Here is a 128,573-nt window from a genome sequence, read left to right on the forward strand (position 1 = left end):
CTTGGATTAAGGAAAGATGGGAAAGGAAATCGGCGGGGATGTTTCAAAGGAACCATTCAAGTATTTGCCTTAAGTGATTGAGGGAAATGACGGATAAGTTAAGCGAGGATGGCCGTATGGCGATTTGAACCATCGTTCTTCCGAAACCGAGCCCAGTATGCTGACGACTGCGCCACCTCACCCACCTTCTCTTTTCGTTTCTCATTTCACCCTGTCTTCGTTATGTCAGTTCTTACACATCCCTCTCTCTCTCTCTCTCTGTCTCTCACTACTTCTCTCAAACCAATCGTTGATAATGCTCTGAGTCAAAGCCTACCGCTTGTAGTTTCCCTCTTTTGTTCTCAAGTTTCCTAACGAATATAAACTGCGTTTCTTTCTGCTACATCTACGATTGTTTATAATATTTGTGTTACAGATATTTCTAAGTGTCAGATGCCGTATTAGATGTAAGAGTACACGTATCGTGTCTGTCGTAATGGCTGTATTGTAAAATATGTGGAACGCTTGGTTAGGTATAAGGGAGGGCACGATGGACCTAATTTTGTCAGGATAAGGAAATCAATAGACAAATAAACAAATTTTCGGAGGTGAGCGAAGTCCTGGAGAGGAAAAACAGCACTTATATTAATTACCCAATATATTAACCACAGCGTCTGGCGATAGTAGCTGTCCAAATGGGCCAATTTTTATGTTTCAGTTTGGTGTGCAGGATAAAACTCCTACATCGTACGCCCAAAATTGGTTTTGATCCATTAAAGACATTTGTATTTCGTTTTCACTGTTATGAACAGTGAACAGGGGTCGTGAAATAGCCAGAAATGCGTTCTCGCAACTTTATTACTAATTAATTTTGTTTTCTTTGATGGGCCTACGCTACGTTTTGAGGGTAGAAAAATAGATCACACTGAGGGAAACTCAGTGCTATATCTCTTTTGTTGTTTTAAAAATATATTAAGAAGTAGAGGTACATTGAATGTAGGATTTCCTGCGTTATTGTTGCGTCCTTTGAATGTTACGAGAATGGCAAGTTTACGCCACTCTCGAAGGACACTAGCACCACCGAAGTAATAGGTATATCTCTATCTGATGTTTACGGTACTCTAGACGGAAGATTGTGTCGCCGAGACAGGATACCAGTCGTCTGTTTCGAATTGCCCCTCATTGGCATTAACTCCAGTGCGATGGACCACTGTTCAGGCAGATCGGGTTTGTTGCGAAGAATCCTACAACTCATTTTCAGTGTGATCCTTCTTAATTTACGGCGAACGTCACCGAAATTCGCCAAGAGTAGCGGAACCGTATGCATAACAGCACCCAGGTACTGAGCTGTGTGCCTTTCGCGTTCATGCCGTTTGTTCTTTGGCATTTTGTCACATCGAGTGGCGTATTGTTTCTTCCTTACTTACTGGCTAATGAAGTTGCTGGCTTGCATCCTTGAGTGGCAGCAGAAGCGCTTATCGATACTACTACTGTCGTACTATCTTTGGTGTAACCACTGGTCGTGGTGTGTGTGGTCGTCAGTCGGTTGGGACAGGGCAGCGAGCAAGTCTCTGCAACATGAGGCCAGACCGGGACCGCTTGTAGCGTACACTCTCTGTTGGATCGTGAGGCACTAGCTGCGAGAGCGAGGAAGTTCGTTCCCCACCGAACCTGGACGCTGAAGTCGAGTAAATAGTTAACCTGTTATGAAGCCTCAACTACTGTGACGTCCCTTTGTTCATTTGCAGGTTGTTGCTCCTTGTGCCATTCGATGTGTTTGGGTCGGCAAAATCTTTCAGCTGTCTTCCTGTATTGTGATTAATTACTAAACTGACTGTCACTTACCAGTGAAGTGCACCAGCGGTATTTTCTGCCCTGTAGCCGTTAGCGCCCCAGTTATGTACCCTGGTCGTTAGCGTACTTTTCCGGCAGAGTGCCTTTCCTCGTTATGTTGATGCTGTCGGGCACAGAGCGTAGTTAGACAGCCTTTAAGTCGTTGGGTTCATTTTTGCTTAGAGTGGTTATTGTTCCCTTGGTTGTTTTTAAACGCCAACTTCTGAAGATGTAGTGCTGTTCGTATCCTCGTCCTCGGCCGATATTTTCCATCGTAGTGAAATTGGTCGGACGGAACTGGTTAAATTGTTGGTTGGTCCTTGGGCCGTCGCTGGTTTGAGTTCCCATCCGATTATTTATCTTCAACTCTTGGCTGCCTGTCTCACCTCACCTTACATTTGAGCTACCTTCTCAGGCCGACCCTTGGAACACTTCTGAGCACCACTTCTTCTGTTTGTTTTAAACTGTGATTTTCATTTTAGTTTGAAGTATTGAGTTAGGCCTTCTGCCGTTCTTTTAAATTTTACATAAATGAGTGGTTCTTAGAAAAATAAATTTCTGTGTCTGATTCTTAACTATTTACGGCCCCATCCACAATCATAACCTGTGCACTATCTATCTACCAATCTCGTTTCTGGTAAAAACTGTCCAACTCGTTTCTCTTTTGTTAATGCGATCATACTACTTTGCGGAACAGTAAATTCTGCCTCGAGTAAACGTATACGAAGAAAAACCGCTAACAGCGAAGCTGGCGGAGTGTGGTTCAAGCAGCTGCTGCAATAACTAAGCGCAATCGTTCTTATCATTTGCAATGTGAGGTTAGTATGTGTCAAAGAAGCCTTCTGTATATTCTCCATAGCCATAAACATAGCCCGTCCCATAGTTCTCTATATCACGAACTATTTGGTAACGATCTTCAACATCGTTTCGAGTACTGTAAGTGGTTTCCCTAAAATGACAATACTTTTGTTCAGGAGGTATTGTTTACTGCAGCATTGGCTCAGGTCACTATTAACATAGGGGGGTTATGTAGGGATTTTACTAAAGAGGATCAGGTAGTGATTGTGGGTGGGGCTGGCAATAGTATTGATAGGGATGGGGAGTATGACATAGATGGTGACCTGGAAAAGATAGCCACTCAGACTGGCAACACGAATGTGCATTTCGTGGAACTGTTTCAGCGTCGGCCTCATCTTAATACAGCCGTCAGGCGTAATAACATGAGATTTGGGGGTGCGCTGATGACAGATGGCATGAGTCACATTTCAGTGGTGGCAGGACGGGTTTCACTAGACATGGCCTGCACCTCAACAGGTATGGAAAGCGGAGGTTGGCAAAGCTTATAGGTGACAGCATAGGTGGGGGTGGTGGGATCACTCATGAGAAAATTCCGGTAGCTGTGGGTGTAAGAGCTGTACCTTTTTTAGATTGAAGTCAGCTGATAGGTATTCCTGCTTAAGGGAAGTCTCTCTAATAAAGAAACCACTTTCGACAAAGCTCAGGTATCCGATTAATGAGGGAATTAGTTTATTTCATCAAAATATACAAGGTATGAGAACGTTAGTGAACTGCTTATAGATGTTGACTCTGAAATTATTGGTATATCTTAACACTTCTTAAATAAGGAGATAATTCAGAGGCTTCCTTTACCAGGATACAGGCTGGCAGCTTTTCTAGGAGCTCTTTGCGGTGTGGGGGAGTAGCCATGTATGTGAAAAACGGTATCCCATTTGAGTCAATTGATGTTTCAAAGTACTGTACTGAAAAGGTGTTTGAATGTTGTGCAGGTGTGGTTAAACTGAGTGGAGCTAAACTTCTTACTGTTGTTATTTATAGGTCCCCAGACTCCGATATCACAACATTTTTGCTAAACCTAGAGGAGGTTCTTGGTTCACTTAATAGGCAATACAAAAAGTTAGTTATATGTGGTGACTTCAATATTAATTGTATAAGTGATTGTGCAAGGAAAAGAATGCTGGTAGACCTCCTTAATTCATATCATCTTATGCAAACCGTATTCTTTTCAGCGAGAGTGCAAGGGAACAGTAGAACAACCATAGACAATATTTTTGTTCATTCCTCATTACTAGAAGGGCATTCTGTTAGCAAAAAGGTGAATGGCCTTTCAGATCATGATGCACAAATTTTAAGTCTAAATGATGTTTGTGCTGCAACACATGTTAAATAAAGTTACGAACTTTTTAAGAAAGCTGATCCAGTTGCTGTATAGACTTTTGTAAACCTTATCAAGAAACAAGTGTGGCAAGATGTTTATAGTGCTGATACAGTAGACGATAAATATAATGCTTTCCTCTTTTCTCGTGCTCTTTGAAAGTTGCTGTCCGTTAGAACTTTCAAAACATGGTACTAGCACAAACAGGCTGCCTGGGTGGCTGACTAAAGGGATAAGAATATCTTGTAGAACAATATGGCAATTATATCAAAACGTTAGAAACAGTCTCAATCTAAATGCAACAGCCCATTACAAACAGTATTGTAAGGTGCTTAAAAAAGTTATTAGGAAGGCAAAAAGTATGTGGTATGCAGATAGAATAGCTAAGTCTTAGGATAAAATTAAAACCATATGGTCAGTCGTAAGGGAAGTGGCTGGTCTGCAGAGACAGGTCGAGGATATAGAATCATTGCATAGTGGGAATGACCGTGTTACTGATAAGTCGCATGTATGTACAGTATTTAATAATCACTTTCTGAATATATCAGGTGAACTAAATAGAAACCTAGTCCCAACAGGGAATCATATAGCGCTCGTAGAAAAAAGTGTTCTGAGACTGTTGCTTGAAATGCTCCTCCATGATACTGACAAGAGTGAGATTCAGTTAATAATTAAATCACTGAAGACCAAGAACTCTCATGGATATGACGGGGTATCTAGCAGAATACTGAAGTATTGTTCCATGTATGTTAGCCCAGTACTTAGCCATATCTGTAACTTTTCCTTTAGGAATGGTCAGTTTCCTGACCGATTAAAGTGCTCGGTAGAGAAGCCACTTTATAAAAAGGGAGACAGGGATAATGTTGACAATTATAGACCTATTTCTATGCCATCGGTGTTTGCTAAAGTTATCGAGAGGGTTGTATATACAAGGTTACTGGAGCATTTAAATTCACATAATTTGCTGTCAAATGTACAGTTGGCTTTTAGAAATGGTTTAACATCTGAAAATGCTATAGTCTCTGTTCTCTGTGAGGTTTTGGACGGATTAAATAAAAGGTTGCGAACGTTAGGTGTTTTCTCTGATTTAACGAAGGCTTTTGACTGTGTTGACCAGAAAATATTACTGCAGAAGTTGGACCATTATGGAGTAAGGGGAGTAGCTTATAATTAGTTTGCCACTTACTTTAAGAACAGAAAGCAGAAGGTAATTCTCCGCAATATTGAGAGTGGTAGTGATGTTCAGTCCCAATGGGGCACTGTTAAATGGGGCGTTCCCCAAGGGTCGGTGCTGGGGCCACTGCTGTTTCTTACTTGTATAAATGATATGCCTTCTAGTATTACAGGTGGTTCAAAAATATTTCTGTTTGCTGATGACACCAGCTTGGTAGTGAAGGATCTTGTGTGTAATATTGAAACATTATCAAATAATGGAGTTCATGAAATAAGTTCGTGGCTTGTGGAAAATGATTTGATGCTAAATCACAGTAAGACTCAGTTTTTACAGTTTCTAACTCGCAATTCAACAAGAACTGATATTTTAATCAGACAGAATGGGCATATTATAAGCCAGACGGAACAGTTCAAGTTCCTAGGCGTTCGGATAGATAGTAAGCTGTTGTGGAAAGCCCGTGTTCAGGATCTTGTTCAGAAACTAAATGCCGCTTTATTTACCATTAGAACAGTATCTGAAATAAGTGACATTTCAACACGAAAAGTAGTCTACTTCGGATATTTTCATACGCTTATGTCATATGGTATTATTTTTTGGGGTAATTCTTCTGATTCAAACAGGGTATTTTTGGCTCAAAAACGGGCTGTTCGAGATATGTGTGGTGTAAGTTCGAAAACCTCTTGTCGACCCCTATTCAATAGTCTGGGAATTTTGACATTGCCCTCACAGTATATATTTTCTTTAATGTCGTTTGTTGTTAGCAATATTAACTTATTGCCAAGAGTTTGCAGCTTTCACTCAGTTAATACTAGTCAGAAATCAAATCTGCATGTGGAATACACTTCCGTGACGCTTGTGCAGAAAGTAGTGCAGTATTCTGCTGCATCCATTTTCAATAAGCTGCCACAAGTACTCAAAAATCTTAGCAGTAGCCCAAACACTTTTAAGTCTAAACTGAAGAGTTTCCTCATGGCTCATTCCTTCTATTCCGCCGAGGAGCTCCTGGAAGAGCTAAAAAATTAAGCAAATTCCAGTGTTACATTCTTGATTTACTTTATTTAAACTAATGACTTGTCACCTGAATATGTTTCTTATATTTCATTTTATCTGTTTCTACAAACTACAACTGAATATGTTTCTTATATTTCATTTTATCTGTTTCTACAATCGTGTTATAATTTCATGTATTGACTCGTTCCATGATCATGGACACTTCTCCTTAATGTGGTCCCACAGAACAATAAATAAATAAATAAAAAGATAAAATAAACTAAGGTCATAAATCGCTGGAACGTAAATTTCACAAAATCGCCCTATTGGTCAAATCTTAACCCACGTTCAGCCAGAGGGAGTGGACCGTTAAAGTATGGTGTGACATAGTCCGACAGCTCTCGATCGCATCTGGTTTTGTTGATGAGACGTATTTTGCCCTTCTTCTCAGCTGATTTTACGTAATTCCGGTCCCGACCTCGTCCTTCTTTAGGTATCCGTCCCTGAAACGCTTCTTAGCTATTGCATGTGCCCTATCCTTTTTGACAGAAAACACCTTCATAAGCAATTCCTTCCATACAGGTCTATTTTGTCTTATATCCGTTAGGTTATATGTGGTACTAAATCCACGCCCCCTCCTTTCCTTTCCTGGTGACATACTTTCTCTTCCCCGGCGTGTTGCATGTGCTGCAATTAAGCGAGTAAGGAACACGTCCTGTCCCATTTTTTAATGATTCTTATAAAACCGTTGCCTGTTTCGAAGAAGATATTTCATCAGTATTCTTGAACATTGTAACTTGGCTGAACTGTGCTTGCAGGGCAAAGGAAGGTCTAATCCTAGAGGATCAGCATCACGATACGTACAAAAATCAAGCAACCCTTACAACCCATGAGGGCCACATGCCCCAATAATGCAGTACGACCATACGTTTACCATACACACCGGTTTTCTCGTTCCACTGCTGTTTTCCTTTCTCGTCTTCTGTGTCGCCGCACGCCTATGTTAATATCTTTCACCGTGCGTCCTTCATCCATTTTACACCCCACAATACCACAACACCAACGTGTTATGTGTAGGTATGACGGAGACGTATTACTGTCTGGCATTTGCCGGTAGCCATGTTGATAAACTAGTCTTTACTTCACCGTTAGCTATTCATCTTTCTTTTTTGCTCTTCTGGTGATTTATTGTGTGTCAATGGCCTTCCCGCAGTGTCAACACCGGTTCCCGTCAGATCACTGACATTAAGCGCTGTTGGGCTGGGCTGTCACTTCCATGGCTAACCATCCTGTCTGATGAGCCATTGTGAGTTAAACTGAGGAGCTACTTGATTGAGAAGTAGCGGCTCCAGTCTCTTTAACTGACACACGGGGGGAGGGCGGTATGCTGACCATATGTCCCTCCATATCCGCATCCAGTGACGCCTGTGGGCTGTGAATGACACGTCGGCTGGTCGGTACCGTCGCGTCTCCATGTCCTGCTGGTGTGGACTTAAATTTTTATACTGTGTATCCAGCATAAATGCAAGTTCAGATTCTGTCTTAGTTAAAGCCGTGTGGGCATTCCGGTCAAAAGTTTGTTTATATACCTTTTCGATGGAATTTTCAACCAAGCCACGTACATTACTGATGGCCTCTCTCTGTTCATATTACAAATAATCCTCTTTGTTGGTTACGAATCATGTTCGTAATTCAGATGTACGCTGGCTTGGGCACGCAGCATTATATGTATTACAATCCTGAAGCCAACTCAGCATTCTTTGTTAAATTCATCTAAAACGTTTTGTCATTTGTTTTATAGGGATTTTGATAATAGATAATTGTTCTGAACTGAACTAAATGTCCATTCATGCTAGTTTTATTGGTATTCAATAGTTGCTAATGGAAATGTCCTTGTTTAATCTATGTTGAAACTGATCAACTGAAGACATTTTAAATTGTTATTGCCTTGTGTCAAGTTTAAGTTTAACACAGGGTTAACCTAATTAAAAATGTTTAATTTCTAACTCTAAATTTGTACTGCCTTTCTATTTGTATTTATTGAAGTTTATCACACGTACTAAAGATGTGCTAAGTAAATATATAAGTATCTCCAGTACCATGTTTTGATAAATTGTCTCTCCTGGTTCAAATGTTATGTTGCGGAACATGGCACCTCACCACTCCCATCTTTTCGCTAGCCACGGCATTTTACTGACAATACTCGGGTGTCCAAATCTCCCGTATTTCCCGGCATCTCCTGTATTTGAATATACTTGTTCATAATTTGCCGGCTCTCGTATTTTCTGGCTCATTGTCCGTTATTCTCCAGTTTTCAGCTTTTTTTACGTATGTATAAAAATTTTCAAGCGTTAAATTTTGGTCGTATGGTCAGAATTTTTTGAAACATTGGACAGCAGAAACAACTGATTCTATAGCGACATTACGTCTATATATTATCTTAGAAACGATCAACCGACCGGTGCGCGTATAGAACAAACTGTGCAAGCGACTATTTCTAATAAAACCAACATTGAGCCTTTATCAGTTGTTTTCCCTTTTCTCCTCACAATCCGTTTCTAATTCATTACATATGTAAACATTTCTATATGTTTACTCGCATTCACAGTGCCAGTAATGGAGCTACATTTTTCCAGTGTAAATCAATTTCACTTTGACCCAGCAGAATATTTACCAAGTTTCGCTGCCATACGATAATTACAGCCCACTGGACCTTTGTGAGTGGCTGCACTTTAGTTATAACGAGGTTGTACAGGACAAAACGAATTTCGGTGTAAGGCACTGAGCTTTATAGGAACTGGAGTGGTTATTCAGCAGTTCGACAATTAGTTATTCCTTATCAGAAATATCGATGATCCTATTATAACTCCGTAGACACTGCTGGTGTTCTTCCGAGGGCTCATCAGAGTAAACAAGAATCTAAACTGTATCTAGTGGTCAGTAAAACACTTGTGATAAAAGATGCATCATAGCTCCTGCCGGTAGTTCCCACAAACCGGCCGAAGTGGCCGTGCGGTTAAAGGCGCTGCAGTCTGGAACCGCAAGACCGCTACGGTCGCAGGTTCGAATCCTGCCTCGGCCATGGATGTTTGTGATGTCCTTAGGTTAGTTAGGTTTAACTAGTTCTAAGTTCTAGGGGACTAATGACCTAAGCAGTTGAGTCCCATAGTGCTCAGAGCCATTTTCCCACAAACAGTCACAGGTTGCGAAATCGGAGGAAGGAAGTACGACTAGCTGATAGCAGCTCATAACGTTCTAAAGTTATTCAACAGAATATGTTCCCATGAACTGGGGTAAATTAGTAGCTACAAGAAAATTGCTCAGGTTACAATGAACCGTGTGTCCATGATGTCTCCAGAAAGATTAAACTCTGTTTAGGAAAATACATACGCGTATGTTCAAAAAATAAGACTCATAAGAAACAAAACGAATTTAATCCAGAAAATCAAATTGATTTAACAGATTTTGAAGAATATTTCGATCGAGGCGCTAATGAATGGCTGTCGCTACCCGTATCATGTGTAACAGTCAGTCAAAACCTAGATGATACAGCAACCAGCGTAAGATTTCAGATATAAATAGAATCTTGGCTACAGGGGATTTTGATTTCAAATTCCATTGATGCGTTTCGCCTGTGGATCGCATCTTCATATTACAGAAATTAGGTACGGCGTACGCCGTCCATAAAAGTGATTACACGATGCGAATACATCGGAAAAATGCGATTTTTACATTAAAAAGTTGAAAATCCCCAATACCTGCCAAGTGGGTTCTTTACTCGTTGCCATGCGTACAGTACGCTTTACAAGTTGGAAACAGATGCACAGCAGAGCATGATAGAGCGTGTGCGCAACATGTATGAGCGGACCCGCTGACAAAAACAGAGCATGTGCTCCCTCTAAAGCTTGGGAGTGCATCTATTCCTAGCTTGTGCTGCATTCTGTACTCATGGCAATGAATGAGGTACCCATTTGACAGACATTGGTGATCTGCAACTTTTTGATATGCTAATCGCATTTTGCCTACGTATTCGCGTCGTGTAATCATTTTAATGGACGGCGTGCGCCGTTCCCAGTTTCTAGTACCTGAAGACGTCTACCACAGGCGAAACGTGTATTGCAAATTTCAAAATAAAAACCTCCGCCACCGGTACTGTATTTTTGTCGTCAATCAAATCCTGTATTGTGAAATAAAAATGCTAATAAATACTGGAGATAAAGGGACAAATGAGGTAATACTCCATCAACTCGTGAGACAGAGGTGTTTCCTTCCATCCATTCTTCTTGATCATATATTTTAATAATGTCATTAAAAATTATAAATCAAATAATTATCCAGAATTTAAATTAGATAAACACACTAATCTAATTCCTTTGTAATCCAGGGAATAAAATAATAATTCAAGAAAGCGAGACGGCCTCAAGTTAGCAGTATACCGGTAAAAAAATGTGTATAGAATACAACATAAAGCTTTCATTACATAAGACGAATATTATTCATTATCGATGAATTAGACAACACGGTCGAAAATAATAACTAACAACGATGTAACTGAACGGGCCCATGTGTTTATATTTTGGCTGCGACACCAGTAATGATTATTATAATGATTTAAATGAAAACCTCCAAACATTTCAAGCAATATGAGGAACAATAAACATAAAACTTACCTGTTGTTGTCGTCATCCTCACTCCGAAGACTCGTTTTATGCAGCTCTCCATGCTAGTCTACCTTGTGCTTACCTTAAGAAACCGAAAAGATATAAAAGCAAGCTTTTACAAAGCTGTGGTGACACCATTGCCACTGTATAGCAGCGAGAAGTGGATGAATAAAAGGTAAGATGACAGCGAAATGCAAGCAGCAGAGATGAGTTACTCGAGGACGATAAGGCGATGCACAAACAGAGAATTAATAAAGAATGAATATGTTCGAAATTGGTTGAATCGACACCCAACGACGAAGTCACTGAACACAGAGACAGGCAGAACCAATGTGTGGGAAGACTGAAGGACTACCCAAGAAAGTTCTTAAATACACCACGAAAGAAAGACGCCCACATGTACACCATGGAAAAGATGGGTGTAAACTTCGTGAGGACGGAGTCGACAAGTGCCTAATCTCTTTTGGCAATATAACGACGACGTTTTTTGGTATTCTAATAGCCTTACTTGAATATGAGCAGCCTCTCTAAAATTCTTCATTATATTCCAAGAGTGGGTTTTACTGTAAAGAAAGAGTAAAATATTTTTTTCTTGGAGGATTAAAGCAGTAAAAGTTAAAAGTCAAAAGAGCCTCGGAGATAAGAGTTTGAAGGAGACCACTCTGAATAAGCAATTAGAATATGGTTACAAAGTCCGTCGTATCATTAACCCTATCACTATTAGATAAAGAAATTCTCCAAACTTGTTCACTCATTACGGTCTTAGACGATTCTCATCTGCTACTTCACATGTTATTATGTAATCTACTCAGCTTCCTGTAGCTCACCTTAGTCTTTCTTCGTATCTTCTAATTTCACAAAGAACTTCGTAATTTCACCTGGCTATATGTTCAACCCAGTTCTCTTTTTATTGCTGCCATAATTATGCGTTGCACTCCAACCTCTTTCGCAATAAATTTGTATGTTTACTTGTCTCTTTCATTAACCTCCAACATGCGTATCTCCATTGCATACTTAGCTACTCGGTTTTCTTTTTCTAATTCGTGCGCTAAAAATTTCGCAGTCGCAAATCAAAACCGGTAAGAGACACTGCTTGGAAACTTTCTTTTCCGGGCACACTGTAGTCATAGTCTTGAAAACAAAGTTTAATGAAAGCTGTCCTAGCTATTTTTACTCTTACATGTATTTCTTTTACTGCTGATTCAGTCTTCAACTAACCAAAATGCAATTAATTTATGTTTTCCACAATACAGTTTCATTTTTCTGTCTCAGTAACGTACCTGACTAAATGATGCATGCCAGACAACATAAAACGCTCTGACTGTAAACTCTACGTTTCAGGCATGTGAAGCTCATTTTTGATAGACACATTCAGTTTACCGAAATTATTCTGTGCAATTTCTCTCGTTCGTTTGTTTCCCTTACCGTTCATTTAGCCGGTATCTTCAGTTACCCATAGCACAGCTTATTCATTTCGATGTTTAAGTTAAGTTTTTCATCTTAATAGTTGACTTGACTATATTTGGCAAGCCAAACTGATAATGCGCTACACTTAAAAACTTTTCTTTTTATTACATTGAATGCTTAGTTGACCAAACGCTCTCCAGTGCAAAGTTACTATTCTGCTTACTTTTTTTGCTATCCATCTTATCTTTTAACACAAAGAACCAGAAACAGGTTCTATGACTTTATCGTTAATATACACTAGTTTTTTATGATGTGTTAATTATAAATTGCTTTTCTCTTATTATACATACTCTTTACTGTGTTTAGTGCCTAGATTTGCTGTTGAAGTTGACATCACCAGAAGCGAACAAACTTCACTAGTGTAACTATACTGTTCTGGATGTACTTCGATCAACGATATGAAAAATTCCTGTAGAGCTAATATGAATAATTTGGTGTGGTGATGTGAAATCTCTTTGCCTGAATGCTGTTTCAGTTCTGAATTGACTACTGTCATGATGATACTGTGACAGCAAATAAATAACGTTGTATAGAAGCGATTGAGGAAGTGAAGTTGGGTTATCTAATGAATCAAGAAAGTTATATGAGTGTTTTCCGCAAGCGAAGGGGTATCAGGGGAGATTTAGCTATGTCACTTCATCATGATAATAAACAATGAATGCAAACAGAATTCAAGGTTCCAAAATCGAGTGCCCTGTTTTCGAATAACCCACAGCGCTTCCTTTGAAGAAGTAACAGTAAACACGACGGTCAGTTTGGGCCAATCGACTGAATGAGACAGAGAGATAACAGCCTGTCGTGGAGTGGCTGCCAGAGATACAAGCGCGAAAGCCTCATTTAAGTTCTGAGCAGTGCAGGGAGAGGTCTGAGACGCCAATCGCCTGGTCACACTACGTCACTTCCTCTTTTAAGGTGGGTCACTGATAAATACGGCTACATTCCAATACTACACAGGGGGAAATCCAGTCTTTCATTCTGCGTTGTCATTAGATTTACTCAATGACGACCAACAAGTTGAGGTATTCGTGAATGTCTCAGGTTTTCACGTATTTAATTATGCAAACTTCAATGAACTTCGATCTGTTTTGACATGGAGAGAAAATTAAATTTATATTTGTTTTTGTATCTGTTTCCTAGTTGTATGCCAGCTACTTTTTTAGGTTGTGTTACAAAGATGAAACATTGACCAATTCTGGTGCTGTTACTGTTCCTAGGGAACTGCCCGTCATGTTTGCTATTACTTCTTTAAATGAAGCGCTGTGGGTTATTCCAAAACAGGGCACTCGATTTTGGAACGTTGACGTTCGGTCTGCATTCGTTGTTTATTATCATGATGAAGTGATATTGCTAAATCTCCCTTGATACCCCTTCGCTAGTGGAAATCACTTATATAACTTTCTTGATTCATTAGATAACCTGACTGAACTTCCTCAGTATCTTCTATACAACATTATTTATTTGCTGTCACAGTATCATCATAACAGTTGTCCGTTCAGAACTGATCCAGGCTTCTTTACTACATGCATCATTTTTAACCATGCCCGAAATTTTCATTTTATTTCTCCTTAACTGGTCTAGCGTCTTGTTCGTGATTACGTACCTACTATCGTCATAAATCATAGTTCTGTTCTCCATCCCTAATGTTCTAAAGCCATTAAAATAAAACAGGAACAATAGTGGATTCAATATGTTGTCCTACGGAACATTTATTTAATATACTTTGTACCTGATAAATACGTACCCAAATTTGCTTTCGTGAGTAGTGTCAAAGCGGTGCTACTTAGTATATTTGTCATACAGTGTATTACTCTATGCCGCACTTGCCCTGGGATGATTTTCTAGCCTGTGATGATTTTCTACACCGTCAGGTCTATTGACATGCTAAACTGAATTAGTACAAAATACCGGTTACGCACACGTCTTTTTACGTTGCGTAGAGTTTACCTGATTTCTGTTAGTCGCTAGGTGCTTAAATTATCGGACGTGGAGAGAGAGGACATAAACAGACCTACCTTTTTTAAAACGTTGTAGTACTCCATCTGTGAACGCGATTGAGAGTTTTCAATTCCCTGTGTCGAGCCTATGTCAGCGTAGAAATAAGCAACTTCCCGAAGCTGGTACGTAGTCTCATCCACTGTAACTTCTTAGAACAATAGTTAGAGTCAATTTTTTAGTTGTCCCGGTTTTTGTTGGCTTCATTGTTCCTTTTAACGCTGTACAGATGCAGAGTCTGACGGATGAGTATCAGAAGAGTGGGGGCGAAATACAGTTAATTAAAGAAAACTTAGGATGTACTCTCAGTGACGGAATATAGAAAGGGCTCAGACTGGACGCGGAAGTAGAGATCGAGTGCCAGTTTGGTCAAAGAAATGAACGGGCACTGATTGGCTGGCCACCCTGTAAGAAGAGGTGGCTCATAGTGTTTATCAACAGGAGCCAGACTCTTGTTCAGAAACTGTGTTGCCCATACATGGAGTATGAGAAGGCTCTTTTACAATTGTCGTAATAGTGTTGTCAAGGAGAAAATTTACATATAGTCATACTGCCAAAATCTACCACAGAACTGGTATGGAGACTCTGCTTTTAAATGAGGTAGTTCAAAAAGAGAATAATCTTTACAGTTTATGGGTTAGTAACAATGTGACAATTAGATATTATTCTGGTTTACGTTCACACAGAAAATAATGGCTAAATGTAAATATCTTCAAATTTTTTCGTAGAAAGAAGGCTAAATTCACTGTTACTTATTTAATAACAAACAAATTTACAAGTAATTTCCTTAAGTGAAACTTGTGTTGCCTTGCAAAAGGGAAATACACTTCTGTGCTGAATCTGCTTTTACATTTAATCCATAGGAACGTAGTTTTCGGTGGGTCAATCGCTTTAGAACTGTTGCCTTACGATTATGCAGGACAGAGAAATAAATTATTTAAATATTACTCCCTTCGCAAGATATTGTAGAGTGGTCAAAATAAATGTTGCATATTGCCGAAAAATAATATTGAACTTTTTGATCCAATAATACATGGTTTGTCTGTAATGCGATTCTAGCGAGAACAGTCAATGCTTGTTCCGCGAAGGGGCTGTGTGTGCAGTCAGCGACAACCATGCCACGAGCAAACTTCGCAGTACTGGTGCAGTGTGCCATTAGGAGAGTTGTGTTGCTTGAGGATTGTGCGGACAACAATCACATTCAATCAGAGGCTCCATGCAGTCACTGTAGTGGAGCGAGAAATGGGACAGGCAGATGTCGCAGCGAATGTCATGCTGAGTCAAAGCGATGTCTCTAGAATCTAGAACAAGTTTCTATCCACAGAAGCAGTTGAGCATCGTCAAAGAAGTGATGGCAAAATAAAGACAGCTCACGTGCAGGACCGGTATCTGCGTATAACAGCAACCGGAAACCATCAACACAATGCGACACATCTACCCTGGTAGATTCAAACAGCTACAGGAATGCAGATAACAACACAAAGTACGAAATTGGCTCCATCAGCAGCAATTACGTCTCAGAAGGCCTGTTTCTGGATTAGACTGCATTGGGATGCAACTCGCTTTCTTCTTGAGTTTATTGTCTGTCTCCTCCCTGAAAATACTGATATTCGAGTGTGGAGACAACGGGAACAACGTTTAAACCCTAACTGTATCGTACACCGTCACCCTTATCAGTACAGTTCAGTCATGTTTTGAGGTGGAATCATGTTCGTCCGCTCTTTGTTTTTGTTTATCAAGTGGTATTTTGTTTATCATCTCTATTTTTGTTTTCTTATGACTGTATATGACAGAACAAAACTGGTTTTATTTCCTGTCATATTCAACATTGACAAGGAAGCAATATGCAACATTTATTTTGACCATTGCATTTAAAGGGACTGTAGGAACTATTTCATTCCATATTTCTTTTTAAGTTTAGGTAAATACTCTCTGCAGACACATAGGCTGTATTGTTTGATTCCAGAAACAATAAAATAGCAACTTGTGAATAAAGTAGGTTTGTTCTTTACTTACTATAGGGATGGCTGTATACAAACGAACTAGATCAAATCACGTTTCAGTGTGCTCATTTAGGTGAGACTTCATCTGAAGAAATGGCATAGTTCAAGCAAATACCTCAACAACACACAAAATCCTACGCTAAAGACATAAAAATTGTATTCAATGAACCTAAAATAATTCAGACAATCACATTTTCGATCGCTTATCAAAATTCCAGAACCACAAAAGCAAAAACCATCGACATGCACCATCTCACTACGTCAACAGACGTTCAGTTAACTCACTCATTGTTTATTTTTAGAACATGAAACAAAAGAGTTGTTAAAGAAACATGTGTGTGGCAAATTGTCAACACTTCAAACCCATATGAAATAGCAGCAAATATCGTCATACCACACATGACACTCGGAACAACTGTGCAAAACACGTAGAGAGCTACCTCAGCAAGGTATAAAACTTAAGTACAAGGTGAAGGTATAAGAGACAAGAATAAAGAAAGGCACAACCATGTGAAAATGGTAACGTTGATCACATGAGATCGACTACACTCATTCCCCATAAACTGTCTTGTGTAAGAACACAACAGACTACCTCATGCATCACCACCAAGGGAAACCATTGTACACATTGCTCCCATCATGTAACAGACATTAATATAGAGGGTGCAATCCAAAAATATGAAAATTGCTTCATTAAGAAAGAAAAATGTAAGAAAAATACTCTTGCTTCAATGTTATAGAATGTCACACAACACCAATAAAATCTTCCAAAATGGCAGTCTGCCCCCACAGCAAACATAATTTTCATTATATCAGTTTATACATCATCATAGCAAATCCTTATAAATTCCTCAAACTGTTCAACCGTCTCTAGCATTCCAGCTCCACAAAACGTTAAGGTATACCTTGAATGTCACCCTAAACTCGCAAATAAATCTCAATATGAATACATAGGATCTTCAGCTCACATATGATATTCCATTAATTTAGTACCACTCTGAGTTCCTTTGCCACAAAAACACATGAAATATTACGAACTACAATTAATCTAAAGAAGGAAAATGGGGAATTGTACGAGTACAAACGTATTCCACTTTAGATTCACTATACACAAGACGTGGTTCCGAAGAGTCACTCCAACATGTGCTTGTAATATGCCAGTACACCAAAAGTTTAATATCTCACCACAGTGATTTAAATAACTTTCCTGAAATGAACTGGTACAACATGTACATCATATCACGTAGTACGTGTAATTTTCTCTAAAACACACAGAAAAGTTTAACCCAAAGTCATGTATCAATACAACACTTACCACAATACATACCCGTCACATTCCACAATCAACGCCAGAGTAGCAAAAGTATGTGATTTGACTCTGAAGTCATAAAAGCAATACAAAATTGAAATAAAAGAATGCAAAATCGCCAGCTGCGGTGGCCGAGCGTTTGTAGGCGCTTCAGTCCGGCACCGCGTGACTGCTATGGTCGGAGGTTCGAATCCTGCCTTGGGCATGGCTGTGTGTGATGTCCTTAGGTTACTTCGGTTTAAGTAGTTCTAAGTTCTAGAGGACTGATGACATCAGATGTTAAGTCCCATAGTGCTCCGAACCATTTGAACCAATACTGAATCTTCTCAATAGTGTATGCTCAACGTGCAGCAGTTACATGTCAGTGATGCCGAACCCAAGCAAATGAAAATCAAGAGAAGCAATCGTAGGTTACTTTGATACAGTTTTAATCTGAATGTAGGCTGTAGCAGGAAGTGCGGACAATACACTGGAGGCGCTTGTGGGCTTGCCAAGGTGGCCTTCAATATTACGTATGCTTGTAGGTGCAGATGTTAACACTAAGCGGTTGATTGTTGACAGAAGGACACCATTTTGGTACCTGAATTAAATAATCGTTACTATTGAATGACAAAAGGTCGCCACTGCAATAAACCATCATAACACAAAAGAGAACAGAACAAAGGCGACAAAGTGCGGTTACCGCAAACCAGGATTCAAAAGGCACTGGCCTTCCATCTTAGGAAACCGTCGTCTACAACAAACGTCAATTAAATCTTACAAATAAGACAAGAATTTTGACACGAAAGAACTGCAATGTGAGAGGTATAGCGGTTATACTGCAGATACAATCTGAAGAAAAAGCGACGAAAAAGAACACAATTTAAAAAATTCTACATCTATCAACATTCTAAATTTATACTCCGCAAGCCACCCAACGGTGTGTGGCGGATGGCACTTTACGTGCGACTGTCATTACATCCCTTTTCTGTTCCAGTCGCGTATGGTTCGCGGGAAGTAACACTGTCTGAAAGCCTCCGTGCGCGTTCGGATCTCTCTAATTTTACATTCGTGATCTCCTCGGGAGGTATAAGTAGGGGGAAGCAATATATTCGATACCTCATCCAGAAACGCACCCTCTCGAAACCTGGCGAGCAAGCTACACCGCGATGCAGAGCGCCTCTATTGCAGAGTCTGCCACTTGAGTTTGCTAAACATCTCCGTAACGCTATCACGGTTACCAAATAACCCTGTGACGAAACGCGCCGCTCTTCTTTGGATCTTGTCTATCTCGTCCGTCAACCCAATCTGGCACGGGTCCCACACTAATGAGCAATACTCAAGTATAGGTCGAACGAGCGTTTTGTAAGCCACCTCCCTTGTTGATGGACTACATTTTCTAAGGACTCTGCCAATGAATCTCAACCTGCTACCCGCCTTACCAAGAATTAATTTTATATTATGATTCCACTTCAAATCGTTCCGCACGAATACCCCCAGATATTTTACAGAAGTAACTGCTACCAGTGTTTGTTCCGCTATGATATAATCATACAGTAAAGGATCCTTCTTTCTATGTATTCGGAATACATTACATTTGTCTATGTTGAGGGTCAGTTGCCACTCCCTGCACCAAGTGCCTATCCGCTGCAGATCTTCCTGCATTTCGGTACAATTTTCTAATGCTGCAACTTCTCTGTATACTACAGCATCATCCGCGAAACGCCGCATGGAACTTCCGACACTGTCTACTAGGCCATTTATATATATTGCGAAAAGCAATGGTCCCATAACACTCCCCTGTGGCACGCCAGAGGTTACTTTAACGTCTGTAGACGTCTCTCCATTGATAACAACATGCTGTGTTCTGTTTGGTAATAACTCTTCAATCCAGCCACACAGCTGGTCTGATATTCCGTAGGCTCTTACTTTGTTTATCAGGCGAAAGTGCGGAACTGTATCGAACGCCTTCCGGAAGTCAAGGAAAATAGCATCTACCTGGGAGCCTGTATCTAATATTTTCTGGATCTCATGAACAAATATAGCGAGTTGGGTCTCACACGATCGCTGTTTCCAGAATGCATGTTGATTCCTACAGAGTAGATTCTGGGTTTCCAAAAACGACATAATAGGCGAGCAAAAAACATGTTCTAAAATTCTACAACAGATCGACGTCAGAGATATAGGTCTATAGTTTTGCGCATCTGCTCGACGACCCTTCTTGAAGATTGGGACTGCCTGTGCTCTTTTCCAATCATTTGGAACCTTCCGTTCCTCTAGAGACTTGCGGTACACGGCTGTTAGAAGGGGGGCAAGTTCTTTCGCGTACTCTGTGTAGAATCGAATTGGTATCCCGTCCGGTCCAGTGGACTTTCCTCTGTTGAGTGATTCCAGTTGCTTTTCTATTCCTTGGACACTTATTTCGATGTCAACCATTTTTTCGTTTGTGCGAGGATTTAGAGAAGGAACTGCAGTGCGGTCTTCCTCTGTGAAACAGCTTTGGAAAAAGTTGTTTAGTATTTCAGCTTTACGCGTGTCATCCTCTGTTTCAATGCCATCATCATCCCGGAGTGTCTGGATATGCTGTTTCGAGCCACTTACTGATTTAACGTAAGACCAGAACTTCCTAGGATTTTCTGTCAAGTCGGTACATAGAATTTTACTTTCGAATTCACTGAACGCTTCACGCATGGCCCTCCTTACACTAACTATAACATCGTTTAGCTTCTGTTTGTGTCAGAGGTTTTGGCTGCGTTGAAACTTGGAGTGAAGCTCTCTTTGCTTTCGCAGCAGTTTCCTAACTTTGTTGTTGAACCACGGTGGGTTTTTCCCGTCCCTCACAGTTTTACTCGCCACGTACCTGGCTAAAACGCATTTTAGGATTGCCTTGAATTTTTTTCCATAAACACTCAATATTGTCAGTGTCGGAACAGAAATTTTCCTTTTGATGTGTTAGGTAGTCTGAAATCTGCCTTCTATTACTCGTGCTAAACAGATAAACCTTCCTCCCTTTTTTTATATTCCTATTAACTTCCATACTCAGGGATGCTGCAACGGCCTTATGATCACTGATTCCCTGTTATGCGCTTACAGAGTCGAAACGTTCGGGTCTATTTGTTATCAGTAGGTCCAAGATGTTATCTCCACCAGTCGGTTCTCTGTTTATTTACTCGAGGTAATTTTCTGATAGTGCACTCAGTATAATGTCACTCGATGCTCTGTCCCTACCACCCGTCCTAAACATCTGAGTGTCCCAGTCTATATCTGGTAAATTGAAATCTCCACCTAAGACTATAACACGCTGAGAAAATTTATGTGAAATGTATTCCAAATTTTCTCTCAATTGTTCTGCCTCTAATGCTGCTGAGTCGGGAGGTCGGTAAAACGAGCCAATTATTAACCTAGTTCGGTTGTTGAGTGTGAGCTCCACCCATAATAATTCACAGGAACTATCCACTTCTACTTCACTACAGGATAAACTACTACTAACAGCGACAAACACGCCACCACCGGTTGCATGCAATCTATCCTTTCTAAACACCGTCTGTGCCTTTGTAAAAATTTCGCAGAATTTATCTCTGGCTTCAGCCAGCTTTCTGTACCTATATCGATTTCAGCTTCGGTGCTTTCTATCAGTGCTTGAAGTTCCGGTACTTTACCAATGCAGCTTCGAAAGTTTACAATTACAATACCGATTGCTGCTTGGTCCCCGCGTGTCCTGACTTTGCCCCGCACCCTTTGAGGCTGTTGCCCTTTCTGTACTTGACTGAGGCCATCTAACCTAAAACACCACCCAGTCCACGCCACACAACCCCTGCTACCCGTGTAGCCGCTTGCTGCGTGCAGTGGACTCCTGACCTATCCAGCGGAACCCGAAACCCCACCACCCTATGGCACAAGTCGAGGAATCTGCAGCCCGCACGGTCGCAGAACCGTCTCAGCCTCTGATTCAGACCCTCCCCTCGGTTCTGTACCAAAGCTCCGCAGTCAGTCCAGTCGACGATGCTACAGATAGTGAGCTCTGCTTTCATCCCGCTAGCGAGACCGGCAGTCTTCACCAAATCAGATACCCGCCGGAAGCCAGAGAGGATTTCCTCCGATCCATAGCGACAAACATCATTGGTGGCGACATGAGCGACCACCTGCAGATGGGTGCACCCTGTACCCTTCATGGCATCCAGAAGGACCCTTTCCACATCTGGAATGACTCCCCCCGGTGTGCACACGGAGTGCACATTGGTTTTCTTTCCCTCTCTTGCTGCCATATCCCTAAGGGGCCCCATTACGTGCCTGACGTTGGAGCTCCCAGCTACCAGTAAGCCCACCCTCTGCGACCGCCCGGATCTTGCAGACTGAGGGGCAACCTCTGGAACAGGACAAGCAGCCATGTCAGGCCGAAGATCAGTATCAGCCTGAGACGGAGCCTGAAACCGGTTCGTCAGACAAACTGGAGAGGCCTTCCGATCAGCACTTCGGAATGTCTTTCGCCCCCTGCCACACCTCGAGACGACCTCCCACTCTACCACAGGTGAGGGATCAGCCTCAATGTGGGCAGTATCCCGGGCAGCCACAGTCGTAGTCCGATCGGGGGATGCGTGGGACGAGCTGACCGTTCCCGACAAACCCCCATCCGGACCCCCACAGTGATGCCCATTGGTAACAGCCGCAAGCTGTGTGACCGAAGCCAACACTGCCTGAAGCTGGGAGCGAAGGGATGCCAACTCAGCCTGCATCCGAACACAGCAGTTGCAGTCCCTATCCATGCTAAAATGTGTAGTGCAAAGAACGTCTGAACTAATCTACAGAGAGCACAAACAATTCGACACAAAACCCGTAAGACTTTCATGGCCACTTGTTGACAAACTGCCTATTGGCAGAGGAAATTCGCACTGAAACAGCTTGCAACCTGAAGAAAGAAGAGCTACAAGCCATTAAGAATCTCAGTGCCGACAAGAGTAAATTGGTACTGCCTGCCGATAAGGGGAGTGCGACCGTCATAATGAAGACCGAAGACTATGAGCAAAAGATCCGAGACCTATTAGATCCGACGACGTTCCTAAAACTAAGTTCTGATCCGACTCAGCGTATCACATGGAATACGAATCGATTAATCAAGGCGTCTTCTCTGCCAGCGGACATACAGAGAAACCTGCGCAACACAGAAGCCCTAACACCTCGGCTGGATGGATTACCCAAGATCCATAAGAAAAACTTTCCACTGAGACCGATTGTTAGCGCTGCTGATTCACCGACGTATAAACTGGCAAAACACTTGGCCTCTCTGCTCCAGCCACACTTGGAGAAGAGCGACACATACATAAAGGACTCAGGACATTTCATTGAGAAGCTGAAGAAACTGAAACTTTCGCCTAACGACATCCTGGTCAGTTTCGATGATGTTTCTTTGTTCGCGAAAGTGCCACTTAGTGACGCTCTGGAGCACATCGGTTTCATTTTCCCGCAAGACATCACAAACCTCTTCCATGCATGTCTCACCACCAGCTATTTCACCTGGAATGGCGATTTCTACGAACGGCTGGAAGGCGTCGCCATGGGTAGTCCTATTAGTCCAGTGGAGGCCAACTTCTTCATGGAACAGTTCGAAGCTCAGGCAGTGGACTTGGCGACTTGCAAACTTAAGGTGTGGTAAAGGTACGTCGATGATACATGAGCCATGGTGAAGAACAGCTCGGTGACTTCCTAAGACACTTGAACAGCCTACATGCCAACATAAAATTTACCATGGAAGTAGAAAAGGACAAAAAACTGCCATTTCTAGATGTGCTGGTCACAAGGGATATTGAAAACTTGGGACACAGCGTGTATCGAAAAACCGACACTCACGGGCCAATACCTGCACAAACTATCAAACCACCACCCGAGCCAGAAAACGAGGCATGATTAATACGCTCATAACGCGAGCCGACGCGAAATACAACACCTGCAAAGTGTTCTGAGGAGCAATGGGTACTCCACAAGTTATATTAGAAGTGTAACAGATCCAATCACTCGGCGAAGTAAAGAATCAGAAAAAGAAATGTCGGGAACGGCCTTTTTGCCATACATTCCCAAGCGACGTTCAGAATCGGCCGTATATTGCGCGAACACGGTGTAAAGACGATTTTCAAACCGACAAGGAAGGTCAAAGAATGTCTTAGATCGACAAAGGAGAAAAAGGACCCACTTGCAATGTCGGGTATATACCGTATACCATGTACATGCGAAGTGACTGGACGATCAATCAACGCCAAGATCAAAGAATATAAATCGGCATTGGCAAAGCACGCCATACGTGAGCCCGACCACGTAATAAAATTCGCCGATACGGAATTTCTGGTTGTATAGAAGCACTATCATACGCGCTTGTTCAGGGATGATTTAGAAGTACAAAACCACGCGAACAGTTTCAACAAGAAAGAGGGAAACCTTAAGGTAAATAGATCCGGGTTTCCCGTACTGCAGCGAACGACCGTCGCAGGTAGCAAGAGAACCGCACCGGAAATGACCGAGAGAAGCCCTCGGACGTTGGCTGGTCAGGTACATATTGTCTGTGGCCGCGAGCTCTGCTCACCTCCACCAATAAAGGGTGAAGCTTCGACAATGCCAGCCACTCGTGCTGGCGAAACGTCAGTAAAATCATTAGATGAGCGTCGGCCGAAGAACCCGAGACAGAAGCCAATAGGCAGAACACAATTTCCTCATTAACAAGGGCAGAGAAACTGCTGCTTTAGAGATCACAGTAGACTCACAAATTAAAGACATGTGCATATTTTTAATTGTTGACATGTAACGTTTCGTAGAAAGAACAGAAACAGATGATTCCAAACAAGAAAACTCAACAAATAAGAAGTGCAAAAGGTAGCTCCATAGAAGAACGTAGACAATGAGGCAAATCAGTGGCATCCTTTGCATTCTAATCGAACCCCAGTATAAACATAAAAACCTATAGGAAATTCATAAGAATCAAAAGGAACAATGTAATATCCTTATCTTTGGAAATGTATACAGAAGGATATCCACATGATGCCTCTTTAAAACAAGTACAGTTTTGACATCAAAATTCATCAAGATGACTGAGTAGTATCTGCTGCTTAATCCAATGAACGTGCAAGAGCCAGAACGTCTACAATAAATAAGTGAGGGTATCTTTAAGCATCAAACAACCTTGATGAACTGGTCTCTCATACAACAGAGATCATTAATGTTTACAACTACATAAGATCTATAAAAATATAAGCACAGACTAAATAAATTCACTGGCCTACATGAATTGTCAAAGGTGTTTTTCTGAACATTATTAGTTATTAATTGGCTAGTGCACGAAAAGTTAACTTCCACCACATTTCCATTCATTAGCATGAAATACCCACAAATAACACAGTGATTTGGCAGAAATAGAGTCAAATCAATGGACTGAATATGCAGAGTGGTCAGTTGCCTTCTGTCAAGTTATGGCAGAGTTCCACCACATTTTCATTCATTAGCTTGAAATATCCGCAAAAGACACAGTGAATAACAGAAGTAGAGTCAAATCAATGGATTGAATATGCACAGTGGGCAGTAGCCTTCAGTCAGTTTACGGGAGAGTTCAGATACGTATTGCCTATCGCATATGATGGAACAGACATTAAAACTCGCATTCCTCACACTGGAAACTAGCTACATGGCGTACTTTTACAATGTTACAGAAAAATAAGGCTTCAGTCACGACAGTAGCAATAATAACAGAAACTTAACCATGTAATTTGCTGTGCTTCAGAGGCCAAGAGAAGATCCTGTAGGTACACTTCATTTTCTCATATTTAATCATATTGCACACAACATACTCCACATATCACCACAACATCTCCACATTATTTAGTCGTATTCTGAGCATGGCCCACACTTTCCATCACAGTAGACCTGTCCTGACCATAATTATCTCATTACACATCAAATTTTATTGCTATGAGACAACAGCGGCAAGTAGATACAAGTATGTTTCACCATCCTATTAACTTATTATGCTCTACTAAAAATTAAATGAAATAAAAAAGCAAGCTGAAGGAACTATCGGAATGGGACAGAAACCGACAGATGTGATGTACGTGTACTAACAAGAAATAATTACGATTTCAGAAAAGTTGGATGATTTAGTCAACAGAAAGATCTTCACAAATGGAGCAAGTCAGTACGCATGCAGTTGTCCGGCTTGATAGATAGAGTTGATAGAATTGTTCGATATGCTCTTGAGGGATATCGTGCCAAATTCTGTCCCACTGGCACACTAAACTGTCAAAATCCCGAGCTGGTTGGAGGGTCTTGCCAACAACACTCCTAGTGTTTTCAATTGGAGAGAGATCCAGTGACATTGTCGGAAAAAGTGGGATTTGGCAAGCACGAAGATAAGCAGCAGACACTCTGTCATGTGCGAGCGGGCATTATTTTCCTGAAACGTAAACACAGGGTGGCTTGCCATGAAGGGCAACATAACAGAGCGCCGAATATTGTCCACGTGCCGCTGTGCTGTGAGGGCACGCTGCAGCGGATGACAACCAGAGGGTCCCCGCAATGCACCGGCAGACGCCGAGCCGAGCAGATGCAACAGTAGCGGTAGCAGAGCGGGAGTTGTCTGATACACACTAATTTACTTTCTTCTTTTTCTTCGCGTACTTCTCCAAAGAAATTAACTGTACCCGTGTATTTTACTGTGAAGATTAGACTAGTGGTCTTTTCCGTGATGGCTTTCTGGTGTAATTTTCCTGTAATTCAGAAGCTCCATGTCACGCCAAGAGTTAATCGGCGTGTCTTGGGTGATGATTTGGGTGACTGTATCACGGTATTCCATGAGCCCCATGTTTGTTCTGCAACGTCTTATTACTGCCAAGGATAATGTGACCATTTTGACCGATAAGGTCATTCCCATCGTAAAACAATTAATTCCCAATCGTGATCCTATGGTCCAAAACGAAAGACCCCCTGTTCACACAGCCCGCATCGTCCAGGGCTGGTTTCGTGAGCACAAGGATGAACTGGCCACTGGAGTTACCAGATTTCATTGTTGCAGGGCATTTCTGGTCTTCTTTGGAACGGAGCGTGCTTGATAGCTACCCATCTCCCTTACCTCAACTTGCCACTATTTTGTAAGAAGAATGGCATGAGTTTCCTTTGGAGACCATACATGACATGTATTTATCGATTTCGAGACAACCGTAATCTGTTTTGTACGTGAACGGTTTCCTTACGCCCTCTTAGGCAAGGTAATGTGTTGTGTTTTTGTCTTTTGAATATCTTTGCCCACCTCCTGTATACTTCCATTACCAGATTACAGATTCATTAGAAATAAAATAAAATCCTGAGAGAACGTGAAAGAAATGATTTTACCGCACTCTTTTAGAGAACAGAGAGATTATAATTATGGAAAACTTTATTTTTCAGTGCTTTTGTTGGGATGGAGCTACTCGTAAACATGCTGACCACGGTTTTGCTACTATTCGTGTTGCTGACGACGACCTCCTCTGCTGATACTAAACCGCCTCACATCATTTTCATACTCGCCGACGATATGGTAAGTACCAGCAAGTTGGATTTTAAGTTCGGCGCCGTTCGCAGTTTTCTTGTTTCTTAATAATTTAGTGTTCTTTTGTTTACTCTTAATGCATACTGTGCGCTCAGTAGGGTGTTTATTCCATTCAACCAGTCTTGAAGTTCTTATTCACCCCTTCAGAAGACTGCGATATTTTTACCTACATTCTTTTAACATTCATTTATACCGCCCTTTTCAACCAACTATTACTTCGTTCATTGCTCTCCTTACACAGGTTGAAGAGTATAAGAGAATGACAAATCTCAAACCTACGACCTGTTCTACTCGAGAACTTTCCTGTTCCTTTCCTTTGTTGTCTTTTGAGTTTTACATACACTAAGCGTGTCAAATGTATGCGGACACCTGGCTGAAAATGACTTACAAGTTCGTGGGGCACTCCATCGGTAATATTGTAATTCAATATGGTGGTGGTCCACCCTTAGCCTTGATGACAATTTCGACTCTCGCAGGCATACGTTCAATCAGATGCTGAAAGGTTTCTTGGGGAATGGCAACCCATTCTTCACCGAGTGCAGCACTGAGGAGAGTTATCAATGTCGGCCGGTGAGGCGTGGCATCAAGTCGGCGTTACAAAAACATCCCAAAGGTGTTCTGTAGGATTCAGGTCAGGACTCTGTGCAGTAGAGTCCATTACAGGGATGTTATTCTCGTGTAACCACTCCGTCACAGATCGCGCATTATGAATAGGTGCTCGATCGTGTTGAAAGATGCAATCGCCATCTCCGAATAGCTCTTCGACAGTGGGAAGCAAGAAGGCGCTTAAAACATCAATGTAGGCCTGTGCTGTGATAGTGCCACGCAGAACAACAAGGGGTGCAAGCCCTCTCCATGAAAAACACGACCACACCATAACACCACCGCCTTCGAATTTTAATGTTGCCACGCTGGCAGATAACGTTCACCGGCCATTCGCCACACCCTCACCCTGTCATCGGATCGCCACATTGTGTACCGTGATTCGTCACTCCACAAAACGTCTTTCCACTGTTCAACCGTCCAGCATTAAAGCTCCTTACACCAGGGGAGGCGTCGTTTGGCCAGTTTTCTCACCTCCCGCCTAACTGTCACAGTACCTGCAGTGGATCCTGATGCAGTTTGGAATTCCTGTGTTAAGGGCTGGATGTATGTCTGAATGCTACACATTACGACCCTCTTCAACTGTCCGCGGTCTCTGTCAAACAACAGACGAGGTCGGCCTGTACGCTTTTATGCTGTACGTGTCCTTTCACGTTTTCACTTCACTATCACGTCAGAAACAGTGGGCCTAGGGATGTTTAGGAGTGTGGAAATCTCGCGTACAGACGTATGACACAAGTTATACCCAATCACCTGACCACGTTCGAAGTCCGTGAGCTCCGCGGAGCGCCCCATTCTGCTCTCTCACGATGCCTAACGACTACTGAGGTCGCTGAGGTACCTGGCAGTAGGTGGCAGCACAATGCTCCTAATACGAAAAAGGTGTGTGTCTGGCGATGTCAGGATCCTTTTGATCACATAGTGTATATTGCATGTCACTTGCTTTGCCTTATACCGTATATGTTTTACTATTTCAAAGATCTCTTAGCTATTTACACCGTCGAATGCTTTTTGTAGGCTGGCAGAAGCTATTAAGATGCATTAAAAAACTAAAAGTAATATTAGTTTTTGGTATTTCAAATATTTGCACCAACCCATAGCACTGTAATTTTGTGTCAAGTTGAATTTCGCACTATATTTTACAGCAGCTCAGCAGCGAAGTGACTTTCTTTCCTTCTATAATGGAAACTAAACTGTATATTACATTTGCAAATCTTGGTTACTCTTGCATCTGGCCGCAAAACCGTCTTGTTGGTACAAATGTAACCAGCAGGTGGTAGATCGTCTTTTGAAGCCACGGAACTGGACCGCAGAAAAGGTGAACCCCCACACCCTGCAGTCAGTCAACGGGAGAGCAGGGATTCAGATGGCTGATGGCTCTGAGCACTACGGGACTTAACATCTGAGGTCATCAGTCCCCTAGAACTTAGAACTACTTAAACCTAACTAACCTAAGGACATCACACACGTCCATGCCCGAGGCATGATTCGAACCTGCGACCGTAGCGGTCGCACCGTTCCAGTCTGAAGCGCCTAAAACCGCTCGTCCATACCGGCCGGCTAGCCGTTGCTCCCGAAGACCTTGCGTAGGTGCTTCAGCTCGCGCGGCAGGTTTCTAGTATCAAATATAATTCTTGAACGATGCACCAATGTTTGTAACACAGTGCCTTTGTATGCCAAGTGATGATGGCTGATGGTGTGCAAGTATAGATCGATGTGGATAGGTGTGGTGCCATTGCCAGACACCACACTTGCTAGGTGGTAGCTTTTAAATCGGCCGCGGTCCGTTAGTATACGTCGGACCCGCATGTCGCCACTATCAGTGATTGCAGACCGAGCGCTGCCACACGGCAGGTCTAGTCTAGAGAGACTCCCTAGCACTCGCCCCAGTTGTACAGCCGACTTTGCTAGCGATGGTTCACTGACTACATACGCTCTCATTTGCAGAGACGACAGTTTAGCATTGCCTTCAGCTACGTCATTTGTTACGACCTAGCAAGGCGCCATGTTCAGTGAGTATGAATGTGTTCTGAACAGATAATTTTGTGAATCATGTACCGTTAAGAGCGACGTTCATCATTAATGGATTAAAGTTAAGTGCCAAACTAATTACGTCCGCTTTCCGAATTCTAATGCCTTGTCATGTTCCAGACCTCACGTCAGTATAGTACTTCCCTCCTCACGCCAGCCTGTGTGAGCTAAACGCGTGCATTTCGGCCTCAGCTCGTAACACGGTGTTGGCTCTTCTGCCAACACAACAGTAGGCTTTCTTCAGATGCTGTTGTCAAGGCGTTCATTTCTTTTACGGTGGATGAGGTCGCCACACACCGTCAGGTGGCTTGCGGAGTATGGATGTAGATGTAGAAGTCGTCGAGGAAGTGCAATGCATTGTTTTTTTCTACCTCCAAGGTGAACTGCATGTTACTGTTAATGACGTAGAGATATTTCAAGAACTCTTCAAGTTTCTCACGCCCGTGGGTCCAAATGACAAACGTGTCGTCAACGTATACAGAGATATAACTAAGCTTTAGTTACTCCGTATCTAAAACTGATCGTAATGTCTACTTACAAAGTTGAAGGCAGTTAATTCGGCTAACAAAATCTGCTGAGTTTTTAACATGATGTTCACAGCGCGCCACATGTGGAGCGAGGACACAAGCGAAGTATTTCGCCAGATTATATGTAGGTGAACGGATAGTGGATACAATGAGGAGGAATTGTAGATCTTCGGTAAAATATAAGCAGTAGATGATCTACGTGCCTGAGAAATCAAGAAGTTTTTCTTTTATTCTAGACACTGCGTCGCGTGGGAGATTCTGGTAAGTATCTTGGTCCAGTAGTTAAAAAAATTTGCGTACATGATAGTCTTCGCATTCCAAGAGCTGGTAAGTGCGACAATTATCGCATGATCAGCTTAACAGCTCATGCATCCAAGTTGCTGACAAGAATAATATACAGAAGAATAGAAAAGCAAATTGAGGATGTATTAGATGACGATCAGTTTGACTTTAGAAAAGGTAAAGGCGCTACCGAGGCAATTCTGACGTTGCGGTTGATAATGGAAGGAAGACTAGAGAAAAATCAAAACACGTTCAGAGGATTTGTTGACCTGGAAAAAGCGTTCAACAGTGTCAAATGTTGCAAGAGGTTCGAAATTCTGAGAAAAATATGGGTAACCTGTAGGTAGAGACGGGTAATATACAGTATGTACAAGAGCCAAAAGGAAATAATAAGAGTGGATGACCAAGAACAAAGTGCTCTGGTTAAAAAAGATGTAAGACAGAGATGTAGTCTTTCGCCCATACTCTTAAATCTGTACGTCGAAGAAGTAACGATGGAAATAAAATAACGGTTCAGGAGTGGAGTTAAAATTCAAGGTCAAAGGATATCAGTGACACAATTTGACACAATTTGCTGATGACATTGCTATCCTGAGTCAAAGTGAAGGGGAATTACATGATTTGTCGAATGGACTGAACAGTCTAATGAGTGCAGAATGTGGATTGAGAGTAAATCGAAGAAAGGCCAGAGTAACGAGTAGTAGGAGAAGTGAGAACAGCGATAAACTTCAAGTCAAGATTGATGGTTACGAAGTAGATGAGGTTAAGGAATTCTGCTGCCTGGGTAGCAAAATGGTGGACGGAGGACATCAAAAGCACAAGCAGATAGAGCACAGAGGGCATTCCTGACCAAGAGAAATCTACTAGTATCAAACATAGGTATTAATTTGAGAAGAAATTTTTAGGAATGTACATTTGGAGCACGGCATTGCTTGGTAGTGAAACATGCACTGTGGGGAAACCGGAACAGAAGAGAATCGAAGCATTTGAGATGTGGTGCGACAAGCAAATGTTGAAAATGAAGTGGACTGATAAGGCAAGGAATGAGGAGGTGTAGCGCAGAATCGGACAGGAAAGGAATATGTGGAAAACACTTACAAGGAAAAGGGAGAGGATGATAGTATATCTGTTAAGACATCAAGGAATAATTTCCATGGTACTAGAGGGAGCTGTAAATGGCAGAGACTGGAATACATCAACGCAAATAATTGAGGACATAGGTTGCAAGTGCTACTCTGAGATGAAGAGGTTAGCACATTAGAGGAATTCATGGCCGGCAGCATCAAATCAGCCAGAAGACTGATGACTGAAAAAAACAGTTAGTTACGGCTGAATTGACCTTGTTAGCAGGAAGGACCACAATGCTTCCATCACTGGGCAGAGCTCGCGTCTCATTACCTTCAGCTCTGCTCTGTGCGACGCTGGTAACTTTGATTTCTTGAGAACAGGGCTCGATTCACGCCTTATTTTGTCCCCTGTTTCTGATTTTGCGGACTGTCTCTTCAACGCCAATTATTTCACAGACATGAAAGTCCCGTGGCGAAGATGCCAAATGAAGTCCTCTCTTAACTATTGACGTTGCACCGACGGGTATATCTCTCGCCGTGAAAGTGATGAAGTTGCGTTCTGAAGGTCTGTGGTCCTAACCGTGTTGTTGCGAAAGGCAACCCAACTTCCCTTTTTGCTTCTCCGTTGTTTGTTCCTGTGATGAAGTTTGTAGGGAAACCGTAGCTGCGTCGACACAATCACAGTCCAAAGTTGTTGTGTACTCTTGACAGTTGCAGATGGAAGGCCATAAGAACACTTCCTCCTTCCAATCGCATCCAGCTGTGTATCTTTTCTTGCAGTGGTACAAAGCTGACACGACGAATCACATCAACACCGCCGCCTACAGGACTATATTTCGTCGCGCTGCCTTGCCACTACTACGAGAAGGGGGACGTTAATATTAGGTGTAACCATACTTTGCCTTTGTAACATCGTGAACTCTACTATGTATAGATTCAACAAGCTCTCTGAATGTCTGTGGCTCAAAAGACGAAACCAAAGAATGTACTCATGTTAGATGCAGATATATGGAGCGATGTCGAAGTTCTGACTAATCGTGAATGGGTTCCAATTGGTTCAGGGAGAGGCTTTTAGCAGGCCGGTCAATTTCAGGACTGTTATTGTCCACGAACTGTTGCCTAACAGGTGCTGCTTATCAAAGGGTGGATTTGCATGTTGACACAAACTGTAACCACCTGCGAGTTGTTTCTGTACTAGACACAGTTCACAATGCTCTAGAGAGTGTTCATATCCCTTACATTTAGCGGTTTCCCATGAGCAATGACTCTAACCACGAAAACCAATCTTACACGGTAACACTATCTCCACCGTACCTCACAGCTGGCCTTACACACGATGGTACGTAACGTTCTCCACGAATTAATCAAACACAAATCCTTCCATCAGAATGCAAGCGTGTTTCATCACTCCGGATCATTATTTCCAACTGGTCGACAGTGTGTCTCATTTTTTGACTCCCTACAAGCATTCATTTGGCAAATTTAACATCTGGAAGCACACTGGAATTAATGAGCGATTCCTTCCACTGATTTTACGCGATTTTTCTACAACGGCCGGCAACGGTGGCCGAGCGGTTCTAGGCGCTTCAGTCTGGAACCACGCGACCGCTACGGTCGCAGGTGCGAATCCTGTCCCGGGCATGGATGTGTGTGATGTCCTTAGGTTGATTAGGTTTATGTAGTTCTAAGTTCTAGGGGACTGACGACCTCAGATGTTGAGTCCCATAGTCCTCAGAGCCATTTGAACATTTTTTTTTTCTACAACCACGCTCCGCAGTAATCGACGGTCCCTGTCTCTCAGTACATAAGTCCATCTTTAGCTGCGGTTCTTGCTTCCTGTTTTCACTTAACTGTCACTTCACCAGCTGTCAGTCATCGCTAATGGGTTTGTTACTAGGGTGAAATTCAGTGACCAGTCCACGTTTGTGGTCTCTGAGTTCTCCGACTACTTGCTTCCATTGCTTTGGTTACTCTACCGAAAACACAATACTCCTGCGTCCTTTCATACTGGCGGATCTGCCTCACATGTCATCCAGCGATTAATTGCACATTACGTACGTGCAACTGGATACTTTTAAAATAATAGTGTATGTTTACCATCGATGAGAATATAACTGAAATGTAGAGGGGCCACCACAATACATTGATTGCAGCAGAGCAACACTCTGTTATCTGACTAAGAAGTGACAAATAATGCATAATTAGGTGGTGACAACAATTTCAGTTGCTTAGTAAACACTAAAACTCTCAGAGAATGGCGTCTGATCAAGTGGCAATGTTACTAGAACGTATAGATTTTTAAACGGGCTGCATTGTGAGTCCGCATGTGACTGCCTGGTCTAATTCTTCAATACCAACGCGTATGGGGCATTTGGACAAGTCAATAACTCTATGCTGGATTGAATGAGTACGTGACGTAATCCACGTGCACAGCAAATGTCCATTCCGAACAAATCTCTCCATACCATGGAGGAGGAATGGCATGTTGCTCAACAAGTACATTATAACATATTCATGTCTGTGCATGCCGTCTGTCACAACATAGGTATTTGCTCCACTGGTCAGATAATAGCAACAGGCTTGAGAGAGGACGAGTCATTCACTATTTTTTGTATTCAAGGCCTCTCTGATTTCACACTCTGATTTTACAAAGACATTTTTGTGAGACGACAGGAAGTTATCAACACGAGCAGGCACTGATGGTACGATACATATTGTTAATTCATGCGGGATCTTTATTGTGGATCACCTTTGAATAGAATTTCCTGGAGTTGAGAATAAGCAGGCAATTTGGTCATTTAACAGCAAATCACGCAGTGGACGTTTGGGCTTTGGAAGCCAGGTGGAGCTATTAGGGAAAGGAATAGCTCCAAGCACTTACCGGAGACAGAATGCTGGTCCCATGAACTTCTCGCACCGGTGTGCAGACAATGCTTTTGGCGAAAGAGGAAAAAGGCTGCCTCCCTGACTTATGTGTTGGGTGCCTTTTGTCATGGTAGGTGCAGGGGTGTGAGAGAAATTCAGGTTGCCCTTCCAAGGCATTTCAACAGTGTCGTAAACACCGTTTGTTAACAGAAGGATGGCCGTAAAAGTTCAAGTGTTTCCATGTTCAAAGTGGAACTGATGCTATCGAGGGAGCTGCCAGGTCGTGTCATCCCTCTGCCTTCTGAGTTTCTGGGAAACCTCTGGAACGGTCTACGTTGGAACATAAAAGCAGTTCTCTTAGTTTATCAGAGGCTCCTGGTCAGATACGCTGTAACATTTGGGCCATCTAGACAACGATCTCTGTGATACGATCTCTGTGATAAATGTGCTGTTCACTTTACGACTAAATGAAAACTCACAGCATGCTGCCTAAAGCGCTGTGAAAAAACAAAAATTGGGAGCACAACGTGTTCTTCTCTATGCGTTGGAATATACAACTCAGGGATTGGCTTCTTCCCCATGGGTAGAGCAGACGACTTAGAGGCGTGGGGGGGGGGGGGGGGCGAGACATGTAGGTCCTGTGGAGTTCTGTAATTGGCATGAAACCCTTGTGGGGGTGGTTGAATGTGTGCTTCTCTGGAGTTTACTGAGGTTTGATGGAAAGTGAGGAACAGCGAAACCTGTTCTTCTGATTCAGACTCCGGTCTGGATAGGATTCTGGTCTTGACTGTTGTTATGAGTGGGCTGAACTTGGGAAACTCTTCCTGAGTGTGACTTCACGCTGGCATTGGTTTTGACTCTGGAGCTTGTGGTGAGGACGTAGCTGTACAGACACCTCGGACAGCTCGCTGTGCTGGGAGCAATGTTATTCGTGTCAGGTCTGCCGCCTTCACGCTCAAACTTCTTGTGTGCACTGTCATGTAAGTGAGAAATTGGTTCGCGGCACGACCAGCAAACACGAGTGTCACAAGCTGGAATATGCCGAAATTTCAGGGCTCCTTTAGAGATTAATTGCGATCTGTGTAACAGATTACTAGCCACGACTTCACGTATTTTGTGACCACGATGACGAATTACAGGCGCTGCTCATTACTGCTCTGCACAAGCTCAAACCACGACTGTCCCACGAGACAGCGCTAAATTTGTTGTTAGCTGTACCAGCGTAGTATAACTTCTGTATAGAATAAATGCATCAAAGTCTATTCAGTTTTAGATAGTTTCATATTGCCTTATCCACGTTTGGAGCCAAAGTAAATAGTTTACTCTGACAAACCTTAGTTTTTACCAACCTACTGCCAACCATTGAAGTGTTAACTATTTGTTGCGTCCACTTGTGTTGCCAACATGTCATGATTTATTTATCATCATGTATAACCTTTATTATTTGTCCTATTTTATCATCAATGAAGCTGCGCCATTATTTTTATGAAACCTCAGTTCCATGCTGATATATTAATCACCCACAAACAGTTGACTACAAAAATGACAAGGCCATCATTTAATTAAATTATTTAAGCATATGAGTTCAATTAGATTCTAATAAATGTGATAACCTCTAAAGCAAACAAATAACAACAATCTCAGTCAAAGAGCAAAATCAAATTTAGCAGAATCACGTTCCAGGTGGAGAACTGGAAGGCTTATGGGTTAAAGTGATTAGTGCCAGGGCATAAACTCAGTCACCTGTAGTCTTTCGAATCATACCACACGTCCAGTGTAGTCTTGCAGCCTTGCATCTCAATCGTCAACCCATACGTAGGCTGTCGTATGCTTCACAGTATTGTTTTGCATGTTCAGTACTTCCATAATCGTGAAGCAGGTACGCTATGTCGTCAGTTCCCGCACAACAGATGGGCAATGTTGAGGGCAGCTCCCTGGCAGGGGCAGCCATCCCTGTCCACGCCCTCCTCAGCATTCCAAGTACAACGCAAAGTCGTCAAGACTGATCACCAGGAGGCAGAGCCGGCGCTGGCAAAGGGCGTCGCCAACACGGGAACTACTTGCGTCCACACAACACATGATAGGGCAACAATACCCACAGTATTCCGCGGAAGGCAACTACATAAGCTGGTATATAAGCTGGTCTCAGGACAGCGCCAGTCAGTCACGCTTTAAAAGCCTCTCCCGATCCAAGTAACTACTTACGCCATCTACTTACGCCATCAAACAGGATACCTCTCGAATTCCGTCGTTAGGGACGAATGCCTTTGTCGGAAGTCATCGTCTACCCTACTCCCGGACTCTCACTTCGGTTTATATCCAGGGATGCGCAGCAACACAGTGCATTCGTCATTAGTGACGTCATTCTGAATTCGACAGTTTGGCCCTACAGCCTCACACTGAATGCTGCTTATTGAACCTAAACCGGAACAATCGTCACCGTTAGACACGGACTCACAGGCCACAGACTTATCATCCAACCGCGCGGGGTAGCCGCGCGGTCTTGGGCGTCTTGTCACAGTCCGCGTGGTCCCCCGCCCCTCCCCCCACCCCGTCGTAAGTTCGAGTCCTCCCTCGGGTACGGGTGTGTGTGTCGTCCTTAGTGTAAGTTAGTTTAAGTTAAATTATGTCTAACATCCAGCTAGTGATCATCGCCTAACTTAGCTTCTAGCAAGTGCTCATTCCTGACTTGGCTCCAGGCAATGTTTAGTTCCGAACGTGTTTGCTCTGTGAGTGTCGTACCAGTGTCCTCACTGCTTAGAGCACATCTCATTTGTTATTATGATCCACAGTTATTTTGTACCTGTTGTGTTACTCTTGTCAGTGTGTTCTTTGCCTATGTTTGTACAGTGTCAAAGGATACGTTTATTTGTGCAATAAAGTTGTTATATCCTGGATATTGTTTTCCTGTGTCGTTAAGTTTAACGCTTCATTTGGGGATGAGGATAGGACAGTGTACAACTTTAGTTCGACAGAGGACCTTCAACACCCGCAATATGGCAGTAACTGTAGATATCACTCATCCCTCAGAACTTTTACATCTACATCTACGTGATTTCTCTGCTATTCACAATAAAATGCATGCAGAGGGTTTAATGAATCACCTTCTAGCTGTCTCTCTACCGTGCGACTCTCGAACGGCGCGCGGGAAAAACGAGCTCTCGATTCTCTTACGGTATGTCCTTCAGTAGATACAGTTGAATCTGGAGCTATTTTTCGAACATATATCTGCAGGTACCCCACTCCCTCTGGGGACCTTTCCAATCATCTGGGCCGGCCGGTGTAGCCGAGCGGTTCTAGGAGCTTCAGTCTGGAACCGCGCGACCGGTACGATCGCAGGTTCGAATCTTGCCTCGGGCATGGATGTGTGTGATATCCTTTGTTTAGCTAGTTTTAAGTAGTTCTAAGTCTAGGGAACTGATGATCTCAGATGTTAAGTCCCATAGTGCTCAGAGCCATTTCCACCGTTAGAACCATCCAATCATCTAACAAATCTCTTCTCCACCATCTTTGGCCTTCATTCAGCGCCGCCTGGATTGCAACAGTTTCGTGAAAAGGTTGAACCCTGCGCGAACTGTGCTGTCTGTCTGAGACAATAATTCATCACCCGTGACATCATAGAGCCCAAACAGCACTGAACATACTTCCTCATCTACACACGACCGAAGATCTTTCAACTTCTCAACAGTAAGTTAAACCTTGAATCAGAACCACTATATGAATATGGTATATGAAGAAGTACTACTGCATGAGCAACTGAAGACCAGTTTTCTGGAAAAATCCTACTTACAAGTCCATGTTGTTGCAGCATGACATATGTTCTTTCAGCTGCCGTTTTTCATTTTCCACAAGTAGGTCATTCAGTCATAAAGAGAATAGATTGCCTGGATTCAAGGATTTGCCAGAGACTGCAGTTTCTACTGCTCCATCTACAATTGCAAACTATCCTATGCCGCATTACTAGTTCGAGAAACATTACTGGTTCAAGCCCCACACAATGGTTTCTGCATGGATCTTCTGAACCTTAAGAATCAATCTCTTGAAACATGTCTCTCCATCATCCGTGTGTTCGAAAAATCGCACCGATTGACAACACATATAAGAGACACACGACCCATTTTGCTTACAAACCCGCAATCCTCTCAGTCTTGGAAGCAGGGCCTCAGGCAGGCAGCACCTCGACCCCACAGACCATCCCTACCGCCGTTGCACATAGTAACTTCCATCATGTAGACAATGTTTCATGAACCGTCAAAACATTGTTTGTACATGTGGAAATGTTTAGCGAAAATTGCAAGATGCAATATCGGGCAGACATCTATATGTCGGCTCTCAACATGGTGGTGGACTGTAATACGTGGGACGATGGCGATCATGAAAGAAACGGCAACGACATGTCACAAGTTTCATGTGTGCTACGTTGGCTCTTGCCTCTAATTTCTTGCACCTTTCTCTAGACATCAATGGACACTCAGTCAATTTTTAGACAGGCACTGTGACTTAAGCTATATCTATCAACTTGGACACGTACTGTATTTTGGGGTCACTTCCCCTTCATCCACTTAGCCCCCTTCTATATAGAGAAGAAAGTGATATCATCCAGATCAAAGGAAAATTTCAGGCCCCAAACTCCTATCACTCCCACACCATTCAGATATGGTGACAGATGAACCCCTTACTGCAACCTTCTGGGACTCAAGAATCACGAAGCGGAACCTACCATCCACACTGGGGCCACAAATTCTTATAAGGCAGTAGCATAAAAATTTCTCTTCGTTTTTGATACCCTCTCATCTGGAGTTGCGAACTTCGAAGATCATATCGACCTTCTGCCTACAGCTCGCTCTTGATTCTGCAAAACGGACAGCGTCCTATTTGACCAGAAAGACAAACTGTGGGATGTAGTCTACCGGCTTCAGGATGCGGTTCTCATCACTCCTACTGCAAACTGTCAAGGCGCCACACCCATAGTCTTGGGTAAAAAACCAAGTGGTGCGCTGCAACTTCAAGTCGACTCTAAATGCGTGGTGCGGGTGGAAATATCTGCTGTAACGCTGTGTAATAACAGACGAGACCAGTCAAGAGTGTGATCCGGCTGCCGTAAATATGATCATGAAATTTATTTACGCCGAAGATGATGGCCAGGGCCTCTTTTTCGATTTCACCATAGTTACGCTTTGATGTAGACATGAACGCAATCGGCCGTTTGACGCCAACTATGACTTGGGAAAGGACGGGCCCCCACCCACAATCAGGAACGTCCACCGGCAGATTCAGTGGATAGAGCGGATTGTACGCCATTAAGAATGTAAGACGGGGGAACGACTGTCAGACTCAGAAGTGCTGTGTCACATAAAGGCATCCATTCACATTTGACATTCCTTCACACCAACGGGTGAAGGGTCAGCAATGGCGGCTGTATGTGGGATAACACGTCTGCAATACTTTGGTTGACGCTGGGGCGGACTTTAGCTGCATCGTGTCTTAGGAACGGCTAAGCACTGGATCGTGTCGACATACTCTGACATAGGCTGAATACCAGAGGCTGTGAATACGTATCAGTAGCAAGTGACTTGGGAGATGAAGAACAACGTTGATTTGTCCTTGTGACATCTGAGGTTTGCCTCTTGGAGCACTGTGCCGAGGGCCTCCAGGTCAATGCTACCTCCCTGTCATCATTGGCGACGCCGAGTATGTGGGCAAGACATGTGACAACTCAACACCCACACACACACACACACACACACACACACACACACACACACACACACACACATTCACATACACACTCATATCTATCCACGCTTTGACGTGTAGGGAAGGTTGTTAAGGCTCTGCCCCTGGCAGCAAACATCTCGCAAACATCAAGGCTGCTAGGACGTTCACGGGCTTATGGTTTGAGCATCTATAGAAACTGGTTGAAATATGGTGAAACCTCGAGTAGGTGACGTGGTGGTAGACATCCACGCCTCGCGAGAGAAAGAGGAGGTAGGAAACTTGACCCCTCTGTAAACAAAGATAGGAGGCGATCTGTGACATCTTACGAGAGAGTGAAAGCGCACCTAGGTTTTCATGGTTCCCATGACAGTAATAGGCCACCTTGTCAGATGTGAGTAGGTGGCTTTACAATGGACTACCTGCATCCTTTCATTGATTTCTTCCCATCACGCAAGTGGGTTCTTCCATCAGCATAACTGTCCGTGGTTACGACACTGAGGATACAGTGGTTTTACAAGCATGATAGTTTACCTAGTATCTAGTACCACATAGGTCCAGAAATGCACCAAGGACTCGTATTCACATTACACGTAATCGCTACTGTGTTGCTTCCCAAATGTGTACCCACTCGGGATTAAGTAGGTTGTTATGATGTATTGCCTCATCTGTGACTACGCTTTGGTCGACGTCTAATCAGAAGTTGTTCTTCCTTTCATTCGGCGTACAGACGTCCCACACCCACGAAAACGAGTTTATGAAAACTGCTAGGGCTGCGGGGCCTAACTCTATTAAACAGTCTACGCCATTCGTCTAAAGTTCTGATTAAAGGTACATAAGAGCTGGTCTGCCTCGCGTTGGCTAAATTAGACACTGACGTAATGATCCTGTAGTTCAACTAGTTTTAACTTTACTAAAAAATAACACCTGGAACTAAATTCGTGCCTTCTACTTCGTGTCCAACAGGGCTGGAATGACGTCAGTTTTCACGGGTCAGATCAAATCCCCACGCCAAACATGGACGCACTGGCTTACCATGGGATCATTCTCAACAGCCACTATGTCCAGCCACTCTGCACGCCGTCCAGGGCTGCCTTAATGACGGGAAAGTATCCCATACGCACAGGTGAGCGCACAGTACACCACGGAAGAATTATTACACCTAGACATAGTACTTTTAGTTTTAAGGGCGTCTCTAATCTATAGCAGTTGCCCTGTATTCCCATTCACCAGCATATACGACCATGGGAGTCTTCCTGTTCTTCATCATTCCAGTTACTCCCGCTCTCAGTGTCTAGGCCGTCAGTGGTTACTCCTTGCCGGTGACGACCAATACATATTGCTTTGGACCATCGTTTTTGCTTCATTCGCCGTACATGGCCATACCACTGATGAGTACTTTTCGTCAATTCTTTGCACAGTCGGTTTTTCCATATTCATTATCTTCCTAATTTCCTAATTTCTTCTCCTCTCCGTTCTGGATATCCTGATTGCCCTTCTTGTTTATTTTCATATTGCCTGGTCCCACAGAATTCCATTTAGCATCTTAATTCCTCCTCTTGCTTGCTGGATCGTGCCTTTCAAGTCTGCTTCACAACTTCCAGTGCTGTGGATTATCGATCTTAAACATATAAACTACTGTATTATATCAATAGTTCCCTGCGGCAATGCTATATGTCTCCATCTCCTCCAATTGCTAGATTGTTTCGCTTACATTTAGTCTAAGCCCGCCTCGTTCGAATAACCTCTTTATCATAAACTTCGCATCCTCCCTACTTTGTACAATCAGTACTTTGTTATCTCCAAATAATAGTGAGTATCTAGTTCCATGTTCCAACTCTCATACCTCCACCATTTCAGTATATACTGCATACATATTTTAAACAAGGTCGGCGTGACATACGCAGCCCTTTATAAGCCTTACTGTGTTTGGAATGGTTCACTCAAATATTTTCCTACTTTAACTACTGCGTACAGCTGCTGGTATATTCTCCGAATTAGGTCTTATTTGCTTTGCCTCTGTACCTATATACTCCATTACTTCCCATAGTGAATTGACAACTTTTTCAAAATAGACAAATATTAGCCGTACGTCCTGACCGTTAGAATTCGCCTTCTCACTTATTTGCCTAAAAGTATGAGCCATACATCGTCTTTACCTCAATCTCATTCCCGAACATGTTTTTCAGGTTTAAAAATTCTGCTGATAGATGCGATAACATTAATTTCCCTACAGTTATTTGGATGCTTCTCGTCTCCTTTTTTGTAGATAGCAGTTATGTATGATACACACCAATGTCTTGGTTCTGAACAATTTACACTGAGTCTCTCCATTTGAGGCGGAACGTATTTCCACAGTTCTGCCACATATCCTTCCAGACCACATGCTTCCCCATTTCTTTCCTTTTTCTGCATCTCCTTTACATCTTCGTCTAGTATAGGTTCTACTGCTTCTGTTGTAGTCTCCTATTTCCTGATTTCTTCCTTCCTCTACCAGAAGTTTTTCAAATTGCTATTTCCGTTGTCTAATAGGTACAAGTTATATTGTGGGTTCAGGATTGCCAGCCATTGTCGTCTATCTTATCATCCACCATGATTTCTACAATCTCCTATATTCAAGTAAATGCTCTGTTTCCTCTGATACCCTGTCCCATACCTGTTCACTATAATATCCTCTAAATTTCTCATCCTTCTCTATTCATTCCTTATATCAGTTTCAATCCTCTTGCTCCCAGGGCATAACTAAGTCATACAGCTTTGTCTTTTCCACAGCCACCTCCAACAATACAGTGGCCATCCAATCGGTTCTTACTGTTCTCTCCTTTTCTCTTCCTAAAGCCTTATCCATTGCTTCCTTAATTGATTGTTTCAGGAAATTTTGTAGTTCATTTGAACTCCAGCCACCCTCAACTGCATCCAAATTTTATCTTTCCTAATAAAACATTTTTACACTTTTTTCTTGTAGTACAGGAAGTTCGAATAAAAACGTCTTCGGTCAGAATTTTTTCCTGTTTCACTTAATTAAACGACACATTTTTGACGCTGTGGATCCATCTAAAGCGTCTAATACATCATTTACATTTGGTCTTCATTAAAGTTAAATGAATTTTCTTGTTATGAGAAAGTTTGATGTTAGGTTTCGTATTTCGTGAACTGACTACGACAAAATGTGAGTAACATAGAAAAAAGAAGTGAAAAGCTTACAGAATAAACAAGGAAGAACATTTTTAACCTTTTGCGGTAAGCATATGTAATTTTATTCGTAATGCTGTCTCAGATCACTTTAGTCAAGGCGCGTGTTGTTTTAGATCTGTTTAGAAACCCTTCACAGATGTAGTTTAACCCGATGTGGTCAAAGATAAAACATAACATACTGTCAGGAATTTGAGTTTCAAGGAGTTGATATATGCATTAGATTTAGATTAGATAAATTTAAGATAAATCTTCAAAATTGCTAAAGTAAGTACAGTAGCGAAATCTGTATTTTCATTTAACGTGGATTCATGCTTTTCGATTTTGTAGAGGTATATTCCCAAATGTACTAATGGATTCAAGGTCTTACTATTCTCTTCACTGTAAAGTACTAACAAACTCTTTTCTATCATGTTGATCATGGATTTGGTTTCTAGCATATGCTGCATAATAACTGACATGTCGAAGTGGTTGAATCTTAAATCATTTATGTGTTCTCAGAAACTTGTTTCTAAATTTCTGACTGTCTCCCTACGTGGTAAGCACAACAACAAGAAAAATATCTGCAACCACCCCGTCTCTCGACCCCATTGCACAAAAAATTTCAAATGTTTTCAAAAAATCCAAAGTAACAATTGCATTATCCACTAATAAAAAATTACAACAATTATTAGTCTACATCATTAAAGAAGGAAACAAAAAATTCAACTGCATTGGAATGTACAAAGTATTATGCCTCATCTGTCCTACCGACTATAAAGGGAAAACAGACAGATATTTCGAAATCCATTTCCAAGAACGCATAAATGCTTTCAGATTTAACCCCTTTGAAGAATCTGTTACTGCACACCAAACGGTTGATCAGTATGATAGAAAACGATTTGACAATACTATTCAGTGTAGCGAATGGCTAGACCCAAAGTCTGTTAGAACAATTAGAAATATACCTCCATAAAACCAAAATGCCTGAATGTATGCTAAATGAATAAATTTCGCTATTTGCACTTATTTTAGTAATTTTAAAGACTTGTCTAAAATTTATATCTTGCATATATCAAATTCTCAAAACTCAGATACCTCACATTGTGTGATGAAATTCATCTCTTCAGTGTCCTTAAAGAATTGTAGACAAATAAACCAATATATGCTGACCTCAAAATGTTAAAAATGCTCTTTCTTGTTTGATCACCGATTTTTTCCACAGTTTCTCACGTATTTCCGCACTCCATTCACGAAATAAGAAACCTAACATAAAACTTTTTGATAACAGGACAATACAGTTCACATTAATCAAGAGTATATCTAAGTCATGTATCGGATGCCTTCACCTGAATATGCATAGGGTCCGAAATTCGTCGCGTAATTTGTGACCAAACGCGTTTTTATTTAAGCTTTGCGTGTACTGAGCACAGTGAGTTCACAGCTGCAAAATATACATTAAATTAAAACCTTTATTTTGGGTTCTCTATAGTTGTGCTTCCAACACCCTTCTCCTACGCTTCCTGTTTTAGCTTTGACTTAAATTAAAAACCAATTCTTGAAGTAATTACACAATGGAAGGAGCCACTCACTATCCATGTTTTTACCGTTACATCTTGTACCTTGTCACATGCTATCTTCATACCATTAACTAGACTGTAACTGATTTTAGGTTTGTTAGCAACTTAATTCAGGTGTATTTACGAAAAACTTTGTGCTGAAATTGACCATTCATAACAGTACACTTCTGAATCTTACCATAATTAACCAGCCTCCTGCCATCAACATCTTTGAGTCCACTCCGTATGAACCTGTAACGTCATCAGTTAATCTCTTTCCAATTCGTTGATTTATGTTCTCCATTATTAGCAAATTCAAGTTTTCATGGATATTCATAATTCACTTCTTGTAGCCATAGAGTAAATCTCTCTTCTTCTCCTCAGTGGAATCTTCATTTGGGCAATAACCGAAATTAACTACAGTTTCATTCCACGAAGTTTTGTTGTTATACTGACTATTCCTTCAATCACTTTTTTCCTATTTAATTATTCCTTGTTTCCGTTTCCATCTTGTAAAAATTGCTAAATCTGATTTCAGTTTTTCCCACTCCACTCCAGAACAGGATATAGTCTAAAATCACTTCTTGTCCTCAGCCTTAATTTTTAATTTATATCATTACAAGGCTATCCATTTTTAGTATTTCCAATTCTCGAATTAAATTCTCAATTTTACATGCAAATCCCTGTACGTTCTGTCTTCCATAAACTAGAGTATATCTTCTTAATCAGAGTGGATACCTTTCAATCCATCTGACGTTTACATTCTCTCTAGGAAATGTTTCAAATTGGCTTTTACTTTTGTGGGATGCAAACCCACAGCCCAACCCCCATCCACGAGGACCGTAAATTTTCCTACACGTCTCTGACATTAAAAATGAATGAAAAGGGTCAAATCGCTATGTCATGAGTGAGTCACTGACGCGATAAACAGGCCAGCAGGGTATTCCTATGGACGAGTTCGAGGGTCGCGGCCTGGCCCCTGGCACGCTGCTGCCTGGATACCTGAAGGAGCTGGGCTACGTGACGAGGGCCGTCGGCAAGTGGCACCTGGGCTTCCACGAGGTGGAGCTCACGCCCACCTACCGCGGGTTCGACTCCTACCTGGGCCACTGGGGCGGTTCCATCGGCTACTTCGACTTCATCGCCCAGAGGACGCCCGAAGACAAGGTAATTATTTATACTTGCGCTGCCAATTCATTGGAGAGAATACAGTGGGGAAGCCAATGTTAATTCTACTGAAACATTCTTCTGGAATTGCAGGATATGGAGAAAAAATAAATTAATAGAGAAGCAGGAGCGTAAGACCTGTGCACATCACGTGCAGTCAAAAACCCAAAGGAGGAACTAGACAGGAATAGGACGGAGAAGATGACTAAGGAATGGTAACTGGCAGTTGGCAAGAAGGCTGCGAGGATATGGAGATATTACGACAGTTACACTTTGTGTGTTTGATCAGCTGTCAGTGTCTAATGGAGAGGAACCTATTGTAGCTGTAGGTGTAGGAATCATAGCAGATCTCAGCAGTTACAGAGCGTAAGTCAGCTGCATATTCCAATACAAAGAAGAAGATTCTGCTGTTACGCAGTTCTGATAGCAGAGGTATTAGCGAGCAGTCACAGGAAGTGTTGGGGAATGAGTATCAGGTCACTAGCGCTGTGAAGCCTAGTGCAAAGCTGTCTCACGTGATTATGAACTTAGTGAAGTTACGCAGGAATTTTACGAAGTTGGATCAACCAGTGATTGTCGGTGGAGCTAGGAGCACCCTTGATACAGGTGGGGAGTATGACATGGGTGGTGAGCTCACAAAAGTGCATTTCGTGCAAATGTTTCGTCATGACCAGCATCTTAATATAGCTACTAAGTGCATTAACAGGGGGCTTGAGAAGGCACTGAAGGCGGAGGGCACGGCTCACATTACAGTGGTGTCAGTTGAGTCTATCAACAGGGTGTGTTTCACTAGGCATGGCCTGCTCCTCAGTAGTTATGGGAAGCGGAGGTCGGCAGAGCTTGTAGGTGACATCGTAGTAGCCGGTTGTGGGACCATTGATGGGAAAGTTCCTGTAGTTGTTGGTGTTCGATCTGCACCATTTCTAGACTGGAGTTAGCTGACTGGTATTCCTGCTCAAAGGATGTCTCTCTGAAAAGGAAATCACTCTCCACAAAGTTTAGGTACACGAGTAATGAGAGAATTAGCAGATTTTCCCAAATGTAGAAGGAATTATATTTAGTGAACTGCTCCTAGAGGCTGACTAACGTTGTTGGTATCTCAGAGCACTTCTTAGATAATGCGATAATTCAGAGGCTTCCTTTACCAGGGTACTGGTTAGCTGTCTGCGTCACTGGGAGTTCTTTACGGTTTGGGGGAGTGGTCTTGTAGATGAAACACAGTGTTCCAGTTGAGTCCCTTGATGTTTCAAAGCAAGTTTATTTTGCAAGGTAATTATGTGTTTGTAAACTGGCATGCGGTGGCGGCGATGACGATAGACACGTCGACGAGACATAATGCTTCACAGCGGAATGATTCCTCTGGCGTGCACTGCCCGCTTATATAGCGAACGCGTGACCTTCATTATGTAACGCGCTGATAACGGACTTAGACTCTGCAGGCACCAGCAGGCGAGCAATGTAGCGTACGCGCGCTCTGGTTCGCCTACTATGAGCGCGCGTGTGCTTCTGCGCCGGCCTAGCGCCGAGTCAGGCGGGTTGCATAACCGACCGGCTAGGCGCCCAGCGGGCAGTGCGGCACTATGGTTTGTTAATTTTTTCAAATTGTTGCATCCTTGAGCCCCCGATTACCATATGTACATCTAGCGGTTCTCGGCTAACGCCCCCGGTTACAGGGGTCAAGGATAACACTATATTAATAATTATAATACACACTAATATCAGCAGTTACAGTTACATTCTCAGCAAGTACACCAAGTCCTTTCATCCATACATGTATTTTCTCATCATTAGAATCTTTCCTACAAGAACGGGTATACAGAGTAAAAGGCATATTACTATAAAAAATACTAGGCCTACTTTGAGTCTTCGGGTCGATTCCACAGTGGCATGACTTGAAGGTGACGACATCTCGCTCGGCAAAAGATTATAGTCCAGGTAGCGATGCGTTTTCACAGATGACAATTGCGAGTGTATGTTGTGCAGCTCTGGTTGAATTTCGTTGATCTAAACCTCTCATTGTTGTTATTTATAGGTCCCCTGATTGATTTCATGACAATTCTGCTCAAGATATGGAGGCTCCTTGATCAACTTTATAAGTGGTACAAATTATTAGTTGTTTATAGTTAATTCAATATTAATAATGTAAGTGAGTGTGCAAGAAAGAGGATGCTAGCAGATCTCATTCATTCATATCATCTGATGCAAACTGTATTCTTTCCAAAGAGAGTGCAGAGAAACAGTAGCACAATCATAGGTAACTTATCCGTTCAGCCTTCGTTACTAGAAGTTCATTCCGTCAGCAAAACGCTGAATGGCCTGTCACACCATGATGCACAAATTTTAACGCTAAAGGTTTTTGCGCTCGATCAAAAAATAAATTATAGTTATGAACTGTTTAGAAAAATTAATGTAATGGGGAAACCTCGACGCCTCAATATCACCAATAAGGACTGTAGGGGATGAACTGGACGCCTGCGTTTGGATCGTCATTCACCATTAATTGCGCACAGAATGATTTACTCATAGAAGGTTTCAGAATTAAAACAAACCATAAATATATGAACATATATTCACGAATATATGAAGGTTCTTTAAACTCAAACAAAGTTTATGATATTTAAACAACAATCCAACAGTATGAAGCTTTCAAATAGAAAAGTCAATTTCATTTGAAAGACCTACAAAATCTGTTTGAATGTCCTTAACAATAATCCCTCAGAGGACAAGAGATCAGTAAGTAAAATTTCAGATGAACAAGTTAATGACAGTTATGGCAATTAAAAAAGAACTAAACAGGTATGACAATTCTCAAAATCTTTTTACGAGAGATAACAAGCCCTAAGAGGTGCAATCATGCTAATGATAATTCGGCCATGCAACGAAAAAGACGATGGCAGTAAACGGCAAGAAATCGATCCAGGAAAACAAGGGAATCTCAAAGCCTGCTTATAAAATAATTTGAACAATAGGTGATAATCGCTAATAGCGGGGACAAGAGACCTCATTACCCTTCAAAGGGGAGGCCGCAACTTTGGGATCATTGATAAAGGTCAGACTCTGTACACCTTTCGTATGCCATTAAAGCAACGTAGTGAGCAAGTAGTAAAGTGCACTACTCTGGCAATTCCGAGAGAACGGCAAGAGAATTTTTACGCTTCTGTTATGTGACTGATGTATTTGCCCGAAGGTACCGACCATAAGAAGTCGTTGTGGTCAAATAAGTGTTCGGTGAGAGGAGTAGCAGCTCTCTGTAATAAAAAACTGATTGTACGGATCAACGATGAACTCGAATGGATGTCATGGGACGTCCGCCCTGAACAAATGCAACGAACAGAAAGAGACTAAGAAACAAGAACAAAGAAAAGAGGTTAGCGTCTGCACTTTGCAAGATGGTTGTAGACGAATGATGCGAATAGCGTTATTCACCATATGCCAGACCAAAAGAGTCATGTAGATGTGCTCGCGACATCACACGTTGCTGGATGGTATTTGTCATGCAGGCATGGGAAACATAAATGGAAATTTCATGCAAACAAAGGTCGTTTTTTAAAAAGTTAAATTGCTTCTCAAATGTCATACAAATTAAATGATATGACCATTGATGAAAGAAATTGATTAATAATTAAGTTTGAGTCGGATTCGAACCGTTCGTCTAACAAAGCTCGAAGAGCAGCCTAATCACTTGGTCATCATGATCTGGCACCTACACTATGATACATAAGCCACATAGTAGACGCGTAAAACTCCTCTTGGGATTTTATCGGAATTACCAGAGAAGTGCACCTTACTATTAGCACTTTACGTTGTTCTAATGGCCTACTAAAGGTGTACAAAATTCGAAGTAAATCTGTGAGCCCAACGTCATGGCGTCCCCTTCTTAGTGAATACCACGGGTGAAATTCTTCATGGCGACCAACATTTTTAGAAAAGCATAAACATATGAACCTTTCTTTCTTTTATACACAATACACAACAATAAAAAGATATGGCATTCTCAATATGTAACCCTAAGGTATGGTAATAAACAAAACGAAAACCGTTTTCTTTATAATACACCTTAATTATGTCTTGGAGAGCACAAGCTATTAAAGCAAACACTCCAAAATTGTGTCAGTCTGAGGGGTAGCAAAACAAATACGACTTATCCTGTATATGACGTCTGTGCCGGATTGAGCTGCGGTAACAGAGTCGCACACAACGGTAGGCACATTTAACGTTTCGTTAGGCCTACCGATCGACAACAGGCGAAGGGAGAAACAGTGTACCGCTGGACTGCGGGGGTGCGAAACAACGATGAGAAGCTCCAACAAGGCTCGAACATAGCAGTACACGGATCACAACCAACCAAGTTTAGCATAGACACGTGGAGTACAGAGTATGTATCAGTAAATATCAAATTACGGAGACACCAACTGAGTGCACAGAAAAATAAACTAACGCAGCTGAGCCCGGAACACCCCAGTGAATCCTTAAAGTGCAGTGACAATTTCAACTGAGTGTACAAAATATAAAATACAACTACATTGGGGCAACAGCAAAATCAAATGAACAACACAAGGAAATTTAAATACTAAAAGGCTTAAGTCACGATCACATTTAAATTTTCCATAAAACTAGTTCACAACATTTGCAATTATAAATCTGCCTTACAGTCACTGCTTATCTGGTGCAGAAGCAACACCAAAAACTCTCCACAAAATATCTAACGGAATAACAAGGATGTCGAACACGACCTTTGCTGGGCAGTACACAGTACGGCCTGGAACACACTAAATGTCAGTATTGAGAGAGGGCGAAACTAAAAATACCCACAATGATAAGATATTTTCAATATAACGCTACCAGTAGTACAACTCGAACCCTGCTGCGGATTACTTGAATTACTATTCAGCACCAGTCTCGTGAGACCAAGCCGCACAGTAAATCATGAATATAAATTCAGAGTTAAGGGGCAAACAATAAAATGCAATTAAAACAACTTCAGAGCAAATGTGCTGATACTGAGGCAAGAAAGCAAGTTCATGTAATACGACGCATGCAAGAAAAATCACCTTAATTCATTTCCAAGAGTCCACGTCCAACAGCGTAAATTCTGTAGTTGGCAGATAAGCGAACCAGGTCCACATAGCCATCACCGGCCCCGAAGACGCGAGGTTTCCTGGTTAGTCCAAAACAAACTGTATGCGCAGCCAACGACAGGCAAATTGACGATCACTGCCCGAGGCACTTGCTATGCCCGTACTGCCCTCACCTCTCTCCAGCGACCGTGTTCTCTCTCCGCCAGAGCACCTCACCTCGCGCTCGAGCCACAACCGACGACCAAAGATCACAACAGAGGGCAAGGGTCGATATGCAGAGAGCCGCCAGAGAGTCAGCTAATTCAGATGCAATAGGGACTCTCTTAAGCATCATTATGGGACAAGTGTGTCAGGATGTTTTTGCTGCTGATAGCCTAGACGATAAATATAATGCTTTCCTCAACACATTTCTCACGCTGTTCGAAAGTTGCTTTCCACTAGAGCGCCCAGAACAGTGTACTGGCACTAACAGGCAGCCTGACTGGCTGACTAGGGGGAAGAATATCGTGTAGAACAAAGTGGCATTTATATCAAAAGGAAGAGTATCGTGTAGAACAAAGTGGCATTTATATCAAAATGTTGGAGGTAGTTACACACTAGCTGCAGCATCCTGTTACAAACAGTGCTGCAAGGTGCTCAAAAGTATTATTAGGTACGAAGAAAGTATGTGGTACCCAAGTAGAATTGCTAGTTCTCAGGATAAAACTAAAAGCATCTGGTTAGTCATGAAGGAAATGTCTTGTCAGCAACACCAGGCTGAGAAAATGAAGTCAGTACGTAGCAGCAATGTTTCAGTTAGTGATAAGTCGGATACGTGTTCAACATTTAGTGATCACTTCTGAATGTAGCAGAGGAACTGAGTAGAAGCTTAGTTGCTTCAGCGAACCATATAACTCTCTTAGAAAATAGATTTCCGAGACTGGTATCTGAAATACTCCTCCATGAAACTGACAGTGGGGAGACTGAGCGAACAATCAAATCACTCTCGCGGATATGTCGGCGTATCTAGCAAAATACTTAAGTACCGCTTTGCATATGTCAGCCCAGTACTTAGCCATATCTGTAACTTTTCGTTCGGTATGGTCAGTGCCTGACCGATTGAAGTACTCAGTAGTGAAGCCACTTTATAGAAAAGAAGAAAGGGATAATGCAGACAATTTTAGACCTGTTTCTAAACCATCGATGTTTGCTAAATTTATTTACTGAACTGTATATACAAGGGTAATTGATCATTTCAATTCATATAATTACCTGTCAGATGTATAGTTTGGTCTTAGAAGCGGTTTAACAACTGAAAATGCTATATTCTTTTTTCGCTGGGAGGCTGCGGACGGATTAAATCAAAGGCTGCGAACGCAGGGCACCTACATTGATTTAGCTAATATGTTTGATTGTGTTTTATTGATTTTATCAGAAATATTGGACCATTGTGGAATAAAGAGGGGGTGGGGGAGGTGGGAGGTAGCTCACAAGTGGTTCATCGTTTGCTTTAAGAACAGACAGCAGAAAGTCGTTCCCCGCAGTATTAAGAGTGGCTATGATGTGCAGTCCCAATGGGCACAGTTAGGTGGGGGCTGTCGCTGACGTCGGAGCTCGGGCCGCTACTGTTTCTTATTTATACACTCCTGGAAATTGAAATAAGAACACGGTGAATTCATTGTCCCAGGAAGGGGAAACTTTATTGACACATTCCTGGGGTCAGATACATCACATGATCACACTGACAGAACCACAGGCACATAGACACAGGCAACAGAGCATGCACAATGTCGGCACTAGTACAGTGTATATCCACCTTTCGCAGCAATGCAGGCTGCTATTCCCCCATGGAGACGATCGTAGAGATGCTGGATGTAGTCCTGTGGAACGGCTTGCCATGCCATTTCCACCTGGCGCCTCAGTTGGACCAGCGTTCGTGCTGGACGTGCAGACCGCGTGAGACGACGCTTCATCCAGTCCCAAACATGCTCAATGGGGGACAGATCCGGAGATCTTGCTGGCCAGGGTAGTTGACTTACACCTTCTAGAGCGCGTTGGGTGGCACGAGATACATGCGGACGTGCATTGTCCTGTTGGAACAGCAAGTTCCCTTGCCGGTCTAGGAATGGTAGAACGATGGGTTCGATGACGGTTTGGATGTACCGTGCACTATTCAGTGTCCCCTCGACGATCACCAGTGGTGTACGGCCAGTGTAGGAGATCGCTCCCCACACCATGATGCCGGGTGTTGGCCCTGTATGCAGTCCTGATTGTGGAGCTCACCTGCACGGCGCCAAACACGCTTACGACCATCATTGGCACCAAGGCAGAAGCGACTCTCATCGCTGAAGACGACACGACTCCATGCGTCCCTCCATTCACGCCTGTCGCGACACCACTGGAGGCGGGCTGCACGATGTTGGGGCGTGAGCGGAAGACGGCCTAACGGTGTGCGGGACCGTACCCCAGCTTCATGGAGACGGTTGCGAATGGTCCTCGCCGATACCCCAGGAGCAACAGTGTCCCTAATTTGCTGGGAAGTGGCGGTGCGGTCCCCTACGGCACTGCGTAGGATCCTACGGTCTTGGCGTGCATCCGTGCGTCGCTGCGGTCCGGTCCCAGGTCGACGGGCACGTGCACCTTCCGCCGACCACTGGCGACAACATCGATGTACTGTGGAGACCTCACGCCCCACGTGTTGAGCAATTCGGCGGTACGTCCACCCGGCCTCCCGCATGCCCACTATACGCCCTCGCTCAAAGTCCATCAACTGCACATACGGTTCACGTCCAAGCTGTCGCGGCATGCTACCAGTGTTAAAGACTGCGATGGAGCTCCGTATGCCACGGCAAACTGGCTGACACTGACGGCGGCGGTGCACAAATGCTGCGCAGCTAGCGCCATTCGACGGCCAACACCACGGTTCCTGGTGTGTCCGCTGTGCCGTGCGTGTGATCATTGCTTGTACAGCCCTCTCGCAGTGTCCGGAGCAAGTATGGTGGGTCTGACACACCGGTGTCAATGTGTTCTTTTTTACATTTCCAGGAGTGTATAAACGATACGCCCTCTAGTATTACAGCTGACTCTAAAATATTTCTGTTTGCTGATGACTCGAGCTAGGTATGGAAGGACGCTATTTTCAGTACTGACAAATTACCTTGTAATTCAGTTCAAGACATAAGATCATGGGTAATAGAAAATAAATTTGTGGTGAATCACAGTAAGAATCAGTTTTTATAGTTTCTAACTTACAATTCAACAATAACTGATATACTGATTCCGCAGTGTGGACATATGATTTGTGAGACTGAACAAGTCAAATTCATAGACGTTCAGATAGGTACTAAGCTGTTGTGGGAAGCCCATTTTCAAGGATGATTTGTTTAGCATTAGAACATGACCTGAAATAAGCGACAATTAAACACGTTGCTTATTTTCTTTCTCTTATGACGTGTAATATTATTTTTTGGGTAATTCTTCTGATTTGGCTCACAAACGGGCGGTTCGAGCAATATGAGGTGTAAGTCTGCGAACCTCTTGTCGACAGCTGTTCAGTAGGCTGGGAATCCTGACATCGGCCTTTCAATACACGTAAATCCAGTCTGCATTTGTAAAGCGTCTCCTTAACACTTGCGAAAAGAGACGTGCAGTATTCTGCTGCATCCATGTTCAATAAGCTGCCAGAAGAACTACAAAAGCTTAGCAGGACTTTCAGATCTCCACTGAAGAGTTTTCTCATTACCAGCTAATCTGTCGAAGAACTCCTGTAAAAATAAAAAATAAATTAAACGAATTACTGGGTTACTTTGTTGATTACGTTTATTTAAACTTAAGGTTTGTTGTATGTACAGGATTCACATAAGTTTAATTTTTTCTGTTATTACTCTTACGTTGTAAATTCATGTACTGACTCGTTGCACGACAGTGGAGACTTGTTCCTCAGTTTGTTCCCACGGAACGTGACATAAAAGAACCCTACCTGTATTACCCATTTCCTCTCCGAATACTGATTGTTTAAAATCCCTTGTTAATCTATGCACTCTCTACACCGTCTATCATAACTCTGTAGGGAGTACTATAATTATCAGCGTAAACTCATACAGCTGGAAGTACACGATATTAGAAGCAAAAATGTCTCAGTAATCAGGGACTCTAACCAGAGCACGTCAGAATCTATGAGCACTTCTTCATCTTCAGTACTGTGAAACAGATCTTTTCTCCTGCCAACTTTTTGCTTTCCGTGTTTTTCCAGGAGGCAGTGTGGGCAAAAACAAGAAAAAGATGTCAGTAAATATAGGCTCTGCCCTACTTCGTGATCCTGGTTCTGATGTTAAGTTTATTGCTGTTCTCACTTCTGCTACTTCTTCGATTTATCCTCACTGCATATTGTATATTCATGCATTTCATTCCACTCATAACATCCTGCGATTTTTCTTCACTTTCACTGAGGTTAGCAATTTCATCGGGAAACCTTATCTTTGACATACTTTCAACCTGAATTTAGTTTCCATTCTTGAAACATCCTTTTATTTCCGTCGTTGCTTCTTCGTTATATAGTCTGAAGAGTAAGGTCGAAGGAGTACATCCCCGTCTTACACACTTCTTAATCCAATCACTTCCTCTTTGGTCTTCTAGTCTTAGTCTTCCCTCTTGGTTCTTCCACATACTGTATATTACCAATCTTTCCCTAGAGCTTACCCCTATTTTTCTCAGGATATCGAACATCCAGCAATATTTTATGTCGTAGAACGCTTTTGCAGGCCGACAGGTCGTATAAAAGTTCCTTGATTTTTTCCACCGTTGTTTCCATCATCAACCACAACGTCAGAACTCTCTCTCTGCTACCTTTACCAGTCCCAAAGCCAAAGTGATCGTTATCTAAAAGATTCTTAGTTGTCTCTTGCAATGTTCTATACATAATATTTCTCAGCAACTTGGATGCATCTGCCAGGCCTAAAATGTTTGTGTGACAGATCTCGCACTTACCTGCTTTTAATGTCTTCGTGAATGTGTGGATATTTTTTCGATATTGTGATGGTATGTCTCCACACTCATCATTTCTACACATCATCCTCAATGGTGGCTTCGTTGTCAGTTCCCCACAATGATTTCAGAAATTCTGAAGTAAGGTTATGTTTCTCTTGTGCCTTAGTTGATCTTCATTCTTCCAAAGAGCTTTCAAACTCGTAATACTGGGTTCCCTATGTCTTCCGTATCGATTCTGAGTTCTTCCTCTGTCTCATCATCAGAGCAGTTGCCCCCCGCTCATCTGAGAGGCAGTCAGTGTACTCTTTCCACCAATCTGCTTCCTCCGCTTAGTAGTAGCAAAATACTTTTATTTGTTAATAACTTCCATACACCACTCCTACAGTTGTGTCCCAATTTCCTATCGTGGCTACTAGGCAGTAAGTGACATCACGAATGGCATAAAGCCAGTGCAGCGTCACCGTGGCTTTTGGCACCGCCTCCTTGCTGACCACTTACCGTATTAGCTCTTGTGACATAAGGCCCATGGCTTGTGTAGACACCTGGTAGAAGCGTGCACCTACCAGAGACTTGGAGTAGCCCCAAGCTGAACTAAAGATGATTGGTGATCGGCTGGTTGTGCTGAGTGACAGTGGGAACTGAGCAACTTCAACCCTACTGACCCTGCTCGAAAGCCGGAATCGTCATGGCTACCTGTAATTTCGTAGAACAGCACGTTTACATTGATGGTTCTTGAAGAGTAGCTTCGACTTATAAATGCCGATCCACAGCACGGCGCCGAGGTAATGCTGCTATGGTCGGAGATGCGACCATTTTTTAAAGGCGCTGCAGTCTGGAACCGCAAGACCGCTACGGTCGCAGGTTTGAATCCTGCCTCGGGCATGGATGTTTGTGGTGTCCTTAGGTTAGTTAGGTTTAACTCGTTCTAAGTTCTAGGGGACTAATGACCTCAGCAGTTGAGTCCCATAGTGCTCAGAGCCATTTGAAACATTTTTTTTTTTTTTTTGCGACCATTTCCTCTCCCTGCAGCCGTGTGTATTACGGGTGGCGGTACGCTCGCGTAAGACACTCGGCTGAGGAAACGACAAGTTGTTCTGCACTGTGTGGAACAACGAAGGAATTTCACTTTAAGACCTTGCGTTTCATCCCCGTCTGTGGAGGCCATTTTCAAGGGGGATCGCAGTTTTCTAGAATGTCCGACTCACACCCTGGCTCGCTACCAACTACAGTAAAATTCCTCTTCCGCGAGCTTCTGCGCAGAGGCGTGACGTCACATGTTTTCAATATGCCAGCGCAGTTGGCCGTTGTCGACTGCCGTCGCCCGCTGTTACTACCAACCCATGGTGGAAGACTGGAACACATCTTTCCAGCACCGGAATCCAAATTTCATTCGATTTCACACCCTTCTCCTTCATATTAAATTTCCTGGGGCTTCTCTGTATAGCCTTGGTGCTATCCACCGGATAAAGCGGAACATAGCGGTAATTTACACACCCACACGGAAGATACATCGTCACCTAAAACCGGCCAAGGATGCTCGCCAACCACTGGAAAAAGCTGGAATTTATAGGATTCCGTGTAGTTGTGGGGAGGTGTAAGTGGGTACTACAAAAAGAGCTGTCTAAAAACGACTCGAAGAGCACAAGGGCAATTACAGAAGAGGACAGATTGACTAATCAGCCGTTGCGGAACATACATTACAGCCAGGAGACCAACACATTCATTTTGATAGAAGTACTGGCAGCCACAAGCAGATACCACAGAAGGCTATACAGAAAACCCATAGAGATCGTGAAACGCCCCAAGAATTTCAATAGCAAGGAGGAGGGCGTGAAATTGACTGAAATTTGGATTCCGGTGCCGAAAAGATATGTTCCAGTCTTCCATCATGGGCTGCCCGGCCGCTGTGACCGAGCGGTTATAGGCGCTTCAGTCCGGAACCGCGCGACCGCTACAGACGCAGGTTCGAATCCTGCCTCGGGGCTGGATGTGTGTGATGTCCTTAGGTTGTTAGGTTTAAGTAGTTCTAAGTCTCAGGGGACTGATGACCTCAGATGTTTAGTCCCATAGTGCTCTGAGCCATTTGAACCATTTTGAACAACCATGATAGCGGACATATTCAAAACATGTGACGTCACGCCTCTGTGCGGAAGCTCGCGGAAACGGAAGTTTGCTGTGGTCAGTAGCGAGGCAGGGTGTCAATCGGACATTCAAATAGTTCAACTGGCTCTGAGCACTATGGGACTCAACTTCTGAGGTCATTAGTCCCCTAGAACTTAGAACTAGTTAAACCTAACTAACCTAAGGACATCACACACATCCATGCCCAATCGGACATTCAGCAAAGCTACGATCCGTCTTGAAAATGGAACGTCGTACGTTAAAGTGAAATCCATTCGACCATCGCCTAATGACCCGTAATATTTTATTAATTGCTACAAAGTGAATTATTGGCGGCATAACGTCGCCTTTCAGGATGCTGTGTCGGCGTTTCTGCAGCGGCCACCAGAGTAAGTACTGAAAACGATCGACGCCGATCAAGATCAGATCCCGAATCCCTACTCTGTGATGCGATCGAAGCAGCGAAGCCAGCATCGCTCAACTCCCTACTCTCCTCGAAAACTGCGAATCAGCATTCAGTTCTAATTCCAAAATTCCCCCACACTGCCTCGAAACATCATTCGCGCCAATAGCGACCGTTCTCTCCAATTTCTAGTAGGGCTTCATGACGTCTACTAGCGTCAGTTTAAGTTGATCAATCATGCCTCTGCTATTCAGCGGAGGGCACTGAACTTACCGTTTGACTGGCTGCGAAAACAACCTGCCTAGACCACCGGCCATCTGGTGCCAGACAGTCGCACCTAGCAGGCTACAGTGCACAAGTATTCTCAGAATCATGAGGACAATGCAGTCATTTGGTGCCAGGAATCTTCGTTCTGGACGCGCCGGAACGGTAAACACATAAACTGCGGCGACACTCAGACGTCTCGCAGGTCGTTTCGCCCTGCATACAACAGGCGAAACTCGACCGACGTCAGTCGTTCCGCCAGGCGCCTAAGCCTATTGTAAGAACCCCTCAGAATTCAGGGAAGCACAGCTCCCAATCGGAAACGCAGTGTGCCGTGCCGCGTCCTCTGATGTTGGCCTCGCACAGGTCACCAACAGAAGTAAACCAACATGCGTGGGAATCAAGTGAAAAGTAGTTTTTGAGTTCTCAGTACAAATACTCTCATTGCAATAACCTTATTCTGTCTGTTACTACCATGCAATGACATAGAACATTAATAAAATTGGTGAAAATGAGAGGAGACATGCAAAATAAGGCATGGAACCTCTCAGTGCGAAAAGTGGCAATTGACCCTGAATAAAGAAAATTGTGAAGTTATTCATGTAAGTACTAAAATAAATCAGCTAAATTTCGATTACGCGGTAAGTCACACAAATCTGACGGGTGTAAATTCAACTAAATACTTAGAGATTATTGTGGTGTCACCGCCAGACACCACACATGCTAGGTGGTAGCCTTTAAATCGGCCGCGGTCCGTTAGTACACGTCGGACGCGCGTGTCGCCAATATCAGTGATTGCAGACCGAGCGCCGCCACATGGCAGGTCTAGAGAGGCTTCCTAGCACTCGCCCCAGTTGTACAACCGACTTTGCTAGCGATGGTTCACTGACAAAATACGCTCTCATTTGCCGGGACGATAGTTAGCATAGCCTTCAGCTACGTCATTTGCTACGACCTAGTATGGCGCCATTACCAGTTACAATTGAAACTGAGTCATGTACAGTCAAGAGCGACGCTCATCATTAATGGATTAAATTTAAGTATTCCACCAGCTACGTCCGTTTATCTAAATTCTAATTTCCTTGTCCTGTTCCAGACCTCACGCCAGCCTGCGTGAGCTAAAGCGCGTGCCTTTCGGCTTCCTCTATTATTAAGGTGTTGGCTCTCCTGCCAACCCACAACGATTATAATTACCAATAACAAAAATTGGTACGATCATATAGATAATATTTTGGGTAGAGCAAACCAAAGACTGTGATTCACTGGCAAAACGCTTAGAAGGTGCAACAGGTCTACCAAAGAGACTGCTCACACTGTACTTGTCCGCCCTATTGCTGTGCACTGTGGGATCCGCATCAGGTAGGACTGACAGATGACATCGAAAAAGTACAAAGAAGGGCAACTCGTTTTGTATTATCGCGAAATAGGGGAGATAGTATCACAGACATGATACGTGAATTGGAGTGACAATCACTAAAACAAAGGCGTCTTTCGTTGTGACGGGATCTTCTCAAGAAATATCAACCACCAGTTTTCTTCTCCGATTGCGAAAACATTCTGTTGGCACCCACCTACATAGGGAGAAATGGTCATCACTATAAAATAGGAGGAATCAGGGCTCTCACAGAAAAAATTAAGTGTTCGTTTTTCCCGCGTGGCGTTCGAGAGTGGGACGGTAGAGAGACAGCATGCAGGTGGTTCATTGAACCCTCTGCCAGGGACTTTATTGTGAATATCAGAGTAATCAGGTAGATGTAGATGCAGGCCGCAACGTAGTTCATCAAAGCCCTCTACGAATCTGGTATTATTTTTTTCCCTACAGGAGCTGAACGGCTACATCCTGTGGAAGAACCTGACGACGGCGTGGGAGCACGCCGGCCGCTACTCCACGGACGTCTACACGGAGGAGGCGGAGCGGCTCATCCTGGAGCACGACACGGAGAGGCCGCTCTTCCTGTACCTGGCGCACCAGGCCTGCCACTCGGGGGACCCCGCCGCCCCCGTCACCGCGCCTCAGGAAGCCATCAACAAGTTCCTCTACATATCGGACCCCAACAGGCGCATATACGCAGGTTGGCTGAAGAACCGTCTTTCGTAAACAAGAACGCAGACAGGTGAACGCTGATAGGCCAATAATCCGGAATATGAAACGAAGTTGTTCTCCGCAATTCACATCAAGACGTGGGGCGAAGGGTACTTTCTGTATAACTGGCACTAGGCCCATTTACACGTCATTCAGCGAGAGATATTCAGGTGGGAGCATTACGCTGGTTGCCTCAATTTAATAGTAAGGCACACGACGTCTTACCACTGGAGGTGGATGGGCATCTTCGTGACACTTTCGTGATCGTTAAATGAACTTGTCAAGGGAGACGCTGTTCTTATTATAAGGGACGTGCGTCATCTCTAACACTGAGAGCTGCTCGAAAATGTGCTTAGAATATAAATCACCTATCACAAAAGCAGAGGTGGAAGACATTTGCGACTAAAAGTGTGCGTCTTATCGCCAGATACATCAAAAAGATTGCCTATTCATGGTTCACAACGGCTCTGAGCACTATGGGACTTAACATCTGAGGTCATCAGTCCCCTAGAACTTAGAACTACTTAAACCTAACTAACCTAAGAACATCACACACATCCATGCCCGAGGCAGGGTTCGAACCTGCCACCGTACCGGTCGCGCGGTTCCAGACTGAAGCGCCCAGAACTGCTCGGCCATATCGGCCGGCGCCTATTCAAGGTCTAGAAGAGGAACCTCTGTAACAAAATTAGGGAAATGCAGGTAGGATTCAGGCACTGTGTATTCCGTACAAACTTAATTATTTATGTCGAAAGCTCATCGATCCCGGAAATCGCGAGTCTCGACGATTTTACCCGTTGTCGAGATCGATATTACCCAGATATTGGTCCCGGGACTTCCAAGATTGTATCAAAATTTCGACAGTAGTCGCCGAGTCAACCTGCGATACACAAAACGAAGAGTGCAACATACATTAATTTACATATGTAGAGAGAGAATATTCAATAAAATCTTTTCATTTACTTATTAAATAAAACATGAGTAAAACTTGCAATTTATGTTTGCATGTAGTAATATTTTCTCTTATGCTTTTCACAGGCGAAGGAAAATCTAGTTTTATGTGATGTAGTTACAGTTCAATAATTTTCGGATTTTTCCCTTTACCAATACTATGAAAACTTGCCTCTCGTCGAATTTCCGGATTCTACGTTAAGGGGAATCGTCCTGTAGTTTTGAATGAGTGGGTTGCGAGCATCAAAATATGTGACATAAATGGCTATATCTTTTGACTGCATTGACTCAAAAGTCTGCATTTATTACACTGCCAAGGAGCAACAAACGTTAGTATGTGACATAGATTTCAACGTGACATGTCTGCCGTTACCTGAGAGAAAGGGTCTTAACATACGGACTGACAGGCAGTCGTACAACAAACGAGAAATGACTTTTTCGTGTAATGTAATGACCGGTTTTTAATTTTCTGATTTTTTCCTTTACTTGCACTGTGGAAACCTACTTATGCCCAGTTTTATCATTCTAGGCCAACGAGAAATGCCCTATATGTTTTGACGAGTGAGTTTGTATCAAAATATGTGACATGAATGGCAGTGTCCTTTGATTGCATTGACATTGAAGCTCAAATTTTGTACACCGCCAAGGGAACGTAGCCCTTTGCATGTGACATATATTTCAGCTCGATACGTATACCCGTTCATTAAAAAAAAGGGATTTAACGGTCGGACAGACAGACAGAAAGACAACAACATGATCCTATAAGGGTTCCGTTTTTAGTGACTGAGGTACACGACCATAAAAACAGCCACAGAATAGGAAAAAAAATCAAAACATGACAGTGTCCTCTCCTAAGCAACTTTACACAGAATGATAAGCTTTAATATAATGCAATATAGCGCAAATCACTATGAATTTGTAACCATAGAGGTACTGCCTGTTTGTCCAGGATTGAAGGCATTGGATTAATCGGTGGGTACAAAAGTATTCGGTCGCTAGTCAACTACTGGCTATTTATACTTCAGAAACAGTTATTTAACCCAAGAGCTGCTCTTTAGATATTGCTGTCGTCTAGTGAAGTTACGGGCACTTAACTGCGGTAAGGAGCAGAGACCAATGAGGAATTATACTGGCGACTATACACGCATGAAGTGGGGAAATCCACTGACATAAGCTTTAATAAAAGCTGATTATTATGATCCGGCGGCTGGAAAAGAACATCTCGCAAACGGCTGTTCCCGTGCTGCTGTCATAATCAGCTATGCAAAGTAGTTGCAGGTCGGTGAAACAAAGAGTAGCCGACATAGTTATGGACTCCCACACCTCAACACAGGACGTGGACGACGGACGCGCTTTGTGGACAGTGCTCTGTGCCAGATCTGACGACAGAGTACAGTGCCTGTGCAGGAAAATTTGTTGCGGAGCACACCTTTCGGCGCACATTATTCAGTTTTGGGCTCCGATGTCCATTGTCACACAGTTGCAAAGGATACGTGTTTGTCTACACTGTGTCGTGGGGAACGGAAACATGTCGGCTGGTCAGATGAATGAAGTTTGTTGTTATACTACATTGGTGGTTCTGTCTTTACACGCCATCATCGATGAAAATGCCTGCTCGAAACACTTATTACGTAACAGACACAGACCACTTGTGGCAGTTTTCTGATACGGGGAACATTCACCAAGATTCCCAAGGGATCAGTGGTAGCAGTCGAAGGCACCACTGCTCTGTGGACTATGTTAACACATCCATCGCTTCATGCGTTTTCAAGATAGTAGTGGAATCTTCCAACTGATGCGTCTCAGAATTGTGCTACAGTGATTTGAGAAGATTGATAATGAACTCATGTTAACGTCTTGGCTATCAAATTCGCCTGAGCTGAACTGGATGGATAACCATTACGGCGCCATCTGGTCTCAGTTCCGCTCTCACAGACAACCAGCTTGTAATTTACGGGAACTGTGTTGGCTGTACGTAGACACCTGGAGCCACATACCTGCGGAAACCTCGCACGGACTTGTCGAACCCACACCGTGCAATATCAGTGCTGCACTGCTTTCCAAAAGTGGACCAACGCGCTATGAAGGAGGTGGTCACAATGTTGTGACGCATCACTTTGGATGCTACAGGCTTCGTCCAGTCATCGGTGGTCGATCGTTTCATCCGAAGTTCACATGTTAGTTCGTACGCCACTGACGTGCCAGAGGCATGAAAGAGAGCGTGTGGACCACAGGCGCCAAGAGTCTACCGGCCTAATGATCTACTCAGGTGTACGAGTACACAAGAGGTACCGAACCGTCCATTGGACCGATTACCATCTCGCTACTGTAGAGTTATCTGTCTGACCTGTACCATCAAGGAAGTCTGCAATGTTTACTGAACCATTACGATACTTGAAATGTGATATTGGTCTTTCTGCAAGTAGAGTGTGGTGGTTCTTCTTTTAGCTCAGTGAGATTTTCTTAGTGCTCGCATGACACGCTGCTTCGAATCGTCCATCATGTCTTTATTTTCATTTTCTACTCTCGTATAAACAGTGATAACTCTGTACTTGACATAAAGAAATGGATTCCATACTCTTTCACCAAATGAAATTCAGTCGAATTCGGAGAAAAGCACGACTTTAAGTGTGGCGAAAACCTATATGTGTTTTTATGGTTTTTCACAGTGAAATTCATCTTTTACGGTTCGTAAGAGGCTAAACAGGAGTAGATTTACAAGAGATAGGGGATTCAGTATTAGAATTAGAATTTAAGAGAGCATTGAGGGCTTAAGATCAGATACGTCAGAAGCGGTAGATAACATTCCATCAGAATTTCTAAAACCAACAAAACGACTGTAGACGTTGGTGTGTAGAGTGTATGAGTCTGGCGGCATACCATTTCACTTTCGGAAGAAATATGATCCACACAATTCCGAAGACTGCAAGAGCACTATCAGCTTAACAGCTCATGCATCAAAGTTACTTACAAGAATAATATACAAAAGAATGGAAAAGAATATTGAGGATGCGTTAGACGACAATGTTTTGGTGTTAGGCAAGGTAAAGGCACCAGAGAGGCAATTCTGACGTTCCGGTTGATAATGGAAGCAAGAATAAAAAAAGACGCGTTCTCAGGCTTTGTCAGCCTGGAAAAAGCATTCGACAATGTAAACTGATGCGAGCTATTCGAAATTCTGCGAAATATATGGGTAAGCTATACAATATGCACAAGAGCCAAGAGGGAGTAATAAGACTGAACGACCAAGAACGAAGTGCTCGGATTAAAAAGGGTGTGAGACAAGGATATAGTCTTTCGCCCCTAATGTTCAATCTGTACGTCGAAAAAGCAATGATACAAATAGAAGGAACGTTCAAGAGTGGAATTAAAGTTAAAGGTGAAAGGATATCAATGTTACGATTTGTTGATGTTGCTATCCTGAGTGAATGTGAAGCAGAATTACATGATTTGCTGAAAATTAAAGGAACACTGTAAAGAGTAGTGAATATGGATTGAGTGTAAATCGAAGAAAGACGAAAGTAATGAGAAGTAACAGTACATGAAGTTGAGGAATTCTGCTGCCTAGGCAGCAAAATAACCAACGACGGACAAAGCAAGGAGGACATCAAAAGCATACTAGTGCTGGAATAAAGAACATTCCTGGTCAAGAGCAGTTTACTAGTATCAAACTTAAGCCTTAATTTGAGGAAGAAATTTCTGCGAATTTACGTTTGTAGCACAGCATTGTTTATAAGTGAAAAACGGACTGTGGGAAAAGTGGAACAGAAATGAATCGAAGCAGTTGAGATGTGGTGCAACAGACTAATTTTGAAAATTAGGTGGACTGATAAGGTAAGGAATTAGGATTTTCTGCGCAGAATCGGCGAGGAAAAGAACATGTCGAAAACACTGACAATCAGAAGGGATAGAATGATAGGACATATATTAAAACATCAGAGATGGCTTCCATGGAACTAGAGGGAGCTGTAGAGGGCAAAAACTGTAGCGGAAGACTGAGGTAGGAATACATCCAGCAAAGAATTGAGGGCGTAGGTTGCAAGTGCTACTCTAAGACGAAGAGGCTGTAAGAGGAGAGGAATTCGTGGCGGGCCGCATCAAACCCGTCAGAAGACTGATGACTCAAAAAAGAAATGCTAAAGATGTCAGGTGCAAAGCTTAGAGGCCATGATGTAAAGCCAAGAGCACCTCTTTGTCTGATCATCCACTAACTTGTCCCTGAAATTTCGATATTATTCAGGTGGCGTGCCGTTTTATTGCAGACAAGACCGTTCAACCCGCAATAGTTCTCCGATGCCAGGGAAATACAATGACATGTTGCTGACAAGTATAGTAAGTTTAGAGATGGACCTACTAATGAAACCAATTCAGAGTTGAACGACTGTGTAAAACTAATCGAAGGCAAGGTAGGTGCCAGAATGAAATTTTTTGTCAGAATTATCAGTAAGTATATTCCATCCACATAGGAGGTATCTTAACAAAACCCTCGTTCGACCACTGCTTGCATATTCCTCTCCAGTCTGGGATCCGTACTAGATAGGACTGGCAGATGAAATTGAGAAGATCCAAAGAAGGGTAGCGCGTTTCGTTACAGGTTCATTTAGTAAGCTCGAAAAAATCACGGCGATGCTCAGCCACCTCCAGTGGTACACGATGCAAGAGAGGCGTTCTGCATTATGGCGTTGTTTAAAGTTCCCATACCGTATACTAGTAGGGCCAACCAATATAATGCTTTCTCCTAAGCACATCTTCTGAAGGGGCCATGAAGGTAAAAGATTCGAGGTAAGAGATTCCAGCACAAATGAAGGTCTACCAGCAATTGTTTTTCTCGGGAACCATTTGCAACTGAACAGGAAACCGGGGGGAAACGACAATGGTACACAAAATATCCTCCGCCACTCACCATAAGATGACCAGTGGGATAGACATGTAGATGTAGATTACAGACGATACCATGTATTAATACCATATAAATTGAGTCCCCTAGAAACGTTAGCTAGTGTATCTAGAGAAGTCTCCATACACACAACTCAAGCCGCTTACAGCACCGTGCATTTTGAATAGTTTCTGTTGAAACAAATGAACCACTCCCACGAACTCTAAAATTTCGTAAATTCTGCCTTCAAACCACTTACACAACTGAAAAATGCGTTCCGGTGCGGGTACGTACCATAATACAGCCTTGGGAAGTCGCCATACACCAGTATCATTGTAACTCAGTTCAGAGTTTACAATTACATCTACATCAACAACTACATCCATACTCCGCAAGCCACCTGATGGTGTGTGGTGGAGTACCTCTATCGGTTCTCCTTTCTGTTTCAGTCTCGTATTGTTCGTGGTAAGAAAGATTGTCGGTATGCCTCTGTGTGGGCTCTAATCTCTCTGATTTTATCCTCGTGGTCTCTTAGCGAGAGATACGTAGGAGGGAGCAATATACTGCTGGACTTCTCGGTGAAGGCATGTTCTCGAAACTTTAACAAAAGCCCGTACCGAGCTACTGAGCGTCTCTCTTGCAGAGTCTTCCACTGGAGTTTATCATCTCCGTAACGCTTTCGCGACTAGTAAATGATCCTGTAACGAAGCGCGCTGCTCTCCGTTGGATCTTCTCTCTCTCTTCTATCAACTCAACTGGTACGGATCCCACACCGGTGAGCACTATTCAAGCAATGGGCGAACAAGTGTACTGTAACCAGCTTCCTTTGTTTTCGGATTGCATTTCCTTAGGATTCTTCCAGTGAATCTCAGTCTGGCATCTGCTTTATCGACGATCAACTTTATATGGTCATTCCATTTTAAATCACTCCTAATGCCTACTCCCAGATAATTTATGGAATTAACTGCTTCCAGTTGCTGACCTTCTATATTGTAGCTAAATGATAAAGGATCTTTCTTTCTATGTATTCGCAGCACATTACACTTGTCTACATTTGAGATTCAATTGCTGTTCCCTGCACCATGCGTCAACTCGTTGCAGATCCTCCTGCATTTTGGTGCAATTTTCCATTGTTACAACCTCTCGATATACTACAGCATCATCCGCAAAAAGCCTCAGTGAACTTCCGACGTTATCCACAAGGTCATTTATGTATATTGTGAATAGCAACGGTCCTATGACACTCCCCTGCAGCACACCTGAAATCACTCTTACTTCGGAAGACTTCTCTCCATTGAGAATGACATGCTGCGTTCTGTTATCTATGAACTCCTCAATTCAATCACACAATTGGTCTGGTAGTCCATATGCTCTTACTTTGTTCATTAAACGACTGTGGGGAATTGTATCAAACGCCTTGCAGAAGTCAAGAAACACGGCATCTACCTGGGAACCTCTGAGTCTCGTGGACGAATAGTGCAAACTGGGCTCCACACGATCGTCTCTTTCGGAACCCATGCTGATACCTACAGAGTAGATTTCTAGTCTCCAGAAAATTCATTATAATCGAACATGATACGTGTTCCAAAATTCTACAACTGATCGACGTTAGAGACATAGGTCTATAGTTCTGCACATCTGTTCGACGTTCCTTCTTGAAAACGGGGATGACCTGAGCCCTTTTCCAATCCTTTGGAACGCTACACTCATCTAGAGACCTACGGTACCCCGCTGCAAGAATGGGGGAAAATTCCTTTGCGTACTCTGTGTAAAATCGAATTGGTATCCCGTCAGGTCCAGCGGCCTTTCCTCTTTTGAGCAATTTTAATGGTTTCTCTATCCCTCTGTCATCTATTGCGATATCTACCATTTTGTCATCTGTGCGAGAATCTAGAGAAGGAACAACAGTGCAATCTGTGAAACAGCTTTGGAAAAAGACATTTAGTATTTTGGCCTTTAGTCTGTCATCCTCTGTTTCAGTTCCACTTCGGTCACAGCGTGTCTGGACATTCTGTTTTGATCCACCTACCGCTTTGACATAAGACCAAATTTTCTTACTATTTTCTGTCAACTCAGTACATAAAACTTTACTTTAACATTCATTGAACGCCTCTCGCATAGCCCTCCTCACACTACCTTTTGATTCGCGTAATTTTTGTTTGCCTGCAAGGCTTTGGAAATGTTTATGTTTCCTGTGAAGTTTCCCTTGCTTCCGCAGCTGTTTTCTAACTCGGTTGTTGTACCATGGTAGCTCTTTTCCATCTCTTACAATCTTGCTCGACATATACTCATCTAATGCATATTGTACGATGGTTTTGAACTTATTTTTAGATAGTGCACCGACTCTGTGAACTGTTGCAACACCGAAGTACTGGCAGCTCGACTTGTAACTGCCATTGGTTATACATAATTTTATCTACAAATTTCATAGACAGTAACACTGGCATCTTATTTATCCCAAAGTATACCAGTTATTCACTGACAGAGTTTCAAAATAATTCTGTTATTGTCACTACTCTCAGTCCAACGGTACGTTAACACAGTCTTGCGTTGTTCAAAGAAATATTTCACTTCACTTGTTCTTGCTGCAATGTCTTTTGCTCACAGGACACACATAACATACACGCTCTGCATAATTCGTCCTCCAATCATGTCAACTGTTAGGGAAGAAAGAGTGTGCATCTTCCTGCATAACGAAGGAATTGGATTATTCTTTGTTTAATGTTTATTGGTGACATGAAATATCTTCAGCAACTGATGACGCCATTCAACGTGTCAACCAAGGGGAAACGCATCTCATTTTTCGTAAAACTTAGATCACTCGTGATTTTAAAAATGATTACCATTTATTTAAATGGCTTTGCAGTCCTCATTTCCAGTTAAAAGGGAGGAGGAATCTGGACAGGTCATTAGAAAGAATGATGTGTGGATGTGCAAAAATACAGTAGAGGTACTATCTATGCACTATCTATTTCGGTATCACCATTCAGCATTAGACTATTATTAGTTTCTTTATTTAAAATTAATTTACATCTCTCCTCCACCTTATTCGAAATCATAATAAAGAAGTGTGTGACATGTACTGCTGATAAATGTGATTGGTGATATGGATGTGAGAGGTACTGAAGACATGATTTTTGATGGGGAATTATGAGGGTAGTCTGATAGCTGAGATGTTGTGGTAAGGTGTCGATTAGTCCGTGAAAAAGTGGGGTAGAAGTGGCCTTTGAGATGAGTAGAGTAGCTTATGATGGAAGGTTGAAGGGGAAGAAGAGGGGTAAATATCATGAATGTCTAGGAGAGATTGAAATTCCGTTGGGAATGGGTATGTAGTGCATTGAGATGGTGGGAAGGGGAGCCTGCTGATAGAGGCGTGGCACCGGGTACGGTGAGTATAGGGTTTAGGCATTTTGGTTACCGGAAATGTACGAGAAGAGTATGGAGATATGGAAATTTCAGTACCTGGTAAAGGAGATATGCAGTCTGTTGTGACTTGGCAAGACAGCCAAGCCACAATGAGATAGCCGAAAGGCACGCGTTTAGCTCACGCAGGCTGGCGTGAGGTCTGGAACAGGTCAAGGTCTTATAGTAGCAAAAATAGTACGTAGCTTCTGGAATACTTAACTTTAATCCATAATTGGTGAACATCGGTCTGACGGTACATGCATCACAAGATAAATAGCAAATGATAATGGCGCCTTGCTAGATCGTAGCAAATGACGTAGCATGAAGGCTATGCTAACTATCGTCTCGGCAAATGAGAGCGTAATTTGTCAGTGAACCATCGCTAGCAAAGTCGGCTGTACAACTGGGGCAAGTGCTAGGAAGTGTCTCTAGACCTGCCGTGTGGCGGCGCTCGGTCTGCAATCACTGACAGTGGCGACACGCGGGTCCGACGTATACTAACGGACCGCGGCCGATTTAAAGGCTACCACCTACCAAGTGTGGTGTCTGGCGGTGACACCACGCAGTCAATGGTAGGTAATACAGAAGGTACGGCGAAGTGTGTAATACTCTGTGGTTTGGAGAGACTAATTTTGGGACAGTAGGTCTCCAAGAAAGGACGCCCAACTGCTTCACCAATGGGAGTATTACAGCGAGAGAGGTCCTTCTCCAGATCAAAAGAGATGATTTCTAGCCGAACTCTAAATGCAATTTGTTTTCAGCGATGGTGACAGGCACTGCTGATCGTTTCAATGAACTGCGTGCGGTATCCGCACCCTCTCGTGTTACAGGCGTTGTGTCCAAACTGGATGAATCGGTGGGGCGGGTGGTGGCTGCGCTTCAACAGCGGGGAATGCTGGAGAACTCCATCATCGTATTCACCCCGGACAACGGAGCACCCTCGACTGGCGGAACTGCCAACTGGGGATCTAACTATCCCTTCAGAGGCGTAAGTAGAGATACACAATGCAGTGTGCTGTAAAGTATCGTAGCAGGTGTCGCACCAGGGTAGGTCATTTTCAATGCCAGAACACCCTCACTCGTACTAAACCTCCGGAAATCTTCCAGTTTAGCCAGTGAGTCCATAGAGAATGGCATAAGAGACGTACAATATGAGTGGCTGTGCTTTTCCATCCGAGTTTGCGAACTATCTTAGTGAGTCGTTCTGTAGGGTTTTTTCTACCTGTTTTGCCGAGAAGCTTTCGAAGCTTATGTCCCTCGCAAAAGCAGTATCAGCGCTGTCTGGTTCTCTGTTAAAATGCAATTCTACCACTATCATTTTACGTGATGAAGCTGGAATCTATATTATTCGGAACAACGTCCAAAAGGGATACCATTATTATGTATTTATCTACTACCACCATAAACTGATAACATCGACATAATTAACAGTGATTAACTGAAAGCTAACGATTCTCTAAGAGCATAGTCTTACGAGAGAATTAGATAGGACGGCATCCGATCGGCGACTGGCAACTATGGTTTGCAGTCTGTACCTCGTAATTACGCTCGTGATACTTTGTAACCGTTCATACATTTTCGTTAGCTTTATCATTATTCACTTATTTATTAAGATGACTGATATTAGGCACTGTAATATTGTTGTAACAAAGCACTTGTGATCTGTAGTCCTGTCCTAATATCTGCATAGGAAAATCCCCTTTTATTAGCAAATATTTATTAAGTAATATTACCTGCATCGCAGCAGAATAACTACTTTTCCTACGTATTTCGCTGCTGACGTAACGGGCGATCTCATTTGTAGCCACAGCGCCTAGCACCACCGTCCATTGGAAACGCCGTATGGTCCACTGGCTCCTTCAACTAGCGTGAGAACCCCAATCTTACTCCCGACTGTGTGCGTTCTGCAGTACCGCCTTACTCACTGAGGCTAATGCCACACTAGGCGATTTTCTCCCCTCGCTAATAATTGCGGCTGAAATAGTCGCCTAGGGTGTCACACTTCATAATCGCGGCGGCTGAAGTCGCACCGACGAAACTGGGTGCCGCACTAGTGACAAAAACCGGTGGCTTCTGCAGTTGTGTTGCAACCAGCCACGAGAGACACCGTGCATGATGATCTCTCATTCTAAATTGAAATACTTAGCTGCAGTAGCACTATATGTAGCTCCACGTCACAGAAGGCGTAACCGCCAACGAAAACGGTGGATTCCTCCATTTATTATTAATCGTCCAAGTGTGCGAATGTTTGTGTTGTTACACAAGAAACTTAGGAGTTATCCAGAGAAATTCTTTGATTATTGCCGCATAACCGTAGCGTCTTTCGACTTACTGCTCTCCAATTTAGAAATTAACTCACAAAAGAAGGATACCAGGTTACGTGACTGTGTTGGGGCGGACGAAATACTTGCAGTACCATTGAGGTACCTTTTTTTAATTACATAGAGAACATAATTTATGGACATGAACATACCCTTAACGTTAACATAAACTAGGTTTCAGTGAAGGAGTTTACATTACATGTCAGCTGCCTCATGACTTGTAATATTCTTCAAATGACAAGATCGAGTCTTCATCCGGCAGTCCAGTCACTGGCGAAAAATAAGTGATTGGGCTCCCAGGTGTAGGGCTTTGTGTGCTTGTCACTGTCGATGAACCTGACGGTGCAGTATTTGTGAAGGAGTCAGTAGTAGTGCTGCTCTCTACTGTCTTTCGGCTATAAGATTTTATTTATTGTAATGTTTTTATTTGAAAGTCTAGTTTATCGTCGGTAGTCATTTAAGTAAGGCAAAACAGATGTCAAAAACAACTCATCAGGATCCTTCTGTGCTACAGCACAAGTTGAACTATGTGTCAAAACTCTTATCAACTCTCTATCAAATGGGTTCTGAAGATTCCTTTTATTTGCTTTAGCAGTGGAAGACTTAGCAGCAGTGTTAGGTGTCGGTACATCGTCTTCATGATGCTTTTCCGCTTCATCATTATCAAGAATAGAGGCATCATTCAAATTTTCTGAGGTCCTGAAATTAAAAGAAACATTTTTGGAAAAACCCACATACCACTTTGTACTGTACACGTGTGTGTGACGTAATAAGTATATAATAAGTCGGTATTGAGTAGGTAATTAACTATCATATCCATTGGAAATACATTTAAATGTTACAAAATTGCAGAAGAAAGTTTTTACTTAGTGCCTCAATTCCATGGCTTCTTGCACGAAAGGCACCTATATATATACGCTGCCACTCCTTTTATTTTTTTGTAATTCTTTCGGGCTGCGTATATATCCATCACGTACATTTTTCCACCGCTTTGTACTTCTTTTCCTGTAGGAAAGCAAAAATAATTATTCTTACACCTGTTCACTGAAATTAATTAATTTCAATCAACCTGATATTGTGTTTTATACTGTACTTATTTATAGCAGGTATCTGGGAATTGGATGCTCCACGAATTCCCTGCACTACGATTTTTTGCTAGGAGGCTCAACTGCTGCATCCATAAGTGAAGGTACATGCAGAGAAATTTATAACTGCTTACAACCAAAGTACATGCCAAATCCTACGAAATAGGACTTATAGACATTGCTCTGAATTTTGAGAAAACTGCAAATTTTCCTCACTGCATAGGTGCCATTGACGGTAAGCACCTGCGATTCGTGAAGCCATGGAATAGTGGAAGTGAATTTGTTTGTGATAAACAGTTTCATTCCTTAGTGCTTATGACAGTTGCGGATGGTGACTATTGCTTCCGACACAGTGATATGAGGGGATATGGAAACGATGGTGATTCAAATATTTTAAAAGGAACTAACTTCGTGAGAGCGCTTTATAATGGCAGGTTACCTTTTCCAGACGTCAAACCTTTGACTATTTTACCAAACAATGGAAATATGGCTTTCGTACTTGCAGGTGACGAAGGTTTTGCTCTTGATAAACACTTGATGCGGTCTTTTGCAAGAAGATCACTCACATTGTCGGGGAGAGTGTTTAATTATAGGCTGAGTAGAGCAAGGCTTGAAGTAGAACGTTCGTTTGACATCCTTGCTAATAAGTGGCGAATTTTCCACAGGGCCACAGACGTTAATAGTAACTTGGCTCAAAGTATTATAAAAACGTCTTGCATGATTCATAACTTTGTGCAGAAGCATGATGGCTATCGGTTTGAAGATACTTTAACCTGTTCTCTGGAATCTATGGAAAATGTAGGGCTAAGAGGTAGTAACTGTGAATGTGACATTAGACACACGTTTGGAAACTTCTTCTGCTCTGTGGAAGGATCAGTTTCTTGGCAAGGTGCATACATTGCCGGCAAAGAAAACTAGACGTCTGCAGATGAGGATGTCATTGTTGTCATCAGCTGAACTTAGAAGTATTAGTAGTCGATACATTTCATGTTCACATTGTCGTGTTAGACTATTTGGTTGATGACTTAAATACATAATGCTACGAATACGTTCACAAGAATACCGTTCTTTCAAACAATCCTTTGTAGGTTCCCTTTTAACTTTTGAAATAACTTATTCCACAAAACCTTAAATTTACGTTTTTTTAACTGTATCCTCATTATCTTAGGTATTATTGGATTAAGATACTAGCAAAAAAAATTTTAAAAATTCAAAGTATTTATTTCTCTGCCTTTTTTAAAATACAGAAAACAGTCTGAAAATACCTCTGAAAAAATGGTTCAAATGGCTCTAAGCACTATGGGACTCAACGTCTGAGGTCATCAGTCCCCTAGAACTTATAACTACTTATACCTAACTAACCTAAGGTCGTCACACACATCCATGCCCGAGGCAGGATTCGAACCTGCGACCGTAGCGGTCGCGCGGTTCCAGATTGTAGCGCCTAGAACCGCTCGGCCAACCCTGCCGGCCACGCCTCTGAAAACATTATATTAAATCACGCAAAGTTTCAACACAATTAGTTACATTGTTTTCGCACAACAGGTTTGTATACATGTCATGCTATTAGAGGGAGAAGGAAAAATAAAAATTAAATTACTTTTTTAGTTGTTGTCTAGGCGAAAGTTACGTCGAGTGTCATGAAACGTTTCAAGCACCTATGTACATGTATGTATGTATATCATCTTACCTACAGCATTTTTTGCTTTCAGTGATGACAAGTTCCACTTCTCAGTCCCAACAACATCTGCACACACCTTGTTCTATGCTTCTGTCTTTATAATCTTGCGATTTTGCGCTGTAGAAACAGGGATCTTTCTCCACCTCAATTATTATCAATTCATCTACATCTACATCTACATCGATACTCCGCAAGCCACCCAACGGTGTGTGGCGGAGGGCACTTTACGTGCCACTGTCATTACCTCCCTTTCCTGTTCCAGTCGCGTATGGTTCGCGGGAAGAACGACTGTCCACATGATCCATTGGAACGATATTTACAGAGTTTTCGGACATTGCCACACACAGACGAAACCGAACATAGTACAGTGTCCTTGTGGCTGCTGCGGGATTGGTAATGATAACAGTCTAGTGTAGCAGGGTTTGCCGACGATTATTACCACGCCAAAAATAGGCCCGAGCCCACTCGGCAGCAACAGTCGCGCGCGGAAACTTAACGGAGCTACAATTACAGCCCAGTGTGACACCTTCCGTTTGCAACATGGAGTTCCATTTCCGACGCGACAAAAATCATTGACCTTCGGAGAAGAAAATCGCCTAGTGTGTCATTAGCCTAAGTGCAACATATTGTCTGCAGGCGCGATATAGAAATGTAAAACTGCAAAATAAGGAAATAAAAGGGTTTTGACGTAAGAAATACCTTACACATCTCCTTCGGTAAATTCTTTTTCAAAACTGTGATTCTTTATTAGCAAAATCGTAGTTTTGGAAGCACTGGAAGCCCCGTCTTTCAGCTCTTAGGAGCAGCCAGAAAAATTTAGATCAGTACATTTTTTGCGCCACCTGTTTTGTGTATTTATCTTTTTTCGTCAAATTAATTTTAGTAATTCATTATGAGCTATTTTAAATACAATATCTAATTTTTCATGAGGTACTCTTACATTTGCAGGTAATAAACAGCCTGTCTTAGCTTCCCGATTAACTGTATTAAGAGAACCTTTGAATTTTACCGCCCGTGCTCTATTATCATCAATCTTTCAAACAGAAAATCTTTGAACACCAATAACATATCAAACAAAACATTTCAAATACAACATCAAAAGTAGTATATATAACGTGCAGAATATTAATTATTAACGTAAAGTTTGCTCACAACTTCAGCAAAATATTGTTTCATTTTACAAGCTTTTACAAAAATAATAAAAACATTTCGCTCGCATTTTCTAGCGGCCAGTTGGCCGTCCCAAAGAAGCCTATCGGAGCATTTTTAGAGTTTCGTGCCTCAGTCGGTAAAAATGAAACTCATATAGGATCACTTTGTTGTTCGCGTGTCTGTCCAACTGTTAAAAACCCTTTTCCTCGCGGACTGGTAACGTATCGAGTCGAAATTTATGTCACATACTGAGGTCTATGATCCCTTGGGGGGTAAAGAATTGAAGCTTCTAGGAAATTGAATCAAAAGATACGGTTGTTCATGTCACGTATTTTAATACTCACAAACTGATTCATCAAATCTATGTGGTACATTCCGTCAGTTTACAATAATGAAATTAGGCAAAAAGTAAGGTTACACCATATAGTCACAGGAAAAATTCCGAAAACTGTAAATTTGTTGTTATATCACACGAAAAAAAGATGTTTTGGTCATTTATCATCCGATTGTTTGTCTGTTTGCCCGTCTGTTAATACTCCTTTCCCTCAGGATTGTGTAGAGGTATGTAGTTGAAATTTGTGTCACATACAAAGATCTATGGTGTCTTGTCGAATAGTAAACGTTTGCTTCTAAGTGAATGCAATCAAAATGTACCACAGTTTATGTCACATATTTTGACAGGCGCAAGTCACTCATCATAACCTGTAGGGTACTTCATCTTGTCCTAGAATCATGATATTTGGCAAGAAGCAAGTTTTCAGAGAACAAGTGAAGTAAAAAATTCGAAAACTTTTAATTTGTATTTATATCAGAGAAGCAACAAATTTTTGTCAGTTCTTATCTGAATCTACTCGTCCGTGTTTTAAGACGCTTTTCCCTCAGGAACGGGCAATTCAAATTTATGTCGCATACCAAAGTCCATAGTGATGTAATGTCAATGCCACCAGAAGCCATTTAGGTCACTCTCGCAAAGCCACTTATTAAAAATGGCTCTGAGCACTATGGGACTTAACTTCTGTGGTCATCAGTCCCCTAGAACTTAGAACTACTTAAACGTAACTAACCTAAGGACATCACACACATCCATGTCCGAGGTAGGATTCGAACTTGCGACCGCAGCGGTCGTGCGGTTATAGACTGTAGCGCCTAGAACCGCTCGGCCACTCCAGCCGGCCCACTCATGAAAAGGTGTAGGATATCTTCCGTCGGACTAGAATCGTAACATTTGGCAAGGAGCAAACTTTCACAGTAAAAGTAAAGAAAAATATCCGAAAACAATTAATTTGTAATTAAACAACAAAAGATATTTCTTTTGTCATGTGTTATTCGACGTTAAATTTGAAATTAAAACAGTCAGTAGTTTTGCATTCAAGCTGACTGTATTATATGGTAAAATCTATACGTCGCCCAAGGAATGACTTTGTTGCTCATGTGACGCGTTTCGGAATTTGTGAATCGTCAGATATCCAGGAGCGATTACTGAGGTAGATATGGCGTATCAATCTGGATGTGAAACAAATATTTGCAGACTAGTCTGCCGCCAAGTGTCCTTGATTGCAGAACTGATGATAATCAAGATAACCTTCACCTGCCTGTCGCGTGATTTTATGTCACCTTTATGTTATTGAAATGAAAACATTCTCGAAAATCTGGGAATCCCTGGAGCTGATAACTTGCCAGTATCAATGTCGATAACAGGCAAAAATGGTGGAGATTATCGATTCACCGAATGTATGAACTGTCTACATGCATAATTAAGTTTGTACATAACTCTTAGTGCGTGAGCCTTAGTGACACCTGATCCATTTTGTTACGATTTACACTACACAAATACAGTATGGGAGAATACACAAATGAATTATAAGCAATGCACAAGGAAAATTATTTCCTTCATTGGAGCATTACTGCTCACCATAACGCTTTATTAAGAAGCACATACCCCCCATGGTAGCTCTTTCAGAACTCATGATACCGACACCAAGGGAATTATATACCGAACCTACTTTGTCCCCAAATTGGCATACGGAAGTGAGACATGGGTAATGCACAAAAGCGACAAAAGTAGAATACAGGCTAGTGAAATGAAGTTCCAGAGGAGCAGGTTGAGTGTAACAAGACGAGACAGATTGCGAAATGTGTATGTGAGGGAAAGACTAAAGGAGGAACCAGTACAGGACAGGATAGAAAAATCAAGACTGCAGTGGTATGGACACATGAAGAGAATGGATGAGGGAAGAATTCCAAAGAGGATGTTTGATCTGCAACTGGAGGGGAAGAGGCCCAGAGGAAGACCAAGAGATAGATGGGTGAAGGGAGTGAAGGAATGTGTGATGAGAAGAGGAGAGAACTGGACAAAGGTGGAAGAGGGGGAATGGTGGAAAGACAGAACACGATGGAGAGGCTTGTGTTCCCGACAGACCCAGCCATCGGCTGGAAACTGTCCAAGATGATGATGATGATACCGACACAATTGCCTTATGTCAAACACCGTTATTCGCTGGCCGAGGCTGCTGGGCCTAGGCGAGGCGTTTCGCTGATGAAAGCCATCATCTGCATATGTACCAACCTCGTCCCTTGCTGCTGATCGTTCACCTGGTTCGGCCCTCAGTGCATGTTATTTTGTTATGTGTGCTCCAAAAGTTACTGTGTTTGCATTCATCACGCATTCATTTAATATGAGTACATGCAACATATACGGTTCTTTAGAAAGAACATAAGAACGCATGTGGATTATATTCTTCAGACAAAGAATATTTTAATCATCAGATTTATTATTCTGCCCATGTGACAAATTAAAAAAATTCAAACTGCTGTTCTTATTAATTAGTGATTCTTCCTTATTAAATATATATTTTAAGTTAATAAACAGCTAATTCATTAGATGAAATATAACTACACTCCTGGAAATTGAAATAAGAACACCGTGAATTCATCGTCCCAGGAAGGGGAAACTTTATTGACACATTCCTGGGGTCAGATACATCACATGATCACACTGACAGAACCACAGGCACATAGACACAGGCAACAGAGCATGCACAATGTCGGCACTAGTACAGTGTATATCCACCTTTCGCAGCAATGCCGGCTGCTATTCTCCCATGGAGACGATCGTAGAGATGCTGGATGTAGTCCTGTGGAACGGCTTGCCATGCCATTTCCACCTGGCGCCTCAGTTGGACCAGCGTTCGTGCTGGACGTGCAGACCGCGTGAGACGACGCTTCATCCAGTCCCAAACATGCTCAATGGGGGACAGATCCGGAGATCTTGCTGGCCAGGGTAGTTGACTTACACCTTCTTGAGCACGTTGGGTGGCACGGGATACATGCGGACATGCATTGTCCTGCTGGAACAGCAAGTTCCCTTGCCGGTCTAGGAATGGTAGAACGATGGGTTCGATGACGGTTTGGATGTACCGTGCACTATTCAGTGTCCCCTCGACGATCACCAGTGGTGTACGGCCAGTGTAGGAGATCGCTCCCCACACCATGATGCCGGGTGTTGGCCCTGTGTGCCTCGGTCGAATGCAGTCCTGATTGTGGCGCTCACCTGCACGACGCCAAACACGCATACGGCCATCATTGGCACCAAGGCAGAAGCGACTCTCATCGCTGAAGACGACACGTCTCCATTCGTCCCTCCATTCACGCCTGTCGCGACACTACTGGAGGCGGGCTGCACGATGTTGGGGCGTGAGCGGAAGACGGCCTAACGGTGTGCGGGACCGTAGCCCAGCTTCATGGAGACGGTTGCGAATGGTCCTCGCCGATACCCCGGGAGCAACAGTGTCCCTTATTTGCTGGGAAGTGGCGGTGCGGTCCCCTACGGCACTGCGTAGGATCCTACGGTCTTGGCGTGTATCCGTGCGTCGCTGCGGTCCGGTCCCTGGTCGACGGGCACGTGCACCTTCCGCCGACCACTGGCGACAACATCGATGTACTGTGGAGACCTCACGCCCCACGTGTTGAGCAATTCGGCAGTACGTCCACCCGCCCTCTCGCATGCCCACTATAAGCCCTCGCTCAAAGTCCGTCAACTGCACATACGGTTCACGTCCACGCTGTCGGGGCATGCTACCAGTGTTAAAGACTGCGATGGAGCTCCGTATGCCACGGCAAACTGGCTGACACTGACGGCGGCGGTGCACAAATGCTGCGCAGCTAGCGCCATTCGACGGCCAACACCGCGGTTCCTGGTGTGTCCGCTGTGCCGTGCGTGTGATCATTGCTTGTACAGCCCTCTCGCAGTGTCCGGAGCAAGTATGGTGGGTCTGACACACCGGTGTCAATGTGTTCTTTTTTCCATTTCCAGGAGTGTATTTTCACTTATTCTCCTTCTTCTTCTTCTTCTTTAGCACTAGAGCCCTTGACGACTCTAGACTCCTCAACAGTCTTCCTCCATACATCTCTGTTCTCTCCCTTGCTCGGGTCTCCATCTTGTTAAGGTCGGACAACATACTGTACTGCCACTAGCTCCTGGTGGGCTCTTCCTTCTAGTGGATTTCGATCTACCTTTAATTATTCACTTGGGCGTCCTGTCATCTGACATTCTCTCCATATGTCCTAACCAGCGGATTCTTTGAGATTCAACAAATTTCACTGTAGCGTCCCCTTGTATAATCTCTTGCGTTTCGCTGTTGTGCCCCATTCTCCAACCATGTACCCATAAACGTTTCGCAGTATTTTTCTTTCAAATTCCTTTAGGTTGTTTGTAAGTCCAATTTTTGCTCCTTCTGCTTCAATTATTTCCTACATTTCTGTAAGGGTGTTTACATCTGCTGCCATAATTGCAATATCATCTGCATCGCATATGTATGACTAGATTTAATCATTATTCTTCCTCATTATTGTGTCAGACTATGCAGTACGACGTTAAATAGGACTGAAGGGACACCATAAGTCTGTTCCACTCCATTTGCAAAGATAAAGCTCTTGATCACGTTGTTGTTCACTTTTGCATTAGTGTCCTTCTTTATTCACTCACCTAATCTTCTTAGGCTTGTCACAGGTGCCCAATACTTTTGTACGTTATACAATGCCGGTCTGTTAACACCATCAAAAATAATTTTAGAAGCAACAAACAGTAAATGGAGACTTATATCATATTCGTAATTATTTCTCCATTAGTTGGCGAATAAGAAACAACGGGTCAAAAGTGCCTCTAATTCATAGGAAATCACACTGGTGTTACCTAAGAATATTTTCAGTGCACTTTTTTATCCTTTCATTCAGCAGCCCGGAAAGTATCTAGTAGGATATATTCCATAATGTTCTGCCTCCACAATTTTCACAAGCAAATTTTATCCCTTGTTACATATAGGGCATATTATTATAGTTTTCCGATTCTCAGGTATTCTTTCACTTTCCCATATGTTATTTATTAACGCATGTATTTCACTTACTAGAGGATGAGCACGAAATTTCATAAGTTCTTACACTATCCCATCTCATCAGGACCACATTTTTCAGTTTATATGTTCACTGACTTCACCTCCTCCACTGTTCTTCCTTTTCATCTGCTCTTGCCTCTATATTCTCCTCCTGTTCTTGTGGATCACATGCTACCTGGTCTAAGTTTGTACTGAGCATATGTTCAAAGTATTCTGTAAATCTCTGTATTTTGTGTAGTTCGTCCCTGATTATCTTACAATTTCTATTTTGGCATGCAATTTAAATGGGTCGAAATTTTTTTCTCTTATTTCCTAATGCATTAAAGGATTTTATCGTCTCATTCTCTTCCTTTTGTTCTTCTATCTCTTGAAATTTTGATTTCAGCCATTCCTTTCTCTTTTTATTACATATCCTCCGAGCAAGACCTTAATTCGTTATACATCTCCACATTTTTCTTGTCACACTCTGCAATATTCTTAGTAGCCCTTCATGTTTATCTTCTGTTGCTAGTCTACGTTCATCATCAAACCAATCGTTTCTTTCCTTTCCTCCCATCGCAACTGTTTCTTCTGCTGCCTCTTTCACTATTTTAAATGTGTTCTTAAAATGATTTCCCAATTGTAAGACTGCTGAACACTAATTTCATTATACACTGAAGCACCAAAGAACTGGTATAGGGGTGCGTATTCAGATGCAGACATATATAAACAGGCAGAATGCGGTTCTGTGGGCGGCAACGCCTATATAGGACAACAAGTGTCTGGCGCAGTTGTTACGTCGGTTACTGCTGCTACAATGACAAGTTATCAAGATCAGTTTCAACGTGGTGTTATAGTCGGCGACCGAGCGATGGGACACAGCGTCTCTGAGGTAGCGATGAAGTGGGGATTTTCCCGTACGACTATTTCACGAGTGTATCATGAATACGGGAAACCTGGTAAAACTTAATTCTCCGACATCGCTGCGCCCGGAAAAATTCTTGCAAGAACGGCACCAACAACGACTGAAGAGAATTGTTCAGCGTGACAGAAGTTGAACCCTTCCGCAAATCGCTGTAGATTTTTTAGTGCTACACCATCAACAAATGTCATCGTGCGAACCATTCAAAGAAACATCATCGATATGGGCTTTCGGAGACGAAGTACCACTCGTGTACCCTTGATGACTGCACGACGCAAAGCTATACTCCTTGCCTGGGCCCGTCAGTGTCATCATTGAATTGTTGATGACTGAAACATGTTGCCTGGTCGGACAGGTCTCGTTACAAATTGTATCGAGTGGATGGATGTGCACGGGTATGGAGACAACCTCATGAATCCGTGGACTCTGTATGTCAGCAGGGTACTGTTCAAGCCGGTGGAGGTTCTGAAATGGTGTGGGGGGTGTGCAGGTAGAGTGATATGGGACCCCTGATTTGTCTAGATACGGGTGACATGTTCGTAAGCATTTTGCCTGATCACCTGCATCCATTCATGTCCACTGTGCATTCCGACGGGCTTGAACAATTTGAGCAGGACTATGTGACACGCCACACATCCAGAATTGCTACAGAGCGGCTCCAGGAACACTCTTCTGAGTTTAAAGACTTCCGCTGCTCACCATACTACCTAGACATGAACATTACTGAGCATATCTAGGACGTCTTGCGACGTGTAGTTCACAAGAGATCTCCACCCCGTCGTAGTCTTACGGATTTATGGACAGCCCTGCAGGATTTATGGTGTCAATTCCCTCCAGGTCAACTTGAGGCATTAGTCGAGTCCTTGCCACCTCGGGACCGATGGCCTTTGTAGTCTGGTACCTTCAACCCCCACAAACCAAACCAATAATGCCACGTCGTGTTGCGGCACTTCTGCGTGCTCTGGGGGCCCTACACGATGTTAGGCAGGTGTACCAGAATATTGGCTCTTCGGTGTATTGCACTTTAACTTATTATATAACAGTAATTATTAATCGCCAACGTGAAACAATTGCGTTTACTTATGTTGTTTATACCCCTTCCTTAGGGTCAATACTCTTCACCTAATCCGTTTACTAACAAACCTATTGAGACGCATCCTTGATTACGTCACGTCGGCCTCCATTCATTCACTCACCTGGCTGCGTCAGCTTTGCCGTTTAAAGGCCATTAGCATTAGACACTCTGCACTGGCTCTTTAAACTGCCACACTGACGTCACAACAGGAATAAAAAACAGTCATAAAGACAATTTAAAAGAATTTAAAAATTCATTACAAGGTCCTCGAGCTGTTCTTTCAACTCCTACTACTTGCTGTAAACAAACATGGAACTAAACACACGTTTTCTCAAAAAGATTAAAACTATTGTTCCTCTTAGTACTCCTACAATCTTAATGAGCTACTGTTGTTGTTGTTGTTGTTGTTGTGGTTTTCAGTCCTGGTTTGATGCAGCTCTCCATGCTACTCTATTCTGTGCAAGCTTCTTCATCTCCCAGTACGTACTGGAGCCTACATCCTTCTGAATCTGCTTAGTGTATTCATCTCTTGGTCTCCCTCTACAATTTTTACCCTCCACGCTGCCCTCCAATACTAAATAGGTGATCCCTTGATGCCTCAGAACATGTCCTACCAACCGATCCCCTCTTCTAGTCAAGTTGTCTCACAATCTCCTCTTTTCCCCAATCCTATTCAGTACCTCCTCATTAGTTATCTAATCTTCAGCATTCTTCTGTAGTACCACATTTCGAAAGCTTCTATTCCCTTCTTGTCCAAACTATTTATCGTCCACGTTTCACATCCATATATGGCTACACTCCATACAAGTACTTTCAGAAACGACTTTCTGATACTTAAATCTATACTCGATGTTAACAAATTTCTCTTCTTCAGAAACGCTTTCCTTGGCATTGCGAGTCTACATATTATAGCCTCTCTACTTCGACCATCATCAGTTATTTTGCTCCCCAAATAGCAAAACTCCTTTATTATGTAAGTGAATTATGTGACATTCTCTGCCGGAGAAAAAATTAGTACAACTGGAAATACGACGTCGATCTTGATCTGATAATGACATATGCCACCTAGGGGTTAGTGGATGTACTGATAACGGTTTCTAACATCTTCCGCCAATAGATAGCATAGGGGCATAGCAACCAGAGCACTATCCGTATCTACCCCTTAATAGGGAAGGTTAACAGCCGTAAAGCTTAGCGTGGTGCAAACTGAGATGCACTCGTGCTTCCTATAGCAATTGAACGATTTTGAAAGGGGTCATATTGTGACTTCCCGAGTAGCGGAATGCTCCTCTCGGGGAATTGCCTCACAACTTGGACGTGTTTCGTCAGTTGTGCAACGATGCCGTTGTCAGCCGTCAAATGAACATTCTCACTTCCGATTTGAGATACTGGACGTCCACGCGCCACAGACATCCACCAGGATTGACTTGTGGTAAGGGCAAAGGTGGCAGATCGTACAGCTGCCACAGCACAGCGAAGAGGACGTGTGAGGTCAGTTGTGGCAACACGAACTGTTGCGAACCGGTTATTAGCAGTGGGACGATGGGCGTGCGCGTCTTCCACTCACGACACAGCCTCGACATGCATCCCTCGACTAACGCTGTTAGAAGATCAACTGGAAGATAGAATGGCACGCCATGGTCTTCAGTGATGGAGGCAGTGTCCACCCAAGTGATGGCCGTTTGTGTATACAGTGTAGACCTGGTGAGCGCTGTCTAGTTGGGTCAATTCGTCCAAGACACACTGGTCCCACCCTAGGACGTATGGTCTGGGGTGTGATAAGCTACAATTCTTGTTCACCATTGTGTTTCTGGAGGGAACGTTAAGCTGCGCTTGGTATGTGCAGAATATTATTAGACCGGCTCTTTTGCTGTTCTGGCAACAGGAAGGTGATGTGTTGTTTCAAACTGGTAGTGCTCACTCACACACTGCCCGTGAAAGCGTGCTATAGGAGATGTGCAGCTACCTCCCTGGCCAGCACGATCTCGGACTTGTCTCAAATGGATCATGTGTGGTATATGATTGGATGAGGAGTGATTCGGAAGTCATTCGTGCGTCAACCAACAACTCTTAGAGATCTTCGTGAACAGAACGAGCAGGTGTAGAATAACGCATCTCAGGACAGCAACTCTCGCTCTGTACGATCGACTATATGTCAAGAGTCAGCTCCTGCATTGCCGCTTTTTGAAGGTGCACCCCGTACTAACGTAAGTGTTTCAGTATGGGTTGATACCTGGCACCTCAGAACAGCTAGTGCTATTGATCTGTAAATGTCATAATTTCATGTACTCCATATGCACTGTTGCAACAATAAATCTTGACTGAATTGGAAACCTTTAAAGTTTGTCCTATTTTTTTTTCAGCACCGTAACTGGGTCTTTCAAGCACACTTCATATGTTTGTGTCCTAGAGAGATAATCTCTATTCAAATCCGTCAGAGCCAACCAGCTTCCCCGTAACTACCGCTGTGTCTGTGCTCATCACCTACAGTGTATATACCTATTATTCCTTTGGAATTTCAGCATGTGCTACTGCTACCTCATGACAGGTACGTACCTTGTTCATAATATACTACTCTTCAAAATTCCTTTCATACAGCTTTCTCTGTCCTTAATGCTGAATGATTTTTCGTCATGTTTAATTATTCTTGTACATTTTGAAAGTACGTCACCATATCCTGAAAACATATTTGTAACCATCTTTTTAAAACTTCGTATATTACTTTTATAATGCCTTTCTTCATTACATTTGTACTACTTGAAGTTACAGTCAGATACTTCAATATTTTTCTGGTAAAGGAACCATCTAACACGAAGCTCTCAATCTCTTTCTTTCTGTGTGTGGCTATATTGGGTACTTTCATCTGAGTGACAATCTTGTGTAACCCACCTACTTTCAAGTAATGGCCTTCATGAACGACAATTCCATTTTTCTTCCTACGGTCAGTTGTTTGTTTATTTTTCTCTTCGTGACTATTTTCACGTAATGATCTTCTTTGTTAGCTTTTCCACTATTGTTATTTACTGCGATAAAGTCTCTTATTTTTGAATGTACCTTTTCTTCTACTCTCTCATTAAAGAGATCAGTGCCTCTGGCAGTACAATCACTGCCGTCCTACTGAATAACCTCTTTAGTATCAGTTTTTATCAAATTCTGTACTGACGCTATTCAGTTGGATAATTCTGACTTTTTTTCATCAATTTCTATATTTACATTGGAGAGTGACACATCACGTTTCTCAAGCTCCTTCCTGAAATTTTGATCTAAAGTTTTAACCCTTTTATGGGTAATGGGCAGATAACTTCCCGCATAATTTAATATCTCCCACTGTCCGAGATTCCAACATCTTGCTGGTGCTTCCATCTGTAGATTAGAATGAGAAACATGTGAAAATTCGAGCCGCTGCTAGTAGTCGCACTGGCAACAATTGGAGGAGGATTATTTGTGTGTTGGCCCATTTCGGTGGCAGAAAGACGTTGTCTTGTTGTTACTTCGTGGTATTGTTCATCTACAGACAATGGCGTTTGTAAGCAACCCCATGGTACTTATATGATACTTTATGGAATTTTCAATGTATTAACGCATGAAAGAAAATTCTACTTTATTCTAACAAATAAAAGATGTTATAAACTTGCAGGAATATTTGGCCACACATCTAACACTGCTTCACATTTTCATTGTGGTCAATATAGAGTTGTTATTAGTCACATTCATTTATCTTAGGTATTTCTCATCACAGAATTACTAGAGAGGAAGACGTGCTAGATTATCTCTTCTCACTTCCCGAGTATGATTCATTATCCGACACTGAATCAGACGATGTTTCAGCAGATGTGGATAGTAGTACACTAAACCCACAGTCTCCTGCTGCTTTTCAACAACAAATGCTCTCAATTGTAAACAACGTTTCCGTCCATGTAGTGTGTTCGGTATCTACAGGTTCTTCCACAGAGTAGGCAAAAATTCCAGCTTCCTCTCAGTGCTTAAACATAGATCCCGTTAGAGAAAGCTTAGTATTGCCAAAGAAAGTTTTGTCTAAAACCAATCCTACATACGAGTAATTTCTTGATATCTTCAGTGAAAGTATCATTCAGAATATTGTTGAACAAACAAACTTGTACGCATCCCACGAATGCTCATCGTTATGGGTATCCGCACTCTGCCACATTGATCAAATTACTGGAGTTCTCTTTTGCATGCTGAATCAGTGTTGAAATTGATGACTCTGAAATGATTCAAAAATTTTTTTATGGGACCTTTATCTCAACGATAATTCGAAGGCAGAGGAAAAGGGTTGTTCTAAATATGATAAATTATATAAAGTGAGGTCACTAGCTGACTCCCTAAATAGTAATTTCTTAGAGGCATATAATCATTCAGGCAGATTATCCATCGATGAAGGTATGATACTTTTCAAGGGCAGATCAAGCATAAAACGCTATGTGGGCACGAGGCCTATAAAATGAGGGTACAAGGTCTCGTGCCTGGCTGATGCTAATGCAGGCTGTCTACTTAGGTTGTAGATATATTATAGAAAAGGGGAAGACAATAATGCAAATATTCCTCCTGTTGAAAGGGTTGCACCTGAATTGTGTTCATCTTTGAAAAATTAGTAAATGTATTTTTGCATTTCACAACTATTTCACTTTGTACGCCCTAGTGTAAACACTTTTGGATGATGGAATATATTCTTTTGGTACTATGAGACGCAACAGAAAAGGTCTTCCGGAAAACATATTTTTACCAGGCGAGTTTAAGGCAGGGATGAAACAGTCAGTCGTTGCGTAAAGTGGCAAGATACAAGAACAGGAAAAGTTCCATCTTCAGCAACATATCCGAAGGCTGAAAGATTCGTTTCCAAACTGGGAGAGACGGTTCTATATGTAGCATGACTTGTCCAACTGCCGTAAGTTTGTAAAACAGTGCAATTGGAGGTATGGATCTCTTCGCTCAGATTCGAGAACGGTATGAAGTTGGACGGCAATCTCTAAAATGGTGGCACAGAATTTTTTATTTTTGTGAATGCGTTTATAATGCACGCAGCACTGACAGGAAATGGAGAGTACCTAACATTCCGTTTAAAGTTAACAAGAGAATTGCTGTCAGGTTTCTCAACATGGATACGACTTGGGCATCCATCGGTATTCATTTTAAAAAAAGCAGACACTGGTGTTCCTGATGAACTCAGACTTTCAAATATGGAAGAACATCTGTCGCAGAAAATTGTGAAGTACAGTGTTGTCGTGTGTGGAGTACAGGAAAAGACGAAAAGCGATCAAGAATAATGTGCTCCAACTGCAATATCGCTATGTGTGTAGATCCATCTTTTAGGCTGTTAAATAATATTCAGTAATTAAATATTCGTTGATATTTGTGACTAAAAAATAATCAAGCAATCATGAATTTGTTTTATTTTGTTTTGCAGTGTCAGTTTTTATAATCAAAAAGTTCCTAAAAATTTGATAGTAACATCTCACGGTCCGCGGAAAGCCTTCTTCCTACACAAATTTTCAAAAAATCAAATAGGTGACTAAAAATTTTTTTCTTTTAACATAGTATGACATAGGTGGTTCATAGCAAGTCACTGAACCACCAGCTGTTGCTGGAATAAGCTCAGAAAACTGTGCCCCTGAAATGGTCTGTTGTATTTCGTTTATACACTTGCTGTGATTTACTTCTTCTGCTTTTGCAGTCGCTACTCTTTTGTGATTAATCTTTTGCCGTTGCTTTCCTCATATTGCCTTCGTCATATTACTTTCTCTATTTTCTCGTCTACAGATTGAAAATATTTTTCAGTCCACCTGATGTATTTCTCTAATTTACCTGGTTATTTTGTTTGTTTCCAGGACGACTTTTACTAGCAGCCGTTTAGTATCCTTAGCAGTTTCTTTTATTCTATTGTTAGTCGGTTCTATGTGTTGATTAGTCTGAACTAGCTGCTGTTTAATATGTGTAGCAGTTTATTCCATTTTGCTATTAGACGCTTCTAGTTTACTCATCAGAGCTGCAAACATTTCTTGCATACTACGTTCAGTGCCTTTTATTTTTATTAGCTTCACTTCCTGTAGTGTGCACCCAGTAACAGCTGTTTGCCTGACTCAGCTATGTTTTCTGTTCGCTTTAAACTATCTACTCGTATTTCATGCTCCTGATTTCCTACAGTTTGACTCATTCCTCTTACTGGTCCTCCCCTAGATTTTGCAAATGCAAACATATCACTGTTTCCTCGGGCCACATTTGGTTATCCATTTAGGTCATTCTTCTCAACAAACACGCTCGTAAATGCTTCTGGAATTATGGAATGGTTACTAGATAAATACAGGGTGTATCAAAGGGAATCATCCGATTTGGCACGTCTATATTTCTGAAACTAATAAACACATTCAATGAATTTTGTTTCTTGTCGAACGGGAAACTAAAATACTTTTTTTTTATACATTTTCATAGGTGTTCAACGTAACCCCATTGAGATGTACTGCCGTACATCTCAATGGGGTTACGTTGAACACCTATGAACGCTGCATAATGGTGAGGGAATCCTGTTTGAACCTTTTGTAGCCTTGTCTTCTACAAGTTGTGGGTTCCTATTAGTTTCAGTGTCTTGGTTGTCAAGGCTTTCTGTATCGTGAGATTCTTTCATTATGAAGGCTGCTGCATCGTAGTATGTGCGGCAGGGTATATGTCAATGCGGTATTCAAACTGTTCCCTCACTGCAGCGAGCATGTTTTGAGTTACAGCTTCCACTGCTGCCGTTATGCGATGTGTCAGTTCATTCATTGTTGTTGGTAGCGGAGGCACATAAACAGAGTCTTTTATAAAACCCCGCAAGAAATAATCACATACAGTCAGGTGCGGTGACCTTGGAGGCCAGTAATGTAAGGCTGAATCATTTAGTTCAGTGCGACCGATCCATCGTTCAGTAATCCTTTAATTTAAAAATTCCCACACTTTCAGATGCCAGTGTGGCGGTGTCCCATCCTGTTGGTAAGCGAAGTCGTTCGAATCAGTCTCCAACTGTGGGAAAAGAAGGCTCTGAAGCATATCGAGATATGTGCTCTCTGTAACAGGGTTCTTGGCGAAGAAAAATGGTCCATCCACCTTTTCCCGCGAAACTACACAAAACGCATTACATTTAGGAGAATCCATCTTATGTTGTACAACTTCATGTTATTGTTCCGTACCCGATATTCTCTCATTATGACGGTTCACCTTTCTAATTTAAATGGAATGGTATCTCGTCATTAAAGGAGTAAGCGTGGAACAAAACAGTCATCCTCCATCTTGCCAAGAAATAAATTACAGAACTCCACACGTTGTTGTTTGTCACCTTGACGAAGAGCTTTCAGTAGCTGAAATTCGTATGGTTTCATGTGTAAACGCCGACGCAACACATGCCAGACAGACATCAGGGGTACGTCGAGCTGTCGAGCTGCACGGCGAACGGATTTTTGCGGACTCTTTGTGAAACTATGGCGGATGCGTTCGATGTCTGTGTCAGACACTCGGGGACGGCGATTTGCCTTTATGCAAACAACCTGTTTCTAGGAATTACCTGTTTCTCGGAATTGTTCATGCCATCGTATAATGCTCTGTGCTGTAGAAGGCTGCACACCATACCTAGGGCGAAAGTCACGTTGAACAGTTATCACTGACCCGCACTGCGCAAAACGAAGAACACAAAACGCTTACTCTTGTCCCGACACCATTTTAACTAAAATTGAAGTGAGGGCACACTACTGCTACCTAGCGGGAACCATGTAAAACTTGAGAGTTTGCTTTTCCAACAGTACGTCGTTCACGCACATATCTCACAATAACAAAATAGTTATGATTTTTTACAATCGTATCATTATTTTTGATGCTACCTGTGTTACAGCTGCCTAGCACTATTTATGATTACAGAACATTAACTTCATATAGCGAATATTAAAATATTTAGGCACCTAGATAGCTGGATTTCTGATTTGGAGCTTGTTCAGGAGGAAACAAAACTACACTGTACTAACGTGTACATAGATTACAGATTTGGTGTTCTAAGGTCTGTTTTCCTCATCACATGCTAGAAGCTTAAAATAAATACACATTGTGCCACATCGGATAACATTGTCAGAAGTCATACGTTTCTGACATCAACAAGCGTTTGAAGACGCAACAATAAGTAACAATACATTGTTTTAGCAGAATCATTCATGGGCTCAATCTGAATGCCTCTATGTGCAATTTTATGAAGAACAAACAGTTCTGAGGTACAAATACTGTCCTTTCTTTTAATAAAGTAATAAAAGAACACATACGAGGAGAACGTTGTCTCTGCTACACAATAAATATTGATGTCTTATTTTAGGCAGTAAATATGCATGTATGGTATCTGATGAGACTATAAAGTATCATCAAGGCGATGTCTTCGGCAATATTCTTTCAAGTGGACGTTTATTTACAGTAAACAGTGTAACAGCAAACAACTATAGATGCAAAAAAAAATGTGGTCACAATAATGCCGAAACCGAAACAAAACCTTGTGTTCTGGTTTGTAAGAAACTGATCGGCCTAGACAATTACTCTTTCTCACTAACGGGCAGTAGCGGTTTCGTTCAAGTTGTACAGAATACAGCGCTATTATTCTCTGGAAGAGATCCAAATGGAAGTTCATTATCGAAGACAACCGTAGAAATGTGAGTGAAATGAGTGACTCTCTCATGTGAGGAATGTATGAATCCATGTTCCTTTATCATTCTGTTTTCATTATCATGAAAGGCAAAGTAAAGACGAGCTACACGATGTAGTAGAAATAGTAACTTCGCATTCCTGAATGGTCTAGTGCTACTCTTTGGCCTGGATTCCACTTATTAGCGTGGTCCAAATGTACCCAATAGTCCCACGAAGAATTCAGTGTTAAATCGGAATCACCTGTCGCTCTTGGCGGATCTTCAAGTCGTTGAGAGCTGAAAGGAAGAGTGAAGGCAGAACGGAAATCTTTCGATCCCACTATTCTTAGATTTCCGGACCCTGGCTTTACCATCGGGCTCTATACAAGTTGTAGTGATGAGTACATGTTGTCCTTTCCAGTTGAAAGCGACGCTGTGGGAAGGCGGTGTGCGATCTCCGGCCCTGGTGTGGAGCCCGCTGCTGCAGAACACGCCCAGAGTGTCCCACCAGCTGATGCACGTCACCGATTGGCTGCCCACGTTCTACGCTGCTGCAGGTGGGTACTTATCTTTTGTTCTCGCCGGCTAAGACATACCTAGAAGAAAGTCGTCCTTAAAAACTTTAAGTTGGGAGGACACCAGTACTGCAGAGGCTTGAATCCCTGAGTTATCCGGTTATACAGATACTGCGTTTCTGGACTCTGCACTGGGAAACAATTATACAGCAACTCATTTGTGTCTGTTTCTCTTTGGCACTTCTGTTTTACGAGAGTTACCGGCTAGAGGAAATTCAGTTTAATCTGTCATTGGCATTTTCCTCAATCTGCTCATAAAATCGTGCGTTTTAATGTTATCCAGATTTCTAAGTGTTCTCTTTCTCATTGCTTTCTTCCATGGAATCTTTCTTTGAAAATTTTTCCTTGCCGTCAACTTCTCTACAGTATACCTTACTTTTCATCGTCATTTCCATTAGTTGTCTTCACTTTCGTGATCTTAGAGTGTTTCTTCATTCATCATTCTCTGAGCCCACTCAACTCTGAGGACCCTTTTCCACAATAACAATTCAAAACTATCGAAGAATTTTTCCGCTTTATTTTGACTGTATATGGTTAAATTCCATATATTAATGTATACATACAGACTGAAGCGACAAATGAAAATCTGTAGCGAGGCCGGGATTCGAGTCCAGGTCTTTCCAAAAGTATACGGACTGCCCTAATACGCATCCCTCCTCAATCCAAATTCCCATTCACGCCTCAGTCCACTTTGTATTCCCCCTAAGCTCGAACAGCTTTGCGGGGGCTCTCCACCTGTATTGAAACAGAACCTCAGCAGGCTTATTTGGTTTGTCCGTGCAGTCGAGCACAGCCTCTGTGCCTGAGTGGCGTAGTGGTTGGCGCATCTGCCTATTGAGCAGGAGACCAGTGTTGGAATCCCAGCCTTGTTAAAATTTTCAGTCGTCTTTTCAGTCTGTTTGTGTACTTCATAGATGTTTGGTACTCGAAGAGGGCTGGAAGCATACGCGATTAAAAATTCAGTTCAAAATTATATTTAATGGAATAAACTTAACATTCGTCCTATAATACTGTACTCTAGATAAAGCATATGGCGAATCTCTACATATACATCTATATTTGTACTCCTTGAGCCAATTATCAGCGTGTGGCTGAGGATATATCTGGTACCATTGTCTATCCCAGCTGTTTCAGTTCGTTTTATGAATGGAGCGTAGGAATTATTATTTGAGGCTCCGTACGAAATCTTATTGACTTTCTCGTCGTGATTATTTCGTAAAATGTACTTGGGCAGAAGAAATATTTTGCCCAGATGTTCGTGGAATGTGCGACCTCCGTAAAGAACAGCGCCTCTCTTATAGGGTCCATCACTGTCGAAAGTTGAGTAGTACTCAAGAATAGGTCGAAGGAGCGTTTCGGAAGCCACTTGTTTCGTGCATGAATTACATATCCGTCTGAATCTCCCATTGAAGCCCACTACAGCATTTACTTTTCAAAGCCTTTTTTTATGTGGTCATTCCACTTTAAGTCTCGAATAGGCTTACGACACGCCCATTATTTTCCATTGGACCATTAATGTAAATTGTATATGGTAGCAACACTATAACACACCGTTTGTGGAGGTTTCCCAAATTAGGTTTACATTTGTCGATTTCTTAATTCTATCGCGTTTCATTCCTTACGCGCTAGGAGCCGAGAGCGCTAATGCGCTGCTTCTTGAACTCGGGTAGGCGCGCCGGTCCCAGATCGAATCCGCCTGGCGCATTAACGAAGAGGGCTGGTGTGGTTTTAGGCGGCTTTCCACATCCCGCTAGGTGAATACCGGGCCGGTACCCACGTTCCGCCTCATTTAAAACGACTCCCAGATATTCGAAAACGTTCGCACTGTTTCATGGTTCACACTAGATGCAGACACCTGGGGTACACTAATTTTGTCCCAGGGGGTTCAGGGTAGCGACAGGAAGGGCATCCTGCCACCCTCTGACACTAACATTGCCAAATAATATCAACAAGGCCGACCCCGCTTTGAAGTGGGACAAAGGCCCAAAGGATGATGATCACATTGGTTCAAATGACTCTGAGCACTATGGGACTCAACTGCTGTGGTCATTAGTCCCCTAGAACTTAGAACTAGTTAAACCTAACTAACCTAAGGACATCACAAACAACCATGCCCGAGGCAGGATTCGAACCTGCGACCGTAGCGGTCTTGCGGTTCCAGACTGCAGCGCCTTTAACCGCACGGCCACTTCGCCCGGCACTGATGATCACATTTCATTCGTTCTTAACAATCCTCACCCTTATGCAAGCACATCTTCCAGCACATCATGTGGCGCGAGTTGTTACTGAACCTTATGCATTTAGGATGACACATTCAGATATATTTATTGTCCCTACATTATTTTCAATAGATTTCGGTGTTACGTTGCACAATGTTCAGGTCCCTCTGTGATAATAAGTGTTCAATTGAATACCCTGTATTGGTTCTTGTACACCTCAAAAAATACATAAAGGAAATAGATGCCCGCTTTGCTGAAACTACTTTGCTGCCGGTGGTGTCAACGGCGACAGCACAGCAGTTAGACTGTTGATAGGAATTAGGCCACTAAGTTGACAGAATGAGAGGTCCGTGTCAAAACGGTAGACTACACCACTACGCGCTCTAGTTACTAACAGAACCAGTGGGTTTAGGATGCGAAATTCGGGCAGTACTTTGATAAATGTAAAAAAATATGAGGAAGACCCCATTTCGTCACACACACGTCCAGTGTGTCAATCGAGATCTTACAATGGGGTGACAAGTCATGGGGTAGCGAATGCACATATATAGATGGCGGTGGTAACGCGTACACGAGGTATAAAAGGGCAGTGTAGTGGCAGAGCTGTTGTTTGTACTCAGGTGATGAATGTGAAAAGGTTTCGGACATTATGGCCTCACGACGGGAACAACAGACTGTGAACGTGGAATTGTAGTTGGAGACAGGCGCTTGGGTGTTCCAAATGGTAAATCGTTCGGAGATCCACGGTGTCAAAAGTGTGTCGAGAATACCAAATTTCAGGTATAACCTCTCATCACGGACACTGCAAGGAGACAGAAAGGAAAGAGGAGGAGCTGGACAAAGAGGAGGCGAAGAAGACACAGGCGGAGAGATGGGGGAGAAGACAAGAGGGGTGGGGGTGGAGAAAATGGAAGGGGGAAAGAAGAGACGGACAGTGAGGGAAATAATGAGGAGAATGGACTGGGAAAGAAAGGGGAGGAGATGAACAGTGCAAGGGGGATGAGGAGTGGAAGAGAGAGAAGGGAAGGAGAAGGCTGACCAATAAGGGAAAAGAGGAGATGGATTTAGCGGGAGGAGATGAACAGAGGAGGATGCAGCAGGTGGGCAGAGTGGGAGGAGACAGGAGAAGATGTGTGGGGAGAGTAGGGAGAAGGGCATGAGGACAGAGTGGCGATAGAGGAGGTGCATATAGAGAGGGTGTCGGACAGAGAGAGCGGAAAGGAGATGGACTAATAGAAGGATGGAATACATATACATCTGGGCAACGCCCAGTACTGAACTAGTATTTATGTAACTCTGCACTCGTAATAAGCGATTCGAAGTAGAAACATGAAAGTAATGGCCATTGTTCCTCAACGATGTCAAAGTGTACAACATTTCAAGGCGAAGTGATTGGTCCCTAGGATATCGATTAATCGTAACTGTAACGTTCTTATTCATATAGTGTGAACTATCAAGGTTTTGATGCACGTTAAGAACATGTTGATAAGACTACCGGGTGTTTATCTGTAAACTGTAAGGCCAGCAGCGGTTGTGTTTGTGTGTTCAACATATCTTGGTGTTGTGGGAACTGGCCTTCCCGCAAGAACGCTGCAACTGGTCACGGGATGGCTAAGAACCAGTTTCCCATGTAGCAGTGCAACGTAAAATGCGCTGATAACAGATGCGATTCTTTCGCAACACAAACCGCGCCGCACTGTCAATGCGTCTGCTCAGTAGCACTCCTTTACTGTAACTGAATGCAGTCCATTCTGGTATGCAGTTGCGCGACAGCAGAAACAGAAAAGCGGTCCGCGAATTGACTGTCTTTTGAAAAAAAAAAAAAAAAGAACAGATATTAACGATACGGAAAAGGACTAAAAAAGAGAATGTAAGAAGGAAGTCTACGACAGACAGGAGGTGTAGGACAGCAAATCGTGGCGGATATTACCTACCCACTCAGAAAACTAAGAAACACCCCCACCCTCTCCACTACTCCATGCTTCGCCATTCAAAGAAATAGAGTGGTATGACTAGCCTAAGAGGCCCAAAATGAGTGTGACTAGTTACTGAATCAAGATTTTCAGATAACGTAACAATTGACCGAGTCGAAAAATATAACTTTAAGCAACAGGTTAGACTATTTCCCTCTGTGTGAAGTATGGATTGAAGAAGAATTTTTCTGAATTAACAGGTCCTCTGGAAACATTTCTGAGCCAAATATCTTTGCAGGAGGGAATGTTTCGTCACTCCCTGAAGACCTGGACGGTGTCAACTTGTGGGACGCTCTCGTAACGAATGGAGAGTCGCCGCGCACAGAGGTGCTGCTCAATGTAGACGAGAGGGCCGAGAACGGAGGAATTCGCATTGGCGACTGGAAGCTCGTAAAAGGTGAGTATCTTGTCACATTATTAGTGAACCACGTAGCATTACTGTCAGTTCAATAAAAAATACGTAACAACGCCAGGAACCGATGAGATTATCCGGAAGAATGCTATGAGCTGTCATCTAACGAGGGAAACTCCCCATCGCACTCCGCTCAAAATTCGTGGGAAGATGGTTAGTGGATAGCCCTTCAGAAACTGAATACAGCTCAAGCATGAAAACAGGGAAGAGGTGTACTGAACTGTGGAGAAAGAAGCAATCTTGGAACGGTGAACGGTCCAAGTCTAGGGTTTTGAACAGCTGCATCATCCTAGTTGTGTGGTCGCGGTGTTGGACTGCGAATGGGAAGATCCGCGTTCAAAACTCTATAGTGCTCCCGTATTTTTGTTTTCCTCGTTCTTTTTTTTTTTACAAAATTTTGAACTGTTCGTCCGATCATTGACATACCTGTCCGCTGTATTCAGCTTTGCCTTTGTGCCATGGTGTAACCTCCAGGCGTACGTAACTCCTATTTGTTCTACACATGTACCACACGTTATGACTCTTATGTTCCTTATTGGAAGTTTTGACGTTTGAACGTCTTTGTTGTGACATAGTTCACACTTGTGTCACTGTTGTTTTCATTTCTGTGAGTAGTCTGTCTATGTCGCATCACGCCTGCTCTCACTACTCATCACATTTACCTGCAACGGTAATATATTCTTACCACGTGACTCATAGTTTACGATGATAACCAATGTATAGTACGACAATTGCCAAGACTACCGAAGGAGAAGAGACACGTCAATCACCGGGCAGAAAGTCGATAACTTTGCGAAAATAAATGAGGGCCTGAAGGAGATTTTTAACAAAGATCTCGCACTTTGCAGTCCAACATCTTGAACACACAACTACGACGTCCTGGTTCCCGCAGCTCGCTCGACATTGCCTGGTTCATTCACTGTGTCTATTTTGCTTCTTTTTTGACAGTCCAGTGCACTTTCTCCATGTTTTCATGCTTGATCTGTGTTCAGTATTTGACGGGCTATCCACTAAAATCCGTCATTCTGAGTTGGTTTTGGAACTGATGCAAAGTTTGATGACACACGAGTTACGATGTTCGTCGAAATGGACTACACACAACCGCGCACTGCACACCGCTTGTTTACCTGTTCTGAGAGCAGCTGGTACCTCAGGAGGAATCCAACAGCCATAATATAATGGCAGATTGTGCTGGTAGCACCAGGTCACATCCCTTCCGGCTATGGTTGGCAGATATGTCGCAAACACAATTCAGTTTACTCTATAGCAGTTTTAATCATTGTTGCCGTCTTCCTGTCACGCAGCTGTTGAGACAAAAGTAAGAAACAAATCTTCCATTTAGTCAAAGAAATGCACACACCAACTCGTGTGGACGCTCATGGCTGTCACCATCTCGGAAATACTGATAAAATAAGTGCGTCGGTACGGATGGACGATTGCCACAGAATGCCTCAACAGCTAGGTAGATGGCCGCCTGCTCGTAGTAAACTATCAGCGGGAAAGCTGTATAGCTGCCCGAAGACGGACCAGGTCTGAGTACTTGTCGAATGACACTTTTGAGACTCCATACGTCTCTAAGTATTCGCGTCAGGTTGACTGACAATCTGATGAGAAGTCGGCATAGTGTTCATGTTATTGTAACCTACACTACTGGCCATTAAAATTGCTACACCACGAAGATGACGTACTACAGACACGAAATTTCACCGACAGGAAGAAGATGCTGTGTTATCAGATGATCAGCTATTCAGAGCATTCACACACGGTTGGCGCCGGTGACATGAGGAACGTTTCCAATCGACTTCTCATGGGCTCTGAGCACTATGGGACTTAACTTCTGAGGTCATCAGTCCCCTAGAACTTAGAACTACTTAAACCTAACTAACCTAAGGACATCACACACATCCATGCCCGAGGCAGGATTCGAACCTGCGACCGTAGCAGTCGCGCGGTTGAGAAATGTGTACCATCACGTTTCCGACTTTGATAAAGGTCGGATTGTAGCCTATCGCGACTGCAGTTTATCGTATCGCGACATTTCTGCTCGCGTTGGTCGAGATCCAATGACTGTTAGCAGAATATGGAATCGGTGGGTCCAGGAGGGTAATACGGAGATGACAAGCATCTTATCTGCATGGCTGTAACGGATCCTGCAGCCACGTCTCGATCCCTGAGTCAACAGATGGGGACGTTTGCAAGACAACAACCTTCTCCACAGGCAGTTCGACGACGTTTGCAGCAGCATGGAGTATCAGCTCGGAGACCATGGCTGCGGTTACCCTTGACTGCATCACAGACAAAAGCGCCTGCGATGGTGTACTCAACGACGAGCCTGGGTGCACGAATGGCAAAACGTCATTTTTTCGGTTGAATCCAGGTTTTGTTTACAGCATCTTGATGGTCGCATCTGTGTTTGGCGACATCGCGGTGAACGCACATTGTAAGCGTGTAATCGTCATCGCCATACTGGCGCGTCACCCGGCGTGATGGTATGGGGTGCCATTGGTTGTACGTCTCGGTCACCTCTTGTTCGCACTGACGGCACTTTGAACAGTGGACGTTACATTTCAGATGTGTTACGACCCGTGGCTCTACCCTTCATTCGAAACCCTACATTTCAGCAGGATAATGCACGACCGCATGTTGCATGTCCTCTATGGGACTTTCTGGATACAGAAAATGTTCGACTGCTGCCCTGGCCAGCACATTCTCCAGATCTCTCACCAACTGACAACGTCTGGTCAATGGTGGCCGAGCAATTGGCTCGTCACAATACGCTAGTCACTACTATTGATGAACTGTGTGCTGAAGCTGCTTGGGCAGCTGTACTTGTGCACGCCATCCAAGCTCTGTTTGACGTATCAAGGTCGTTATTACGGCCAGAGGTGGTTGTTCTGGGTACTGATTTCTCAGCATCTATTCATCCAAATTTCGTGAAAATGTAATCACATGCCAGTTCTAGTATAATATATTTGTCCAAGCAATACCCGTTTATCATCTGCATTTCTTCTTGGTGTAGCAATTTTAATGGCCAGTACTGTATATTTGGGAATAAAATAGTGAAGAATCTATTCCAGGGTGTTCATGTAATTTTGATCCTCACGGACTCATTGTTTACATTGTCTAAAGAGCGACACGTGGTGTCCTCTGCCAACGACAGGCGGTCGTAAAAACTTGTTTTTCATTATCCCCACTTTACATACCAGCACAAATTATCGATTTCATGTCAGCATCCACTACACTTACACATTGTTACTGTTCTATAGAGCCTTTACACAACACCTGTGGTTAATGTTCATGAAACAGGAGTCCAGAACAACGCCGCTGGTACCGGCTACCTGGGCGCGAGTGGTGCGGAGAACAACCGCTCCACGCCGGCCTACGGCCCAGAGCAGGTGTTGGCCAGCCCGGCGGGTCAGGCGGTGTCCAGTGTGCTGGGAGGGTCCACCTCTCCTGAGGACATGCTGCGGCTGCGCGCCCAGGCCACCGTGACCTGTCCGGACCACCCGCAGACGCCGCTCTGTCAGCTTCTCAACGCCACCGACGTCTGCGTCTACAACATCACCCAGGACCCGTGCGAGGCTGGAGACGTGGAGGTACCCGAGGACGTCGTCAACACGCTGCTGGAGAGACTAGAGGAGTTCTGGCAGCAGGTGGTACCTCAGGAGGAGTCCAACAGCCAACCTGACATATCGGACCCTGCGCGCTGGAACTATACTTGGGTGCCGTGGACCACCTGTAGCGCTGATAGCTCGCTCTCTTTCTGTAATGTTGTAGAATGAAAAGATGAAATCCCAAGATAGACGATGAAATCTGAGCACGATTCATGGTGCACTTGTTAGTTTCTCCAGTTATGTTAAACTTGATGTACTGCACTTAGTACCAGTTTTTCCTTCTCATGTCATTTATGATGTTCATGAAGTTTATAAGAAGTAAATGGTATCACTTGGCGTATATACCTAAATGACATTTCTCCTTCACTCGAACCAAATCTCTTACTGCTGGGCATTGTAATATTTCAGGGACAACCACACATCAGCAAGCTGTATCAGGTACCGGTGACAATCTGTCATCATCGTTGGAATTCTCTTCAACAGTGCCACGTTTTGCAGACGCCATCGACACAATCGTCCGACATACATAAGGAATTTTGTTGCCAGGTCTTCAACATCGATACATACATTTGACCTTCAAGAGCCCACCTAAAGAGGTTAAGTTATTTGGGTCGTCTCACTCGATTTTTTTCCTTCAGTGTACAGTTACCTTCTTTCAGTGTCATAGTACTTAAATGGCTCTGAGCACTATGGGACTTAACTTCTGAGGTCATCAGTCCCCTAGACCCACTTAAACCTAACTAAGGACATCACACACATCCATGCCTGAGGCAGGACTCGAACCTGCGACCGTAGCGGTCACGCGGCTCCAGACTGTAGCGCCTAGAACCGCTCGGCGACTCCGGCCGTAGTACTCAAGCCTGTAAGTTAAGGGTTCTTAGGCATTGCCTCAATGTGTGCACAAACACTTGTCCCTGCAAAATTGTGACATGTGCTCAGGCAATAAGGGCGTTGTCCGTGACAGGCAGGGTTCAGGCTTCGACTCCCAGTCCGAAATACAGTTTCAAAATGCCACGAAGTTTCACGTAATAAACGTCTTAGCGCCGACTATCAATTTTTGAACTTATTATGACCTTCTGAACTACGTCGTTTCTATTCACCTTGACTACCCGTAGTTCTGAAAATTGCTTCATATGGAAAACTTAATGTGTAAGGAGTACGTTCATACGTATACAGTAAACAAAAAATGGATTTTGTCTTGTGTTGAGACGCACAGAATAATCATGCGCTCTGTAAGGCTGTAGTGTGTTAGGGAAATGCAGTCAATGCACGAATTAATTATCTTGAGTAGCTACGCCTTGACGACGGAGGTCACCATCAGATTCCACTGTTCAGATTATACCTGGACTCGTCCGTGAACATAACCTGAGACCACTGTTCCAGAGACCATGCACTGTGTTCTTGACACCATGGTTTACATGCTCTCCTGTGACCAGGGGCCAGTGGAATGGACGTTGTAGGCCTCCGGGAGAATAAACCTTGTCTGTTATGTCCCCTGTAAACTGTGTGTCTGGATACAACTGTTCCAGTGGCTGCGGTAAGGTCCCGAGCAAGGCTACCTTTAGTTCTCCGTGGCCGTCTGCGGGCACTGATGGTGAGACATCAGTCTTCTTGTATTGTTGTACACTGTGGACGTCCCGTACTGTAGCGCCTGGACACGTTTCCTGTCTGCTGGAATCGTTGCCACAATCTTGAGGTCACACTTTGTGGCACACAGAGGGCCTGTGCTACGAGCTGCTGTGGTTGACCAGCCTAAAGTCCCCCTAATATGCTACCCCTCATAACGTCATCAGTATGTGTTCTTTGAGCCATTTTCAACATAAAATCACCATTAGCACGTCTGCACACTTACTCGCTGCACCTTACTCTGACATGCACCAACACACCTCTGCGTATATGGACTGCTGCCAGCGCTACCGTGCGACGACCGCAGGTCAGATGCACCACATGGTCTTACCCCGAGGTGATTTAAACGCGCAAACCGCCTACCAGAGCGTTATTTCACCATATATCAGCACTATCCTTAATTTATGAGCATGAGTGTACTTCGATGACTGGTTACGACTGACTCCCAGGCCACATAAAAACGCTGACAGCGTAGGTGGTGGTGAGATGTAATGAGAGCCATATCACTCATTCTTCCGTCTTTCAATAGCAGTCAGTATAGCAGCCTACTGACCAATCATATTCGTTAGTCCTTTTGTTTCAGTTGACCGGGTGGCGACTTTTTTTTTTTTTTTTTTTTTTTTTTAATCATCAGTCTACTGACTGGTTTGATGCGGCCCGCCACAAATTCCTTTCCTGTGCTAACCTCTTCATCTCAGAGTAGCACTTGCAACCTACGTCCTCAATTATTTGCTTGACGTATTCCAATCTCTGTCTTCCTCTACAGGTTTTGCCCTCTACAGCTCCCTCTAGTACCATGGAAGTCATTCCCTCATGTCTTACCAGATGTCCTATCATCCTGTACCTTCTCCTTATCAGTGTTTTCCACATATTCATTTCCTCTCCGATTCTGCGTAGAACCTCCTCATTCCTTACCTTATCAGTCCACCTAATTTTCAACATTCGGCTATAGCGCCACATCTCAAATGCTTCGATTCTCTTCTGTTCCGGTTTTCCCACAGTCCATGTTTCACTACCATACAATGCTGTACTCCAGACGTACATCCTCAGAAATTTTTTCCTCAAATTAAGGCCGGTATTTGATATTAGTAGCCGTGCGGTTCTAGGCGCTGCAGTCTGGAACCGACCGACCGCTACAGACGCAAGTTCAAATCCTGCCTCGGGCATGGATGTGTGTGATGTCCTTAGGTTGGTTAGGTTTAAGTAGTTCTAGGTTCTAGGCGACTGATGACCTCAGAAGTTAAGTCGGATACTGCTCAGAGCCATTTGAACCTTTTTTTTATATTAGTAGACTTCTCAGGCCAGAAATGCTTCTTTTGCCATAGCGAGTCTGCTTTTGATGTCCTCCTTGCTCCGTCCATCATTGGTTATTTTACTGCCTGGGTAGCAGAATTCCTTAACTTCATTGACTTCGTGACCATCAATCCTGATGTTAAGTTTCTCGCTGTTCACATTTCTACTACTTCCCGTTACCTTCGTCTTTCTCCGATTTACTCTCAAACCATACTGTGTACTCATTAGCCTGTTCATCCCGTTCAGCAGATTATTTAATTCTTCTTCACTTTCACTCAGGATAGCAATGTCATCAGCGAATCGTATCATTGATATCCTGTTCCCTTGTATTTTAATTCCACTCGTGAACCTTTCTTTTATTTCCATCATTGCTTCCTCGATGTACAGATTGAAGAGTAGGAGCGAAAGGCTACAGCCTTGTCTTACACCCTTCTTAATACGAGCACTTCGTTCTTGATCGTCCACTCTTATTATTCCCTCTTGGTTGTTGTACATATTGTATATGACCCGTCTCTCCCTATAGCTTACCCCTACTTTTTTCAGAATCTCGAACAGCTTGCACCATTTTATATTGTCGAACGCTTTTTCCAGGTCGACAAATCCTATGAAAGTGTCTTGATTTTTCTTTAGCCACGCTTCCATTGTTAGCCGTGAGGTCAGAATTGCCTCTCTCGTCCCTTTACTTTTCCTAAAGCCAAACTGATCGTCACCTAGCGCATTCTCAATTTTCTTTTCCATTCTTCTGTATATTATTCTTGTAAGCAGCATCCATGCATGAGCTGTTAAGCTGGTTGTGCTATAATTCTCGCACTTGTCAGCTCTTGCCGCCTTCGGAATTGTGTGGATGATGCTTTTCCGAAAGTCAGATGGTATATCGCCAGACTCATATATTCTACACATCAACGTGAATAGTCGTTTTGTTGCCACTTCCACCAATGATTTTAGAAATTCTGATGGAATGTTATCTATCCCTCCTGCCTTATTTGACCGTAAGTCCTCCAAAGCTCTTTTAAATTCCGATTCTAATACTGGAACCCCTATCTCTTCTAAATCGACTCCTGTTTCTTCTTCTATCACATCAGGCAAATCTTCACCCTCATAGAGGCTTTCAATGTATTCTTTCCACCTATCTGCTCTCTCCTCTGCATTTAACAGTGGAATTCCCGTTACACTCTTAATGTTACCACCGTTGCTTTTAATGTCACCAAAGGTTGTTTTGACTTTCCTGTATGCTGAGTCTGTCCTTCCGACAATCATATCTTTTTCGATATCTTCACATTTTTCCTGCAGCCATTTCGTCTTAGCTTCCCTGCACTTCCTATTTATTTCATTCCTCATCGACTTGTGTTTCTGTATTCCTGATTTTCCCGGAACATGTTTGTACTTCCTCCTTTCATCAATCAACTGAAGTATTTCTTCTGTCACCCATGGTTTCTTCGCAGCTACCTTATTTGTAGCTATGTTTTCCTTCCCAACTTCTGTGATGGCCCTTTTTGGAGATGTCCATTCCTCTTCAACTGTACTGCCTACTGCGCTATTCCTTATTGCTGTATCTATAACGTTCGAGAACTTCAAACGTATCTCTTCATTCCTTAGTACTTCCGTATCGCACTTCTTTGCGTATTGATTCTTCCTGACTAATGTCTTGAATTTCAGCCTACTCTTCATCACTACTATATTGTGATCTGAGTCTATATCTGCTCCTGGGTACCCCTTACAATCCAGTATCTGATTTCGGAATCTCTGTCTGACCATAATGTAATCTAATTGAAATCTTCCGGTATCTCCCGGCCTTTTCCAAGTATACCTCCTCCTCTTGTGATTCTTGAACAGGGTATTCGCTATTACTAGCTGAAACTTGTTACAGAACTAAATTAGTCTTTCTCCTCTTTCATTCCTTGTCCCAAGCCCATATTCTCCTGTAACCTTTTCTTCTACTCCTTCCCCTACAACTGCATTCCAGTCGCCCATGACTATTAGATTTTCGTCCCCCTTTACATACTGCATTACCTTTTCAATATCCTCATACACTTTCTCTATCTGTTCATCTTCAGCTTGCGACGTCGGCATGTATACCTGAACTATCGTTGTCGGTGTTGGTCTGCTGTCGATTCTGATTAGAACAACCCGGTCACTTGACTGTTCACAGTAACACACCCTCTGCCCTACCTTCCTATTCATAACGAATGCTACACCTGTTATACCATTTTCTGCTGCTGTTGATATTACCCGATACTCATCTGACCAGAAATCCTTGTATTCCTTCCACTTCACTTCACTGACCCCTACTATATCTAGATTGAGCCTTTGCATTTCCCTTTTCAGATTTTCTAGTTTCTCTACCACGTTCAAGCTTCTGACATTCCACGCCCCGACTCGTAGAACGTTATCCTTTCGTTGATTGTTTAATCTTTTTCTCATGGTAACCTCCAAGGGGGAGGCAGTCCCCTCCCGGTGATCCGAATGGGGGACTATTCCGGAATCTTTTGCCAATGTAGAGATCATCATGACACTTCTTCAATTACAGGCCACATGTCCTGTGGATACACGTTACTTGTCTTTAATACAATGGTTTCCGTTGCCTTCTGCATCCTCATGTCGTTGATAATTGCTGATTATTCCGCGTTTAAGGGCAATTTCCCACCCCTAGGACAAGAGAGTGCCCTGAACCTCTATCCGCTCCTCCGACCTCTTTGACAAGGCCGTTGGCAGAATGAGGCTGATTTCTTATGCCGGAAGTCTTCGGCCGCCAATGCTGATTATTTATCAAAATTTAGGTAGTGGCGGGGATCGAACCCGGTACTGAAGACGTTTCAATTATCAATCCAAGACGCTACCCCTAGACCTATACCTTCAACCAACGATTGTGCCATCTTGTCTCTCCAAAATGCGTCACCGTGATACAGGATCACTTAACGAATATGAAGTTCGCCTTTCTTCTGCTCTCGGAAATCAACTGTGACACCAGAGAAAGAGAAGCATTGTTTAAACCTAGCTCTGACAAATCTCTGTGTTGCGGGTTTCGAGTGGGCGGTCCTGGATCATAAAGTTTACCCAGACCCTTCTGATGTCTCGTAGTGTACACGTCACGATGCGTCGCCTAAGTCATTATGACGTCCTGCCGTGTCACATGGCACAAGGCATGTATGTCCATTACAGAGGCTCATCAATATGTACTGTAAAAATTACAAGAGAATGGACGGCAAATAACGAATTCTTATTTTCTGTGGATCTACAGCACATTTGGAGGAAATCAAGGTTTTAAGGTCATACAAGGATATAAAAGATGGGAAAATAAGTACGGGGAGTAGACAGCTCAGAGACCAACAGTGGCTCAAACCCAGCTCAATATCGAGTCGAACTGAGCTTGCACGATACAGGGGTTGGGCAAGAATATGAAAAACCACAAACCCAACACATTACCATAATTAATGCGATGCTGCAAACCCGTGGACATTCAAAACTGCTTCCAGCTGTCTCAGAATCAATAATTACATATCCTACATGGTTTTCAAGGGAATCGTACGCCTTTATGCCTGCAAAAGTGCAGGTGATGAGGATTGGGGTCGCCAGACCACGTATCAGTGTCCACTCTCAAGTGTCCCGCTAATTTTGATCGGATAGTGTATGTGTATCAAGGCATCGCTATGATGGGATTGCAAGCGATAATGGACATTATCTCTCACAACAGCCTTTCACTTAACGACCGCGAGCAGCGAAATTTGCGTAGAGTTTTCTGCAGTAACAGACAAGCAACAGCGATTGAAATAACCGCAGAAATCAATGTGGAACGTTCGACGAACGCATCCGTTAATACAATGCCTCGAAATTTGGGGTTAATGATCTATGTCATCAGAGACCAACGCAAGTGTCTTTACTAACAGCAAATCGCCTGCAGCGACTCTTCTGGGCTCGTAACCATAACGGTTGGACCTTAGACGACTGGAAAACCGTGGCTTCATGAGATGAGCCCCGTTTACAGTTGGTAACAGCTGATGGTAGGATTCGTGTGGTGCAGACCCTACGAAGTTATCGATCCAAGTTGTCAACAAGGCACTGTATAAGCTGGTGGTGACGCCGTAATGGCGTGGGCTGTGTTAACAGGGATCATGGACTGGTAGTGGTTATGGTCGGCTACCTGGAGACCATCTGCAGGCGTTCATGGACCTGGTGTTCGCAAATATCGACGGAATATTCGTGGATGACAGTGCACCATATCACCAGACCACAAATGTTCGTCTTTGGTTTGAAGATCATACTACACGGTAGGAATGGTTGGGCCACAGGCACTTCCCGACATGAATCGCATTGATCATCTCTGGGACATTATCGAGAAATCAGTTCGACAAAATCCGGCACTGGAATGGATTTAGCGTTTATGGACGGCTGTAGAGGCAACATAGCTCAGTAGTTCTGCAGAGAACTTCCAACGACTTGTTAAGTGTGTGCCACATCAAATTGCAGCATTATGCTGGGCGAAAGGAGATCCGACACGGTATTGGGAGGCGTCACATGACTTTTGTAACCTCAACGGATATTTCTTCCCATTTTATCCCAGAAATGCTCTATTTGTGACAAAACAGTGGACTGGGGAGACCAATGATAGATCCATACATTCCACAAGGAGTCTGTGTGTGGACTGTAGCTTGGTATCTTGCATTACCAATTCTGAAATATGTCGTTTGGTATCTGTGGTGTCACCGCCAGACTCCACACTTGCTAGGTGGTAGCCTTTAAATCGGCCGCGGTCCAGTAGTATACGTCGGACCCGCGTGTCGCCACGCCAGTTTCTATTGAGATTGTATTAATGTATCAACAAGAGCGATGTTCTCCAATTATGGATTAAAGTTAAGTATTACATCAACTACGTACATTATTTGCTACTATAAATTCCCTTAACCGTTCCAGACCTCACGCCTGTCTGCGTGAGCTTAACGCGTGCCTTTCGGCATCCTCGCATAGTGACTTGGCTGTCTTGCCAAGTCACAACAGTATCTTGGTCGTGAAGGTTATGACAAAGTGGTTAATCGTTCTTGTCATATGTAGGTGACCAATTTAAATCCCTTAAACAATGAATAAATCAGTCCCTTTATCATGCGAATCAACAATCGCTTTATCCTTTGACCTTTTACCAGTCCGTCTACGGACACAACAGCTTTGATCTGTCCGCCACAAACAGAAGCGACACTCATCGCTACGCACAACAGAACGCCACCGAGCGTTCAAGTCGAACACTGCTCTACTCGAAGTGCGTCTCTGTTGTTTGTGGTTTGGTATGAGCGGCAAACGACACATGACGACTAGAGATGTCCACCCAGCTTCCAGTTATCTCCTCCTCAAAATTCCTGAAGACACTGTGCCTGTTGCCTCGGACTCCATCTGTTCTCCACCTTCTACCCTTCACCGTCGATCTCCTCGTGGGGTAGGCATTCTGGAAGAACCCTTGCCTACTCTTATTGCCACACTGTTTTCCTTAGCCCATATTCTGAGCACTCGCGCTGCTGTCTCCGTAACATTTCGGTAAGACGCTCACTTGTTCCTCATTCCATTGGTCCGACCTTACTAAATGTAACTCCTCTGAGCAAACTGTGTTTCGATCCTCACCTGAAAAATTCCAGTAATATGTATATATAGTCACAGGTAGCAAATAAATTTAGTAGCAATTTCTTAACTACAGGGTGAGTCTTATTAACATTTAAAAACCCCCGAAGCGATGTAGACGCTGCTGCGACAAATGATTTCATATGAGACACATGGTATCGCAAATGGCTGGAAATACCCCATAACTGGATGACAGATGTTGAACATGTGACGTAATCAGATGACGTACCTCGCTGCACGTGCTACGCTTCTGCTTGCCGATTCTATACTCACAGGCATGGGGCAGTGCTACGCATTTCTGCATAATGATGCAAATTTTGAGTATATTTTGTAAATGTGATCAGTTGTTAACGCAGAGGGAAAGCTGTACTTGTTTCCTGTTTCTTTCCGTTGGTCCTTATTTTCTTTGTTCACAGGCATCATGTAGTAAAGGAAACATGGGTCATTTACATGTTACTACGAAATCCGGAATTTTATACTCATTTACTTGTGACGCAGTACGGTAGGATTTGCTGTACTGCAATGAACCAGCGAAGACCATGAAATCGGCAAATAAAATAATACATCTTGTATCAGCGTAACTGTCTAACGCAATGAAAAAAAAGTGCTGTCTGCCCGACACAAGATTCGAACCCTGAGCTCCATGCGCTAAGGCTGTGATCATTTGCCCGCAGCAACACCGAAGTGAATGCTTGACATGTGTTGGCATGATGTACAAATGTGTGTGAATTCCTAAGGGGCCAAACTGCTTAGGCCATCGGTCTCTAGACTTACACACTCCGTAAATTAACTTAAACTAACTTACGCTAAGAACAATACACAGCTATGCCCGAGGGAGGGCTCGATCCTCCGGCGGGAAGGGCCGCCCAATCCATGGCATGACGCCTCAAACTGAGCGGCCACTCTTTGTTCCATAGACAGGCAGGCTCAATCGTTGCACATGCCGCGACGTACGTCATCCATTGACGTCACATATTCAACTCTTGTCATCCACTTTCGGGGTGTTTCCCGACATTTGCGGCCCCAGATGTCTGATATTAAATTGTCTCATCGTCATCTACGTCGCTTCAGAGTTTTTCTAAATGTTGATAAGAATCACCCTGTTTAGTAGAAAGTATAAGAACAAACAATACAAGAGAAAAATCACATGAGTGTGTTGAAAGTTCTCACCAAAGTCTCCTTCAGAAATTGAGAAAACTGCGCTGTACATTCTCTCAAAAATCAAATCTCATACGGTATTTGATGGTGTTTCACCGAGCGAGGTGGCACAGTGGACTTGCATTCGGGACGACGACGGTTCAGACCCACGCCCGGCCATCCTGATTCAGGTTTTCTTGATTTTCTTAAATCGCTTCAATGCCGGGATGGTTCCTTTGAAAGGGCACGGCCAATTTCCATTCCCATCGTTTCCTAAGCCGAACTTGTTTTCCGTCTCTAATGACTTCGTTACTGACTGGACGCTCCACACTAATCTCCTTCTCCTGCTCCTTGATGGTGTTTCCTATAGAATACTGACGATTTGTTCCCTTGTAATAATCCCGGCCCTCTGTGAAATATTTAATGCGTCAATAACTCAAGTCAAGAAACTCTGAAATAAGCCTTTGTCAAACACCATTTTCCAAAGCTTCTGCGACGGTGATATATTCTGGAGTAGTACCTTACTTTAGCGAGAACAATATCCTCAGCAATCACAGTACGGATTTCAAAACAGTTGTCCAAACTCTGAGAATATCATTTACGTGTTCACTCGCCAAATTTTACAAGCTTTAAGTAATAAAATAGCGCCGATTGCTATTTTCCATGACCCAATGCATTTGACTGTGTGAATCACATTATTCTCACAGATAAATTGACTCTTTATGCGACTGATGATATAGCCAGCCAATGGATAATGTCACATTTAACCAAAAAAGTGCAGAAAGTTGCGCTTAACAATTTAAGCAATGTAGTTTGATGTTGTAATTCTCACTTTGTAGAAAGCAAGTGAGCAGTTCCCCAAGGTTCAGCCTTAGTTCCACAATTGTTCCATATACACTGAATGGCCAAACAAAGTGGTATAAAGACGTATATTCAAATACAGCGATATGTATACAGGCAGAATACGGCGCTGCGGTCGGCAACGCCTATATAAGACAACAAGTGTCTGGCTCAGTTGTTAGATGGACTTCCTCTGCTACAATGGCAGGTTATCAAGATTTAAGTGCGTCTGAACGTGGTGTTATAGTCAGCGCATGGTATAACATCAAATTCCCGAAATCGCTGCGGTCGGAAAAAGATCCTGCAAGAACGGAACCACCAACGACTGAAGAGAATCGCTCAAGCTGACAGAAGTGCAACCCTCCTGAAAACTGTTGCAGATTTCATCGATGGGCCATCAACAAGAGGCAGCATGCGAAACATTCAACGAAACATTATCGATATGGGATTTCGGAGCCGAAAGATCACTCATGTATCCTTGATGACTGCACGACACAAAGCTTTACGCTTAACTTGAGCCTGTCAACATCGACATTGGACTGTTGATGACTGGAAACAGGTTGCTGGTCGGACGAGTCTCGTTTCAAATTGTATGGAGCGGATGGACGTGTACGGTCACGGAGACAATCTCCTGAATCCATGGACCCTGCATGTCAGCAGGGGACTGTTCAAGTTGGTGCAGGTTCTGCAATGGTGTGGGGCGTGTGCTGTTGGAGCGATATGGGACCCCTGATAAGTCTAGATACGACTCTGACGGGTAACATGTACGTAAGTAAGGATCCTGTCTGATCACCTGCATGCATTAATGTCCAATGTGCATTCCGACGGACTTAGGCGATAGGGAATTCCAGCAGGACAATGCGACCGCCCACAGGGCCAGAATTGCGGCAGAGTGTCTCCGGGGACACTCTTCTAAGTTTAAAGACTTCCGCTGGTCGCCAAACTCCCAGACATGAACGTTATTGAGCATATTTGTGATGTCTTGCAACGTGCTGTTCAGAAGAGATCTCCACTCCCTCTTATTCTTACAGATTTATGGACAGCCTGCAGGATTCACGATTTTATTTCCCTCCAGCACTGCTTCAGATATTAGTCGAATCCGTGCCACGTCGTTTTGCGGCACTTCTGCGCGCTCGCGGGGGCCCTACACGATATTAGGCAGGCCCAGCAGTTTCTTTGGCTCTTCAGTGTATACATAAACGAACTTCCACGTAATATTCAACAAGCAGGATTATTTCTTTCTGCAGATAGTAATACTATTACAATAAATCCAAGCATACACACAGAAACAGATGAAATGGTAAGTAATGCACTTACATGTATAATTGTCTGGTTTTCTGCGAATGGTCTCCTCCTCAATTAAAAAAAAAAAAGAAGAACATTATATTGAGTTCTGCACGTGTGGGTTTATTACACAAATGATAAGTGTAATAAATGTCTACAAAATAATAAATAGGTCGTGAACTTCACGATTCTTAGGTGTCCACATTGATTAAAAACTTGAACTGGAAAAGGCACATATTGGACCTCCTAAATCATGTTATTTCAGCCTTATTTGCACTTAGAATGATTGTAAAGCCTGGGGCGAGACGAATCTATAAACTGAGATATTTTGCATGCTTTTATTGAATGATTTCATATGAAACGTCGTTCTGCGGCAACTCATCTTTAAGGAAAAAGGTTTTCATTGCTGAAACACGTGCTGTAAGAATAACATATGGTGGTCATCCATGATCATCTTGTAGGCATCTTTTTAAGGAGCTGCGAATTCTGACTACTGCTTCACAGCATGTTTATTCCCTCATGAAGTTTGATGTAACTGGTCTACTGCATTTCAAAAGGAGCATTGACGTACGCAATTACAATACTAGAGGGAATAATGACATTCATTACTCCAGTTAAAATTGTCTTTAGTAGAAAAAGGGGTGCATAATGCCAGAACAGAAATTTTTGATCACTTATCCAGTGACATAAAAAGCCTGACGAGCAGGAAAGTAATATTTTCAAACGAACTAAAAAAGGTCCCCTTTGGCATCTCCTCCTATTCTGTGGAATTTCTATTATTTTAATATTTAATACATGATGGGTAGGAGTTAAATAAAGGTGTATTAATTTTCAGTGTGGGTGTAAAATGATTCATTCGACTGCATTACCATATATCGCGCAAACTGTTTCATGGAACATGGAACTAATTACCTTAGACACACTCAACGGCCATCACGTACATACACCATTATTCCTAAGTGGGTATAATTTCTATCCTACAGCAAATTACGAAAATAATTTGAGGTAAGGTCGAAATGTTAATCCACGTATCCCACACGCTTAGAATTTCTGAGGCGTCAGTCCGGTAGCATTCCGATTTCCGTCAGTATTTGTCACGTAGCTGATGTCCGCGGTCCAAACCTGTAAACCGAAATTTAATTTGGTGACATACAAAACGTGCAACGTCATAATTCCAGCGCAGTCAGAATCCAGTGCCGATTATGAGTTCCACTGGCGTGTCACCCGCGGAGGGCAACGTATTGTTCCTCTGGAAGGAACAGCGTCATCCAGCGGAAATTAGAACTTCCCAGTACCCGGCGGCTTCTATCCGGCGGTGGTCGAGTTGCAGCCACAGAAAGGTGACGTAAAAGACTGAAAACACGTAGATGAGGTTGGAGGCACATATCTACCAAGCTCGAACTTACCGGCCTCTCAAGGAAGTGGGTCACCCTATTTTCTACTACTGTTAGGAAGCAGTCGGCCAGTTAGTGGGACGACCAGTTTTCAGATATATCACTATGAAGCTCTGATTTACCGTCGCCCGCCGTTTGTTGTATACACCAAGTTTTGACAGGTCCAGGTACAAATGGTGCCTAGGAGTTAGGTTGGCCTAGTTCGAACTTGGAGAAGAAACATACATTACGGACAAAGAAAAAACGACCCACCACGAAGGAATGATCCGAGCGCCACAGAAATCATTAGAAGTGATGTACATGTACAAACATGATTACAATTATGAAAAATTTGATGATTTATTCAAGAGAAAAGGCATCGAAACTGAGCAGGAAAACAACGTGTTGGTCGACCTCTTGCCCTTAAGAAAGCATTGATTGATGGGGAGTTGGATGCCTTCCTGAGGGATATCGTGCCAAATTCTGTCCAACTGGTGCGTTATACAGTGTCCCATTTATCTTGACCACACTAAATAACTGTTTGTCCAGATACAAATTAGAAAATGTTTCAAGTAAATGTGGTGTAACCGTCTGGGGGACATCAATCGGCATGATTGCCTTCGTTGTAGCTTGGTTTTTTTTACAAAGATATGACGGGCGGTATGACTTTTTTAAATGGCACCCTGTACTTTTTATTCGCTAGTTCATTTCCTCTCCTAAACACCTATTCAAAAATGTAATACAGTGTACCATTCAGTGAAACACAAGCGCCCAATTGCCCCGTCTTTCATTTTTTCTTTCTTTTTTTTTGTTAGAGTAACGTTGATACTACATCAGAAAATTCTATCATCTGAAGACGGCAGTGGCCTCAAATACATAATGTTGTAAAAAACAGTGAAGCATGCGGAAGTGCAGGAGGAAAGGAAATGAAATTTAACGTTTTGAGAGTATACGTAATTTCAGATCACGTCAAATTTACAAGGAATTCGGCAGTACGAGCACTCATTATATCATGACGTTGCATCCTTCCTGGCCTCGAAGTATGCAGTGATTGGACTGTAAGGGCGTCATAAAGCTGTTGTACTCTTCCCCGAGTCACGTTGGTCCACAACTGTAGGCGGTCATCGATATTTTGGATAGTGAAACAAGGGCTTTCTTGGCGTCAGAGCTGGTTCCACAAATGTACAAATCTGAGGGATCTGACTGGCCACGGGAATAACTCAAATCACACTGAAATTTTATAAAACGACTTGACATGTGTGGACGATTGTTATCATGTTGCAAATGGTACGATACTGTCACATGAGAGGTAGCACAAGTGGACGAAAGGTGTCCGTGACGTATTGTTGTACCATCAGAGTTCGCTCAATCGAATGGTTCAAATGGCTCTGAGCACTATGGGACCTAACACCTGAGCTCATCAGTCCCCTAGAACTTAGAACTACTTAAACCTAACTAATCTAAGGACATCACACACATCCATGCCCGAGGTAGGATTCGAACCTGCGACCGTGGCGCCACACCGACCGGCCTTGGCTCAATCACTGACGGCCGTGACCTGAAGTCACAACCTATGGTTCTCTATACTATGACACTTTGAGTTACACTGCGGTGACTGTGTAAAACATTGAAAGAATGGACCCTCTCCACAGGTCGTCCCCACAGATGCCGCCGATGGTCGTCTGGGCAGTGCAGAACCACCATTCGTCGATGAGTACAGGTGATTCCCTAATCTGGCTGCTTCTACTCTCTCGCCAATGGTGGGAGATAAGGAACAACGTTGGGGGGAGTCCATTACTTGCTCCCTCACGGCAGGTGCAGATGTGGTTACTGTGCGCACTACGGGGATCCCTCCACTTGGTGGTCAGACTTTATCAGCCGGAACGTTGACGGCGGGTATGTCTGCTCATATGCTCCCGTGCAGCCCTACATCGGGTCACTGTCGTAGCAAAGTGACCCACAACTCAGGATATCCTACGATTCGGATAATTGGATATTTGTGGTAAGATCTGACGGGACCAAACTGCTGAGGACATCGGTCCCTGAGCTACATGTACATCTACATCTACATACATACTCCGCAATCCACCATACGGTGAGTGGCGGAGGGTGGTACCTCGTACCACAACGAGGTACCACAACTAGCATCTTCTCTCCCTGCTCCACTCCCAAACAGAACGGGGGAAAAATGACTGCCTATATGCCTCTGTACGAGCCCTAATATCTCTCATCTTATCTTTGTGGTCTTTCTGAAATATAACTTGGCGGCAGTAAAATTGTACTTCAGTCAGCCTCAAATGCTGGTTCTCTAAATTTCCTCAGTAGCGATTCACGAAAAGAACGCCTCCTTTCCTCCAGAGATTCCCACCAGAGTTCCTGAAGCATTTCCACAACTCACGTGTGATGATCAAACCTACCAGTAACAAATCTAGCAGCTCGCCTCCAAATTGCTTCTATGTCCTCCCTCAATCCGACCTGATAGGGATCCCAAACGCTCGAGCAATACTCAAGAATAGGTCGCATTGGTGTTTCATAAGCGGTTTCCTTTACAGATGGACCACATATTCTCAAAATTCTACCAATGAACCGAAGACAATTATCCGCCTTACCCACAACTGCCATTACATGCTTGTCCCACTTCATATCGCTCTGCAATGTTACGCCCAAATATTTAATCGACGCGACTTTGTCAACCGCTACACAACTAATGAAGTATTCAAACATTACGGGATTCTTTTTCCTATTCATTTGCATTTACATCTATCTATATTTAGAGTTAGCTGCCATTCTTTGCACCAATCACAAATCCTGTCCAAGTCATCTTGTATCCTCCTACAATCACTCAACGACGACAACCTCCCGTACACCACAGCATCATCAGCAAACAGCCGCACATTGCTGTCCACCCTATCCAAAAGCCAAAAGATCATTTATGTAGATAGAAGACAACAGCGGACCTACCACACTTCCCTTGGGCACTCCAGATGATACCCTCACCTCCGATGAACACTCACCACTCACCACTCACTTACACACTATTTAATCTAACTTAAACTAACTTACGCTAAGGGCGACACCCATACCCGTCGGGGGTAGCAGCGCGGGCCGTGACAAGACGCCTCTGACCGCCTTTGTCTTTCAGGGGATGGGGATTGTGGCGGTTGCCTTGCAGGATACGCATAATCGTACTTTGACTAATAGAATGTAGCCGGACTACTTCCTGGAGCTTCTTCTAGCGTTCGTCTCAATATCTTATGGTACTCAGACTTCCAAATCTGGTGTACTTACAGTCCTCCGTCTCGCTGCACGTTCTGTGAGAGTACCTGTTTTGGCACAGCTCTGCTGCATCTCGGTCATTTCCGTTTGCTCAGCCGTACACAAAAACCATATCGCCTCCTTCCCGACATGAATGTTGAACTATTATGCTGCTTACAGTAACTTGTGTCAATCACATAGCCTGCAGCCTACAAGGAACACACGTCACATAGTCACAGCAAGGGTCATTAGTCCACAACATCTACTGTGGCAATGGTGCATTTCCGGATACATATTCATTTGACCTTTCTACTTGTTTTCCAGTCAGGAATCCGTCCCTGCAGTTTGTCGGTTTTATTAATGTTCACGCTGTAAACACCACAATGTTCGGTGACAACTCTAAACTCGAACAACACTAATGCATCATAGAGAAATGCAGCTGTAGTCATCTGCGTGTACGTGTGTCACTGACATACAGTTACATCTAGTGGGTCTTTTTGTATTTTTAAAAAATTATTTCAGGCAGAGTATATTACTTCCATATACACATAGTTGTAATTACGGTGAGAGAATAAGAGAAACAGTGTTAAATAAAAAATTGTTTATTTCACAATTTCCTACATACTCCTGAAGCCATTGTGAAGTGCATGGTACGGTGTATGTCGAACCAGTATCATCAGTTTTCTTTCCTACTCCATTCTCGGACTGGGCGAGGGAAAACTGCTCTGCATCCACGCTAATCTCTTTTATATATATATATATATTTTAACCTCAACGTCAGACAGACGTTGATTGTTGCGTAATGGTCGCTCCGTCATGATCGAAAATACGTTCTCTAAATTTATGCAAGCGAGTTTCGCGAGAACGCGTCGCCTTTATATCAAGGATTCACATTTAACTTCCCCTAGCATTCCTGTCACACTGCCGTATGCACTGTATTGGCTTGTTACGGTACTCTTTGTTTGCCTCTAAACTCTGTCTTCCGTCATGCCTGCTTCATAAAGCCCCAAAACACTCGGACAGCACTCTGGATCAGGACGCTGCACCGTCGTGTATGCGGTCTGATTTACGCACGCATGGGGAACATCACCAGTGAGGACTCAGTTTCTGTCCCCACGCACCAGCTACTGCCTAACCTGATACAGGGTTGCGCATAGACGAACGCAGCATAGCGCCAATATTTCTTCTTCTGACTGTCACTGGAATAAATTTTATATACCGGAAGAATTCTTGCAGTTGCTTCGTAATGTATTACATCCCTTCTTTGTTTTATGTTACCCACAATAAACACTACAGTGACAAAGTACCCTCGCCATACCTCAACTAACATGACAGTCAACTATGTACATCCTCCGTACAGCGTTAAACACACGATACAGACAGAGCCGGGAGAATGACATTACTGGTAGTGGTGTCAGGAGGTGCAGTGCGGATCGCTTCATCACTCGCCATATTACGTGTACACCACTGTGACACAGTTCTGGCCGCTGTGTAGCGAGCCCAATTTTATTTGAAACCGTCCTGACATATTTCAGAGCATGCGAATTCCCTTGGCCAAGTGGTCGTTCAGTTACACAGCTCTGTAGTTGCAGATCCGGATTGGCATCACCAGTGGCTGTTTTCATTTTGCTGTTCGATTTTTCTGACTATATAGCAGGGCGGAGGTTTCGAAAACCTGAAAACTTACAAGTTGGCTCCACGAGATAGGAGTCCCTTTAAGAGGAGTTGGCCGTCATAAAAATAATTCCCCACACAAGACTTTTAACAAGATAAGACGTGTCTAGGCAGGTGCGGTTTACCACAGGACGTGTGAATCTTAGTTTCGGCGCCTCCGACTAACGTTCTGTTTAAACTTTCGTAATCCAGTATTCTGATTGAGTCTTACAAGGGGAGGCCGCCAATTGTGAAATTCAGATTCGATTCATACTGCGCATAATAAAAGCTCATGGCCAGAGGTGTAATGTGGCAAAGCACCAAGATGCACTTCTCAGCCGTTGTCGAGAAAATCGACAGTTAAAAGAAACCGTTGCAGTGAAATACTCTCTACGATTAATAATTTTCAAGAGCGTCCTGGCGCAGCGGTAAGCGCTCGGGTTCGTAATCTGAAGGTCGCCGGATCGAATACCGCGCCATGCAACCTTTTTTTTATTATTAGTTTTTTGTAATTCAAATATGCATGTTGGTGAAGGCGGATCGCTCTCCAATTGCACCGCCTCCATTTTTCCGTTTGTTTAACAGGGTGTACCAAAGCTCTCACGTCCGCACTGATTTTCGACGATGTTATAAGTTGCGCTAGGGACCGCATCTACCTTCTTTCGAAGTTAGCAGGCAACTACGCTGTTATGCGGCGGCTAGTTTCGGCCCATTCAACATCTGTCCTTCAAGTATAACGAGCGAGTAACGGAGTTTATATTTCATACCTGCCACAGCAAATTTGTGTTCGTGGGGTTTCCATTCTAATTCGAACGTTTGACTTACGCTATACGTATCCGTTTCGGAATATCGTTTCTACGTCTTCCGTTAACTATACGTGATTAACATTATGAAGACAATTAATAACATTTGTGAAATACTACTTTGTTTGCGGAAAACATAATAATGTTCGAAGTCACCAGTTTTTCCACGACAAACGACTTTCTACAACTTATTATATGCATAATTGTTGCAACTGATTGCCGGGAATTATATATATATATATATATATATATATATATATATATATATATAAAATGAATTACAAAAAACAAATACTAAAAAAAAAATGTTGCATGGCGCGAGATTCGAACCGGCGACTTTCGGATTACGAACCCGAGCGCTTACCGCTGCACCACAACGCTGTAGAAAATTATTAATCGTAAAGAATATTTCATCGCAACGGTTTCTTTTAACTGTCGATTTTCTCGACAACGGCTGAGAAGTGCATCTTGGTACTTTGCCACATTACACCTCTGGCCATGAGCTTTTATTATGCGCAGTATGAATCGAATTTGAATTTTACAATTGGCGGCCTCCCCTTGTTAGTGTTATTTTCCAGCTATATGCAGAGCATTGGATAGGCTCTTTTCAGAATTGTTTCATGAAGCGGAATAGATTTTCTACATTCCTTCACAGATGAGAGTTCTGTTTGATCAACATACGGAAATTATTCGAGAGTAGGATGTTTTTTAACATCTTCACTCGCCTTTTACTGGTCAGTGCTAGGAAACATTACCACCTTTGACGTGCTGCTGTGACGAGAAACAGCAAAGTTACACATCGGCCAGAAGGAGTACACTTCGGCGTACGCCTTTAAGGAGATATTACATCACTGTAGTATTTGGTGAAGACTTCACTTCAAATGGTTCAAATGGCTCTGAGCACTATGGGACTTAACTACTACGGTCATCAGTCCCCTAGAACTTAGAACTACTTAAACCTAACTAACCTAAGGACAGCACACAACACCCAGCCATCACGAGGCAGAGAAAATTCCTGACCCCGCCGGGAATCGAACCCGGGAACCCGGGCGTGGGAAGCGAGAACGCTACCGCACGACCACGAGATGCGGGCAAGACTTCACTCTAGGTTTTCAAGTTAGGACAGGTGAAATACATGATGAGGTGGGCCTTGCTGCCACTACAAGGATGTCGGAACTTACGCAGTAAGTATAAAGAGACGGCTGAAATATCATTTTCCAGCTGCTGTTGCTGCCGCCGACAACCTTATTCACGTTCCATATGGTTTGGTTAGAAGCGTCACCGTAGCACTCGCCGATATTGTTCACACACAGAGTTAACTCACTCCCCTCAGGAGCCAGGTGCGTCATGGTAAAGTCACGCATCTGGCTTCTAGCTCTCATTGCACATTTTGGCAACTTTATGGTGTTTCCTCTTATCTTTCGCTCTACTTACTACTTTTAAATAGCAACTTATGCAGTCACCGGTCATTATTAATGTACCTGTGTTTCATCCTACCCAACCACATGTGCCAAGGTTATGCCTCGCGGTTACAATCATTTGCACATTTGTCAGAGCTTCTTTTTAGTACATCTGTTGGTAAGTTTAATGTTTTAGGATTATAAATCTAAATGTGATAGTGACCATCTGTTTCCATTCATAGCTAGAGGATCCCTCCTCCGATTAATAAATCTATGACAGTGATGTACTAATTTGTTTCATACTTAATTGGACTACAACGGTTAATATTCATCTAAACAATACGTTTCCTTGCGCTGCAGTACCCTTGTTTTAAGTTTATTTGCATCATCATTTTGGCTGGTTGCTCATTTTGTTGGTCACCAGAATTTGGTATTGTGCATGACAGTGATATAGTCCAACTAAAACCGACACTCAAGACTGGCGTAACAGGCAAGTTCAAGCTGGGCTCATGATGTCATTACTTCTGACTGCAGCCAAATCGTGGGTGGTCAGTGCGTTGGATACGCACGGTTACTGCAATCGGTGGGCCTTCTTTTACCCATTCATGCAAATTCGTCGGAATGCAACAGAACGGGCGACAAACGCTAAAAGGGTAATATCAGATACCTAATGCTGTTTTATTTAAGATGGATCGGACGAATATTAAATCCTGTAACAAGCGCTTTTGTCCTGAAGACCACCAATTGCAGCTGCGTAGGTTTAAATAGACGGAAATGCTGTAAATTTCTGTATGAAATGCTGCTGCAGCTAAGGATGGAAGGGACACATTTCAACTGCTGTCTAACGTTGTCAGTTGTTGACACATAGGAAGTTTAAATACGAGGTGGAAGGCTCAGTGTTTTGTGGAGGTATTACACAACATTTTTCGCTTTCTCTCTCTCTCAGACACACATACACCCCCCCCCCCCCCCCACACACACACACACCTTGTTTAGCTATTTACAAAACAGTCACAGTAAAGGTTTAAATTTTTAAATGCAAGACTATTCTTTTCTAATACTCACCTTATGTGTTTAAACGACTGTGTAGGAATCAGTTTAAATCAAACTTCAGTCAGTTTCAGTTAGGGATGTAGAAACTGTCAAAGTTGTAAGGGTGGATGCAACAGAGTGAACGTGAAGTTGCTGGTATCGTGGTGGGACAAGCTCCGTCGCTTTGCTGTTTGTGACCTTGTTCGGTTGGACTGTAAAGTTACTCCTTAACGCTGTCGTATACAAGGCAGAACTGAATGCACATGCAAACCCGATTCGGCCTGCTTGAGAAACTCATGTGAAATAAACGTGGCATAAACAACCAACGAGTACGTTCACATATTGCTGAACCTCCGTGAATGCCAGAAGGCTGTAACGTAGCAGCCACGGTTCATGGTGTTACTTATCCTGGTGGCCGAACTCCGTCATCAGTTCCTTTCCTATGTGCTGAAGAATGACTTCGAGAAAGAAGTAAATGCGGTATGTGTGTCACACTCAGACGGGTACCAACAGCAGTGAGCACGTGAAAGTTATTGATTTAGCTACAGTGCACCACGATATGTAAGTAACCTGACGAGAAGTTCCTGCAGTCACTGGTTCCAGCCTTATATCGGCGTGGCGAATTGTACACGGTCACAAGTTTCACCCGTACCACCCATCACTGACACAGCAGCTGCATGAGAAGTGCTTCAGTTCGAAAGCTTCAGCTAATAGGCCTTGAATGACTGCACTCCGGACGTCTCACGATTTTGGATGTTCGCTGATCAACCTAATTCAGCACCGGTTGGAGTAGCCGAGCGGTTCTAGGCGCTACAGTCTGGAACGGCGCTGCTGAAACGGTCGCAGGTTCTAATCCTGCCTCGGGCGTGGATGTGTGTGATGTCCTTAGGTTAGTTAGGTTTAAGTAGTATTAAGATCTAGGGGACTGATGACCTCAGAAGTTAAGTCCCATAGTACTCAGAGCCATTTGAGCCTAATTCAGCAAATTATGGTTCACTGAACTGTGATGAAACATTACTGTCCCAGAATGTGGTTCATTAACGTGTGTTATAAAATCGTAAGACATAGAGCCATAATAGATTCTTACTGCTTCGCCGGCGCCTTGACAGATGGGACGTACCGAAATCTTATCGTCGGCAGTTTAGTTGATCACTTCGAAAATGTTAGTCTAGGCATCAGAGGCCTTATATGGTGGCATGGTTGCAGAACAATGGTCACATAGCCCATATTGGTGCCATGTTGTGCTAGAAATGAAAAACATATTTCCTGGTCGTTAGTTTGGAAACCGTGTCCTCTTAGAAGGTCCACACAGTCGCCCAATTAAACTCCAGAAAGTGTCCACAATACGCAGTTGGTCTTAATACATCAGCTACATAAAAATTTAAATAACGTTATAATTAAAAATTTTAATACGCGTTACTGCATCCCACTGAAAAATTGATCAACTTCGATGATAGTTGCACTTTTACCTACCTGCATAAATATTCCTGTCATTTATTGATTTGTAGTATATATATATATATATATATATATATATATATATATATATATATATATATATATATATATATTGTGTGTGTGTTATACACTACGCACTACGGCTCGCTTCCAAACATTTCCACAACTTTGCGTCTCCCAAAGGTAAGGTAAGCGGCCACCACTGGTATACAATTTGTTCACCAAGACGGCAACTTACATTACGTTTGGGAGACGCAAAGATGCGGAGCTGCTTCGAAGCGAGTCACATTTTTTAGAGGCTGACAGCTAACATAAATGAGGAAACATTACTTTAAAAGTTACATTCCCGTCCCGGCCGGTGTGGCCAAGCTGTTCTAGGCGCTTCAGTCCGGAACCGCGCTGCTGAAACGGTCGCAGGTTCGAATCCTGCCACGGGTAGGGATGTGTGTGCTGTCCTTAGCTTAGTTAGGTTTAAGCAGTTCGAAGTCTATGGGACTGATGATCTCAGATGTTAAGTTCCATAGTGTTTAGAACCCTTTGAACCATTTAACATTCTTGTACTATATTATTATAAATGTGGTGACTGTATTTTAGGACAAACAGCAGACACCATTTTCAGCCTGTAGTCACAACGATTCAAGACACAAAGGAATTAAAGACATTAGCTGCCAATGGGCATTGATTTAAATCAATGGGGAAAGTTTAAACTTTGTGCCTTACTGGAATTCGGCCACAGGTCTCGGATACCTGCAGATTCATCCAATGTCAAGCTCAATGCTGTATAGTCACACAGCATTTTCATTTCATTTATTTATTTTTTTTTTTCGCTAGCTACTTTCAGTCTCACCACTAATGGCAGAAACTTGCTTTTCTAAAGCATGTATCGAACGGTAGATTTGGTCAACGGGTATTTGTAGTTTCTTATTGTCAAGATCTAAAACAAAAACAAGTTGTGTCAGATTGTTGTCTATGTATTCTCCCTCTGTGTCAATATTCTTTTATATTGGAATATAAAAAGCCGGCAGCTTCAGTAGGTAAATCTGTTTCCCTGGAAAACGTGCTCGTAACCTTACTCTGCCCTTGAAGTATTTCCTTCAATGATGTAACTTAGTTTTCCTTATCTGAGGGACAACAGGAAAGTATTTCCGGAAACCACTGTGGTTGGTGTCATGATGGTGTTCGAGATAACTCGTCTTGTACTGTGACAGCGACATTCTATGCAAAAACACATTGTTTAACTGTTTCTCTCTACAAAAACGAATTGCTCCCATCACTCTTTATTAAACACTCTGTTTTATTCTTCAAAATTACGCTTCTTAGATAAAACTGTAACTGTTAGGACGCTAGCAGTAATCACATGTTTACTTAAACTGTGATACAGCATTGTTAGCTACGACCGTGACCGGAGACTGACTGCCCCACCCCGCTCGTTGATGGAGACAGGAAGACTAATTTTAACATCTCGCAGATAACCGAAGTCTCAAGCGACTGAGCTAGCGGCCAGAATGGACAAGGATGGAGAAGACAATAGATTATCGTAACCACTTAAAAACTAAATCTAGATTAGTGGCCGGGAATTGAAAACCCACTCCTCCAGTATTCGAATCTGCTCTGTCATTAACCACAACTGCAACCCACTCTAAGTGTTACCGAAATTGTCTTACTATGAGATGACCTACCCCTGTAATTTTGGTTTTCATGACTCTTCTGTTATGCCGCTGTCGTCTCAAGCCGAGTTTCAATAACAGCGATTTCCACTAAAGTCGTATTCAGGGACAATGCAGGCTTGCAGCCGGCACTGAGTTATTTTGCTCCAAGATGCTTCGACTAGGCGCCTGCCAATGATTGTGAGGTGTGCCACAGAAAACTGACGAAGAGTCTCCTCTCACGCAGTTTGTCGGCGCATTGCGTGTATCCAACCCATCCTTTAAGACGATGTTGAATGACTGACCCTGACAGCTGGCGTTTAGCTCCGTCGCAGGTGGATCTGCGTGGCTCTGGTGGGACGTCCTCAGGTTTGCTGCTCGCCATGATCATCAGTGTACTGTGTCTACATCCACATCTACAGGGTGTTTCTTTCCACCGTGTACAAACTCAAGGGATTGATCGACGAGAGGATACGAAGTAAAAAGGATCTAGTGAACTCATGTCCGGTAACGCGTCGTTTCTGTGTTAGACACCGTTTACGCAACCACACTTCTTTACAGAGACTGCGGTCCAATACACGCTATACCATGCAGCCACAGTTACAGTACGCATGGTTTCCTCCTAGAGGGTGGTACTGTTCCTCATACGTCATGCCCTAGCGCCCTCTCCTGCTACGGTAATTGGTAATGCTGTGTCCGATTCACTTCTCTTGCTGACTCACCCTGCAGAGGACGTGGTACAGCGTTGTAAACAATGGTACCGTATTCGAACCGAGAGCTGGCCGATATGATGTTTACTTACGGAAAGGCAACGGGCGGCGGTTAACAGGTTTGTATCAGGAGACCTAACCCAGCCGACAATAACAGCAGTGTTCACTGTTTGCAACAGTGTCTCAGACTGTCGTTTCAGGAAGCAGGAAATCATGGAGGACGCATCCGAAATGTGCGGACAACAGACTTGGAGGAAAATATTAACAGTGGTGAAGGCGACCGCGTTGTTGGTACCAACCATTTGTACCGCCAGTACAGAGTAAGGCAGTCGACCGTGTGGATGATTGTTTCTACCCTTACGTCGTGTGCAGGACTTACTAGCGACAGACTTTCAACGTCGGAAGCTGTTTGTTATTGGTTTGTTCACCATGCAACCACCGTTCCTGGATTTGTTTCAGTCACAGATGAGGCCACCTTTACATGGAGTTATAATCTCCATAGAAGTCATCAGCGGAACAATATGCAGAACCCCCATGGTACGGTGACATCGAATCGTCACTATCGGTGCAGCCGGAATGTATGGACCGGGATAATTGGTGACCGTATTTTGGAACAAGCCTTTCTTCCGCGTTACCGAGCGAGGTGGCGCAGTGGTTAGACACTGGACTCGCATTCGGAAGGACGACGGTTCAATCCCGCGTCCGGCCATCCTGATTTAGGTTTTCCGTGATTTCCCTAAATCGCTCCAGGCAAATGCCGGGATGGTTCCTTTCAAAGGGCACGGCCGACTTCCTTCCCCGTCCTTCCCTAATCCGATGAGACCGATGACCTCGCTGTCTGGTCTCCTTCCCCAAATAACCCAACCCAACCCAACCCTCTTCCGCGTCACCTAACTGGCCGGAACTATCAGCGTTTCTGGCCGATGACTCTGCCTCCCCTGGTGGAAGAAGAGCCATTGATGATTCGAAGAGTTGCGTGTCTGCTACATGATGGTGCTCCAGCCCACTTCGCCGTTAACGTACGGACGCATCTTACTCCTGTCTTGCCTGGTCGATGGATCGTACGACGGGGTCCAGTTGCATGGCCCGCTCGTTCACCGCATCTCAACCCTTGCGATTTCTGGTTATGGGGCCATCTCAAAAGTATAGTGCGTGCAAAGCCCTTCCAGATGTGGAGACACCGGAGAAGGGTACTCATGCTGCCTTCGGCACGGTTCGGATGCAGCCTGGGCGAAGTGAACGTGAGACAGAACATACTACGGCGCTTACATGCATTCGTTGCGGCACGTGGAAATCATTTTCAAAACATACTGTAAATGTGGCTGCATGGTGCAGAGCGTATTAGACTGCAATCCCTGTAACAATGTATGACTGAATGTCTCTAGCACGGAAACCATGCATTTCCGAAGTTCATTTGACCTTTTGTATTACGTATTCTCTCGTCGGATCAGTCCCTAGAGTTTGCACACGGTGGAAAAATCACTCTGTTTATCTACATACACAAACCGATAGCCACCTTATGGTGTACTGCGGAGTTATTTCCTTTTCCACTCGCGAATGAAGCGAGGGTGAAGCGACTGATATGTGCCTCCCTAACAGCTCTTAGTTCTCTTATATGGTCTTCGCGGTTCTTACGCGAAACGTACGTTGGAAGCATTACAATCATTCTGCAGTCATTCGCAAATTCCATTTCTGTCAATTTTCTCAAGATTGTTTCGCGAAAAGACAGTCGCCTTTCCTTCATAGATTACTGTTTCACTTCACGAAGCATCTCCGTAATACTCGCGCGTTGTTTGAACCTACTGGTAACAAACCTGCTCGCTACAGAATTGCTTTGGCGTCTTTCTTTAACTGGACCTTACGGAGTTCCAAACACTCCAGTAGTAATCAGCAGTGGGTCACAAAGCGTTCTATTCGTGCTCCCTTTGTAGATGGGCTGCACTTTCCTAATACTACTAATGTCTAATAAACCGAAGTCGAATTATCCGCCGTCCCTACTACCATCCTGAAGTACTCGTTCCACTTCATATCGCTTTTCAGCATCACCCCTAGATACTTAAACGACTGTGTCAAGCAGGACACTACTAATACTGTATTCTAACATTAAAGGACTACTTTTCGTATTCATCTGTATTGTACTACACTTTTCTACATTTAGAGCAAACTT

The 128,573-nt window shown here is 43.1% G+C and overlaps 1 protein-coding gene across 1 annotated transcript; it reads left to right on the plus strand.

Annotated features, from left to right (window-relative positions):
• The first annotated feature begins 26,985 nt into the window (after window positions 1–26,985).
• On the plus strand, window positions 26,986–101,542 carry LOC124607134 (arylsulfatase B-like). The gene is made up of 8 exons (XM_047139342.1): window positions 26,986–27,107; window positions 41,176–41,335; window positions 45,871–46,106; window positions 60,760–61,009; window positions 71,083–71,240; window positions 92,924–93,059; window positions 97,508–97,666; window positions 100,988–101,542. The coding sequence occupies exons 1-8, from the start codon at window positions 26,991–26,993 to the stop codon at window positions 101,461–101,463; spliced, it is 1,692 nt and encodes a 563-aa protein (XP_046995298.1). The 5' UTR covers window positions 26,986–26,990; the 3' UTR covers window positions 101,464–101,542.
• Window positions 101,543–128,573: the final 27,031 nt, after the last annotated feature.

The sequence above is a fragment of the Schistocerca americana genome, chromosome 3 (genome assembly GCF_021461395.2).
Source record: "Schistocerca americana isolate TAMUIC-IGC-003095 chromosome 3, iqSchAmer2.1, whole genome shotgun sequence".
NCBI classification, from domain to species: domain Eukaryota; kingdom Metazoa; phylum Arthropoda; class Insecta; order Orthoptera; family Acrididae; genus Schistocerca; species Schistocerca americana.

What these genes read in the sequence shown, in the direction of transcription:
- LOC124607134 (XM_047139342.1), top strand. Translation starts at nt 26,991, where the DNA reads ATGGAGCTACTCGTAAACATGCTGACCACGGTTTTGCTACTATTCGTG. An exon ending in AAAGTATCCCATACGCACAG is followed by an intron (nt 41,336 to 45,870) that starts GTGAGCGCACAG and finishes CGCGATAAACAG; the next exon opens with GCCAGCAGGGTATTCCTATG. An exon ending in CTAACTATCCCTTCAGAGGC is followed by an intron (nt 71,241 to 92,923) that starts GTAAGTAGAGAT and finishes TGTCCTTTCCAG; the next exon opens with TTGAAAGCGACGCTGTGGGA.